A 121896-nucleotide genomic window follows, 5' to 3' on the forward strand; every position below is an offset into this window, starting at 1 on the left:
AAGGCAGGACCAGAAGGTGGCGGGGCAGACTTTTGGTGGTGGCTGAATGGTTTCAGCTGATCCTCCAGCTGATGGAACAGGGAGCTGGACAACCTCGCCTGAGCCTCCAGCTGGCACAGGAGGCTGCATGCTGGAACATGAAGTTCCTGGCTGGCCTTTTCAAATCCTCCATGGCGTTTACAAGTGTCTTTATCACAAACTTCAGGTCAACAAGGAAGACAAGATGAGGCTGCGGATCCCATCTTGGCCTTCTGGTGCTATTGGATCATAATAGAAAGCATATTCTCAAGGTTCTTTATTATTTGTCACATGCATAGTTATACAAGTATAAAACACAGTGAAATGTAGCCTGACACGCTCCTCGACATGTGCAAAAATTGGGGGGGTGTAGAGGAAGAACATTATATATAAAAACACCCAGCACGCCCCTGCGGGCGGTTTATCCTTCAAGCTCGGGTCCTCTACCAGAGGCCTGGGAGCTTGAGGGTCCTGCGCAGTATCTTAGCTGTTCCCAGGACTGCGCTCTTCTGGACAGAGATCTCCGATGTTGTTCCCGGAATCTGCTGGAGCCACTCGCCTAGCTTGGGAGTCACCGCACCTAGTGCTCCGATTACCACGGGGACCACCGTTACCTTCACCCTCCACATCCTCTCGAGCTCTTCTCTGAGCCCTTGGTATTTCTCCAGCTTCTCGTGTTCCTTCTTCCTGATATTGCTGTCATTCGGAACCGCTACATCGATCACTACGGCCATCTTCTTCTGTTTGTCTACCACCACTATGTCCGGTTGGTTAGCCACCACCATTTTGTCCGTCTGTATCTGGAAGTCCCACAGGATCTTAGCTCGGTCATTCTCCACCACCCTTGGGGGCATCTCCCATTTTGACCTCGGGACTTCCAGATTATACTCGGCACAGATGTTCCTGTACACTATGCCGGCCACTTGGTTATGGCGTTCCATGTATGCCTTGCCTGCTAGCATCTTGCACCCTGCTGTTATGTGCTGGATTGTCTCTGGGGCATCTTTACACAGCCTGCACCTGGGGTCTTGCCTGGTGTGATAGACCCCAGCCTCTATGGATCTTGTGCTCAGAGCTTGTTCTTGTTTTTTTTTTTTTCTCTTTTTTTTTAAATTTTATACCGCCTGATATTTTTATTAAAGTTTTTGCATCGACTTTTACAAAAGACAAATTGAACAATATGCCGTTTTCTTTTTAAAGAACATAAAGCAATATAAGACATACACTCCCACCTCATAATTATAGCAGTACCAGTGGGTGTACAAACAGAAAAAGGAAAAAATCCAATCTAATAATACTAGTAACAAACCCTAGGGTACAAGACAACAGTTCCTGAGTGTACAAGGGAGATGTGGAGAGTATCCAAAACCCCCATCTCCACACAGACACATAAAAACCAAAACACACAAAAAAAAAAAAAAAAAAAAAAAACCCACACATGATAAATGGTCAACTTAGTTATAGGGATAAATCAATTCTGTTAGAGAAAAGAAATATGTATAAAGTAGTTAAATAAATACCATCATAGAACGCAGGCACAATAGAATCCATACTTAAACTTAGGCCTCTTACTTGAACATAAGATAAGAAAAAATAAAATATGATAGAGTCTGAGCTGGCTAATTGGGAGCATTGCGAGACCGCAAAGTCTGAACATGATCAAAAAAGGGTTGCCAGGTCTTAAAAAATTTGGCCGTAGACCCGCGCAGGGTGAATTTAATCTTTTCGAGTTTGCTAAAATGCAGAACGTCTCTGATCCAGATTTCCCAGGATGGGGCAGAAGGGGACTTCCAACATAGCAATATTCTGCGTCTTGCCAATAAGGTGAGAAATGCGACCAGATCCGCTTGAGGCGTCGGCAAGGCAACTGAATCAGGAAGAACCCCAAACAAAGCAGTTAAGGGCACAGGTTGGAGGGTTAGCTGGATGATCTTAGATAAAATCAAGAAAATATTAATCCAGTATTGTTTGAGGGATGAACATGACCAAAACATATGCATTAAAGAGGCAGGTGTTTGATGACAACGGTCGCAGTCAGGGCTAAGATTGGGGTATATTTGAGCTAGTCTGGCCTTAGTCCAATGTACACGGTGCAGAATCTTACATTGAATCAGCCCATGTTTGGCACAGAATGAGGAGCTATGGACCCGGTAAAGAATTTTATCCCAAGAGTCATCCTGAATCACACACCCCAGATCCTGCTCCCATGCCAATTTAATAGCCGAGATTGAAGAGTTGCCAAAGGAACATATTCTCCCATACAAACAGGAGATCAGGCCCTGTAATGAGGGCGGAGGCAATAGAAGGTTATCAAAGTCATAATAAGAAGGTCTAGATGGGAACTGAGAGGATTTCTCCTTAACAAAACTCCGGATTTGTAAATAGCGAAAAAAGTGACTTTTTGGAAGGCCAAATTTCAATGAGAGCTGTTCAAAGGAGGCAAATGTATTCTGAATGTACAGATCAGAAAAAGACCTGATACCCAAAGAGGCCCACAAATAAAAAGCACCATCAGCTAACGAAGGCTGAAAAGAGGGATTTTTCAAGATGGGTGATTGAAGGGGAAAAAAGGTCAACTTAAAATAACGACGAAATTGATACCATATTTTCAAGGTAACTTTGACAATAGAGTTATTATAAGAGCCTGTACTCGAAGGCTGCTTTTGGGCATAAATCAGGGCTGGTAAAGAGGCTGAGACACAGGAAGAAGTCTCCAAACTGAGCCAGGCCGGGGCATTATTCGTGTCTTCCCCCTGTAGCCAATACCTGAGAATACGAATATTACATGCCCAATAATAGAACATAAAGTTTGGTAAAGCCATCCCCCCCATCTTTTTCGGTCTTTGAAGATATGTCTTGCGTATTCTGGGTGTTTTTTTGTTCCAGATAAACCCAGACAGAATCTTGTCTAATTTAACAAAAAAGGAAATTGGAATAAATACAGGGACACACTGAAAAAGAAAAGAAAATCTGGGGAGGATATTCATTTTAATTGTATTTATGCGCCCTGCTACAGACAGATGGAGTAGAGACCATCTGTCCAAATCCTGCCTAACTTTCTCCACAAGTGGGTCGAAATTAAGCTTGAAAAGAGCATGAAAATGACTTGTAATTTTAACCCCTAAATATGTGAAGTTGTCTGATACAACTCGAAAAGGTAGTGCTGTGCACTGATATTTCTGTGCAGCAGCATTCAGGGGAAACAGTTCACTCTTGACAAGATTCAGTTTATAGCCAGAAATAAGGCTAAACTGTTCAAGTATTGAAAGTACCAAAGGGAATGAGGATGCTGGCTCTGAGATATAAAGAAGCAAGTCATCTGCATATAAGGAGACTCTTTGTTCTATACCATTTCTAGAAACCCCGGTGATACCTTGGTTTGATCTTAGCGATTGCAAATAGCAACGGCGACATAGGACAGCCCTGCCTGGTCCCCCTAAACAGAGGAAAGAAGTCAGAGCATGTGCCATTTGTTTTGACAGCGGCAAGCGGGGAGGTATAAAGAAGTTTCAACCAGGAGATGAATATTTTACCAAAGCCGAATTTATCTAAGACATAAAAGAGGTATCCCCACTCTACCCTGTCAAAAGCCTTCTCAGCATCTAGACTGATCCCAAACTCCGGGCTGTTGGAGTCTGAGGGATTGTAAAGAACATTAAACAAACGTCTAAGGTTAGAGAAGGCGTATCTCCCTTTAATAAAGCCTGTTTGGTCCGGGTTGATTACAGATGGTAAGACTGCTTCTACACGCATCGCTAGAAGTTTAGCAAGGATTTTATAATCCACATTTAACAAAGAAATGGGACGGTATGAGCCACATTGTAGTGGATCCTTATCCTTTTTTAAGATCAGGGATATAGATGCCTGCAGTAGAGAGGGTGGGAGGGATCCAACTTCCAGTGAGTGCTTATACATATTTATCATGAGCGGAGCCAGTTTAGGCATAAATTTACGATAGAACTCAACCGGAAACCCGTCCTGTCCGGGGCACTTAGAACACTGCAGTTTGCTGATAGCTTGCATGATCTCTTCTACAGTTACTGGTCCCTCCAGCTGGAGGCTGTGTGTCTGATCGATTGATGGGAGCTTAAGATGATTGAAAAATGAGTCCAAAGCCTCCGTACTAAATGCACACTCAGACGCATAGAGAGATGAATAAAAGTCTCGAAATTGGTCATTAATTATTCTAGGATCCGTAGAGACACCACTTAATGTCTGAATCCGAGGAATGGAGTGTGCAGCTGCTGCACTACGGAGCTGATGAGAGAGCAGTTTACTGGCCTTATCCCCATATTCATACTGGGAGTACTGACATTTCAGCAACATCTCTTCAGCCCAAGCAGAGGACAGGTGATCAAACTCAGTCTGCAAAGACAGCCTATCATTATAGACCTCTGGTGCCGGGCAAACAGCATACAACTCGTCTAATTGCGATATGCGTATTATGAGCTCGGACAATTTTGCTTTCCTTTGGTTTGCCTCAAAACCAGCATAAGATATAATATGTCCCCTGATAAAAGCCTTAAACGTTTCCCACAAAATAGAGGGTGATATTCCGGGTGTAATATTTGTCTCTATGAATAAGTCTATCTTGGAATTCAGAAATGTGGTAAACTTATCGTCTGACAGCAAGCGTGTATTCAAACGCCATGGAGCTGGCGGAGAACATTGGCCCACTGCCAGAGCTTGTTCTTGTGCTGCCATGATTAGTGCCTCTGTGCTGTCTTTCAGTCCAGCTTTGTCCAGCCACTGGTAGGATTTCTGGATATCAGCCACCTCCTCTATCTGCCGGTGGTACATACCGTGCAGGGGCCTGTCCTTCCATGATGGTTCCTCGTCTCCCTCCTCTTTCTTGGGTTTCTGCTGCCTGAGGTATTCACTGAGCACTCGGTCAGTTGGGGCCATCTTCCCAATGTATTCTTGGATGTTCCTTGTCTCATCCTGGACTGTGGTGCTGACACTCACCAGTCCCCGGCCCCCTTCCTTCCGCTTAGCGTACAGCCTCAGGGTGCTGGACTTGGGGTGAAACCCTCCATGCATGGTAAGGAGCTTTCTTGTCTTTATGTCAGTGGCTTCTATCTCCTCCTTTGGCCAGCCTATTACCCCAGCAGGGTACCTGATCACGGGCAGGGCGTACGTGTTGATGGCCCGGATTTTGTTCTTACCATTCAGCTGACTCCTCAGGACTTGCCTGACCCTCTGCAGGTACTTGGTGGTTGCAGCTTTTCTAGCGGCCTCTTCATGGTTCCCATTCGCCTGCGGGATCCCCAAGTACTTGTAACTGTCCTCTATGTCTGCAATGTTGCCTACTGGTAGTTCAATCCCCTCAGTTCTGACTACCTTCCCTCTCTTTGATACCATTCGACTACACTTCTCCAGTCCGAACAACATTCCAATGTCATTGCTGTATAGCCTGGTAGTGTGGATCAGTGAATCGATGTCTCGTTCACTCTTGGCATACAGCTTGATGTCATCCATGTACAGGAGGTGGCTGACAACTGCTCCGTTCCGTAGTCGGTATCCGTAGCCAGTCTTGTTAATGATCTCACTGAGGGGGTTCAGGCCTATGCAGAACAGCAGTGGGGACAGAGCATCTCCTTGGTAGATCCCGCACTTGATGGTGACTTGTGCTATGGGCTTGGAGTTGGCCTCTAGTGTTGTACGCCACATCCCCATTGAGTTCCTGATGAAGGCTCTTAGGGTCCCATTGATCTTGTACAATTCTAGGCATTCCAGTATCCAGCTGTGGGGCATTGAGTCATAGGCCTTCTTGTAATCAATCCAGGCAGTGCACAGGTTGGTCAGTCTGGTCTTGCAGTCTCGGCTGATTGTTCTGTCTACCAGTAGCTGGTGTTTTGCGCCTCTGGTATTCTTGCCAATTCCTTTCTGTGTCCCGCTCATGTATTGACCCATGTGCCTGTTCATCTGTTCATATATATATATATATATATATATATATATATATATATATATATATATATATATATATACACACATATAGTATATACACTGGGTGAATGTGCAGTAGTAGCAGCAAGCAGGTGAATTCTGTACATTAATATGAATAGATATCTGACTATTTTACAGGATAGACAATATAAACATATAAACATATTTAAAATTAAATGAATTGAAATGTACATTGTGCCTTGGTTTAGTGTCTGGAAGAGTCCTATCTCAGTCAATTATAGATGATGTGAGAGGGCGGGTGTGTGTGTTTAGGGCACGGATGGCTTGGGGATAGAAGCTCCTCTTGAGTCTCTCTGTCCTTGCCCGGAAGATGCGGAACCTTCTACCAGATTGCAGAAGTTGGAACAGTTTGTTGCCAGGATGGGACGGGTCCTTCAGTATCTGCGCTGCTCTAGTCCGGCATCTCCTGGTGTAGGTGTCCTGAAGCGGGGGGAGAGCAATCCTGCAGCAGCGTTCTGCTGTACGGATCACTCTCTGGAGAGCTTTTTGGTCCTTCACACAGCTGTTCCCGAACCACGATGTCATGTTCTGTGTGAGGATGCTCTCCACAGCGCCTGTATAGAAAATCCTGAGGATCTTTGGAGAGACCCTGAACTTCCTCAGTTGTCGTAGGTGATACAGGCGCTGCCTAGCCTTTTTGGTCTGGACCTGAATGTGGGCAGCCCATGTCAGGTCTGAGGAGATTTGGACACCAAGATACTTGAAGGACTGCACCCTCTCCACTGGAGCTCCATTGATGATAATGGGCTTGTAGTCTCTGTGCTGACCCCTTCTGAAGTCCACCACCAGCTCCTTGGTCTTGCTGACGTTCAGCTGGAGGTGGTTGTCCTGGCACCACGATGCCAGATTCTTCACTTCATCCATGTAGGCTGCCTCATCGTTGTTGGAGATGGCACCCAACACCACTGTGTCGTCAGCAAACTTCACAATGGTGTTGGAGCCATGGGTGGCCACACAGTCTGAAGTGTAGAGGGAGTAGAGCAGTGGCGAGAGGACACATCCCTGAGGTGCTCCTGTGTTGATGGTGATGCTGTTGGAGAAGCACCTGCCCACCCTCACCACCTGAGTTCTGCCAGTGAGGAAGTCCAACACCCATGCACACAGACGGCTGTTAAGTCCCAGATCCCTCAGCTTTGTGAACAGTCTGCAGGGCACTATTGTGTTAAACGCTGAACTGTAATCAACAAACAGCATTCGCACATAGTTACCCTGTTTCTTGTCCACGTGGCTGAGAGTGGTGTGTAAGACGTGGGCGATGGCATCCTCTGTGGATCTGTTGGATCTGTAGGTGAACTGCAGCGGATCTGTGGTGTCTGGGATGGAGGAGGAGATGATGTTCTTCAGCGGCCTCTCAAACACCTTCATTACTACCGAGGTCAGTGCAACTGGCCGGTAATCGTTCAGGGATGAGGGTTTGCTGTTCTTGGGCACAGGGATGATGGTGGATCTTTTGAAGCATGTGGGGACCACAGACTTCGCCAGGGACTCGTTGAAGATGTAAGTGAACACACCTGCTAGCTGGTCAGCACAGCAGCGCAGCAGACGGCCGGTGATGCCGTCTGGCCCCGCCGCTTTCCTTGTGTTCACTCTCCTCAGTGCCGCTCGGACGTCATGCTCCGCGATGCTGGTCACCGGTCTCTCGCTGATGACGTCACTGTCCTCGGTAGTCAGGCGGTAGATAGCATTAGCCGCCTGGCTAACCTCGAAACGGGCGTAGAACCGATTCAGCTCGTTGGTGAATGCAGAGTCGGCGTTGATCGGCGCAGTGTCCCTGGCTTTGTAGTCCGTAATGGTGCGTAGTCCGTGCCACATACTCCGTGTGTCGCCCTGGTGGAAGCGGGACTCCACACGTTCCCGGTACCTGCGTTTGGCATCTCTCACCGCGCGCCGCACGCCGTATGAGGCCGCTTTGTAGGCGCTCATATCGCCAGTGGCGAGACCCGCGTTGTAGGAGGCGGTCCTGGCGTTTACTGCAGTGCGGATCGATCTGTTTCTGGTTTGGGAATGTGGTGACTCTCGCAGTGGGGATAATCTCCTCCGCTAGCATATTGACGAAGCATGCTGCTACTTCCGTAAACTCGTTGATGTCGACTTTGCATGCTCTGAACATGTCCCAGTCTACGTCGTTGAGTGCGTCCTGTAGCGTAGCTTCTGATTGGGCAGTCCACCGTTTTACTTCCTTCGTGGTCACGTCTTCCCTCCGTATGCTTTGTTTATACTGTTCGACTCTGCCGTTCTGTCCGCGCGGAGCACAAAGAATGAATCCGACGGAGTTACGGCCTGGTCCGGCACGGTGGGGGTCAGCCATGTCTCCGTGAAGCACAGAATGTTGCAGTCCCTCATGTCACGTTGGAAGGTGACCCTTGCTCTTAGGTCATCGAGCTTGTTCTCCATGGATTGTACATTGGCCAGTAGGATACTGGGCAGTGGTGCGCGATGCGCCTGCTGTCTCAGTCTGTTCCTAATACCAGCGCGTTTTCCCCGGCGCTTCTTTGTTCTGCGCCTCGGATGAGCGGCCCGTCCTTTGTTGTTCTCCGCGCTGCGTAGAATCTCTGGCGGCCAGGAAGGGTCAGGTTTAAAAGTGTCCAAGATTAGATGTGCAACCTTGGCACCGATGTTTACAAGTGATCCGCTGTCGTAAACTATAAGACTAGAGGATTTTGGGATGAAAACCAGAGCAAAAAATAAGTAAAAAACAAGAAAAGTGGATAGTCGGAGCGGAGCGGTCAGGAAGGCGTCTGGACGTGGCCGCGCCATCTTTCCTTTTATATTCTGTCTCACTCTAACAATATGGTATGGTAACTGCACCAAATAGGATAGAACTTGACCTGGATAGTGAGAACAGCACAGGGGATCCGTATATTTGTGTTTTATCTGTTTGGGGGCACACCTACCTGCCTTCCAAGTGGTACCCCAGATACTTATTAAACCCGATTCTTTGATCCCCATGATAGAACAGAGAAAACTGACTCAGAGTGTCAAAACATTTATATATTTATTCAATCATCTTCCGGAAGAGAGAGCGCCCTGCACAGCCCAAAGCAAGTTGCAGAATCTCTAACGTTAGAAGCTCAAGATGTGTCTCATATGGTGTTATTTTGGTACTTCACATGTCACACATAGTTTCAACAACTCCTTATATGGTACAAGTTCCTCTTTTCTGTCTGGCTTCCTGTATTTATTAATATGCTTGTATAGCTCTACACTAACTTCCTGTTTTTCAGTCTGGCTGAGCACTTAGTTTGTGAGTCAAAAGTGGCTGTCACAGTCCGCTGTGGCAGACCGTGTGGAGAGTGCGTGGAGGACTCAGGCGCAGACACAAGTGACACGAGAGTGAACTTAAACAAAAGCGAGCCTTTTATTGTGGCTGGTGACACAAGAGAAACAAACAAGAATAAGGGCAGCACAAAAGCAGTAACTAAACAGAAACCTAAACTGGGAACAAACTAAGGAAGGCTATGGCTTGGAATACGACAGACCGGGCATGGAGACACGGAGGGTGGGAACACAGACGACGCAACGCAGACTACATGAAACACAGAGACTAAATACACATGAGGGATGATCAGGGGAAGTGGCCACACATGGGATCACAGCTGACACACATGAACCTAACGACAGGACAGGAGGGTGCAACTGAATACACTGACATGAATACAGATTTACAAAGTAAAACAGGAAACATGGAAATTAGACATGACAAGAACTAAACATAACCACGCAGACATGACTCACGACCCAGGGAAACTTAGTACAGGGGAGATGACATAACTGACAGCATGAACTTGACAATACAAGACACACAGACATAAACACACGAAGGGCAAGGGAGGCTTGATACGAGGGTAACACATACAACTGGCTGGACTACCTAGTGAACCTAAACAAACAATAAACGATAATCATCAAAATAAGTTAAACACAAAACACTGGGTCGCACGACCCAGGACCATGACACCGGCCTTGCTTTACAAACCTTCATTATTAGAGTACATAAAACGATATAATCAGCAAATAAGCATTAAGAATATATATTAAATTCATGACATACTGTACCTCTCTCCGTCCAAATTGCACACTTCTTCGGGTTGACCGTGAGCCCCGTCTGCACTGTACAAAAAAAAAAAAAAAAAAAAAAACCCCTAAAAGAAACCGAAAAACCTAATATTCCGGCAGCTGGGGCGCTAAAATAATACCGTAAAATAACAGAAAATAACTTTCTCATAAAAATAAGGGTATTTTCAGTAATTAAAATACAGGTTGTTGCCCTAATTTTGCATGGAATTTTGCCTTTTCAAGTGCTTTTAAACATTAAATTAGGAACATTTTAACGTGATTAAACAATGACATTACCTATAAACAAGGTAAATGAATGCGGCAATATGAATAATAATGCTTAAATTTACAGAAATATACAGTTAAAAGTTGGTTTAAATAACATTATTTGATGTAAAAAAGGTGTATATTCAATTATATTTGATGTAATACTACAGTATACAACACAAAATAATTTCATTCCACTTTCAAAATGTGTCAAAAACTTTTCAAAAAACTATATATTGGGTTTGAAATTACAACTTACTGTAAGAGACTGTTGGTTTTATCTGTAACAAAGCATCCAAAGAACCCCTGATTATAATTACATCAAGATTATGTTAATTCTTGATCACATGTTGTGTATGAGCAGTTTTTACATGTTTATTTTACTTATAAGCAGTGTTGGGGAGTAACGGAATACATGTACCGCCGTTACGTATTTAAAATACAAAATATGAGTAACTGTATTCCGTTACAGTTACCGTTTAAAAAGGTGGTATTTAGAATACAGTTACTTTGTTGAAATAAATGGATTACACTGCGGTACTTTCCCATTTCATTTTGTTGCAGGTCAGGACTGTTTGGTTTTGTTTGACAGCTACGTTCTGTTGTTCCAGGTGGAAGCGTTATGGTTGCCATGGTTACAGGGCGACGCTCTCTCTCTCTGCGACTGTGTGTTTCCTGGGTGAGAGAGCGCTTTTCGTTGTTGTTGTTGTTGTGCTAAGCTAACAGGCAGAATGCTACAAGCATAGCTCTAAAGAATGTAGCATCATGGGCAGTGTAGTCCGTGTTGCAGGGAGAATGGACTGCCATACACGTTATGGGTCTGTGAGCGCGAGGAGGGAGAAAAAGGGGAGTGGAAAGGTACGAGTTGTCATCAAGGAAAAACGGGAGCTGGAAGCATGTAAATATAATAATAACCACTGCAGCCAAGAAGAGAGCCTGACGAGCCCAGTTGTAAGTAAGCTATTAAGACTCGACTGTACACTGTGTTCGTGTTTTCCTCCGAAAACAATAAGTTCCGTTGGAGCAGCCTTTCAACGCCTCTCTCTGTCTCTCGCAAGAAAAGTTGACCCAGACAACAAAGTAAAGCTATTTTTCGGCTACGAGCCGACAGGGACCCCGCCGTATTAGTCAGAGGTCCCTTTACTACAGTTCGGAGTCGCGGACCTTCAGTAACAGTAATAAATCACACAGCAATAGTACATTCACGTTGTTGTAAAAAGCATGATAATATATTAAGTAATCCAAAGTAGTCAGAATACGTTACTGTCATTGAGTAACGTAACGGAATACATTACAGAATACATTTTGGGGCATGTATTCTGTATTCTGTAATGAAATACATTTTAAAAGTAACCTTCCCAACACTGCTTATAAGACATGACACATGGTTTCAACCATAAACATGGGTTTTATTGACAAAAAGATAACCCTTCCTGGAACAACCCAAGAACAACTAACACTTATGCATGAACAAAGACACATAGAAAAAAAAATCTAATTCAAACGCACATTTGAGCACAAAAGAAGGGGACACTGCCACCTCGAATGTTCATCTGCCTCCCCACTGTCACAGTTCTGGGTCATTTTGACCCAGCTTTTTCTGTTTCTTATGTTTTGGTGTTTTTCTGGATTATGATTTATGTTCTGATTATTTAGTGATATTGTTTTGTTTATTGTTATTATTGCAGCTTTAGTTCAGTGTCAGGTCTGTCTCTCTCTGTCTAGTCCGTGTCTTAGTAAAGTGTGTCTTGTTTCCTGTTTTACTTTGAAGGTTCATGTTCATGTGTGATGTCAGTGTGTTCAGTTTTACTTCTCCCCTGTCTCGTTAGCCCTAATCCCTCCCAGCTGTGTCTCCCTCCTGTTTTCCATTCCCTGATTACTCCCCTGTGTATTTTAGCCCTGTGTTTGCCTTTGCTCAATGTTGCGTCGTACCATCACATTTTGCCTGTGTGTTCTAGTTTGTGTTTTTTCCCCCGATTTGATTTCTGTTTTCTGCAGTCAGTGTTCAGTTCATGTTTTGTTTATCACCAGCAATAAAGCTATGGTTTTCAGTTACAATTTGGTCTCCGCGAGTCCTGCTTTTAGATCCTCACCTCCGCCTACCCGTACACAGAGCCCTGACAGAACAACGTGACCAGTAATGGATCTCACGTTTTGCCTCAGAGGAGTATCTCGCGCAGCTGAGGGATTATTGCCGGCGCATACTTCACTCTGTGGATCACTTCAAGAGGCAACTGGAGGTAGTGGTTTTTGATAACTATTTGTCGTCCACTACCTCCACTGTTAGTTTTATGGACATAAAAATATTAAAATAAATAATAATTGATCTGAGAACGAGGCTCAGCTTTGAACTGTTTGGCATGGGCGGTCCGGGTAAGGACAATTTAGCTGCCCTCCTGGAATCCCTCGCCACTTGGTATTCTCAGCATCAGCGGCCTTTCCCGTCATTATTTATTGCCAAATTGCTCGATCCTCCCTTAAGGAGGTTCAGGAGAACCCGGCCAGCATCAAGCCATGTCAGCTGGGGGTTCTGAAGAACCCAGCCAGCATCACGCCTCTTCAGCTGGAGGGTCCGAAGAGCCTGTCCAGCATCAGGCCTCGTCAGCTGGGGGTCCTGGAGGACCCAGCCAGCACATCCTCATGTCTGCTGACAGCTCTGGGGAGTCCGTTCAGCCACCACCTGCTCCACCACCTGCAACGTCCACACCGTCGCCTGCAGCGTCACCACCTGCAACGTTCTGGTAAATGGAAAGCTCAGATGACACTACACCCTCAAATACATCATGGCCAATACAGGGTGGAGGCCTGGCTGGCAAACATGAAAAAATGCCAGTGAATTAAAGACAGTTAAATTTCCAACCTCAGACTATACTTGCATCACCATTTTGCAGTTCTTGAACAGTGTCATTGTACTCTTGTACTGTACGAATTGGAGCATGGTGTTCAAAATTTTCTAGCTCACTTCTGTGAATCCACCAACATTATGTCACCCCAAATTGTCACCAGCAATACAAAAGACAGTTGCCTTAGCAATGTTTCCATGAACATTCAGTCCATTTCTCTCCAGTTCTCTAAGATCTGCTATCAATTGAGAAAAAAACTTTCTCATGGCCAAAATGTATGAAATCAGCTTCTCGGCGCAAAAGCTGCAAGTTGTCAACAGTGGATCGATGAAAAGCATCAAATTTTGCTAAAGTGAAGCAGACACCAAGCATTTTGTGTTTTGTTTTTTTTTGTTTTGTTTTGTTTTGTTTTCTTTGCCGATCCAAGGGGATTAACCACCTCGAAAGCATCTTGATACAGTATCACTTTTAAAGTGAGACCTGACTCAGAATAAAAAGAAGATTGGATTTAAATACAGATCTATTGCACGCATCATTTAAAATATGAGGTGCACTTCCATTCCCTGATGTAGAACCCTGTTCCAGTATACCAGCATCTTTTAGCAGAGCTTTCAATGTATGTTTTATGGGTAAATATTGAGCATATTGCTCCTTTCTGTTTTCGTCAGACTCTCCCCCCCCCCAAAAAAAAAAAAAAATCGGCTGCGGATGTACATAAGGAAAATTCTCCTCAAAATCTTTTGTACTCTGTGGAAAGGGCTGAGCTGCAGCATGCATGGATATCTACCTCATCTAGGGTCTTCAACACATCTTTAATTTCTGCCTCAGATAGTTCGGTTTTTGTTTGTAACAATGTTTTGATTCTGTGTGTATTGCAGGCACATTCCATTAAGACTATTCCTTTCTTCTATGATGAGCAATTTCATGTAAAACATGCAGATTCTTCATGTACAAACTTTTCATTTGTGCAATGTCTAGTACATCCTCCTCAGGGACATCATCCCGTGACCCTTCGTCTGACTGGCTTTCAGCAACAGGGGACTGAACCTCACTAGGAACTGAAGGAAGACAGTCTGAACCAGAGACATGGACAGCTGTAGAGTGTTTGTGCTTTCTAGATAAGTGGGCTATGAAAGACGACACCACCAAAAAAGTTTTATCACAGTTTTTAAATGGGCAATGCACTTCCTTTCTTCTGGAAATGTGAGATTTTAGATGACAGAATAGGTCTTTCAGAACAATCAACTGTTTCTGACAATGAGGTTGTTCACATATAAAGCGTGCTTGCAAAGTCGGATACTGTAACACAGCAGATGACCGTTGATGATGGTGGTAAAAATGACATTTAAAAGCATTATAATTTCTGAACTGAAACTTGCAACCTTCTATACAACACACAAACTGATAATGTGGCTTATTTTTATGAAGTCCTTGATGCTGAACATACCCTTTTCTCATTAAAGCAATCTTTTGACATCCTTAAATGCAGCACAATACTCACCTTTACAGCTTACTGAATAAACTCGAAAACTCACGCCACTAATCTGCAGAGAAAGAAAAAAAAATCTTTGAATCATGAAACCTGCCAAAATCCAAATAAATGTATGCAGTGTCAAATTCAAATTCAAATTCAAATTTTATTTGTCACGTACACAGTCATACACAGTACGATATGTAGTGAAATGCTTGGACAACTGCTCGTGACCTAAAGAAAACAAAAAAGGAAAAGGCTATGAATAAGATAGGAAATAAATATGAAAAATTAAAAAGGGTAAATTTAACTAGGAAGGAATAAAATATATATTAAGGTTAAAAATGAAATAACTGTACAACACAAATTAGAATGAAGGGTAAATTTAACTGGGAAAGAATAAGATAAAATATATAAGTTAAAGTTGAAAATAAAATAACTGTACAACAAAATACACAATATAGAACTATATAAGAATGTATGAAGAAATATAAATAAATATATACACAATAACAGCAGCTGTACATGTATTAACTGGAAGTGAAGAATGTAGTGACCAGTGTTGTGCAATCCACATTATGTCTAGTGCAGTGCAAATATGCTTAAAGTGATTTAAGTGATGAAGTGAAAACAAAGTCCAGAATGTCCAGTGTGTGTGTAAGAACTATATGTGTGGGTCAGTACTGTGTGGTGGTGTGATTGAGAGACCATATCGCCTGCGGGAAGAAGCTCCTCCTCAGTCTCTCTGTGTTGGTCTTCAGGGAGCGGAATCGCTTTCCTGACCTCAACAGAGAGAACAGTCTGTTGTTGGGATGGCTGAGGTCCTTCACGATCTTCCTGGCCTTGGTCCAGCACCGCCTGCTGTAGATTGAGTGCAGGTCAGGGAGCTCGGAGCGGATGGTGCGCTCAGCTGATCGCACAACCCTCTGTAGAGCTCGTCTGTCCTGCATGGTGCTGTTCCCGAACCAGGTTAAGATGTTTCCCGTCAGGATGCTCTCTATGGTGCACGAGTAAAAGTTCCTGAGCACCTTGGAGGGCAGTTAGAAGTCTCTCAAGCGTCTGAGGTGGTAGAGACGCTGACAGGCCTTTTTCACCACGGTGTTGATGTGACAGGACCATGACAGGTCCTGCGTGATGTGAACTCCGAGGTATTTGAAGCTGTCCACTCTCTCCACTGGGCACTCGTTGATGACAGGGGTCCGGTAGTTCCTCTCCTGCTTAGTGCTGAAGTCCACTATCAGCTCCTTTGTCTTACTGACGTTTAGAAGGAGGTTGTTCCTCTGGCACCAGTTCTCCAGATTCCTAATCTCCTTCAGGTAGGCCGTTTCGTTGTTATCAGAGATCAGGCCCACCACGACGGTGTCGTCAGCAAACTTGATGATGGTGGTGGAGCTGGTAGTGGCCACACAGTCATATGTGTACAGAGAGTACAGCAGGGGGCTCAAAACACACCCCTGGGGGGCTCCAGTGCTGAGAGTGGTGGAGGCTGAGACATGTCCGCCCATCCTTACTGCCTGTGGTCTGCCAGTTAGGAAGTTGGAGATCCACTGACACATAGATAAGCTGAGTCCCAGATGCTCCAGCTTGGTGGTGAGTGTGGAGGGAATTATGATGTTAAATGCAGAGCTGTAGTCTATGAAGAGCATTTTAACATAATTCCCCCTTCTAGTGTCCAAGTGAGTGAGTGATGTGTGGAGGAGATGAGAGATGGCATCGTCTGTGGAACGATTTGGACGGTAAGCGAACTGTAGTGGGTCCAGTGTGTCTGGTAGTGAAGAAATGATGAAGTCTCTGACCAGGCGTTCAAAGCACTTCATCACTACTGAGGTGAGGGCTACAGGGCGATAGTCATTGAGAGAAGCAGGGTGGGGTTTCTTCGGGACAGGAACAATGATGGACTCTTTGAAGCATGTGGGGATCACCGACTGAGATAAAGAGATGTTGAATATCTCAGTGAACACAGGAGCTAGCTGGTATGCGCAGTCTCTTAGGATACGACCTGGGATGCCGTCTGGTCCTGCTGCTTTCCTGGTGTTCACTCTCTTGAAGGCTCTCCTTACTTCATGCTCGGAGATGACGAGCACGTTTCCGGTGCTGGCAGTATCTTCCTGTCTGCAGCCGTTAGCGCCGCTAGCACTAGCATCGTTGGAGTCCTTAGCTGCAGCCTCGAAGCGAGCATAGAAAGTGTTCAGCTCGTCTGCCAGAGTCACGGCCGCATTCGTCATACCGGTTGTTGGTGCTTTATAGTCCGTTATTGTCCTTAGTCCCCGCCACAGGCTCCTAGAGTCACTCTGTTGGAGTTGTGACTCTAGTTTCCTCCCGTAGCGCTGCTTCGCCTCTTTCACCGCCCTCCGCACGTTATATGACGCGGCTTTGTACGGGTCCATGTCCCCCGTCGTGAGTCCCGTGTTGTAGGCAGCGGTGCGGGATCTCAGAGCGTCGCGGATGGTTTTATCCACCCACGGCTTCTGGTTGGGAAACGTTGTGATAGTCTTTGTCTCCACGGTATCATCCGCTAGTTTCCCGATGAATCCCACAACCGCTTCCGTAAACACGTTGACATCATCATCGGAGCTGTTTCTGAACATGCCCCAGTCTGCGTCATCGAGTGCGTCCTGTAACGCGGCCACCGATTGATCCGTCCAGCGCGCAACCTTCCTCTGAACCGGAACTTCCTGTTTCAGCCTTTGTTTGTATTTTGGCATGAGGAAGATGGCGGCGTGATCAGATTTGCCAAACGGAGGGCGGGATTGTGCCTTGTAGCCGTCCTTGACCGTAGTGTAGCAGTGGTCCAGTGTCCTTTCACCTCTGGTGGGGCAGGTGATGTGTTGATAAAAGTTCGGCGCTGCGCGTTTGAGGTTGGCGCTATTAAAGTCCCCCGTCACAATAAGCGCAGCGTCCCGGTGTTGTGTCTGGTGCTGTGTGAGTGCCTCATGCAGCTCGCATAAGGCGGTGACCGTGTCCGCTTGTGGTGGAATATAAACGGCACTTATAATGACCGATGTAAATTCCCGAGGTAGATAAAAAGGACGACACATGATGGACAGTAGTTCCAGATTTGGTGTGCAGGAGCGTGTGAGAGGAACAACGTTCGCACTGTTGCACCAGTTGTTGTTCACCATTAAACACACGCCGCCTCCCCTTGACTTCCCCGAGTCCCGTGTCCTGTCCATGCGGTGAACCGAGAAGAACTCGGCCGGTTGGATGGCGTGGTCCGGCACCGCTGGGTTCAGCCATGTCTCGGTGAAGCAGAGGAGATTGCAGTCCCGAATGTCTCTCTGGAACTTTACCCTGGCCCTGAGGTCGTCAAGCTTGTTCTCCAGTGACTGGACGTTGGCGAGCAGGATGCTAGGCAGAGGTGTGCGGTGTGCACGAGCTCTCAGCCTGTTCCTGACGCCGGCTCGCTTCCCTCTAGGCCGCCGCCGCCGCTTCCCTTTGTTCTCCCTCAAGATCTCACTCGGCCAGCTCGGATCCGGAGTTAAAAACTTCGAATTGTGAGTACATTGTAAACCAATAGAAACAAGAGTGTCACTGTCATACCTAATGTACCCAATGGTGATGATTTTGTCGATTTAGAAACGCTGAAAACTAACTTAAAAAACAAAGACAAAGAAAAAGTGGTCGGAGCAGTCGTGACGGCAGCCGACCTCACCGGCGCCATCTTAATGTACATCTTAATGTCTGTTTATATATTGTCAAATAATTCACCTCAGCTGCTTCAGCCTACTTCCTCTCCACAAAATAAAATAGTTAGCTTATCCTTTACATGTCCATTACATTTTACAGGGCAAAGCTAGCACAGTGGGCTACTTCTATTTCCTATTTCTCTCACTTAATCACGCAGCACATCTTGGCGCACATGAGCTCTGATTGCGCCAAGATGTGCAGGTGTGTTGCTAGAGTGGAACAGTTCTTATGTTCCATACTTAAAATCACATTAAGACAAATGCATCAGTGGCAGCTGGTCATCGCGGCCGCCTAACGGTGCATTCACACCAAACGCGACAGACGCGACCAAAAGGCGCCAGACGCCCCTAGCTGGTCGCTTGCACATTCGCACCTCGCATTGGTCATACTTCAAAATATGCACGTTTCACGCACGTGAAGTGGAAATGTGGGAGAAAGTGGTGTCAGACGGTATGTTTGCAAGATGGCAGCTGTCGAGCTAGCGTTTGAAGAGAAAGTCTTCCTTCTCTATTTACTGTGGAGAGCAGAGCAGCGGTGTAAAGGACGTCCTCGCCGTACCTGGGTCCAACAGGTCCTCCAGAAGCGCGAGCAGTTTGGTGAGTTTCACCACTTGCTCCAGGAGCTGTGTCTGGATGATGGCCGCGTTCAGCGGTACCACTGTCTTTCCTTCGCCCAGTTTGAGGAGCTGCTGTCGTGCGTCGGTCCAAGCATTGCCCGCCTAGACACCAACTACAGGCGCTCAATCCCACCTGCAGAGCACCTGTCCGTCTGCCTGCGGTTAGTAAAAGTGTTTAATACAGTAGTCCTTTATTGATACCTGTGCTAATATATGCTAAACTATCCATTTATACACTGATAACATGGATGTGGTATGCTGTCAGTGAATGCCGTCTGTGTTTACTGATAGCAAACTGTGGTATGGAGACAACTGTTTCGAGTATCACTAGAAATATTATAAAGGTCTCATCAAGTCCTGATTTAATTCGATTTATGCTGTTATCAGTGTTTGCAATGATAGCGTGGCTGTGGTGTCATATCAATGTATGCTCTCGGTGTTTGCTGATATCAAACTGTGGTATGAGGGCCACTGTTGGTAATCTTTGTACTGATACTCAGAAGGTCTATCTTATAAAGTCCTTATTTTGTTTTATTTAGACCTGGTTTAATTCTGGCGGTTGCGAGGCCTGGGTCATGTAGCAGCCAACAGCTCCTCCAGAGAGGCTGTCCTGGTGAGGGAGAAGTTCATGGCCCACTTCTCGGTGGAGGGAGCAGTGTCTTGGCAAACAAAAGAATAGCCTATTTGAAGTCCCAGTGACTTCCCCACAACGGCTCTTTTAAGAGCCACCCACAAACCTCTAAAGAACGCTCCTGCCTTTTTAAAATTTTCTTAATAAATGAAGCTCTTAAATAATTGGTCTTCACTATGTTCCTATATAGTAGTATATTTTTTCAATAGTATGATATGAAATAAATTCTTCATGTGTCAAGTTGTGTGCCAATATTTGCTGTGTAGTAGAACTGAGACATTAGTCATTACAAAAATTTATTTGAAATTATATAAAAATTCTCAAACAGAAAAACATTACACTTAAATATATAAAATATAACTATTTACAGAGAGAAAGGAATATAAAGGACCCAGCTTAAAGTGGAAGAGAAGGAGCTTTGGCTGGACCTGCCCCTTTGAACTAGGTCAGAGCATCACGTCACCAGGCTCCTGATTGGTTGTCGCGGTGCGACTTGAAGCTGGAGTTCAGATTTTTCCAACTCGAGTGGTAGATGCAATACGTGCGAATGCACAAAATGCACCACACAAACTGCCGCACGTATTTTTATTTGCGCTTCAAACGCGTCAGTCACGTTTTCGCCATGCAAATCTGCTTCTGAATTTTAGCAGGACCCCCAGTCGTGCGTCATCGCGCTCCTCTATTGACTTTACATGTAAACCTGATGCTCTGGTCGCGTCTATCGCGTTCAGTGTGTACGCACCGTAACGGGTATTAGCGGTGTAGAAACTATCCACGTAGCAGCTGCTGTGTTTACACGGTCACAGAAAGCTGGCAGCTAACAAATTAGCGAACAACAACAATGCTAGCCAGCAAGCTAGCTGTACACTAACTGCACCTTATACTGACAGACAACGTGCTTTGCCTTCCCTAGCTAGGGATTCCATGCCTTACCGTCTCAGTAAACTCCGAGCCATAGTGGTCAAGCAATACCAAGTTAATTCTACTAAGCTGAGTTTGATACACTTGCCTTGCAGCACTGCTTGGATGATCTTTCATCAACCTCTCTCTTCCACCGCGCTTTCCACAGCCATACCCGCAACCTAGTGGTTGTTAGTTAAAATTCATTGGCCGATGTCATGTGTCAGTGTCATGTTGTTATGTGTCCCAACATCCAATGGCGTGTCACGTTGTTTTCATGACCGCGCCCTCACCCCAGGTGCGGAGAGTTTTAGCCAAATGTCTCCTGATAAAACTAGGCCTATTTCTGTTCAGGAATGCTGTGAATACTTTGAGATTTATATTTATTGCAGTTCCTACAGCTGCATTTATTTTTTTTAAATATATAATTAGCACAGCGTGGCCATACAATGCTTTATATGTTTTTTTTTTTAGTTTTTATTCCTATTAATTATATTTTCACTCTTTACTTCTGGATTATTGAAACAGACCTAGATGACATAACTGTCTAAGGAGCTTGGAAAGAAAAGGGTCTGGACTTCTTTAATTTGCTTGAAGACGTTTCACCTCTCATCCGAGAAGCTTCTTCAGTTCTAGGGTCAAATGGTGGAGAGTCCCAGACTTGACCCTAGAACTGAAGAAGCTCCTCGGATGAGAGGTGAAACGTCAAGCAACTTAAAGAATTCCAGACGCTTTTCTTTCCAAGCTCCTTAGACTATGACCTGGATGACTGAGAATCTTCACAGACATAGATGACATAACATTTTCAGCAAAATTATAATCCAAATACTCCTTTGATTATTAATTGTTCTAATTAATTTTAGATCATTTTATATATTCTTTCATAGTATTAAATTTGTATTTAACAGTTCAATCTCTCAAATAACAGACGAATATTTGTGAAATTATGATCAATTTTTTTATTACATTTTATTACATTCACAGTGATTTTATGTTATTTTACAGTTGACATGTAAAATCACAGTCTATTTATGTAAATTTAATGATATTCTAAAAAAGCAGGAAAAAACTGTAAAATACACAGTAAAATACTTTTATATTACATTTTGTTTTTTTTACAGTGTGCCTCGGGGACTCCAGGACTATGTCCACTGACAAGGTGGAGATGGGTAACCAACCAGACATAGAAGTGGTGGAAAAGCAGAGTAAGATGGTTGTTTGATAGATGTAGAGCAGCGGTCCCCAACTCCCGGGCCACGGACAGGTACCGGTCTGTGAGTCGTTTGGTACCGGGCCGTGAGTTGAGGCTCGAGTGTGAAATTTATGGTTTTTAGGGTTTTTATCGTTAACTCGGTTTTCCTGGGTCTTTTCCCGTGTTGTAGTTGTGTGTCTTATTTTGAAAGAAATATTTACATGTTACCATAGCAACCGGAGAGCATTAAGGGGGAGAGAGGAGGATAATACTCTCAATGTTGTTGCCGCATTTCAGGAGGTAATAAAGTTAAAATGATAGAAAAAACTGTGGTATTTTGAAAATATAATAATAAAGGCAAATTCACTGTGTAATTACTTATTTTGTTGTATTTATCCACGACACTTTAAAGGCTGGTCCGTGAAAATATTGTCTGACATTAAACCGGTCCGTGGCACAAAAAAAGATGGGGACCGCTGATGTAGAGTGATGTAAAGTGACAAGGAACATCAGTAAGAAGGAAAGTAAGAAGTTCAACAAATACCAAGGGCTGAGAGAGAAGCTCAGGAAGACTACTGTTGCCTCAAGTGAAGGCAACAGTAGTCCCTGTGCTAATCAGAGTACTCAGGGCAGTGACCCCCAAACTGGGTGAGTGGCTTCATAAGATCCCAGGAACAACATCCGAGATCTCTGTCCAGAAGAGCGCAGTCCTAGGAACAGCAAAGATACTGAAAAATGACTGCCAGCAGTGTAAGTGGTGATTTTTAAATATATATATATACATATATATATATATATATATACACAAATTGTTCTGTATAAGTTTTTTTTTTAAAAATACCTTGTTCTAATAGAATTCCTAGAGCTTCTTATTTTGATGAAATGGAGATTTTATGGAAATGGAAATTTCATACTGCTATCACCTCATTTCTGCTTCTAAATAAACTCTTCCTCAATTACATGTTCTGTTCCTGTTGTTGATTATACAGCATGGCGAACCTTGAAAAAGCAGTATGCATGAGACCTGAAGTCTCTATCCTGAGGAAGGGTTCTGGTTCTTCCCTATTAATACAGAAAAGTGACAATCATTCATATTTTACAATTAAATAATTATAGCATTTGTTGATTTAATTAGGAACTACAACAAAGTGGTTTGATTAAAAAAAGTTTCAAAAAAATGCATATAGGATTTATTCAGAATAATCAAAAAAAATCTTTTCAAATGGAAAAAATCAATACTGACTGATATTTGCATTTATAGGGTGTACTCAACACCTGCCTCAAATAAGCCACTTACTCATTGTTCTGCCTTTGTTTTCATTTGCGTATGATGGAAAAATTAGTTCTTGTCCATCAAATCAAACGCAGCTGTCACAACCAATGAAGGAGCCCATTTGTTTCTAGACATTTCCACCCTGTGCACTCATACTAATACCAGAACAGTGGGCAAGATAACCCAAAAAGTCAATAAAGGTTGGACACAGTTCAGTTTCACCCTCAGTTCTCCTTTTAGGCAGAAAAGCATGCTGGGAGAAAAAGCCTATTGAGCTGAGACCTCTAAAGCTTTTGTGTCTGTTTCCATGTTTGTCTAATATCAACTCTCTGTCTGTGTTGTTCCCCAGTTTAGTTATTTACTGTTTTATTTTGGTACATTTTTTCCCATGTGTTTAGATTTACCTAGTTCGTTCCTGCGATTAGTTCTTGCTGTTCCATATCACCGTCTCTCTTTAGGTGTCTAAGGAATTCTTGGAGCAGCTCATGTCTGGAGGCCATCTTCTTGGTGCATTGGCAGATGTGTTTCATCCTTGATTGTGGCTCTCACACTCATTAATCTTCTCCCTCCCACTTTCCATTGCTGATAAGGCTCCAAGATACTGTAATTCAGTTACATTAAATGAAATGTATTTAAATGTTATTTGTAATTTTATTTTATTATACGTTTTTAGCTCCACCCCTTCAGTCCAGTTCCCCCTACACTCTCTTTGCAACAATTCATCTACACTTATACAGTCTGACTAACATCTAAGTATCTTCCCTATAGATCCCGGTGAGGTAAATCAGTGAGTCAGTATCTCACTCACTTCTGACTTACAGCTTGACATGTTGATATATTTGATTTACTATGAAAGTCTCATTTTAATTTGTTTTTGAGTTTGAGTTTGTGCTTCCCAACCTCCTGCGCCACGGTTGCATAGCACATTTAAAACCAGCGGTACACCGCAGTGCTTTACAGTAATACAATGATTTATAGAAAGATTAACAGGGAATAAATACACCAACAGGTGGAGAGTACTAATTAGCTGCAGCACAGTGAAAATATGTAAAAGAAAATACAAACACAACTCGACTAGGAGATTATTCAACAATAAAATAAAATAAAATGATTAAAACTACATAAAAGAACATTTGCAGGATACAGACACTAACTAGGGAAGGCTAGATTGAATAAATGGGTTTTAAACCGTGATTTAAAAGATTGAACTGATTCAGACGCACAGATGCATGTGGTTGTTGATGCCAAACAGGCTTGTCTCTGTATTTCAGAAACTGCTGATCTACTAGTATTTTCCCACACATCCAGCTCTCACGAACAACCAACACTCTAACCCATATGCTCCTTGAAGCTTATGGGTTACAGCAGCAGAAGGCAATGCCAGGGGGTCACTCCTTTCAGCTAAGAATGTGAAATTGAGGCTAGATTTCTCACAAATTCATCAAAATTGGACGATACAAGATTGGATTGCTGTAACCCAACAATTTCCACAGTCATAGATCTGAGATCAGTAGAACACATTTTGGATGTGGTGGAAGGCAAAATTAGGATAAGCAGCTGATAAACCTGCAGCTATTGTGTGGTATTATAATGCCAATGTGGACCAAAGTCTCTGAGGAAGGTTTCCAGCACTTTGTTGAATTTATAAAAACAAGAATTAATTTGATGAAAAGTGCTCCGTATGATTTCGTTATTATTGTTTTAACACATTAATTAATTAATGCTGACATGAACCTGAAAAGAAAAAAGTGGCTAGGATAGAAAAATGGAGAAAGGTGCAGGTCATTAACATAGATATTTTCATTTTAAAACTGTTCCAGATGGCAGTGTTGAACTAAAGTTGTTTGTAAGCACTGCAAAGAGGTTTTTTTGTCTATTTCAAGTCTGAAGTTTCACTTAAATACATCACACACAATTGATGCCCAAATCACCTACCCTTCAGCAGACTACGCTGCATGCAGCATGTGGGAGAAGTTGTCATGATCTGCAGTGGCAGGTTGCGTGCAGTGAATGAGGTGTCGACCCAAAAGCAGACAATAAGATGTGGAACTGAAATTAACAAAAGGTAAGCCTTTATTGCGGTGGATACACAAACGTAAACCAAATGAGGGAAACAACTAGAGGAGAGACTAACATAACATCTGAACCAGGAAAACCTAAAATACACAAAACTTAGAAATACTTGAAGAGACAGAGGACTTAAATACACAGAAGGCAGGGAACACAGCTGACACAAATGAACAAGACGCCACCGGGGAAGCAAAACTAGATACACCGAACAAGAAACACGAGACTGTCACAATGAAACGGGAAACACTGAGACATAGACTAACGCATGGCATAACTTGACACAGGAGCTGAGAGGACATGAGAAAGAACACGTGAAGCACAACACAATAATGACACCACTTGGAAGACATGGCACTCAGGAGAACATGACACATAGGGAGGGAAACATGGGAATAGTAGAGAGAAACAAGACAAAAGGACTCACATAAACACAGACACACACAGAGGACACAAATGGAAACACAAAATACTGGGTCAAAATGACACAGAACCATGACAGAAGTTTAGAAAAACCATAGCAAGAAAGTTTAAAAGGCACCATAGCAAAATGGATGGTTACAAACTGCAAGCCACTTAGATGTCAAAGATGTCGGTCTGAGGAATGTTTTAAGGATTGCAAAACATTACGGCATATATGAGCCTCCCTCAAGACACACTATCACAAGAAGAATCTTGTGAAAAAGAGCACTAGAAAAAGTGACTGTGTGACACTTTTCCCCTGCGCTGGGAAAACCTGGCAGAGGCCCTGGTCCACAAGATCTTCAACTTACACGTCTGGCAGAGCTTCAACAGCATTCCAAGGAGACTGGGGGACACTGAACCTGAATGGACCATGTTCAGCACCTCCATTGCCGTTGCTGCACTGAGCTGCGGCCACAAGGTGGTTGGTGCCTGTCGTGGTTGTTATGTTTACATACACTGCTTAGATGGTGAAGGGTTGCTTTACAGGGGGGACTGAATACGAACATATACTCAGTTACCAGTAGGGGGCTCTGTGACTAATAGTGATAGAAGGATAGAAGAAGAAAAGAGTATTGTGATATGTTTTGGATGGCGAACTATTGCTGAATACACGTTCCATTATAAACCAAGCCCCGTCTCCGTTCTTCTGTTGAAACAGCACAGTGGTGATAACCCCCGAACCAAATGGTGGACACCAAGGTGAAGGGAGCCAACAGGCTGTAGAAGGACTGCTATCAGGCTTGGTTAGCCTGTGGGTCTTTGGAGGCAGCAAATAGGTATCGACAGGCCGAGCAGAATGCAGCTCAAGCAGGAGAGGAAGCAAAAACTTTCAGACTGCCTCAAACACATTGTGGCAAACCATCAGGTGACTCAGGAGGGGAAAGCAGTGCTCTTCCTGCACTGTGTATATTGCTTGTGGAGAGCTGCTTACGTCAGCTGAGAACATTGTCGGGCTGTGGAAGGAATACTTCGAGGACCTCCTTAATCCCACTAGCTTATCTTCTGTGGAGGAAGCAGAGTCTGGGGATGAGGGGGACAACTCATCTATCTCTGGGGATGAGGTCACCGAGGTAGTTAAACAACTCTTTGGCAGGGCCCTGGGATGGATGAGGTTTTCCCTGACTTCTTGAAGGCTCTGGATGTTGTAGGGCTGTCTTCAATTCAATTCAAATCAATTCAATTCAATTTTATTTATAACAGTCGAAACAAGGCACCTTATATTGTAACGTAGACCCTACAATAATACAGGTGTGTCTTGGTTGACATGTTGCGTCGAGATCAGGGGTGGTACCTCTGGATACAGAACCAGGAGTTCTGAAAACTAAATGAAGGTTAAACTGAACCGTTAAATTAATCAATTAACGGTTTCACAACTACTCTTTCAAGAATTTTTCAGGTAAATGGAAGGTTGGCAATCAGGCTATAATTAGTTAAGACAGCTGGGTCTAGTGAGGTTTAAGTAATTAATTACTGCCAGCTTAAAGGCTTGTGGTATGTTGCCCAGTAATAAAGATCGATTCATCATATTTAAAGACTGAAGGATTAGTTAATGGTAACTGTCATTAACTGTCAGTAACTGTTATTAACTGGGTGACTATTCTCTGATCTCATAAGCAAAAAGAAGATTTCTTCCTTCTCTTTTTAGCCTTCAGGACTCCATTAAGATTAGCAAAGATCTCTCATTATATTATTAAAATGTATTATTTATATACACACAGAGAAATCAAAGTGAACACATATAAAATAAGTTATAAGAAATTTTAAAATACATTTATTGAAGAAATGTGACTGAGTTAAACAAAGACAGACATGTAGAAATACTGATCTGATCTGTGGGCTTATGAATGCTGAAGAGCAGAAAACGTGTGAGAAACAGATCACAGCACCAGTCATCAAAAACCTCACCTTCAGACCTAAATGCTGTGTGAGAGTGCACTCTAACATGCAGTCAGAATACATGTAATTGCTAATCTATAATCTTTTTAATATACTTTTGCCTTTTCCCAATTGATCCTTTTCCAACCGGAACAGCAGCACCAGAGGCTACATTAATCCTGTTATTGAAAGACTGGAGTGTGGCTCTAGAAATCCAAATAGCTCTTTTACCGTTGTCACCTCACTCCCCACCCATCTGCTCCCTTGCAATTGTCTGTAATTGATATCTCCATCAATGAACCAAAAGGAACATAAAACAAGCCTCTTTTTTTTTTTTTTTAGCTGCAATAGGAACTTACTTCCCACTAAGTCTGCCATAATGTATAATAGCATAAATTATAATTGCCATTTACACTGTATTTATGTGTATATATATATATATATATATATATATATATATATATATATATAAAAACACCCAGCACGCCCCTGCGGGCGGTTTATCCTTCAAGCTCGGGTCCTCTACCAGAGGCCTGGGAGCTTGAGGGTCCTGCGCAGTATCTTAGCTGTTCCCAGGACTGCGCTCTTCTGGACAGAGATCTCCAATGTTGTTCCCGGGATCTGCTGGAGCCACTCGCCTAGCTTGGGAGTCACCGCACCTAGTGCTCCGATTACCACGGGGACCACCGTTACCTTCACCCTCCACATCCTCTCGAGCTCTTCTCTGAGCCCTTGGTATTTCTCCAGCTTCTCGTGTTCCTTCTTCCTGATATTGCTGTCATTCGGAACCGCTACATCGATCACTACGGCCGTCTTCTTCTGTTTGTCTACCACCACTATGTCCGGTTGGTTAGCCACCACCATTTTGTCCGTCTGTATCTGGAAGTCCCACAGGATCTTAGCTCGGTCATTCTCCACCACCCTTGGGGGCATCTCCCATTTTGACCTCGGGACTTCCAGGTTATACTCGGCACAGATGTTCCTGTACACTATGCCGGCCACTTGGTTATGGCGTTCCATGTATGCCTTGCCTGCTAGCATCTTGCACCCTGCTGTTATGTGCTGGATTGTCTCTGGGGCATCTTTACACAGCCTGCACCTGGGGTCTCGCCTGGTGTGATAGACCCCAGCCTCTATGGATCTTGTACTCAGAGCTTGTTCTTGTGCTGCCATGATTAGTGCCTCTGTGCTGTCTTTCAGTCCAGCTTTGTCCAGCCACTGGTAGGATTTCTGGATATCAGCCACCTCCTCTATCTGCCGGTGGTACATACCATGCAGGGGCCTGTCCTTCCATGATGGTTCCTCGTCTCCCTCCTCTTTCTTGGGTTTCTGCTGCCTGAGGTATTCACTGAGCACTCGGTCAGTTGGGGCCATCTTCCCAATGTATTCTTGGATGTTCCTTGTCTCATCCTGGACTGTGGTGCTGACACTCACCAGTCCCCGGCCCCCTTCTTTCCGCTTAGCGTACAGCCTCAGGGTGCTGGACTTGGGGTGAAACCCTCCATGCATGGTAAGGAGCTTTCTTGTCTTTATGTCAGTGGCTTCTATCTCCTCCTTTGGCCAGCCTATTACCCCAGCAGGGTACCTGATCACGGGCAGGGCATACGTGTTGATGGCCCGGATCTTGTTCTTACCATTCAGCTGACTCCTCAGGACTTGCCTGACCCTCTGCAGGTACTTGGTGGTTGCAACCTTTCTAGCGGCCTCTTCATGGTTCCCATTTGCCTGCGGGATCCCCAGGTACTTGTAACTGTCCTCTATGTCTGCAATGTTGCCTTCTGGTAGTTCAATCCCCTCAGTTCTGACTACCTTCCCTCTCTTTGATACCATCCGACTACACTTCTCCAGTCCGAACGACATTCCAATGTCATTGCTGTATAGCCTGGTAGTGTGGATCAGTGAATCGATGTCTCGTTCACTCTTGGCATACAGCTTGATGTCATCCATGTACAGGAGGTGGCTGACAACTGCTCCGTTCCGTAGTCGGTATCCGTAGCCAGTCTTGTTAATGATCTCACTGAGGGGGTTCAGGCCTATGCAGAACAGCAGTGGGGACAGAGCATCTCCTTGGTAGATCCCGCACTTGATGGTGACTTGTGCTATGGGCTTGGAGTCGGCCTCTAATGTTGTACGCCACATCCCCATTGAGTTCCTGATGAAGGCTCTTAGGGTCCCATTGATCTGGTACAATTCTAGGCATTCCAGTATCCAGCTGTGGGACATTGAGTCATAGGCCTTCTTGTAATCAATCCAGGCAGTGCACAGGTTGGTCAGTCTGGTCTTGCAGTCTCGGCTGATTGTTCTGTCTACCAGTAGCTGGTGTTTTGCGCCTCTGGTATTCTTGCCAATTCCTTTCTGTGTCCCGCTCATGTATTGACCCATGTGCCTGTTCATCTTAGCCGATATGATGCCTGACAGGAGCTTCCATGTAGTACTGAGGCAGGTTATTGGTCGGTAGTTGGAGGGGACCGGTTCGGACTCCTTCTGACAACCACAATTACCGACACTAACAAGCTGATCTACAATATATATATATATATATATATATATATATATATTAGGGGTGCAACGATACACAAAATTCACGATTCGGTTCGGTTCGATACTTTGGTGTCACGGTTCGATATTTTTTCGATACAAAAAAATGTTCATGCCTTTTTAATTTGTCATTTATTAAAATTATAAATATATATTTTAACTCAAAAGTACAGTTTTTAAATTTAACCCTAACCCTAACCCTTGTGCGTGTTTTTTATTTTGACAGCGAATGCGCACCTGCGGACCACTTATGTGCAGCCCTGGTTATTTAGCTCATCATATCGCAGCCACAGAAATTATTTTGTCCATGAAACCATAAAGCTGCACTTTCTTTTTGCCTTATAGTCTGATTTGTCATAACTTTTCTGTTTTGCGGTAAGCTTTTCTTTGGCTGTCACTTCTTCACCCTGACCTGTCTTATTTGGCTCAGCAGAACTGAAATATATATCCTGCTGCTTTTACACACGCACTCACATAAGCTCAGCGATTCTCTGCACGATCAACCTCTCACATGCTTAAGCTGCGGGAGATTTCACTTGTCATGTATGCGTAGTAAGCTAACGATTAATAAGACAATGTCAGAGGAATTGGTGCACAAATTATCATCACTCACAGATCAGTGCTGTCGCTCTCTATACACAGTTCACACGATTGCAAAGTGAAAGCAAAAAAACAAGCGCAAATTCAAACGCGATTTCAATATGTCACATATTGACAGTGGCTCACCGATGCCAATGACATAATTACCCAGCTACATTTCCGAAAGAATGCAAAAGCATTGACATATATTTTTCCTTCCTACAATAGCCGGACGGGCAGGGCAGAGATAGATTTTGGTAGCCCGACTGGAAAAATCGCTAGCCCCAGGATGTCGGGCTAGCGATTTTGCAAGCCCTGTATCTGATTGAGGAATCACTCATCTTTGGAAAAGAGAGTTTATTACAGAGAAATGTCTCTTTATATATATATATATATATATATATATATATATATATATATATATATATATATATATATATAAACACACATACATATATATATACAGGGGCGCACACAAGTGGTCCGCAGGTGCGCGTGCGCTGTCAAAGTAAAAGGTGCGCACCAGATAAGAAGTTGCAACGCGCGTTTGCGTACATGAGTTTAAGTTGTACCCAAACGCGCGTACACAACCACGTACATAAGTAGTTGCAGGAGGTGAGCTGGCATTTGTTTGAAGCCCGCTCAACTCCTGCAACCACTTTTCCGAGAATACGCGCTTCTTTTGCGGTTCGGACTCCTTCTGACATTTCTTTGGAGGTGGAGGAAAACCAAAGTAACTGCTTAAAGGAGCTTCTTTGACATCTTTAAGATTTCTAAACAAATGTCTGTCCTCCTCCAGAAAATTTTATGTACGCAAATGTGTGTTGCAACTTCTTATCTGGTGCGCGTCTTTTATTTTGACAGCGCATGCGCACCTGCAGACCACCTATGTGCACCCCTGTATAGACTAGTCCAGAGGAGCAATATATAACACTGGAGTGTGGAAAGATATGTTTAGAGGCAGCAGCCAACCAAGATGTGTGAACACCTGAGTCCAGCCAGCGAGAACCACCAAAGCACCTACACTGAGATGTTCCAAGAGAGGTGCAGTCCAAGATGCAATCTGACACATAAACATAGACAAACAGGCACACAAAGAAACAAACATGCATTCCCAACCTCATGTGCACATATGCAAATACTCAGCACTCGTCCAACATGGAGACACACAGAAATGAATACATCACACACACTCACACTCCCCAAACATACTCTATACTCCCAGGTCCAGGTACCATCACCCCCAGACGCAGAAGATGTTGCCCTTTGCCCTGGGGTGGAGACAAGCAGACTGCCCGCGGTCCTACAGCATCAGGGAAGCCCAACATCCCAGACCCTCCTACTGCCCCCCCGCCCCAGATGGCGAACAGAGAATGGGGGTGTGAAGACCCCATCCCTCACTCTGCCCACTCATATGTGCTGTTCTAAATTGCATTTAAAACATGGGAGGGTCATGGTACCAACGACTCTCTTCTAGATAGCAGCTGGTGTCAGCACGGCCCCTCCCGAGAACTCAAAGCCCTGCATGTGTAGGGGTGTGATGGAGCGTGAGGAGGGAGGCAATTGGGGATGGGGAGGAAAGGATTGGGGGAGGCAAAGTACCCCCTCCCTGAAGCCAGCTCACCTGCTACATTGTATATTTGCCCTAGTATTTGTTCTCGTCTCACAAAATTACAGGAAACTTAAATTTCTGCACAATATATTGTGACAAATAGATTTCAGTCTAGAAAATCTAGTTGTCTATTTAAGATTTACTTTAAGATTTTGTTTTCTCGTGAATAAAATAAAATTTACTATTGATCCAGTTATCAGAAACAATACATTTTTAGCTTGAGTTTATGGAAACCTCTGACATTAAATGATATTTAGAAATAAGGTTGAAGCTGAGAAGTTGAGTTTTTTCAGTCTTTCTTACTCTTCACTTGATTGAGTATCTGCTTGAGTGGATGTCTAGTGTCTAATCAGAGAGATGAACACCCACTTGCCCTTACTTTAGTTGGCTCATCAGAGACCTCATCAGGCATTCCAGAAGTTCCAGAATTCTGTGCATAATGGACAACTTGACGGGAAAAAATTTACTCATACTGAGGAGAAGAAATGTGCAGAATATAAAGCAGTAGATGTGACATTTTCTGACATAAGAAAATTATATTTATGCCAGATTTATCATATAAAAGCAACTACTGATATTAAACACAGTTTTTAAACAATGAGTGTCCACTGTTGTATATTTAGTGTTAGCCCTATATTTGCAGTGTGTTAAAGAGTGTGAAAATGCTATCTTCTAGTGAAAATAGAATTAATTTACAGTCACTGTACTAAAGTATAACCTAATTTAGCAAAGATTCTGTTGATGTTTAACATTAATATATGTTTATTTTTAAATGCTTTATTTTTTGTTGTTGTTGTTGTTTAAATTTGACTTAAGCTGCAGGTATGTCTAAAGGCAAATATTTTATAGAGAGTGTGAAGGAAGGCTGTGACATCATTTATCTTTTTATGGCTCTATCAGATCATGAACTTAGTTTTAACTCATAGTAAAATAGATTTGCTATGCAAGTAAAACAAAAATGAAATGTTACTTGTTATTGCCTGAAATGCATTTATCACTGTAGGACATTACCATACACTTTAGCTTGACCCCAGAGGTGGAGAAAGTGACCTGCATTTGACCCAGTCAGTAGTCTTATACCTCCCTTATTGTCACCTGCTTTAAACTTTTCTTTAAAAAAACTTTCTATTTAATAAACTTAAATCAAAATATGCACTTAAATATAAGAAGAGGTGTTGGAGGTTACAAAGACAAGGCCTGGAAGGGATATGGATAGAGGGGTGTGTACTTTAGCAGGTAATTAATTCTCATAAATTAAAGCGCTCTGTTTTATCAGACATTTTCCAGTGCCCTGGGGCAGTGCTCGTTTAGACACATTCAGTATTAATTAAATTGTTTTCCATAGTGTTCTTGAACTTTTTTACAAGGATAACAAACATCCCTTGAGAGGCCCTTATAGCTGTCTCAGTCCCTTGAGAAATGTGTGAAATTAAATATGAGAGTAAGCCTTTATCTCTGGTTCAGTCCATATTCACTGATATAGGTCTAATGGAGTTTGAGCATGGGAGGAGTAAGTGTTAAAATTTTGATAAAGTTAGTAAAATGACATTAATTCTCGTGATTCAAATCTAGAGCTGGGCGATATGAGATTTTTTCATATCACGATATGTTTTTTTCATTTCAGGCGATAACAATATATATCACGATATAAGCCAAATAACTATATTTGTAAGATTTAAATGTGCCGTTGCTCACAAGTAAAATGTGAAATAATCAGCAGTTTGTTTTGATTTAAATATTTATTTCCCATAATAAGTTCAACAGGGTAGATGTACTAAAGAAACATGAGACTTTTTCAGATAAATAAAGGCAAATTTTGCAAACTACACAAAAGGCAGCCGCTAAACCATTTAAGTTTCAAAATAGAACAAACAAAACAGACTACTACATTGTCAGTTCCACTTAGAAACAAAATATTAATTCTAAAAATAAATCTTAGTTTGTTTTACAGAAGAACAGAAAAAATTGACTAACTTTTGTCAATATCAAATAAACTGAGAACTAAAAGGAAATTCTCAATCTCTCCTTGTTGTATAGCTTAGCTTTTCAAACAGTTTTAACAGTTACTTTAGTCTGACAAAAGCCGAATGATGAATTAGCGCTTCCAGTCAGAGATTGAGCATGCACCGGTTTATTGCATTTCCAGACTGGCTTTCGGCACAATTTACAGTGCGCGCTACTCTTTTTGTCAGACTTGAAATAGCCGAAATACCTTCACACTACGGAACTTCTATGGCTCTTCCGTTCGACAATCTCTCCGGCATTGGAACCATCATCTGTTTTCTCTTCGGTAACCTTCGGTCACGCTCTCGGTTGATTTTTCTCTAGTCGGCACACTCATTTCCTCCGTTACCCAGGCGGCAAAGTGGCTGGCTGCTTCCCAAAACAAATACACATGTGCAGCTTGGCACTTGTGCTGTAAGTAATAAGTCATGTGACGTGACGCTGCGGCTGTGATTGCTTCGGCTCTGCACTACTTAATTTGGATTGGCTGTTTGTTTGTTTTTTAAGAGGACAAGAGCGGTGAGGTCTATCGCAATAGTTTAATTTTTCTATGGAGAAAAAGTTATTTCGCAATACATATCGTTATCGTTCTATCGCCCAGCTCTATTCATACCTATGTGTCCCTGTCCTCTGTCAGTGCGCCCCAGTGCAGCTGTGGCTACAATGTAGCTTGCCATTGCCAGTGTGTGAATGTGTGTGTGAATGGGTGAATGACTGAATGTAGTGTAAAGCGCTTTGGGGTCCGTAGGGACTAAGTAAAGCGCTATACAAATGCAGGCCATTTACCATTTACCATTTATATGGGAACCATATGTGACAGTAAGATTATATGAATCACAAAAAAATTTTTTTAACTTATCCCAATTCCCAGAACTTATATCTACATTAACCAGCATCAGATGCTGAGTATTAGAGAAAATTGTATTTAATCTTAGACAATGGTAGAAATAACACCCAAAAAATCTCGAGTAGAATTGAATCCCACACATTCAAAATTCAGGTGAAGAAAGAAGGTAAGGAAACTGAGGCGACATTTCACATTTCACGACTCACCAAAAATGGACAATGGAAGAAAAAGACTGTACTCCATTAGCCTCCACAGTAAGCAGATCTCAGTCCAATAAAACATCAACGGGATGTGCTTGAATGGGGAATTTGGATGAGCAGCTGAGAAATCTGCAGCAAAATCTGTGGAATATTTTCACTGCCTTCTTGTGGTTCTCACATATACACACACGGGCGGTCTTTATTCTTCCTTCCTTGTCTTCATGTCTCTTTGTTACCATCTGACTACACTTCTCCAATATGAACGATATTCCAATGTCCTTGCTGTATATCCTGGTGGTGAAGGTCAGTGAATCAATGTCTCATTCACTCTTGGCATACAGCTTGATGTCATCCATGTGGCCACCCAAAACTGAAAAATAATGTACATTTAAAAAAAAACTGACAGGAAAAGGTCTGGCAGACCCAAAGCCACAACTGAATCAGTGGACAGCTTGGAGGATAAACAGCTCAAAGGACAACAGCTTCAAGCACAGCAAGACAAAGACCCAAAGGTCCAAGCTATGCCAGAACTACCTCAGGAAAAAAGAACAAGACGGTAAACATGAAAATATGAGCGGCCAGCACAGTCTCCAGACTAAAACCCCATCGAGCTGATTTGGGATGAACTGGAAAGTGGAACTTAGGCAGGCAAAGCAACCTACAAGTGCCACATTTATGAGAACTTCTGCAAGAGATATGGGAATAACTTTCTGAAGACTTTTTGATTTCTATTGTAGAAGTAATGCCACGGATGTGTTCAGTTGTTATATCTGCCAAAGGTGGCTCCTTTGATGAGTCAAAAGTTTAGAATACGTTTTGGTCTATAAACTGATTCCATGATTTCTTTTTTTAAACTCCAATTACTTATTTCTACTATGCTTTCATTTCAGAGCGCAATGAAACATTAAACTTAAAATTTTCAATAAAAAACTGGAAAAACTGGGGTGTTCTAAAACATTTTACCAGTAGTGTATATGAACCATTTAAGGTGCATGCTCAGTGAGAATAGCCCCACCAAGGCTTGAGATGGAGAAATACTGGATCCAGTAATCAGTACAGTTGCAAACATCCAAAAGAAGAGTTGTAAGCATGAAGACTTGGATAGTGCCAGGCCCTGACATTATTCACACCTCAGGGCTTAAGAAACTAACTACACTTCATAAGCATCTGGCAGCACAAATTAGCTTCTACTAAGCTACTAATGGATGAGACACACCCAGCATGGCTTGCCGAATACGGGACAATCCTGATCTCCAAGGCTCTCCAGAAGAGATTTGTTCAACTACTGGACAAAAAGTCTGCCTCAGAACAACATAGAAACTCCTGTCAAGCAGCAAAGGAGGAAATAGAAGCTAAGATCCTGTGGGACTTCCAGATACAGATGGACAAACTGGTGATGGGTAACCAACTGGACATAGTAGAGATGGGCAAGCAGAGGGAAATGGTTGTAGTGATAGATGTCTTTGTTTTTAGTTTTTTGCAATTTTTGTTTTTGTACTATTGCTGTGTGATTTATCATTGACTGCTTTCAGAACTACACATGATTATTTGCAGCAAGCAGATTGCTAATGCTATCCATCAAGTCTGCAGCCTATGACCTAACCTCAGCTAATGCCAGCTAACAATGTTAGCTCGGTGGTGAGTAATAGCAATAAATCACACAACAATAGAACATTGAAGATACTGAAGTGACATATAACCCTGGTAGCTACCACAACTAAAACAAGGTAGTTGCAGTAGGCTAACGTTAGTTTTTAAAAAAGAAATTACTTCCAGATATTTCTTTAGGGTTGGAATCTTTTGAGACTGAGAGCAGCTTGGTTGCTGGCAAAGAGAGTTTGCATTGAACAGTTAGATTTCGCCCATCCCTTTAAATATGAAGTGGTGTTGGAATTTCCAAGTAAGAAATGCATTCTTGCCCGTGCCCTGCTGGCTCTGTTGTGCTGGCTTCGGGTCCATTGTGCAGCAAACTCCACCAGCATTAGCAGGACGCTTACATTAGAACCTCTTATTCCATGTTTGTTTGGGTTTCCAGCAATGCGTGGAATTACCAAAATTACAGAGTAGAGGGAGAGGGGATAGCCTAACATATGAAACAGAAAAAGACTGCCATGTAATTTATTTCAACAAAGTAACTGGATTCGACTACCATTCCTCGGAGTTTCTCCTGTTTGGCTACAGCAGGCAATGAGGTGTGTTCAGGGTGCCTCTGTTAATTTGAGTTTCAATGAAAGTGCCATAAATAGGCATATACCTTTGTTTGTTTGGGTTCACTGTGATAAGAGTGTTATTGTAAACATGTTGCTGATTGTAATTGTTTTGTTTGGGTAGTTCTCACGACGATGATGATGACAACGCTGAGTGATCTTGTCGCTGAATGTTGAATAAATCATCTGTAAACAAGAACTTGTCCACATGGTGGTTGACGGGAGCTACAGGTACATGTATTCTGTTACTCCCCAACACTGCTCATCCCTCCCCTGGAGAGAAGGGAATTTCCCAGTAGCACTTAGTCAAACACAGTGTCCAGGAAAAACTAGCAGTGCCTAACCAGTCCAGGAGCTCGTCGACCTGAGGTATGAGGTGAGCGTCAAACTGTGACACATCAGTTACTTTTCCATAGTCCACATAGAACCATACTGACCCATCTTTGTTTACCACAAGAACTATGGGGCTACACCAAACACTGTGTGATTCATCTATTACTACCATCTCTAGCATATCAGCCAATTCCTTCCTTGCCTGTGTTCAGGCAATATTTTGGGCTGTGACCTCACCCCAGGGCGGATCTCAAAATGGTGCTCTACAAAAGTGGCGCTATCGGGCAGGGGAGAGAACCCATCTGCAAAGCGCAGGATGGAGAGGCACAAGGACAACATTAATAGGCCCAGTCAGCCATTGGATTCAGACCAAGAATGTTTTTGCTGTGACGATTCACCACTACATCACTGTACTGCCCTTCTGCAGAGATTCTCAACTGAAATTATTTTTTTGATAAAATGTCTCTTTCTAACAATTTACAAAATGCCAAAAAGTAGTGATAAAAATACACTTTCAGTTTACTGTTGCCCTTTAAAAATGTCATGCAATACTTGTGTCATCTGATGTACTGATGTACAGTTTGTGTCTCTATCATGAAGGCTGAAAGCTGCAAGAATTTTAATGATATGATCTATTTATTTGTGTATTTATGTATGAATGTGTGTATATATTTACAACACAGGTCTGACCTGATGACCAATGGGGACTTCAACCCACAAAATGACCAATTCCCTAACTTTCCTACTTGGGACTCCAACCCAATTTCACTGTTTTCCTTTTCCTTGGGACTCCAACCCAGTACTGTAACTTACAAACTTCCATTATCATTACTTCAACTGTCAAACCTCATGAGATTTTCACCAAAATCAAAACAGACATTTACCAGCAATTTTTACTGATAAGATTTTTAATTTTATCATTTAATTCAGCACACTTCGGATAAAATCAACAGGCCTGTGCCTACCTCTTTTATAAAGGCGCCTGTCCACTCAGTTCGATTGCCAGGTCACGCCTGCCCGTCTGACCACCACGGACCACCAAATTTCTCCGTCTACACCTCCAACTCTCTCCTTCCTCAAACACCGGACGAGCCCCCAAATGTTAAGGGTTCAATATTGAGGACGAGAGTAAAAACAACCATGGTCCAGAAGAGCTTGGTCAAACAATTGATTTTAATGAACACGCGTGGGAGATGAACACTGTACGCAGACAGCATCGATCTCACTCGAACAATAGACAATAAGTTGTTTTTATACCATCAGGGAAATTTATAACGCCCCCTCATGCGTTAAGCAGATACAATATATGCATACGTCAAACCAAAACCACAATGACTTTTAACACAGTTTGAAAAAGCAACATCGCCTCGCCTCCATGCCAGGTGTCTTCCTGTCGCTCCCGGACGCTCGCTTATCATCTGGAACATCAGGCACACATTCTGCAACAAACTGTTCTTTTGCAGGCACAATTTTGCAGTTGCAAGCTTTTACAAAATATTATTTGAACCTTCACCTACCCCTGAGTCTAACTGCTGTGTAAGTGTGTGTATGTGTACGTGTGTGTATGTGTGTGTGTGTGTGTGGCTCGACCTCACACGAATTGTGTCTTATGAGAAGAGAGGCCAATTCTCATGTGTATAATAACCTAACTGAAACTATATCTGTAATATGTTGAATAAATGTTTTAATCAAGAACCACTACTAAAAGCTTAATCAAAAGATTTAAATGAATAAAGGACAATAATGAATAACTTGGTTATTCAAATAGCATCCTCCCAACAGCTCCTCAAAGTAACTTACACTAGTGCTTTAGTTTCACTTTCACAAACACGCTCAAAAGCCTGCAGTTTCGTGTCTACTTTGCACAGAGTGTACTCAGAGTTAGGCCCTTCTTTTATAACCCAACAGAATTAGCACATACACATTTAAGATTATAACAAGCATTCAAAAGCATTTAAGATTATTGATTTAACTCAACAGTTTAAAATGGTTATAACTGCACCTGTAATAAAGGCTAATTGGGTACCAATATGCTTAAACATCTGAATGCAATATCAATATTAATTATTAATGCAATGGTAATGATGATGATTATTAACAATAGCAGCAAAAATTTCTCTAATCCCCACATTACTTATTTGTGGCATACACAATTTCAGGGAGATCTATCAAACAGGTTCCAGAAACCTTTTCATTTCACAATCCAGCAAGGCCAGCAAGGAATGAAAAACAGAAATTGGAAATACGAGCTATTATTTTTCTAAAATGCATGTAATTATATTGGTTATTTCAGGTTTATTTTTACATTGTAGAATTTTAATTGATTCTCAGAAGAAGAGTTTATAAATCAATCTTACATTTAGAGTATCCCTGTTACAGAATTTCTCTGAAAAAAAAAACAGACACAGTGAAAACAAATATTTCATCACAGTAATCACTGTTTCCGGCTTAAGATAAAGGTTTTCTTGTCATGTAGAATTCCATTACTGTCTTCTTTACCAAAACCTTATGGGAAGCAACAATCAACAGTTTGGAGAGGAATTATCATGGCTGTTGTTAAAGAATGGAGATTCAAAGTGATTAATGAAAAGTAATATTTTATGGCAATTAAAATGATTAAAGCTGGAAGGTTTTTTGCTGTTAGTCTGAATTGCACCAGGAATGAGGTGGCAAAGAAGATGAGAAGCAAACTGCATTAGTAAGTTGAGGAGAACTGTATTAAAATGCAAATGTACATCTGTTAATAGTTCTTCAAAAACCAATAATCCCCTACAGTCAGTCATGTGTCAAAATGGTTAATGGAAAAATATCCCTGAGGCACGCAAGGTCCTTTTCCATTCCGCTTTTGATTAAAGCAGAAATTCTCTTCAGGGAAAAGCACAGTTTAGGTCAGGATGGGATTGGCAAAGATGGCTTAATGTGGGCAGGAACCCAAATTCATTGTTCTGAAGCCCCTATTTCACAGAAACGTGTTTCTTCTCAAGGGAAGAACTCTTGTCACGAACATGACACAATACCAGGATTTATATCAGATCTGCAGTTATTACCAGCATTTTTCATACAGCTGAAAAGGACCCAACCTGTTCTAAAAAAAAACACTGACATGAAATAACGTTATGTATTGATAAATACATAACGGTAAGGATTTTTTTAGTCCAAAGACCAGTAATTTTTTTTTTTTTTGTAATTGTGATTATAAAGCCAGAAAAGTGAAAGTTGTTGGTTTTAAAGATTAGGCAAATAAATAGGCATATTACATAAGTGATATTATATAGTAGCTGTGGAAAATATATTCTGTAAAAGTATATTAGCAAATGTCATATTAATCCAGCAGCTAATAAAACGTGCACAATCATAGGTTATTATTATAAGTGATCTGCTTGTAACAGCATACGTGCCTGCACAGAACAGGATGTGCTCAGGATGTGCTATATACATCATGGGCCCCATAGTGAGAACAACAGGAAACAGCTGGGGTGAGAGACAGTTGAGATAGCTTTCTAAGGGTTATAGAAGATTACCAAAAAAGGAATTATATCTAACTGTCACTAAGTGTGTGTAACTGATGCATGTTATGTTATCTGCCTACTCATGAAGGGGCGTGAACCCTGACATATAAAACTGTGTATCTAAGTGCTTACTCTTTGAGATAGACACGGAAGGTGGTATTATGTACATCTCCACATGCATGTGCTAAATAAATGATTGTTGATTGACTGGACCTGCTCTAAGTATTAGTTGTTTGTTCTCAGCCCAACATCAAAGAATACGGGACATAGCATAGTCAACCTACCTGCATAGTTAAAAAACAATATATTTTAGCATTCATATTATTATAATACATCAATCATATACTTTTTTTTTACTTTGTCTGGATTATAATCACAAAGCCTTAACACAATCAGAACTGCAACTGAACTCAATTTATTGTGTTTGATGGACCGCAATTGTATAAAATAGATCCATATATTAAGCTTCTGTCAAATGTATTGTATTTTGCAATAAATGATGATATTTTCTTTTTGCCTTGTGGGGTACAGTGAGTAAATGTTATTAATTGGTACACTACTATCTCAAAAAAGATTGGCACCTTATCTTGTATTTAGAGAAAAAGGTCCCCAGGGAATGCAAATGTGCGAGTGTCACTGTGAAGCCTCAAGTCTGGAATTTCAAATGTTACCATTTTTTTTCCTTTCTTTCTTTTTTTTCATTAGATATGGACACAATGGCAGAGCTGAGGAGTTGGTAACTAAGGCTGCAGCTCAATACCTTGGATAGCGGAGTATATCCAAGCTTGTGATCAACCAGAGTCCTAGAAAGAGTTATAATCACTCTTAGACTATCACAACTGTTCTTATTGTCTTGGAACAACTGTAAAGACATAATTTTCTTGGGGATTGATAAAGTATTTTGATTCTGATTCTAACAAGGGGAAGTTTTCTTTAGAAGCATTGTTTGAATTTATTCCTAAATTGACTACAACAAAATTATACTAACTGAACATTCTATCTTGTGAGGCAAGTAAAAAAGTAATTTTAAAAAATTGAATACGCTGTTAAGTAGACTGAAAATGGTGACCTCTTACTACAGAGTCCATTTCTTATCTTAAACTAACTGATCAAAAGTGAAGTGGTTGGTTTTCTAGTTTAAAATGCTGACACTGGAGAGAAGGGAAGGCTCTGACAATCCAGACAAATAAAACCAACCAAGACAAATAAATGTAACCAATAGACAGAATTTAGATGTTGACAAAATAAAGAGCAAAACAAGCAAGCACATGACGATACTGTTCTGTATGTTGCATGGCTGCCTTTTCATGTCATCATTAAACTGCAGTTACCAAATGTCAGTGTAATAAAAAAGATCAGACATACAAATTTGCTTTCTTTTGTTGCACTAACATATTTCTCATTTCAAGCGTCTGATAAGATACACAATGTATGTGTAAACAGTGCCAACAACACCATGTACAGTTCTATTCTTTGCCATAAGAGTGTGGTGAGTTCTTGGCTATGAAACTGTAAGAAGGTAATGATTATACTGTTTTCAACAATACAAATCCAGAGATTTATTAGCTCTGAGAATCTTTCTTCTTGTAATTCAGGTATACTAATGCTCTGTGTACATAGACTGTGGTTGTATATACTGTGATTCCTGCTTCGCAGTTGGTATGACATGTGCTTATGTGCTTTATTAATAGTCAGAATTAATGAAAATAAAATCAGGAAATGTAACTAATCCCCACAGGGAAAATTCCTTTTTACCATGGGTCAAAATAAATTATATATAACCTAAAATGTAATAAAAGAATTTAAAACAACTAACAAATATTTTATGGTATCAAATGCAAAGAAAAACGGAGTAGAAAATGGCTCTCAAAGGAAAGCTGGGGCTCAGGAATTAGCATGAATTGTGTGTTTATGGAAAGGTCAAATGTCAGTGAGCGAGATAGTGTCCTAAATTGCCCCAGGATATAGTTACAGAGTGCTTAACGGACATAGAATAAATGGTTATGTGAATGTGTGGGTGAATAAGGATTATGATAGAAAGAGCTTTGAATTTGTATATAAGTACCTGTACATTTACAATAAAGTAACAGTAGCATAGTACCACAGAAACTGAAAGACGTAACAACCTAACAACAAAAATGGAAGCACAGCTAGTAATTTTTCTTTTAAATAATTTTAAAAGAAAAACAAGGTGTTGCATGACAAAACTGAAGTAGTGGCAAACTTGTGAGATATAAGAGTGACTTATGACGATCACTTTAGGTGCATTTGTATGTAAGAGATCAGGCCATTAGGTGGGTTTTTAGTTTTATTTTTTTAAAGGCCTCCATATCATTATAATGCCTGTTAATTCTGAGAACAATTATAACAATTGTATTAAACAGCTTATACTGTTTTTTTTTTTTTCCTTAAGCAATTGTGCTTCATTAAAAAACTGATTAGTGTCTAGTGTCAGTTGGAATTAAGAAGTTCTGCTTTTTTATATATTTGCTTCTACACTGATGGTATTTCGTTTATACTCTCCCTTGCTTGTTAAAACTGAGGATTGAGGGTAAAGTTTTGGGAGGCAGCCTCTTAATGAGGACAGCTATAAAAGTACCCCACAGACCTCCAATGAAAACACAAACCTGGCATCCACTTTAATTACTGATAAATTGTGAGCCAGCAAAAGGCAATGGATTTCCCTTCCCTAGAGGCTCTAATCTGTTTAAAGCTGAGTACTGATCCTAACTGCCGAGTTGGAGGATTTGATAGCAGGTGCCACTGTGAAGTCCCACAACAGACGCTATCAGTCTTGCATCCCAATCTCCACATCTCCCGGGGACTGAATTACAAGCTTGCCTCTGTGTGTCCAAATTTCTGCCATGTCTGATCATTCAAATCTGCTTGATCACACATGGCACTAGATTAATTATAGTCAGGCACGCTGCTTATGTGTTCTTATGTTGTCCCTGTTAGTGTGAAGGAAATGTCGAGACAGACTGTTTACACATGCACTGTTTGTACACTGCACAAATGTGAAAATCCAAAGCTGTTTAATTTAGCACAGTGCACACTAAGTGCTTAATCAGTCATTTCTTTAGCCTCAGGAAAAACACAATATTGTATACTGCTCAAAAAAATATTAGTAAACCCATAAAGATAATTAATTGCTACTAAAGATTATTACCGTTAACTACTTCATTGCATTATAATACATAAAAACTGTCTTATTGCAGAGTGTCACGCTAAAGTGTAATAAGAATCTCTGCAGTTTCTTGTTACATTTTAACATGATAATCTCTGTAGTTTCCATTTTAATGTCAAATTCATAACAAATTATCTGCATTCGCTGATTGTGACACATTTGTCACACATTCTAGAAAACTGTCAGTATAACCTGTCATTCAGTATAATCTGGTTTCTGTTTTCAGATCTACATCCACCAACTAACTCTATTATAACAGATATGTATCATATGTATGTCGATAATTTACAGTCTGTCAGGGTCTCTGGGTCTTGGAACCAGGACAATGCATTTCTGTAAGGTTTTGTGATTCTTCATTTTTATATTAACATTTTGTAGGTTTCCTTTAAATTATATTCTATTCATTGTCAATTTATATTCAACTTAATCAAGGTTTTGGAATATTTAATTATCATTTGTGCCCTGTCTCTGTGGCTGTCCCCTTGGATACAGCAGCTGTCCCAGCAACGCAGCCCAGATAAACATAGGTTCTCTCCATCACTCTACACCAACCAAGCAAAATCCAATGCTGAGTGAGAAGGACTTGTTGCCTCCTGCTCTCTTCAAGTCTGGGGGAAAAAAAAGACTATGCTGTGCCACAAAATCTGTAGAGACTAAGAATGATAGTTTTATTCCTGAGATGGCTGATTATAACACATTCTCTTCTGTCTCCATGCCAGACTTTGTTTTCAGTTTCTGAACCGGCCACTACTTGTTTAATTTCCAAGCCTGATAATAGGCCCTTTTCTGGGAGGCAGTGGGGGGTAGAGCTTACAACCCAGCGCGGAGGTGTGGGAAGCCAGATCGGGCGCCCCACTTCCAGCTCTCCTCTCTGCTCTCTCCTATCTTGTCCCTTTTGTCTTACTCCTCTCTATCATAAGAGAGAAGGCTCCAGGCATCATAAGGCTACATAAATGTTAAAGATGTAAGTATTATTTCTCAGTTGCAGTGAATAGATAGAAGAAAATAAACTATAGAAACTAAACAGAAGAAAGAGAAATAATAATTTAACATAAACCAGTGACACACTCCGGGGCCTGATCAACCCTGGCAAGGCCTCCTTGGATGAGGGTGTATAGTGATAATGGCCAAAACACCCAATGAATCCATTGGGCGTTTAACCGGAGCCTGAGCCTGTGGGTCCCACATCTGATCTGAACCAGCACCTGAGCATCCAGTGACAGTGGGTCTTGCTCCACTTGAGCCAGAGGAAAAACTGGAATTGCCATCAAGATCAGCCATCAGCCATGCTACCAGAGGTATTCCATCACTTCCATCGACGTTCTTTCGTCAACGGCCTCTGACAAAGGGTTGCTGTTGCCATCACTGGCCACCTACCAAGTGATCACAAACCTGTGAACCTGCTCCCTCACCTTCACAGGCTTCCTTGAGATTTGCACCAATGGACTCCCGGTCGGCCTTCAGAGTTGCACCATCTGTGCCGCTGATCTCCAGAGTCCTGCATTTGGGACTCACGCAGCAGCCATGACATAGTCCTATTAGTTATTCTAGAGGTGTTTAATATATGTGTGACCAAACCTCAATAAGCACACACATATGTATTTATGAGATACCACCAATTCATTTAAAATTACATTTTTTGTGCCTCTCACTGTTGCTCATGTTTTAGGCAACAAATCTTGTGTTAGATGGGGTAGGACTCATCACACAGATATCCAAGATAATGGAGAAACATATAACATCTCCTTAATGTTGTGAAAGCTTGAATTTTGAGTGAAACCTGAGTCTTTTCCTGTACTTTGTTGCAGTTCAGTTTATTATAATAAATTTTCCTTTGCCATTGTAGCCCATTGTCCTACAAAGATGGGTATGATGGTTTGCCACAAACCTTGAACAAATCATTACTGATTTAATTAACTCACACATACCAGAATTAAATTGATAAAATTTCTGATTTCTTTAATCCATCTTCATCCCCAAACCTTCCCCCAACCCAGTAAAGAAAATTTAAGTCAATACTTTTATTATATTTAGTCAGTTCTAAATCTTCTGTACATGATTTCTGTTTTCATGACATTCACACCTAGGGCTGCAACATCATTTTCTGTGTTAGAGGAACCAAGAACAAGCATAAATGGACTTTCAAGAGGACTTAGCAGAGGTGGTCAAAAACACAGCTCATGGGGCATATACAGAAGCAGCATAATTTGGATAAACTATGTACAATACAAACCATTCATACAAATTAAGCTCTAATATATAGAATTCAATACATTACATTTGCTATATTAATTGACAATGAACAAGTCTTATCCCCAAGAACCCACTGATCAGTCAGTTAATCCGGAATTTTGTCAGTTCAAAATATAGGCCAGTCATCTAACTGACTCAGTAGCTGGTTAAGTTCGTTATCGCAAAAAGCTCTCTGATGATGACCGAGGACTGATCATCTTACACTATCTGAAAGTCTGTTGTTAACAGGTTTTCTCAACTGACTGTAGAAGAAGCCAGCCTGGTAACCTCACTTATTAAACTACCTCACATTTCTAACAGCATCACACTCACATTTGAATCTTTGTTGTCATCCTCAGCCTCTTTTTCTAATAACATTTGAAGGATAGTTTTCATTCTTTTTAAACAAGGAGCTAATTTTTTTTCCATTATTCAGAATAAAACGCAGAGTGAAACTGGTACAGCAGGGGCAAACAGTCCATATACTATCAAGAGTTAATACACTGTATATTGAAATATGCTAAAAGAAAACAAGGTTATTAACATTCAGTTGGACTACAAGTGTGATGTAAAAATAACAACAAGAAAGAGCAGAGTTCAATAATGAACAATTCATACTAGTACTAACCCAAGATGACCCAAAGGCCATTGCTTTCGACAAAATTCAGCTGGAATAAATCATAATTAAGGGATAAAATTCTAACTGGTAATCTAAGGTTACTTTTAAGCAGTTTACAATTAGCACATTTTGTAAGAATTGAAAGTTGCTCTTTGCTCTTTCAGAAGATTGAACAGGGTAATCATTTGGGGAATCATTTGGGCATAGTTGACACTCTGATATGGACATGTTAAGGGACAGAAGGGCTAACATACAAATGTCTCTGGCCTGGATAGAAGTCCTAGTCTGTTCTCCACTCGACCACTATGTAGTTTGTGAGTGTATGGAAATGTCAGCCAGAGGGAAAGTAGGGAGTGTCACTGTGGTAGTTGTAGTCTGGACACACTTTCTGCACCAGTTTGTAGTCGGTGCTGTAGAAGGAAATGAAGATGCAGATGACTTTGAATGGTTTGGAGCAAAGCCAGGAGACATGGCTCTGAGTTTGCTCTTGGTAGCATGTCTTGGATGGGTCAAAGTTGCAGAGTGTGTTCTTGGCACCCTTCTCAACCTTCTCATATTCTATGCGACAGTTGAAGGACTTTGAGTCCTTGGCATCAATGACGGACTGCTGTGCTGCCACATCAAACTCAACTATCTTTGTTGGAGGGACCAAGCTAACAGACACATTGCCCTGCCCTGTGGAGTTGTGGCGAAAGTAGACACTGAAGGTGCCATTTCCATGATCTACAATCTTACCAGTGATTAGCAGGTTAAGTTTAACTGTCTTAATGTTTGAATGGAAGTCCCCCCAGCCAAACATCTTCTTAAACTTTCCTGTCTTGACCATAGGCCGCCGTTTAGCCCGTGGTCGTGAGTCCTGCAGGTCCGTGGAATTTCTCAGCCAATCCCAAAGATCCTGCTCCAAATAGGGCTCTGGAGTGTCATAGTGAAGATCCAAAGCTGTGCTGTTCTCCTTGCCTTGTAGAGTCTGTGATAGCAGCCTACTGATGGACATTTCCTTATTACTTTGTGTCCATATATGCTTAAGTGTGGATTTCAGATTTCCTGATTTGACAATGTCTGACTTTGAAGGATGAGCACTTGTAACCTGGGGAAGAGAGTAAAAAACATCTATTAGCTGAGAGTTTACATCAATATGAGGATGCTACGTTAGGATCTAGATATCTATGAAATGAGCAAATTGCAAATGAGAAAACATTCCTTTCACCAGGTGCATATCTACACCAGTTAGTCACAACGTTAAAAGTTTGAAAATTGAAAACGTGAAGAAAATATTCAAATTTAATGTTTTGTATTAAAACCTTGGACCCTGGTATTAATGTGGATGTTACTTTGACACATACCATCCAGAGAGTCCATACGCATCATAACACAACACCCAGAGGATCTTCTACCACACAACACCCTGTCCCTGCACCTTGGTCCTGGCTTGTAATGCCTGATGTGTCAGCGAGCTGTTCTGGCAGTACTCAGGGGATATACAAAATATTTGGCAGGATGTTTTAATTTTATGGCTGATCGATCTTCATGGTACTGTATGGAATGACATGCAGTGTTTACATGGAAGGTTTTGATGCATGCTCCATCATGTGGGTAAGGAAATCCCCAAAAAATTGTTTCTGTTCCCCTGGATAAACTGTACATTTGCTTAATGACTGAAAATGGCACCACTGATTAACAGTGGACTGTGGGGTCAGTTTCATGATCATATGCAAATTGTCATGGCTATTGATCAATGACCAAGAATACCATTCACATAGAGTTGGCGAATGGCTGCAGTCACAGCATTGTAAGATCCTTACAGACCAGGGAAGCAGAAGAACATCATATGAAAAAGGCTATGAGTAAATGTGGTTATCCCAGCTGGACATTTGTCAAAACTGGTAAGACACCTAAGGGTGCTCCAAGCGATCCAGGAGAGAAGGTCAACGGCTGCCCAGCCAAAACCCTTTATTGATCGCTTATGTGTCTGGTGTATCAGAACAGCTGAGATGCAGTTTCTCTAAACACAGCGTCTCTATAGATTTGAAACCCCCCAAAAACCCAGTGTAAAGTTCACCACAAGGATTGTGTCCCACTGGCAAATACTTTCTATGCCTCCTGTTTTTTAAAATGTGCAAAATGATGTTTCTTGAGGCAACTTTTTACAACTTGGCACTGTTAAAAAACAAATAAACAAACAAAAAAATCCTAAATTGTCAAACCTAAAAGTAGGCTACACATTTCATTTTTTACACCCGTGACACAACAGCCTATAGATAAAGCGTGGATGCTACATGCATATGTATTCTCATCATCACACAAAACCATCTAGAAGGTTTTACACACACTGTTAAAATAAGAATGCATCTGCACCGTAAAGATGTCCTCGACTGCCAGAAGGATGGAGATTTAAATCTGTATTATATATTAATTTTAAAGTAAACATCTAGCAATCCTTTTTTTATATGATTTATCTTTTGTTTTTGACAAATGTGAGTAATTTTTCTTCCCTTTCAAGCCTTTCCATGACTGACATGTACTATATACAGAGATCACATCTAACATAGTACTAAATAAATTACACTGAGAAATTGAGGTACAAAGTCTGTCTTTAATCAGCCAAGTCACTCCGGGTAAATAATGTGGTGATCCTCTCTCTTCTCTAATGACTTGAGGTTGACATTTGTATATTTTATTAAAACTGTTTTGTAGATTGTGGTACTGATGTTACATTTGCCAAATTGTAACACCAAATTCATTAAAAACTGACAATGAAAACACTGTTCAACCCTTCTGCTTTAAAATGAGCTGTCATACTAGAACCCACTTGTGTATGTAAGTGTGCTTATGATTAAAGTGACACTTTTTTTCAAATGGAAGAAACTTTTATTCCATCCATCCATTTTCTTGACCACATATCCAATTAAAGCCACAGGAAGACTGGACAGGGTGACAGCTAGGGCTGGGTATCGTCACTGATTCCTATAACTGATTCGATTCCGATTCACAAGATCCCGATTTGATTGGATTCGATTTTGCATTAGAACCCTGCAGTAGATCAAAAACTGAAGAAAGGTTTTATTAGAGACATAGCTTTTGTAATTTGGTATAATTTGTAAAAGTTTAAATTACACTGCACACAACGGTAGACTGGTGCGTAATAAGCAAGCAAATAATGCAGAGAACAGATTTTATTTATGCTTGTTCAGTGAATTTTGGTCAGAGGGTGATGAAAACTGCAGCTTCAGAATCTGTGAGATGTTGGCTTTTGCAAACATGCTGTCGGCGAACAGGGAGATCTGCACTATAGCAAGTTTAGATTCATCCAGCTACCCCAACATAAATGTGAACCATGGAGAATGCTAGAGTACCCACAGTGAACCTATGGGGACAGAAATAATATGCAAGTTGCACACAGGAAGTCTGTATTTATTTAATTTTTTTAAACTTATATTCTTTGTTGAAAATCAAACATTTTAAAATGTAGAACACATTTCACAAGTTGATATAGTATTCATTCAATTCAACTCTCTTTAACGCAATAACAATTTAATTGAATTTTATTTAATTAATGCCAAATCAAAGCAACAGTCACTTCATGGTGCTTTATGCTGTAAGGTAAAGACCCCACAAAATAAGTAGTAAGTAATTAATAAATAATATTCAGGACCTTGCTATTGAAGAAAGTTATGGTTATGCCAATAATGTTTGTTTAAAATCCTACAATGTGGCTGAATTAAAGCAATTCTGCAACGATTTGGCCAAAATTCCTCGACAGCAATGCAAAAGCTTCATTATCAACGATCACAATCACAATCATCTTCTTCATCAAGCAGTTGATTGTAGTTTTAGCTTCAAAGTGTTGGATAACCAATGGTTAAGTTTAGGGAACAGTTACATTTGACATAGGGCCAGGTAGGTTTGGAAGGTTTTTTCCACTCAATTAGTGAAATCATGATTAAAAACCAGAGGTTTGTATTTACTTCAGATTTCAGGTTTGTTTGATGATCTGAAACATGTAAGTTTGACAAATATGCAAACATTAAAAATAAATAAGTGCCCAGAAAATATCCTGAAGAGTTTAGATACTTTTACAGAAAGGTATCTTAGTGTAAATGTGCATGTTGTTTAATTGTAACCCTAATGTTACCTTGAATTAACGGCAGTTAAAAAAAGCAATGATCATCATTGAATTCTTATAAGATACAAAAATAATAGTCATTAATTAATTTTTACCAACAAAAAATGAATAGTTAATGCAAACTTAAAAACATGAAGAGATCGTCCTCCTCTCTTTGTTTGTTTTTTTCTGCCTGCTTACAAGATGAAAATTGTTGCGTATCATACCAAATTGAAAATAATCAAGATAAAAGCAAAGCTTGGAATAAAAAGAGACCCAAAAAGTCCTAGCTTTGAAAAGACATTCATTGTTTCCAGATCTAACTTAGTAAATCCTGCTCTTGCTCTTGACGAAGGCGGTCACACTTTTCTCCTCTCCTCCTCCTCCTCTCCCTTAGCTTCCCTGCTTAGCTTCTTATGTCCTTGTCTAGTCTTGTGTTTTTTGTATTACTTTTCCCTGGAACACTCTCTCACAGTCTGTTCTCTAAAACCTAAAAGAGGAATTATGGATAGGATCAACTGGTCCCTAAATGCAATTGACACCCCTTTCTCAATGAGAAGTTTGGGCTCGGGTGAGCCTGAGTGCTGAAGATATCTACCTATTCGGAACCATGATAACAGGGTTCTGGCTGATCGGAGCTGGCTTGGCCCTGACTTATCGAAGAATTTAGAAAGCGGAACCGGCTGTTCAAACCCCCACAAGGCTGCCCACTGGGATTGAAACGATGTGAGAGGCGTGAGTTTCTCAAAATGGGCTCATTGAGTGCAGCACGGATAAGATCTTGGAAAGGCTACGGCTGCTGTGAATACTCAGAATAAGATCTCTGACTGCAGACTGGATTACATCTCGGAAGGGCTCGCTCAGAATAACATCTCTGGGTGCAAATTGGATGACATCTCGGGGAGGCACACTGTCGTGAGTTCTCAGAATCGGCTCCTCGAGCACAAGAAATGACAACATCACAGAACGCTAGTATGGCGAAGCTCACGGCTCTCCAACGGGAGATTGAGAGACCAGTGTTGGACTGTAGAACTGCTTTGAAATTCATATGAGCTGTTCGCACTAAAGTAAAAAGCACCATCACTTCATGCGGATACCCTTTCGGCGCCAGCTGCGGTCTCAAGGCTGGAGCTGAACAACAACACCCTGATAACGACTGTGTTTAGTCTGTTCCTTCCCATTCCATGCAAGGCCACCTGGGTTGGCTGGAAAACTGTTTACTTAGCCTAGCAGGGCGAAGGACACTGTCTCAGCTGAACTCTGGACACACACACACATACATATACACTGATATGCACACACTCATCCCCCCTCCCTTTCCAAACGCCTTCGACGCTTATTCCCTTCCGATGCTGACGGTGGATCAAGGAGACCAGTGCACGCAGCCCCGGATGTACTGTCTAATTCGGCTGTCTCTCACCCTTTACCCACCCCTGTTGCTTGTCATGTGTTTCTTTGGTGTATTAAGAGTTTTTTCATGTGCAGAGGTGTTTTTTTCTGTTCTCAAACTGATCTCCCTGTTGGAGCTCAGTCTGGGGGGAGTTATTTTTTCTCCTTATCTTTCCTCCAAATTTTTCATTGTTATACCTCTCTGACCTGTCTTCCCCATGTGATGTTTTGTGTAATGTATGTATGGTCGGAGGGTAAGATGGCGCCGCCATTGCGTACAATAGGTCAGCAGCCTTATGAAATTTCCCTTTGTGGGACTAATAAAGGTATATCAAATCAAATCTAAATACCATCTCACCAGGGGCGATTTTAGCCCAATGAATCAAAATTAATCAAAGAGTTCTCACTTTTTTGACAATATTTGCTGTTTGTGTAAACACTACTAAAAATATAAAAAACATACAGTACTTAATTGAGACATAACATTTTAACAACAAAAGCATAGATACCCCCCTCCCAAAATGGTTTGTTCCAGCTCGCCTCTCCCCTACTCTGGCTCTAGCGCCATTTCTGCCAGAGCGATGGTAAATGGTAAATGGCCTGTATTTGTATAGCGCTTTAGTCATATGGACCCCAAAGCGCTTTACACTACATGCAGTCATCCACCCATTCACACACTGGTGATGTCAAGCTACATTGTAGCCACAGCTGCCCTGTGTGCAGCCTTAATGGCAAAGTTCAGAAAAGAGTATCTAAGCTTAAGAAATTAAATATGTTGTAATTAAAACCCTTGAGCATTATAATAATTATAATAATAATAAGCTGGCCAAAGGAGAAGATGGAAGCCCCTGACATCAAGACAAGGAAACTCCTGACTATACATAGAGGGTTTCACCCCAAGTCCAGCACCCTGAGACTGTACGCTAAGCGGAAGGAAGGAGGCTGGGGACTGGTGAGTGTCAGAACCACAGACCAGGATGACACAATGAACACTCTCGAGTACATCAGGAAGAATGCCAGAACTGATTGTGTACTTAGTGAATGCCTCAGGTAGCAGAAGCCCAAGAAAGAGGGCAAGAGGAAGAACCATCACTAAAGGACAGGCCCGGTACTGTGTATATATCCAGTAGATAGAGGAAGCAGCTGACATCTAGAAATCCTACCAGTGGTTTGACTAGGTTGGTCTGAAAGACAGCACAGAGGCACTAATCATGGCAGCACAGGAACAAGCTCTGAGCACAAGATCCATAGAGGCTGGGGTCTATCACACCAGGCAAGAACCCAGGTACAGGATGTGTAAAGATTCCTAAGACGCTAGCAGGCAGGGCATACATGGAACGCCAGAACCAAGTGGCATAGTATACAGAAACATCTGTGTGAGTATGGAAATACCGAGGGCAAAATAGGGAAAGCTCCCTAGGGCGGTCGAGAATGACTGAGGCTAAGACCCTGTTGGACTTACAGATACAGAGGGGCGCAAGAGGGAATTTTTTTTAATATATGTAACATTTTGTATGTGAAGTGGATGTTGTGTGATTACAAGAATTGTCAAAAACAAACAAACAAACATATTTTATTAATATTCAGAGATGGGCAGTAACGTGTTACAATTACTGTATTGCTGTAATCTGATTACTTTTTTCAAGTAACGAGTAAACTAAGGGATTACGATTGCAAAAAAAAGTAATTCGATTACACTTACTTTCCCCTTAAGCACGCTGCATTACTGCGTTACTAAACTGTGATTTTGTTTGAGAGAGTGTCTCATGACAATGACGCAAGCGTGTGCGACGGCTGTGGAAGCACGTATGTAAATCAACAATAGAAAACATGGAGCGAGGGATGGAGTACGATCGTGCATCATTTAATACTTGGAAATACCGACATTACTTTGAATTTGACTTTTTCAAAAGCGACAAAAACATAAGCATACGTTGTACACTCTGCATAGGAAGAAAACTTCCACATCAAAAAATTCCGCTTCCAACTTGAGCAAGCACCTAGCACAAGAATGTTAAATTGACAGAAAACCCCCAGGATCCCCCCACTGAAATGACCGCTGTGGCTCAGATGGACCCACTCCTGCTAAACAGATTAAACTAGACATAAGAGCGACAGGACTTAGTGCCGCTGAACTGAAGAAGCTCGTCGCTGCCTATATCGTCGAGAACATGTTGCCTATTTCCACTGTAGACTCTGAATCATTCCGAAGCATTGTAGGAAAAATACCAACTAAAAGTGGTGTCAAGCTGCCCCAGAGAAAGTCATTTGTAGGATACCTTGAGAGAGAATATGACAAAATGAACTCTACAGGCCGATCTCAAATCTCCCGTTTTTAAGTAAGATCATTGAAAAAGCAGTTTCTCAACAGCTCAGTTACTTCTTAAAACAGAATAATTGCTACGATGCCTTCCAGTCAGGTTTTAGACAGAACCACAGCACTGAAACCGCTCTGACCAAAGTGTTTAATGACATATGTCTGAATACAGACAGTGGAAAAATGTCAGTCCTAGTTTTACTGGATCTCAGTGCAGCATTTGATACAGTTGACCACAACATATTACTCAAATGACTGGAGAACTGGACAGGTCTTTCAGGAACTGTACTAAACTGGTTCAAAACATATGTAGAAAACAGGAAATACTTTGTATCAATAGGTAACTTCACATCTGAGCAGACAAGTATCACATGTGGAGTTCCCCAAGGTTCCATCTTGGGACCCCTTCTGTTTAACATCTACATGCTCCCACTGGCACAGATTATAAACAGCAACAAAATAAACTATCACAGCTATGCAGATGGCACACAAATATATATCACAATGTCACCAGGAGACCGAGGCCCTGTACAGGCTCTTGGTAAATGCATTGAGGAAATCAATGACTGGTTGTGCCACAGTTTTCTCCAGCTAAACAAAAACAAAACTGAGGTAATAGTCTTTGGCGCCAAAGAAAAACGATTACAGGTCACCAGAGAACTTCAATCTATACATCTAAAAACCACAAACCAGGCGAGAAATTTGGGTGTAGTGATGGATGCAGACCTAAACTTAGAAAAACACATTAAGACAATAACAAAGTCAGCTTACTATCACCTCAAGAATATATCAAGGATAAAAGATCTGATGTCTCAACAGGACCTGGAAAAACTAGTCCATGCATTCATCTTTAGTAGGCTTGATTACTGTAACAGCATCTTTACAGGTCTACCTAAAAAAATCAGTCAGACAACCAAAGCTCATTCAGAACTCTGCTGCTCGAGTCCTCACTAAGACCAAAAAAGTGGACCACATCAGTCCAGCTCTGAGGTCCTTACACTGGCTGCCTGTCCGTCAGAGGATAGACTTTAAAGTTCTGATGCTGGCCTATGAAGCTCTGAATGGTTTAGGACCAAAATACATCAATGACCTCCTGACCCAGTATGAACCATCCAGATCCCTCAGGTCATCTGGATCCGGTCTTTTATCAGTTCCCAGAGTCAGAACCAGACACGGAGAAGCTGCATTCAGCTTTTATGCTCCTTATATCTGGAACAAACTCCCAGAAAGCCTCAGATCAGCTGAAACACTCAGTTTATTTAAATCCAGGTTGAAGACTCACCTGTTCTCAGCTGCATTTGAATAAAGCACCAAATCCACACTTTAAGCTTAAATTTCAAAACTTACATTTAACTACTGATTTTATCTACTGTTCTGATTTTATCTGTTTTGATTTTATATACTGTTGTTTGTTTGTTTGTTTGTTTGTTTGTTTGTTTGTTTGTTAATTAGTTAGTTAGTTTATTTGCTTGTTTTATTCAATTTTAAATCATGCTTTTTATTTGTTCTTGTTTCTAATGTCTCTGTAAAGCACTTTGAATCACCTTGTTGTTGAATTGTGCTATACAAATAAACTTGCCTTGCCTTGCCTTGCCTTGCCTTGCCTCTAACTTAAAGGCTACACTCGAAGAGGCAGAGTTTGTTTCCACTACTGCTGACATCTGGACGGTAAATAATAAAAGCTTTATGGGTGTAACAGTTCACTGGATTAATTCCACATTACAATGCAACAAGGCCGCCCTAGCATGCAAGAGAATTAAAGGCAGCCATATCTATGATGTAATCGGAGCAGAGATTGAAGAAATCCATTCATCATATGGACTACAAGACAAAGTTGTTGCCACTGTAATGGATAATGCATCTAATTTTCCTAAAGCATTCAGAGTATATCAGCCCTGTCATTTGGAGTCTGAATCTGAAAATGAAGAAGGTGATGACGAGGAACCGACCTTTACTGATGTCATAGAAGCTCTTTCAACCACATCTGGTGATGCACAGTTTAGCCTCCCTCAACACTACAGATGTGCATCGCACACAATTAACTTGATTTCAACAAGCGATGTTGACAAACATCTAAATTCCTGTGCAGACACCAAGGCTGCATATAGGAGTAGCATTGCAAAATGTTCTGCTCTTTGGACTAAAGGAAGTCGATCAACATTAGCCTCTGAACAGGTGGAGGAAGTCAGCCAGAGGAAACCTAATGGTACTGACATCCACAAGGTGGAATTACCTGTATGAGGCCATTTCTAGAATCATCACAATTCCCTTAAATGAACTTAATCCCCTCTGTGTAAAACTGGGAATCAAGTGCCTTAATGAAAGGGAGTACCAGTTCTTGAAAGAGTACTGTGCTGTGATGAAGCCCCTGACAGTGGCTCTGGACATCTTACAAAGGGATGAGTGCACCTATGGGGCTTTACTACCAACACTCACAAGCCTGATGTCAAAGACGCTTGCCCTGAAAGATGACCTCTCTAGATGACCTCTCTAGAAAGACCTCTGTAAAGGTAAGATTATTATTGGATAATTGCTTTGGGTGGATTTGTTAAACTTATTATACGCTTCACAGTGGGTGGATGTTATACGTAGTTTTAAGCAGCGTGTACAATTATTAAAATGATAGAATAAAAGACCAAGTATTCACCCCTTGTTAAATATCAGGGATATTGATCATCATTGATTATGAATATTAATCATAATATCAACAAAACCAAAATTAAATCTCATACAGTATTGATAATAGAAAATATAGATGGTTTAGGGCAGTAAAGCCCACAAAATAATGACAATAGGTAATTATATAGTAAAATAATTTTATTCTTAGATGCATCATATTGTATGTTACAGGCCCTCAAGACTTGATGCTGTTCTGGACAGCCAAGAAGGACTTCTCGCAGCGGCCACTTGTCCCAAGTTTAAACTTTGTTGGTTGAGAGATGAGTGTAGGAGAGTATGTGAAGGAGCTCCTGATAACAGAGTGTCGTAAAGCTGCTCCTGCAACTGACAACACTAATGTGTCCCAAATGCCAGCCAGCCAAATGCTTTTTCTCAGCAGAAAAAGAAGTAACCGACTATTTAAGGTCAGACTATGAGCTTGAGATTCTGAATCAGTTTCCAAATCTCAAAAAGATGTACATGAAATACAACAGGCCAACTCCATCCAGTGCACCAGTGGAACGGCTGTTCAGTTTAGGTGGATTGGTGCTTTCCCCAAAAGGAACAGACTGTCTGATAGAAGGTTTGAGAAGCTTCTGCTGATGCGATATAACCACTGTTTCAGTCCAAAAGAAAACAATAAAACATCGGTCTTTTTCAGGGTTGCCACAAAATGAGACTGGATTAACAGCCTATATGTAGCATGCAATAGCATTTTCTGTTTTGGTAATCTCATTATTACTCCTCTCTGCACTTTACCAACTGTTAAAAGATGTTATTGTTAATTTTATTTATTTTATTTCTTTATTTTTTTTGTTGTATTTATGTGAAAGGATGTGTGTGTATACACAAAAAATAATTTTATGTTATATACTGGAATATGCAGAAATACAGTTTAAGCCTTTATTTTCTTAAAATATGGTGTAATGTGCAGAAATATGTTTAAATGTTAAGCAAATTTATTAAAGTCAAAGATTGTTGAATTTAATTTTTTTTTTTGGACGCAATGTTTATTAAGTTAAGATTAAAAGTAATAAACTAATTTTTAAAAAGACACTTTTCAATTTGATTCACTTTTATATGTTGGATTATGCAAAAAAATAGAATTGGGCCAAAAGGTCTATTGGTTTGTGACGCATTCAGGTTGTGTATCATGTTTTTGAAAAGTGACTAAGTAACTAAGTAACTAATTACTTTTGAAAATAAGTTGCCCCAGTATAATGTGAATTACCCATAATTTCCTTTTTGACAAAGAATATAGTTAGGGTTGGATCAGGTGTCACTGAATTCCCCCTTAGTTACACTGTAATAGGTCAAGGTAGCTGGGGGCTTCCCATGATGATGATTTCTTCTTCATTCACCTTTTTTTTTCACACACTGTTTATACGCCACTCTGCATTTAATCACTAGTTATTATTAATCTCTAGTTCTCTTCCACTCTTCCTTTGTTTGTCATATCTTCCTCCCCCTTACTCCAACCAGTCACAGCAGATGACCACCCCTCCCTGAGTCTAGCTGTTTTTGTTAAAAGGGATTTTTTCTTTCCCGAGTTTGCTAAAGCATTTTCTCATAGGAGAAAATGTATTGATTTAACTTACAATCTAAAGCACCTTTGTCATGTGGAGTCTACAGTTTTCATGATTTTCTCCACAAGTCACCACTTCCTCCCCACTTGGCTCCACCTCCCCAAACACTCAGTCTTTATTCATTCGCCTGAGCCTGCTTCCTGGGTCTGTATTAGACAGCATTATGACAGCCTTAAGGCAACAGTTGTATTGATTTAGTGCTATACTGCGGGAAAAATAGGTATTGAACACATCACTAAAAGAACATGTCACCAATTTTCTAAGTAAATATATTTCTAAAGGTGCAATAAAATTCTCACTAGATGTAACAACCCATCCAACCCACACATGCCAAGAAGTCAAAGCACTGATGTCCATAAATTATAAGTAATAATAAGGCGTGACCAAGGAATAAAATATTGAACACATGAAGTGAAAAGGGGGTGCATTTAAAGCTGGCTGATCAACATTTAGACAAGCTTGTGAAATACTGGGACAATATAGTCTGTTCAGATGAGGCCAGAATTGAACTGTTTTGATGCCTTAATACACACCGTGTTTGGATTTTAAAAGTCACTGCACATCAACCCAAAAACACCATACCAACTGTGAAGTTTGGAGGTGGAAACATCATGGTATTAGGCAAGGCAAGGCAAGGCAAATTTATTTGTATAGCACAATTCAACAACAAGGTGATTCAAAGTGCTTTACAGAGACATTAGAAACAAAAACAAATAAAAAGCATGATTTAAAATTGATTAAAACAAGCAAACAAACAAACTAACTAAACACACACATATTAGGCGATTTTTCTGCAAATGGCACACTTCATATAAGGAAGAATGTATGGAAAAATGTATCGAGACATTCCTGTCTCAAAACCTGCCGCCATCTAACAGGATGATGAAGATGAAATTAGGATGGATGTTTCAGCAAGACTGTCACATGCCATGATACACAGCACTTTGTTTTTCTGTTGCTCTTGTCTTTCAGGTGTCAAGCCTGCACCTATTGGCCCATTCAAAGATAATTGGCATATGCCTATTGGCTAATCTGGGCACAGTAGCCCAGCGGTCCCCAACCTTTTTTTGCCATGGACCGGTTTATGTCCGACAATACTTTCACGACCGGCCTTTAAGTTGTCGCGGAAAAATACAACAAATAAAACCTGTAAAGGTACCAAAAAAAGTAATATTTATTCATAACACACAGGAAAAGACCCAGGGAAACTGAGTTAACAATAAAAACTATTAAAAATAATGATAAAAATCAATAAAACCCTTGAAAACTACACATTTCACGCCCGAACCTCAACTCTTGTTGGTACCAAACGACCAGTACCGGTCCGTGGCCCAGGGGTTGGGGACGGCTGCAGACCAATCGCTTGCCAGGGATCATTACAAAAGAGCAGCTTCCTGGCCAGCTTCTGATGTTCTCTAAACGTTTGTTTGTAGGCTTATGTGTATGTGAGTGTTTTGGTGGGAGGCTGGACAGGTAAGATTGGGGTACCCCATACACTTGCAACTGGGCATTTATTGTTAAAAACACTAGGTTATACGCTTGATGCCACTTTTGTATGTTTTGACTGACCTTTTTTTGTCAAGCAGCTAGACAGACCTTTTGTTTTGTGTATTGTTTTATTTAGACCTTAGGAAAGAAGTCAGCCTCTTTTTGTTTTCTTAATTTAATTTCTTAATTTTGATTTGTTTGAGTTTATGATTGTCAAGGCACAGTAAACCATCAATAAAAACTGCCTGACTGTAACCTAGCCGTTGTCCCTCTCCTTCATTAATTGTGGTTGTCTTGTGTTGCCGTCTCGAAGCTGTCATCACCAACAAACGCTTTTGTACAAACTATTAAATAATTTTCTGTAAGCGTGTTCAACACTTTTTTCTCCGTGTCAATTCTCATTATATTTTAGGGTCTTTATCTTACAATATAAAGCTCATTGAGGAAACTATTGCTTTGATTTGGTGCTATAACAACTACATTTAATTTAATTAAAATTTAGATTGCACATAACTTAATTTATGGACATCTATGATTTAATTTCTTTGCATGTGTGGATTGAATGGGTTGCTACAGACATCTGCTGAGAATTTCATGTCAATAGCATTTTTAGAAATACATTTACATTTAGAAAACTGGTCACATGTTCAATACTTATTTTACCCACTGTATAAAAAAAATTGAATTGAATTAAAAATTAAATGATCCTCAGGTAGTAGTAGGGGCTCATGGTGTGTAAAGATAATATGCACACAACATTACATCACCAGCAGCCCAAGGTCTAAGGTACTAATCAGAAGGTTGGTGGTTCAAGCCCTGTTTGCACCAGTATCTTGGCCAGGAATATTTTGCAAGTATTCTTGGGCAAGATATTGAACCCCAAGTTGTTTTTCCAATATTTTCATCAGTTTGAACACTAATTAGAAAACATGTAGAAAAAAGAAAAAATATAGAAAAAGTGCTTGTATGAATCTTTTGTACTGGTTAATAAGACATGTTGTATAATGCGCTTTAAGTCCCCCATTAGACTACGCCTAGGACATCAATGGGCTTACTGAGTGTATCACCGACTACATAACTTTCTGCACCAACCCCATTGTTCCAGCTCAGACTGTCCAATCGTTTCCCAAATACCAAGCTGTGGGTGACTAAGGGCATCAAAGCCCTCCTCAGTGACAAGAAGAGGGCTTTCAGAGGCTACGTCCACACTAGCCCAAATAAATTTGAAAACAGCGTTTTCGTCTCAAAATGCTCCGCGTCCACACTATCATTTTCAGTCTTTTTCACAGAGTTGTGCGTCCATATTGAAACGGCCGAAAACGCTTACCTTCCAGTACTGCGCATGCGTGAAACGCAAGACGATTCGACCTGCCTCGTTTCTGTCTGCCGTTTATTTACTTTCCGGCTCTTTGAAGTGTCAAGGAAAAGTTTTTTAAATGGACTAACAATGAGGTGGAGTTGTTGCTGCGAGTAACACAAAAGTACAAAGTTGTAAAAGCGAGTGAGAATTAAAGAATTTGAAGAAAAGCTATCTAAAGCATGTACAAACTGATATTAATCTTTAACCCTTTGAGGTCCACACCAAGAAAAAAACAATGGAAAGATTTTTTGTTTGCATTTCTTATTGATTTGGGTGAGTAAGATAAGATAAGATAAGATAAGATAACCTTTATTAGTCCCACACGTGGGAAATTTGTTTTGTCACAGCAGGAAGTGGACAGTGCAAAAGTTATGAGGCAAAAATTAGAATACAATAAGAATAAATACAGTACACAACTGTACAGAATAGAATAAAATACTATATACAGTAGAATAAAATAAAATAAATATACAATAAGATAAAAATAGAATACAAATACAAATACTATATACAACTGAGTAAAAATACAACGATGACAGAAAGGATTATTGCACTTAGTATTATTGCATATGTATGGATGTGTGTGCTTGATCAGTTAAAGTCTTTATTATGGAGTCTGACAGCAGTGGGGAGGAAAGACCTGCGAAATCTCTCCGTCCCACACCGTGGGTGCCGCAGTCTCCCACTGAAGGAGCTGCTCAGTGCTGTCACAGTCTGCTGCATGGGGTGGGAGATGTTGTCCAACAGGGATGACAGCTTAGCCGCCGTTCTCCTGTCACTCACCACCTCCACTGGGTCCAGAGGGCATCCTAGAACAGAGCTGGCCCTTCGGATCACCCTGTTCAGTCTCTTCCTGTCCCCAGCAGAGATGCTGCCGCCCCAGCAGACCACACCATAAAAGATAGCAGAAGCCACAACAGAGTCATAGAAGGTCTTCAGGAGTGGGCCCTCCACTCCAAACGACCTGAGTCTCCGCAGCAGGTACAGCCTGCTCTGCCCTTTCCTGTAGAGGGCGTCTGAGTTATGAGTCCAGTCCAGTCTATTGTTCAGATGAACACCAAGGTACCTGTAGCTGTCCACAGCCTCAATGTCCATACCTTGGATGTTCAGTGGTTGCAGTGGAGAATGCTTGTGCCTGCGGAAGTCTACCACCAGTTCCTTGGTTTTACTGGCGTTGATCTGGAGGTAGTTCAGCTGGCACCAGTCCACAAAGTCTTGGGTCAGACCTCTGTACTCCTTGTCGTCCCCATCAGTGATGAGGCCGACTATTGCAGAGTCATCAGAGAACTTCTGCAGGAAGCACTGGGTGGAATTGTGGGAGAAGTCTGCAGTGTAGATGGTGAAGAGGAACGGAGCCAGAACCGTTCCCTGTGGGGCCCCCGTACTGCAGACGACCCTGTCCGACACACAGCCCTGAGTCCTCACATACTGTGGTCGGTCGGTGAGGTAGTCCAGGATCCAGGTAGTGAGGTGATGGTCCACTCCAGAGTTCACCAGCTTGTCCTTTAGAACCGAGGGAAGAATGGTGTTGAAGGCACTGGAGAAATCAAAGAACATGATTCTCACAGTGCTTCCAGCGGTCTCCAGGTGAGCGAGGGAACGATGTAGGAGGTGAATGACGGCATCATCCGCTCCAATGCCAGGCTGGTAGGCAAACTGAAGTGGGTCCAGTGATGAGCTTATTAGGCGCCGAAGCTGAGCCAGGACCAACCGCTCCAGGGTCTTCATCAGGTGGGATGTCAGAGCCACCGGCCTGTAGCTGTTGAGGTCCTTGGGGCGTGAAGTCTTTGGCACTGGTACAACACAGGAGGTTTTCCAGAGCTGTGGGACTCTTCCCAACCTCAGGCTCAGGTTGAAGAGGTGCTCCATCACCCCACACAGTTGGTCCGCGCAGGACCTGACGACCCTCGAGCTGATGCCATCTGGACCCGCTGCCTTCTTGCCATTAATCCTCCTCAGTTCCCTCCTAACCTGGGTGGTTGAGAGAGACAGGCTGGAGCCTTGTGTTGAGTGTGTATTGGATGCTGCAGTTGGGGGTGGGGGGGAGTGAGCAGGGTGAATAGAGGAGGTGTGAAGTGTCTGAGGTGGAACAGCAGCAGTGGGGGTGGGTGAGTCTGCAGCCGATGTTGCAGACTGCCTCATGGCTGAATCAAATCTGTTGAAGAAATGATTCAATTCATTTGCCCATCTCACATCCCTCCCAGTAATAACCACAATCAATAATTTTTTTTCAATAGACCCTGTAGTTTTTAAAATATTGATCTCTACCAAATGGTTGAGATGTCACTTAATGGTAAAAGTATGAAATGTCATGCAAATACAAGTGCATTATATAATACAGTTGAAATTGTATTTATAATTATAATTTAATTAATAACAAAAACTATCCAGCGCATTGGATACAGTTTATTTCTAGTAGCATGCCAGTGAACATTGCTGTTTTCATTCCATCAAAGGACAGGATTATATCAAACTACAAAATACATAGTTTTTTAATCTGCAAATGTGAAAAATGTGCTACAGCACAAAATACTCACATTCAGGCCACTTCTGATTGAACGGTACTGTGCAAAATCATTTTTCTTTTTAAAAAATAAATAAATAAAAACAGTGCAAATGAAGCACATCTGCATGTGGTTTTGGTCATTGGGGTCTTATGGTGTAGCATTGATTCTGTGGTCTTGGAGAGCTGAATCATGGTTGTCCAACTCTAGATGCTGGCTTGTTAACTTTTTGAGAGCCATCGGTTTCTGGTCCAGTAGGGCACTGTCCCTCTTATAGACCAGGTATTAAAGTCATGTCACTGGAGATTGGCATTAGTTGAACATCCCTTCGGCAGATATTAGCTACTCACAAATGGCACCCTTACAAACTCCAGCTACTGCAGCATCTCAACGAGGATGACCCAGATCGGCGCACAGAATTTGCAGAATGTGCAAAACAAAAACATTAGCGTCCATCGTGCGTGGGAAAAAAACTTCTTTTTACAGCGAAAGAACCCCTAAACTTCCAAACGAGCACCGAGTAGCTACGACGTAATGGGAAATTCACAGAGAAACTTGCGGATTCTTCCATTGAAGATGGAGCAGGGTAAACCTCCGCCTACCTCAGTCCTGCTTTACAGGTGAAAATAGAGCAACAGGACCGCTAGTCTTTGACTTTATTTATTTTCTGCTGTGTTTTACTTGCATCTATTTGAAAGAGTGAGTGTAAACACAAAAAATATTTTATTTTATGTGCTGGAATGTGTAGAAAATAGGTTTAAATGTTAAACTAATTTATTCAAGTCAGAGAATGTTGCATATAATTAAATTTTTGCTTGATGCATAAAGTTAAAAGATTAAAACTGATAAAACAAGTTAAAAAAGATACTTTTCCATTGGATTACATTTTGTATGATGGATTATGCAGAAAAAGTAGAATTGGGCTGAAAGATCTATCGCTTTATCACCTATTCGGGTTGTAAATCGTGTTTTTAAAAAGTAACTAAGTAATTATTTACTTTTGAAAATAAGTAATCAGTAAAGTAACGGGATTACTTTTTTGGGGAAGTAATCAGTAATTCGTTACTGATTACTTTTTTCAAGTAACTTGAGCAACACTGGTAATAAGTAGGGGTGGGTTTTGATTATCCTAACCCTATTTAGAGAGAAAGAGAGAGAGAGCTCTACATGAAGTGTGATTTTATCTTGGTGGAAGCAAAACAGCAAAAGTAAAAGGAAATTCGTGACGATGTTTATGTGAAGCGAATGTGAAGCATAGTTTGGATCGTCTTTGGCTGCTGGTTCAGTCAAAATTGTTTGGAGAGAGATACAACCACAGCTTCAGAATCTAGTGCAAAAAGGACGTAAACACAAAGCGCCCGCCGACGCTTCAAAATCAGTGAGCTGTCGGCTTTCAGACACCGTGTCCGTGTCCGTGTATGTGCCGTCGGGTGAGAAAGGTGACATCTCACTGATTCGGATGCGCTGGGTCCACGTTTTGTGTTTATGTCTTTGTGCAGAATCAGTGTACCTGCTCTCATTTACTGTTTTAGCTGTTTGGTGGTTGTAGAAATTTTGTGAGGTTTAACCTGAGATTCTGGCGTTTCGGGCAAAATCGGCCAGAATCTCAAAATAAATTTATTTTTAAATGAATTTTAATGAATTGATATCATATTATCCAAGCCAGAATCGGTTTTAATTGATAAGTCGATAATCAAAACCCACCCCTACTGTCAAGTGACATACATCTGTTCAGTAAGTCCTCTAACACTATCATATATCAAAAAATTATATCTTCCTGTCTTAGTTTAATCAAAAACACTCAAAATATGTTGGATGGTTTTTTGTTTCCGTGTTCCTGGTTGGGAGAAGGATAAGAAGAGCCAACAGTTTCCATTCACAGTGCCTTCTGGTGGATTTTTTTGGCATTACAGATGTAAACCAATTGGTAGAAAAGACTCAACAAGGTAGGTCAATTTCAGTGAAAGCCTCAGTTAGATATAGGGTCTGAAAATGTGCTCTAGCAATTGGTTGACCAGAACGTTAAAGGGTTTTAATAGGGCTGTCAAAAAATTGACAACTGCTGTGTAATGCCCTCCACTATCTTAGTTTAATTGGTCACATGACTGCATCACATGACTAAAATTTGTCATCATTTTCGAAAGGGCTCCGGGTTCACTGTCCACACTGCGATGCGAAAATGGTGTTTTCAAATGATTCCGCTTTGGAGAGCATTTTCAAAACGCTGCATTTTCCTTGAAGGAAAACGCCATCTCAAGGTGGACGGAAGGCCAAAACGGAGAGAAAAAGATGCGTTTTCAAACGAAAACTGTTTCAATCCAGGAGGTCAACGTGGACATTGTGGAGGACTATAAATATCTTGGAGTATACATCATAGCTGGACTGGCCATCGGGCGTACCGGGCATTTGCCCGGTGGGCCGCTGGCGATTTTTTGTTTTTATGGGCCGATGGATTTTTTTTTTTTTTTTTTTTTAGGAAGGGTATATATAATGAAAGGTGTTGGATTGGCCAATTGGTCATGATCAACTCTGGGCTGGACCAATTACAGCCGAGGAGGCCGGATGCACCCTCCCCCTTGTTTAGCAATCACGTGATTTTCGCGCATTGCATGCCGGGAACTCGTGGCAAAACAATCCAAGTACCGCATCAAATGCAAGCATTTGCAGCACCGCAAAACGTTCATTCTCCGGTTCCAATACCTTCTTGTTTTTTCTTTGCCGCACAAAAAAGGAATGTACAAAACAAAAGGAGAACAATGCCGGTCCGTACAAAGACAGACTCGACGAAAAGACAAAGAAAAGATACGAGGAAAAAAATCAAAGGAGTGAAAGGGTCAGACCCTTACGAGTGGACAAAAGACGTTAGCGTGCTGCCCAACTTTCACCACGCTCATATTTATAATTATACGGTTCTTGGAGTGAGTGCATACACTCATGAAGTTTAGTAACTTCAGGTCACTGCAACAAGCCCAGGTACAGTTTACCGACGGATGGGTACAGGACCTTGAAATGCACCGCGTAGAACGAAAGACCATCGTACGAACAAAGGTAAGTTTACCAGTTTCACAAATCGTCATCATAAATACACATTCGTTAACCGTTTATTAATATAACCTTTGAGCTCAACGGTAATTAATTAGTAGTGGAAATAATTTCTGGTAGCATCACAGAAATGTAGCAGTGACAATAATATTGTATGCTGTAATCGTACTGGGCAATTAGTGATACAAAACAACTGTTTTATCCTGTGAATAAAAGTATATGTTTTTGTCAATGTACCATGGTAATAACAGAAGCGAAACACAATATTGTGTCAGGACAATTCACTATTTATGCACAATAAATAAAGGAGCATAGCGCGACAATTTCTGTTCAGCGCCAGACTTGCTTGTAACCTATATCACCAATTATGTTATGAAAAATGACGTATTAACTACAACAGCAGACCGACCTTTGTGGGAATGCTTGGAGCAGACTAACATGTGAGCTGGAGTGCTCTGAGACGTTATATTTGGTATATCCAGACCATCCGTCGGCTCTTACTTCGGAAACATGGCTTAAAACATTTCTCTTCAACGACGTAATCCGATAAAAAAAAAAAACGATCTCTTTACCCGTCGGCTTCCCGTGGCTGTCATGCGACCGGCTATTGCAGTTAATAATACAACAGCTTCTTGCCATTTTTTGTGTTTCTTTTTATCGCTGTGTAACTGATTTCAATTGAAAGCCTGCGTGCGCTAGTACCTCTTGCCACAAGTTCCCAGAATCCTTTGCGGTTTTACCCCTGAATGACGTCACATTTATCCTGGTGGGCCGGTCTCTAGTCAAAATGCCCGGGCCGATTTTTTGTCCCAGTCCAGCCTTGGTATACATAGACAACTGGACTGGGTTAAACACACCACTGCACTTTACAGGAAATGCCAGAGTTGTCTCTATTTTCTGAGGTGGCTGAGGTCCTTCAACATCTGTCGGACAATGCTCAGGATTACTGAAGTTTGGCCAGCTGGTATACAATGATGTGCTACACAGCTATGTTAGCATACTATACAAGCTGGAAAATGAACGCTAACTTTTTTCCACTCCGTAAAAGTTAACGTGAGGGTTCCCGAAGGTTAGGGACAAACGCAATCGCATGGCAGGATGCTGTAAACAGATAATCCATTCACAATACGAGATTAGTCATCATCATCATTGTTTATTTATATAGCACTTTAAAAACACACCTGGTAGACCAAAGTGCTGAACAATACAACTATAAATGATAATAATATAAGAACTGAACAAAACAATAAAATTAATAAAAATGTATAAAAATGTCAGTCACCCACAGAGTAAAAAGCCAGAGAATAAAAATAGGTTTTTAATCTGGACTTAAAACCGGTACTGATGTAGCTTGTCTAATATGAAGAGGAAGATTGCTCCAAAGCAACGGGGCCACAGGGGAGAACGCCCGGTCTCCCCTGAGTTTCAGCCATAACTTAGGGACTGAAAGCAGCAGTTGCTCAGCTGACCAGAGGGAACGAGTGGGAACATAAGGCTTCAACAAATCGGACAAATAAATGGGTGCCAAACCATTTAAATATTTAAAAAACAATAAAAGAACTTTAAAAATGGATCCTAAATTTGATTAGAAGCCAATGTAGGGAGGCCAAAACCGGAGTGATGTGGTCGAATTTCCTTCTACCAGTTAAAAATTGAGCCGCAGCATTTTGCACTAATTGTAAGCGTGACAAAGTGCCCAGCCCACTCCCTATTAAAATGGAATTATAATAATCCAGGCATGATGTAATAAAAGCATGAATTACAGTTTCTAAGTTACGTTTGGAGAGAAGTCATTAACATACTGCTGCATGGGCTGGGCTATAGTATACATCGTAAGGGTTTAAAAACTGAGCTTTAAAATGATTAGCGGTAATAAAAACCGAGAGAGGCCAACAGTGATCACTGACTGTTTTTAGGGGCTTGTTAAGATTAAATAGAACAAGATACAAAGCATTAAGACATGTTAATTTCAGATGGAGACACTAAATATATGTGGCGCAGTAAAACAATCTGACTTGTTCTCAGCTTGTCACACAGGGCCCATGAGAAGCCCATGAAGAGTTCTTCACTTTAAAGATGTGTTCAAGTATGTTGAACCCAAAGTGTTTGTGGACAGAGATGAGAACAGTGCTAAATACCTTGAAGAGTCTGCTGGATTCAAGTTTTTGGCAAGGTTTCTCATATCAGTAGATTCTAATCATGTTTCAAGACCATATGTTCTCAGTGACTGTTGTGATGGTAACGTGTTTGTGTCAAACACATCTTTTCAGGAAAATCTTCATTGTCTCAAGCTGGTTCTATACCAGGATGCATATGAAGTAGGGAACCTACTGGTTCTGCAAAAAAGTAACACGAGGTTTTGGTGGTATACTTCTCTCTACTCAACATTCCCCCATGCCCGGTCAAATGCTGATCATGTGCAGCTAGTCTTACTGTGTAGAGAGACAGATTCTGGCTAACTTGGCCATGAAAAGGTTTTTTTCAGAACACCTGACTGATTTGAAGGTACTAGAGGAGAATGGGATAACAATGGCAGATAAAACTGTTGTGAAAGGACCGCTCTACTGCATTGCTGGATACAACCTGGGCTCTCATTGTATTGGGGGTTCTACAAAAAATTTCAGTTTGTCTGTGTACTTATGCAGCTATTGTCTGTTAACTTGAACTGAATTTCAGGGTGCTGATCCAGCAGTCTGTGGACCTCAATGGACCCCAGAAACGTATAGATCTGCCACTGAACAACTGGAAAGAGAAGACCTGTCAGAAGTACAGGGGATAAAATTTAGGTTTGCATTTAATTCTTTACAAAGCTTTGATGTTTGCACACCTGGCATGCCCCCATGTTTCGGTCATGTCATCTTAAGGGTGTCTGCTCATACGATTTTGCTCTTTACCTCAAGTACTTCATCAACACAGTTCGAAAAGAGTACATCAAGTGTACTTAAATGCAAAAAAAAAAACAGATGCTTCATCCAAACCTTGTGAGGTCAGTCCAAAAACATTGAAATTTAGTGGACAAGCTGTTCAAAATTGCAACTTCTCGAGACCTTTACCTCTCATAATTGGAGACGGAATGCAGAAACCTTAAGATAATATGTGGAAGTTAACTTGGCAGCTCAAGAAGATCGTTGACCTAACTTGTGCTCAGGTTACTCATCTGGATGCTATATTGTATTTGGAAACCAGAGAGGAGCTGTTACCTAATATCAACTTAAGACCTATACATCATTACGTACGACATCATCCAGGACTGATCCTAAAATGTGGCCCTCTCCTCAGGCTGTGGACAATGTGCTTTGAGAGCAAACATAGTTACTTCAAAAAATGTACAAGGCATTTGAAAAATTTCAAAAATATGTGCTTGACTCTTTCAGAGAGACATCAGATGTTTCAGGCCTTTCTTTCTGCTGGGTCAGCAATTCCCCCAACATTGCAAATATAGGATGGCTCAATGTTTAATGCTTTCATATCATTTCATCTCAAGCGCTTCGACACCAAACTCTGTGCATTCCTCTCCTGTGGATGTCCTTCCCTCTCCGACCTCAATTTCTTCTTCACCAGCATCATCCATGACTTTTTCATCACCTTCAGGAATCTGTACACCATTAATGCTAAACTGGATAGAGAGATTTGAGATACCAAGGCTCCCCAAGGAGTTGGTACAGAACTTGGAAAGACAGAAAAGACCAAGTGCAAGACAAAGATGAGAAAAGGTAAGGATTGTGGTCTCTGAAATGATGAAGATTTGTCAGAATCCAACCAAACGCAACACTACAGAGATAGCAAAAAGGATGGTGGCCAAGTATCCCAAGTCTCTTCAAGACGTGATTGATGGTGATGTTATTGGACCTGGATATCATTCCCTGGTAAAGCAGCTTCAGGCAGGAGTTGAAAACATCAAGCGACCTGACACACCAAAAGTAAGAAAATGCAAAGCGGCATCAGATGATGGCAATGACACAGATGAAATGCCTTCTGAAGAAAAAGCAAGTGTTCAAGACACATATGACTGTATTAGCTGGTAGCCATGCATTTGCCACTCTCTGAGACCGTGGAGAGTCTGCTTGAAAAAAAGAAGAAATGAAGAAGCTGTTTAAAAAGAAGAAGTACAGTACAGATATTCTGGAAAAACTAGTCAAGTGCACCTATTACATGCAGCGTAAAGATATCAACAAAAGGGCAAGCATCCAGAAACTATGCCAGGAATGGCTCTTTCTCTTCAATGAAACCAGTATGACAGCACATTTTCTAGAAACGGACTGGTGTGAATCTGATGGAGAACTTCCTCACCATTGTAGACAAAAAGGGGGCAGGTCTGTTAAAGTTCCTCAAATATGTTGATGCACAAAAGCGCAAATAACTCCTGAATTCTCTTCTCAAGCTTCAGACTGAAAGAGTTAGTCCAGTGGTTGCTCGAAAGAAGTCATTGAGATGATGCTCAATGACTTTTGAGATGATGCTTCTTACTGGCTCATTTTGATGAGAAGGAAGAGCTTCTGTTCCACTGGTTTAAGATGACAAGCCTTGCAGAAGATGTTCAGACGGAGAAAGTGCCACCAACACCCTGCGTCGTTGTTTGTGGTAAATAGATATAGCAAAATTCAACAGTTTCTTTCTGCTCTAACTGCCTTGTTCTTGTATTTTTGGCTTGTTTAGTTTCATGTTCTGTTGCTTTCACACTGAGGAGTGGCTAACACAAACATAGAAGTTCAGCCAGCAAGTTAAGTGATCCACTGATATATGTAAAAAGTATCTCTGTATTATTGTTATTAAAGTTTTTAATTTTTAATTTTTAAATTCTCAGGTTCCTCCTGCTTCGCTGCTGAGACATTCATGTTGAGCATCGACATGAAGATTGTTAACGACCACATCACAACCTTCATGTCTGCCTAATGTTTGGCAGTTACTACTGCTTTAACATACACTACCCCGTGGAACTACAATCAACACTGTAGTTCCTTGAATGGTAAAATTTGTTTTATTATGGATTTACAGTGGGGCAAAAAAGTATTTAGTCAGCCACCGATTGTGCAAGTTCCCCCACTTAAAATGATGACAGAGGTCAGTAATTTGCACCAGAGGTACACTTCAACTGTGAGAGACAGAATGTGAAAAAAAATCCATGAATTCACATGGTAGGATTTGTAAAGAATTTATTTGTAAATTAGGGTGGAAAATAAGTATTTGGTCACCTCAAACAAGGAAAATCTCTGGCTCTCACAGACCTGTAACGTCTTCTGTAAGAAGCTTCTCTGTCCCCCACTCGTTACCTGTATGAATGGCACCTGTTTGAACTCATCATCTGTATAAAAGACACCTGTCCACAGCCTCAAACAGTCAGACTCCAAACGCCGCCATGGCCAAGACCAAAGAGCTTTCGAAGGACACCAGGAAAAGTATTGTAGACCTGCACCAGACTGGGAAGAGTGAATCTACAATAGGCAAGCAGCTTGGTGTGAAAAAATCAACTGTGGGAGCAATCATCAGAAAATGGAAGACATACAAGACCACTGATAATCTCCCTCGATCTGGGGCTCCACGCAAGATCTCATCCCGTGGGGTCAAAATGATCATGAGAACGGTGAGCAAAGATCCCAGAACCACACGGGGGGACCTGGTGAATGACCTGCAGAGAGCTGGGACCAAAGTAACAAAGGTCACCATCAGTAACACACTACAACGGCAGGGAATCAAATCCCGCAGTGCCAGACGTGTTCCGCTGCTGAAGCCAGTGCATGTCCAGGCCCGTCTGAAGTTTGCCAGAGAGCACATGGATGATACAGCAGAGGATTGGGAGAATGTCATGTGGTCAGATGAAACCAAAGTAGAACTTTTTGGTATAAACTCAACTCGTCGTGTTTGGAGGAAGAAGAATACTGAGTTGCATCCCAAGAACACCATACCTACTGTGAAGCATGGGGGTGGAAACATCATGCTATGGGGCTGTTTTTCTGCCAAGGGGACAGGACGACTGATCCGTGTTAAGGACAGAATGAATGGGGCCATGTATCGTGAGATTTTGAGCCAAAACCTCCTTCCATCAGTGAGAACTTTGAAGATGAAACGAGGCTGGGTCTTCCAACATGACAATGATCCAAAACACACCGCCCGGGCAACAAAGGAGTGGCTCCGTAAGAAGCATTTGAAAGTCCTGGAGTGGCCTAGCCAGTCTCCAGACCTCAACCCCATAGAAAATCTGTGGCGGGAGTTGAAAGTCCGTGTTGCTCGGCGACAGCCCCAAAACATCACTGCTCTCGAGAAGATCTGCATGGAGGAATGGGCCAAAATACCAGCTACTGTGTGTGCAAACCTGGTAAAGACCTATAGTAAACGTTTGACCTCTGTTATTGCCAACAAAGGTTATGTTACAAAGTATTGAGTTGTATTTTTGTTATTGACCAAATACTTATTTTCCACCCTGATTTACGAATAAATTCTTTACAAATCCTACCATGTGGATTCATGGATTTTTTTTTTCACATTCTGTCTCTCACAGTTGAAGTGTACCTCTGGTGCAAATTACTGACCTCTGTCATCATTTTAGGTGGGGGAACTTGCACAATCGGTGGCTGACTAAATACTTTTTTGCCCCACTGTATTTTTGTGTTTATCAAACTTAGCCATTTAATATCCTGCCTCAGGTTGTTAATTTCCTCAATCTCTCTCTCGCCCTTTTTTTCCATAAAGGTGTTTGTTTTCCATAAATCCTGAGAACGCACAAAGGTTGAGTCCAAGAAGAAAACTGTGTTCTCGGTCAATCCCAGTCTTCATTCTCATCTCAGACATTGTTGACCATGAGTGGATCTAGTTCTGCCCTTCTTGTTTGAGACAAAGTGATAAAGGTATACTCTGTTACATACTCAACAGATGTTCTGTTGATGAAACAATTGTTACATTTCTGATTTTGAGTGGGAAGTTTTTAACAATGTGAAGTTTTACTAGGCGCAGTTTGTAAAAGTACTAAGAAAGAACTAAAAGTACTACTTTTGCATCACTGTTTTATATCTGGAAAATGTGGTAAACCTGCTTGTTCCAGGAGTGACTTGGATTTGAATTTTCCTACAGTTTTAAAAATATTTGTATTCCAATGGTATAAAAAAGGTATGGTGCATGTACATTGCTAACATTTTGTGGTTAACCAAAAATTGCAGATGAAGTTCTCAAAACAAGTGTGAAGTTTTTTTGTTTTATTACCTGGTGCAGTTTTAAGATGTACATTTTCAGCGTTACTGCTGAGTTCTGTGTGTAAAATATGTTGATGTAAACTTGTTCGTGGAATTTCTTAAATTCAGATTTTCTTTCAATTATAGAAAAAAATGTTTCATTCTCTATGTCTGCATTTGGATAGTTTGAAAAGACAACATTCTATGTGTACTGACATTTATGTAGTGAGAACAGCACCAGTAACACTTAAATTTATGGTACAGGTGTCTGATTTGTCTGCTCCAGGTAGTGTAAAATATAATGTATGCTGAACTTACAACATTGGTTTTACACAGTTTGAACAGAACTTGTAAAAATTCAGTGATTCTTTACTCTTTGTCACGGTTCTGGGTCATGTTGACCCAGCTTTCTGTTTTTCATGCTTTAGTGTTTTTCTAGATTATGATTTATGATTTGATTAATCAGTGATACTGTTTTGATTATGATTATTATTTAGTAGGCTTTGGTCAGTGTCAAGTCTTTCTCTCTGTCTAAGTAATGTGTGTTTTGTTTCCTGTTTTACTTTGAAGTTCTTGTTCCTATCTGATGTCAGTGTTTCAGCTTTGTGCTCTCCCTGTCTCGTCAGTGCAATCAGCGTCAGCCGTGTTTCCCAGCTGTTTCCTCTTCGCTCCGTTCACCTCTTGTATTTAGTGTCTGTGGCTGTGTCCCAACTCAGGGTCTGCACGCTTGAAGTACGCATTTTAAGTGCGATTATGTCACCGCCACGCGACGATGGCTGTCCCAATTCGAAGTGTACTTCAAATGCGTACTCCAAATGCGCCGTCGATTTCCCCAAATATCAAGCGTGGTTCGGTGCACGCTTCGTGGTCCCATATATCCCACAATTCATAGCGCAGCGGTGGGTGTGGAGAATTTTGCTTAGTTGATACTCAACTAATCAAAGTGATGTCATGACAAAAATGAATGACCAACAAAACATTTTTTCTCCTTCATTTCTGTCACACAAAGCTGTATGAAACATTTCTTGCGGTTAGTATCATGGTTGCTAGGCAACCTGAACAGCGCGACGAAGGGTATACCGTCCCATTTCACAAGCCTCTCACTTCTGCACTTCTTGTACTTATAGTACACACCGTACGTAGTATGCGTAGTGCGCGTACTTCAAGCGTGCAGACCCTGAATTGGGACACAGCCACTGTCTTCCCCTACTTGCTGTCGCGCCGTTAACGTCTGTTCACCCTCTGTGTGTTCCGTTTGCCTGCCAGCCTACCTGCCTAGTTATTCTGTTCTTCCAGTTTAGTTAGTGTTTTTCTGTTCTGCTTCTTACCAGCAATAAAGCTGTGTGTTTTGAGTTACTTCTGCCTCAGTGAGTCCTGCATTTTGGGTCCTCTCTTCCTGCCTGCCTACACACAGACATGACACTCTTGCTGTCATCAATGTTACTATTTGCGATTTATTGAGTAAAAAAGTAAACATTTGATGTTTACAACATCAAATATGTGAAATAAAATACTGTCTTGGAAATTTAAGGTGGACATTTTTGTGTTACATTCAGGAATTTGAATAAATTCATAGTTTGTCTATTAAGCTTGCAGAGTGGAACGATTAAAAGCACTCTAGTCTAAAAAAGGTTATCATCCAATAACAGCTGGCTAAATATTTTACTTACTTACACAATATTTGTATGCATGAAATGAAGTAGTTGATAATTCATACTATGAATATTTCATGAGGTAAACCCTTTCATAAAGCTCATGAGAGTTTGTCATGTCATGTTAATTTATAAAGTAAAATTGGTGTTTGTAAATAGCAAAATAATTTATTCAATTATTTCACTATAATATTTACAGGGAAGCTTTCTATTATTTTTTTAACCATTAAAAAAGTTAATTGCAATACATTTTTAAACACAAGTAAATTATGGTAATTTTTACAGAATAAAATTGAATTTTATTATTTTGACAGTTAATTTTATAGGGAAAAATGTTTTTTGTGGCACAAACTTTATTTTATAGGTTATTTTCATGTTCATATAAGGGAAAAACATATTTTTTAAGTTAAAACATTTTTGTTTACAGTAAAACATTGACCCAAGCACTATTTTTAACCATAACATCAACAATAACCATACGTTCTTACTGTAAAAGAAGAAAATGTTCTACCTTTTAATTTGTTTGGTTAGTTTTTTTAACAGTGTGTGTCGTCTGCGCTTTCAGCTTTATTGCTCAACACAAATGATCTGGGAATACTGGGAACTCTAAATTAACTACGCAGAGTGGAAACACGACAAAGGCACAAAATATATAGAAACCAGGGGAAGAGGAACACAAAGGGAGGACTAAAAGTGGGAACTAAGAACAAGACTAAGTAGTCCAAAAATCAGACACAACATTAACACAAAGCAAACCAGGAATCTCATATTGAAATAACTCAATTCCAAGTCCAAAAACTAATGAAGCTACGAAAAACAGACCCAGGACCGTGACACATGTGCAACATGAAGGTATTTAACAAATGGGAAATATCATGTCCAAATGTTATTTGCTAACCTTCTATTTTTCTTGATTTATGTTAAGCCTTTCCCTTCATTCACTTGTCTTACAAATTATAACATGAGCATCGATTGATGAAGTTCAGCAATAACAATGCTACTCTTCCTTACTGAAAGTTTGCAGGCAGAAATGGGATTCTGCCTAGAGAAATGCAGACGCTAATATGTCCTGTGGTACCATAAATCAAAGCCAGCTTTATTTTGTCAGCACACAGATGGCTCAAATACACAGCTCACCTCAATTAAGACTTGAGAATGGAAGCTGAAAGGGAAAAGTGTTTGGAGAAGAAAAGGGGCACCTGTTCGCCTGTCATATCTGGAGCTCTTCTGATCAGTGGCTCTGAGCTTCCCCCAGAGCTGTTTCAATGCTGAATTAATGATGGCAAACAAAGCCAAAGCCTCCTCACAGCCCCTGTGTGAGTTCATTCTCTTTCCACTTTGGTCCCTCTCAACTAATCTTCAGTGTCACACTTAATGAGATTTTCAGTTTGTAAAGTAAGTGGAGCAATAACTCCCCCAGCCCAGACTGGCATCACCATTCCCACCATCTCCTTGAATGCTTTTAAGCAACTACTTCTGCATTTTCTCTCTATTCCTCCTCTTACTAAAGGATGCATTATGAAGGATTATTATTTATGAAAAATTACATTGAATTATTCATTGTCCAAATACTTGGACACAGATTGTGTGGAATGGATAGCATTTTTTTTAACTTCATTTTTTATAATGAGTAGTTTCTTCAGCTTCTCTTTGTGCTGGAGAATACAGTGAAAATTAGATTAATATACATATAAACATGAGCAGAATATAACAAAAATGCAGTTAAAGTTGTTTCCATTAACAAAGCGTGTTTTATTTCATGTAATTACTGTTTTGTTTAGTCTGATGTTAATAATTGTAAGGAAATTTTCAAAAGACCAAGTTAAAAAAAAAAAAAGGAGTCTATGGCTGATGGGTGTTCTTGGTTTCCAAACAGAAATGTTTCCAGTTTAATTATGACTGGAAGATTGTTTATTTTTACAAACTAAAAACATAACAATGAAATTCTTACAAAATAAGCATGAACATTCCAAAAAATGAAAAAAAAATTCCAGAACAACCTATGCAGAAAACCATGAGACTTCCTTGTCAGTGCTCGTCCTCTTCCTAAACCACACAGGTTTTTATGCTGCCATCGCACTTACATGCTTAAAGTGGTAGGCAGCTCTTTCAGATTCTATCACTACCTTCTGTAAACATAGCTTAATGTTCAAATTTATTCATCCTGAAAAGATCAGTTATGTAGCTCATCTGTGAATTATAAACCAAACATAAGCTCAATCGTCAATCTGGCACCTATAATAATAATAATAATACATATAATAAATTTATTCTTCTGTTATTGTAAACTTTAGGCACTTCACCACAGAACGTTAGTACTTGTATACGGTCCCAGCTTTGATTCTGAAACAAATGTATATTTTTTCCTTGTAGGGTGGTTGATCAAGTCTTGTTTCTGTTCTGCCAAATGACTTGACAAAATCCACGTAGGCTTACCAGAAAGAGACCAAAGAAATACAGTATCTTGCATGCCAGGAAAATAATCAGGGACAGTGCAAACTTTCTTTTTCAGATTACTGTATGAATGTGTATATAAATACAAGGCCATCTTCTTGACTGTGTTTGTAGTTTGAGACATGTGCACCTCAATAAGTGGTTTTATACTGATAAAGTATAATAACTTTTTGTTTCTCATTACTAATATATATTATAATTCAATTAAGCTGTGAAGTTTGAGTACCTACTGATTGATATTAATATTAACATGATAAAACACTAGGTTTGTACAGTAATGCTACAATACTGCTTTATACCTTACCATATATTACCACATCACATCACTACATTTCTTTTTCTATATTTGTCCTTAAAATCATCTTAAAAAAAAATAGATCTATTGCTGCTGCAAGCCCAATTCCTTACTTAGTAAATTTTTCCAGTTACTCCAAACTACATTGTGGTTGAATGACATTCATCAGCAATGCTGGGATTTGATTTTACTTTCGCAACTGGAAAACAATTAGGACACACTCACTTACTGTGCCTCAACATGTAATTATATTAACAAATATACAACAGAACATTCCTAATAATCAGTAATGAAAAAAGTAAAAACAATTTGATGGTTTTTAATGAGCCATAAAAACAAAACAAAATTAAAATAACAAACATCTTCCGATTAAACCAAGTGTACTCTGAATTTGGAATCACACTGAACATGTTGAGTTTACCTGGTAGACTTTTGGTTTGTCGTGAAACACAATGAAATAATTGCCCACCCACCAGTAAATGTAAAAAAGAGTCAAGTGTTTCCTTATACTGATAAGATGATCCAAAGAGTCCATACAGGTTGCACAGGTAGTCTACCACGGTTGTATGTCCGCAATTGTGTGATAGAGATACCAGGAGATGCCCTATTACATTAGGAAAGCAGGACCGGACAGGGCCGTAGAAAAGCATCAACTGAGCCTCAGGACCAATATTTCTTTGGGCAAGAAGTAACATAACAAACACCACCAGTCCCTCAGTGGGATTTGCGCTCACAGCCCAGCACCATGCAAATCAACTGACATTCCACAGAGAATACTGGAACTGGCTGGTCTGCCACTGGCATCCTCTTCTCTTCACAGATGAGAGCAGGTTTGCATAATTTTTCAGAGAAGATCACCAGCAGCCAAATGCTCAAAGTATTCTTCTTCTCTTTATCATCTTTTGCTAGGATTTATCTCGAAGAGGAATCTGTTAAATCAAATACAAAAATCCTCAAAACAAAACAGTTAGTAATCAGTGACTGATCCTAGTCTTTACAGTAATGTACAGATTTTTAATGTATCACCAATAAAAACAGCAAAACAGCGGGAGTTTACAAAGAGCATGTTTGTGGTGAGTGCATGTTATTCCTGCACCAGAGCAGTGTGTGGCACCAAAGAGGTTAGGTTAAGCTTCTTGCATTTAGAAATGCATTTATGATCTGTCATGAGGTGTGGAATGAGAGAAATGAAAATGCAGTATTTAGAACCAAGCAGGTTAAGCTAAAAACTAACCTTTAATTAGTATGTATGCAATCCACAGGGGGGGAAATAAAAAGTTTTTGGAGAACAGCAAGCACACGAGAGGAAGTTAAAGAATGACCTGAAAAAGAACAAAAGAAAAGCTATGAAAACATACAAGGGAGTTAGGGGAAATGTATATATTATATATAACAAGTCAGAGCAAAACTAAATGCAACACACAGGAGACAGATGACTATATGGAGAACAGAAAATGAATCATTTGAGACAGGAAGTCACAGAGATGGAGATGTTTACACAATACTTAACACTGAAGGGCCACATAGAAGGAACACGACGAGAAGAACTTTTCATATGTATCTATAAAGTGCCCATGAAAAGTCTCACATTGTGACACAGAAGATGAAAGCTGATAGTGACAACAAGACATTTGAAAGCATTGTTCTTTTGAAGTTAACTGCTATACAACACACATACTTTATGATACATAGATAACCTGTTAGGGTTTTCACAGAAAAACCACATTTATGATAAGTGTAATTTCTGAACATCCTTAAAATGCTTATGCTGCAAACCCACCTTTTTACAACGCCCCTGTACACCAACAACCCATATAACGAATCCCCTGAAAGAAAGAAAAGCAAACCTTTGGGAATGCAGTGGACACTTGAATAGATAAATCAGACTAAATCCAAAAAAGTACTGAATGCTAACAAGTGTGGAAAAGCTAAAAATGCTAGCATCACCTCAGTAATTAGCTTTGCTAGCAATCCCATTTTCTTCTCAAAATCACTAGCACTAAGAGTTGGTTTATAGTTTAATAATAGTTAGCTGACACCTCTGTTAACTTTATAACTATTCATAGAGATTTGGTGCTAAGCTGGAGCAAAGGCAGTGTCGTATATTAGGATGCTAATGCTAATGAACTTGAGTTTAGTATACTTGCCTTGGAGATACAGTGTTTTCCATTCTTCCCCTTCTGATTGTGAAAGGTCCTTTGTCCTTCAACAAAATTAGCATTGTTTTTGCAACAACAACTTCCTGTGTCCAGGGTGTCGCTTATCCAGACGTTAACTTGTACGGTCCATTTACCATCTTATCTCTGGTCCAAACTATAAATGGTACACTTGCCTCCCTGGAATTTTCCCTTGTTGCTGATTTTGAGTGACGAAACATTTCTCCCACAAAATGCTACGTCCAGATGAACAGAATCAACTTTTGGAGACTTGTTGCTGATTATTTACAACAACAACAAAAAGTCTTAACCTTTGCTTCCAAAAGACTGACAATTCCACACTGTTCACTTGTAACATTGTCCCATAATGGCCTCTCCATGAGCTGTTTTGCAAGTTAACTGTTGTTGACATTGCACATCAGTGTGCCCACTCTGTAACCCTTAGACTTAATTTATTACAAGAACTACGTGATCACAAAAGTTTTTAGTTTAACTACCCAGACAATACCCTTTGTCGTTGTGCATCAGCATTACAGAGGAACCTAGTCTACTGCTTTGCCTGCATTACACAGGTCTCTACATGACCCAGAGGTAGATTCAGTAGTGTTTATGTGGTTTCCTCATTGGTGAGACATCAGATCATTTACCTCACCATCTCATTGAATGCTTTTAAGAAACATCACAGATGCTTTTTCTCTCTGTTTGCAACCCCATCCTGGAGGCACCAATAAGGTAGCTTGGAGATCATTTGAGGTGTGTTAGTTTTCAGTTGTTAATTGTCTCTTGACAACAGAGCATGAACTTTGCCTGAAGCCAGTAATTTGAGAATACAAGATACAGAAGATGGAAAGTCAGCTACATAAGCTAACATGGTAACATCTTGATGTCCTGACGGCACCCTGTTAGCAAGCTTTCCTCAGCTGTTACATGAATTTTCCATGCCAGCATTCCTCAACCATAAATGACAACTTATGATCAAAAATATAGTTTTCCAGTCCTTCATCTGTGGAATTTCACCTTCTCTTCCTCTCAGGTAATTACAGTAACATATCGACTTAGGAGGTCATCAGTGCCTCATTGGTAAGAGCATGAAACAAAAGTGTAGTAATGTTTGGACTTTAGATGGGACGTGGCCTAGTGGTTGTCTGCTGACTGATCCATTCTGTAAATATCACATTTGCAGAGAGGTTATAAGAGTATTGGTGTGGTTTTCTGTGTCTTTTTGGTGCTCTTTAGGTCTGTCATCGCAGACATAGGCCCAGACAAACCGGAGGCTTCATGTTGCTTAAAGGTGAGTGTGGCAGGTAAAGGTATAAAAAAAATTGAAGGTACTAATTTGTAACTGCCTCCAGAAAATTAATTTCTGATATCGATATCAACAGAATGCAAATAAACAAATTCTTTAAATTTATGCATGTTGTGGACAAAAGATATTTTATTCTGTATTCTTATGGTGACAGTTTATAATCAGAACTATCATTGATCAATCATTCATCATTGTCGAATCAGTTGACAGAATAATCTTTGAATTATATCTAGGTTAATCTGAGCAAATATTAATGTACACAGATTATCATCACTTTAATCAGTCTATTGTTGTTCTGTATCATTCTTTCTATCTGCTTAAGCTGTTGCAAATGGTATTCACATCATTGTATCCACACCTCTCGAAGCTGTGGGTCCAGTAGGGCCTGCTACATTCACTTGCACACATATTCAGGCCTATAACAACATGCACATAGAATTATGTAAAACACGCACGTTCACACACACACTTATTAAGGACAGGGAGGTCGTTTCAGGACAGTCTCTCTGTTGGACACGCAGTCTCACAAAACTGCACAACATATCACACACTTGTTTGTCTCTAAAGTAGCATCTGATGTCTATATAAGGAGAACTTTGTCTCTAAAGTGGCATCTGATGTCTATATAAGGAGAACTTTTTGAGTGTGGGGAACTGTTATCATTTCCAGTAAGATCTAACTGTGACGTCATCAGGGTAATATAAGGATGGGGAGCGGTCTGCTCGAAGAAGATTGTTGTTGAAAAGTTTCTTCCCACACTCTGTGCAAGTGTGTAAATAAAGATCACTATTTTTTGCCACCTACCTGGATTCAGTCTGCTTTCTTCTCTTACCCAAATCGAACGAGTTTCAACAATGTCTAAAGTTATTTTATGCTGTTTTTTTTAGATTGCTTTGAATCTGTTCCTTTGTATGGAATAAACATGGTAATTTGCAATTTGGAAGCTATTAGCACATCTCCTAGTCTGCCTTGATACCTGTATGTTTCTGAGCCAAGCAGAAACATACAGGTATCATGTATGTTTCTGTCACTCTGTACTTTTTGTTCTAAGTTTTGTGAAAAGTTATATTCAAAGTTACTTAACATCATGGCTAGGGATAGGAATTGATAATAAATTGTAATAGTGATTTCAATTTCATTCTCAATATCACTTATTGATTTGTTTCCTTGTCGATTCTCTTATCGACTGTCATTTGGTTCCACCATTGCTAAGCAGCATATCAAAGACATTATATCCATGCAGATTAAGTTCATGCAGTGGGTCAAATTTTTTTGCATGTTGGAGGTATTTTCCTTCTTTTCTGTACTCAAACTAATTATTACACACATTACACAGAAAACTTTTCTTAAAAGTAATACATTACTTAATTGCTCCAATGAGAAAGTAATTCATTATACTACCTTCATGTTCCAATAGCTGAAAAACACTCTCATAATTACATTTAAAAAATTAAATTTTATTTATTCAAATTTTTCATGTTAGTGAATTAAATCTCTGCTAAACATGCACTGTAAACCCGAATGTTCAAAGTAATTAAACAGATTAAGTAGTGTATACTCAAAGTTTTTAAAAAGTTCTGTTAACTTAAATATGTCAAGTTCGTATAACATGTTCTTCTTTTTGAGTAAATGAAACTAATAATATTTGATTGAATTGAACTATTTCTATATTAAGTAAGCATCACTTAAAATCATAACTTAAGCACAACGTAACACAGTTAAGTTAGGACATATAAGAATGGTAAAGTCCTGTTATTTTTGTTGTTTCAAGTAGGATTTAATAATAAACTTAATTTATGTAGCACATGCTAAAATACAATAAAATCTCAAAGTGTTTCACCAAATAAGTAAAATCAAATTGTCTTAAATGCATTAGTGGAAGACAAAATGTATTTATTTTAATATTCATTGTTTTATCAATGTGTCCTACATATATATTTTTAATTTTTTCCGTAAGTGTTGAGCAGCTGCAGGAATCAATTTTTATTCCGAGTTAATCTCTGATTCACCCTCCGAAGCGGAAGGCGGCGCTAATGAGCATTAATACGAAACACAGAAGAAGTGAAGGTATATGGGCGGGAACAGCACCAAAGAGGCAACACGGACGACTGGAGAAAGTTGGACCTAACGGCAGCAACTAGCATCACTGGACTTACAGTAAGTTTTCAATGTTGATATTAGTTTATTGTTAAAATACGAATATTTAGTTGTATTTTGGGTGCGTGTCGAAAAGAATAGCAGAAATGTCGGTCCGTGTTTTTTATGTGCTTTGCTGCTCTCCCCGAAGGAAACTTTGCGCTTGCAGAGCTAGCATTAAGTTGTTGTAATGAGGGTCGCAGGCTGTTTAAAAAGTTAGATACTACTTGTTCTAGAGGTGGCGCCTGGTCGCCTAGTATAAAACAAAGTATTTTAATCTCTCTAAATTTTTAAACCCCCTCTCATGACTCAGAATAGTTGGGTCCAAACAAGCCCGTTGTCCCTGCAGTTACACAACGGAGATGCCTGTCTGCAGTGAGAGTGCTTTCAAGCAGTTTTCTTGTTAGAAACGCTATATTTTAAACTATATGTTCAGGGTTAGGGTTGTGAAGGAGCTCTTGGACCTCTGGCCTGCTCTAAAAATGGAGTCTGAGGTAATATGGATCAGCTCTCTTTAAAATGAAAATTGTAATTCTTACTCATGTGGCAGCTTTTTGCTGCTTTATAAAGATGTGCGAGATTCTTCAAATTGAACTGTATTGTTCTTCTGCTGTAGTTGTATGCAGAGTTTCAGCGGATTACAAATCAGAACCTGCCCAATACATTCTACGCTGAACTTGACCGCCATCTTCCTCGACTGATGACCTTATTCAGCCAGGGCATCAAAAACTGGGAAGACAGCAGATGCCCTGGTTGAAATTCTAAGAATTCACAATGAACAGGTAATAATAGATTGTTACACATTTCATAGGTTGAACCAGTGGAACATTGGACAGGTTCAATGATTTAAATGAGCTTTTTGAATTTTGCTATTACTCCACTTTGTGTTTGCTATTTGTCTGACTGTATTAAAGATGTGAACAGGTTATTTGTGGACATATGTTCTGATTTGACTGTTGTTTTTGTTGTTGTTCAGTAAACTCACCAGTATATACAATTCTGTTTTTATCTGGAAATAGGAAATCCATGATATCCACACCAAGCGCACTACCGTTCTCCACGCCCTTCCTGTCTATCTGCGTGAGGATGTCTCTGGATTTTTCAGAACCTGCACTGTGAGTGTCCTTAAGTATCTAACAGATACTACTGTGTATATAAACAGTGCATCAAAGTACAAACATGTATTTTGATGCACTGTTTGGACTTATCTTTGTTTAGTCTACCCATAAGGTTTCCATGTATGGTCTTTTCTGTCTCCTCACTACGAATGAACTGAATTGGTGTTTTGTTGAAAGTGATAAGATGTTTAGTAAAACATTTTCCTGTGTATTTCCTTTAGCTTAGTTTCAGTCTATCTCACACCACTTGATTCTCTGGTGAATTAGCTGATTTATGTGTGCAGAACATGGATCTTCTGTTTTTCACCTCTTACAGTGAGACTCAGGTCTCCCTTGTAAAAGAGGTATTGGATCTCAGTGGGAGTTGGTAAAATGAGAAATTATATGTCGTCTGTTGTATTTCTTGGGTTAGATTGTGATTAGTATCTCTTTTTCATTAATTCAGGACGAATCTGATGAGTTGGAGCTTGATGGTGTTGAAGTGGCCCTCTTCACTGTCATCAGTGACCATGACACAACAAGTCCAGTTCACTACCAACCTGTGAAAATCTCTGTCGTCATTGTAAGTGATGCCGTGTTCAGTCTCCCCAGATTTGGTGAAGCCTTCCTGGTAATGTTTGGACTGATCTATGCACTTCACCTCAGCTACCCCAAAGGCCTGACCAACACTTTAGAATTTACTCAAAAGATTTTATTTGGTCTAGAAAGTGGTAAACTGTCACCCAGGTTACAGACCCTCAAGAATGACTTGGTTATGTAGGAACTCATCTGAAAGAAGGATGCAGGGTGAAGCATTATAAAAGGCTAGTTCAAAGTTCTCTCCTTTCATCTAAATAATGCCTCAAAACATTATTGCATTACTCTACAGGTGTTCAGCCAATAGGTCCAAACTATACAATGTGCCTTTGTTCTCATTAACATAATGCAAAGCAACACTAATGTTTTGTATGTTTTAATGTTTTTCGTAATACTATTTCCAAAACATTGTGGGCTGCGCAAGATGACCTAAATTTCACTGTTTGATACTAGTTAATGTAAAACAAATAGCATTGTAATTCACTCAAATTGCTGCCTTGTTGTCTTATTCAGATATTAGCCAGAGAGCCAAAAGCACATTTTGATATTATTAATTATTATTTGGCATTATTTTTCATTACTCTGACAGTTTTCCTGACTAAACAATTTTTGGTCTACTTATTTTAATTTATAAATGTTTTTGTTAATTATTTTTAATTAATTTAAATTTTTTTTTTTTTAATGTATTTAATTTCAACATAGTGCTAAAAGGGAGCAGGCAAGATACTGTTCAATGGCAGATGTTTATGACTTTTGCATATTAAGTTACCGATACTCAGTGTAATTGAGGCAATCAATTGCCTCAAAAATTTTAAGTTTTGGGTCACATGTTTTTAAGTATCAAGTAGTCAACATATTTGACTAACGTGTACTTAAAATAATGACAACACAAACTAATAAACATTTGAGTTTTGTTAACATAAAAATGTTGTGGTTGTGTACTTATTTTTTATAAGTTCTGTGAACTTATTTCTTTGAATTTGTAAACTTGAAACTTTAAGTCATATTAACTGCAAATATTTGAGTTGACCGTTCTCAAAAGATACAAGTACCATGTAATCCAAACTTTTATGTTCTGGAAAAATTTGACTTTTGAGTTGATCAACTCAAAAAAATTGAGGCAATCGATTGCCTCAATTTTTTTGAGTTCTGGTAACTTATTCGGGTTTACAGTGTGGGATATTTGATCAAGTGACTTGCACAACATACCATGAAACTGCACTGAGGACAGAACTGAAGTGAAATAAAGAAGGCAGGAGATCAAAAACACTGCACTGCTAAAACCTCACCTTGCTCTTTCTCTCGTTTATCTGACAGCAGTGCTTTTCAGTCTGGGGCTGGGCCCCCTTGTGTGCTGAAAAGGTACTAGTGGGCCGTAGTAATAACAGAAATTCAATCTGAAAAAGTGTGTACAGTTACGTCTTTGTAAAGTGAAGATTTAAGATTAGGTTGGATCTTATGCTTTTTAAGTGGGTTCAGCAATTTTGATTTTGTGAATGGCTGCATTGCAGTGTAAGAGATTATTGTTAGTAGGATTTGGTGCTACATATATAATATTTAAAAGGTAACTGTTTTTACATAGGGGTAAATAATCCTAAAACAATCAGACAACACATTATGACTAAGCACCTGCTGACAGTGGGAAGGAAAAACTCCCTTTTAACAGGAAGAAACCTCTAGCAGAACCAGGCTCAGGGAGGGGCGGGGCCATCTGCAGTTGAGGGGGAGGGAGACAGAACATGAAACACTGTTGAAGAAAGCCAGAAATCAATAATAACTAATGATTAAATGCAGAGTGATATATAAATACAGTGCATCTGCATTAGTTTGATGTGCGACTGAAGGACATACCCTCATTAAAAGTAATTCCAAGATTCCTCACAGTGTTACTGGAATTTTTAGGGTTGAGTACAATAACCACATTTTTATCTAAATTTAAAAGTAGGAAAAAAGAGGTTAGGGTTAAGGATAGATAGATAGATAGATAGATAGATAGATAGATAGATAGATAGATAGATATGATTCAAACTACTGCAGTGCAGTACCTTTAAACCTATGCCATGCTCTAATCTCTGTAATAAAATATTATGGTCAATTTTATCAAAGCTGCAGTGAGGTCTAAAGATGAGACTACTATCACAGGCCACAACAAGATCATTTGTAACACTGGATAACACTGTTTCTATATTGTGATGAGTTCTGAAACGTAACGGAAAATAAACCATTCCTTTGTATAGGAATGGTGAGATACTTATGAATGGTTACATTCATTTTAGTTGTGAAGACATTCATGAAGTCATTTCTAGTTAAGGTTAAAAGAAACCTTGGCTCAACAGAGTTCTGACTCTTTGTCCTTCTGGCTAAAGGGCTGAAGAAAAACTTGGGGTTGTTCTTATATTATTTTTTTTTTCAGTCAGTGAAAAAATTGTGAAATGAGCTTTACACAAGGTGCTTTTTTTTTTATAGAGCAACAAACTCTTCCAGAGTAATTGAGCATCTTTTAATAGCAAGATGCCATTTCCTCTCCAACTTATGGGTCATGTGCTTTTAGGTACATGTTTGGGAGTTATACCAGGGAGTCAAATACTTCTGATTTGAGGTTTTTTCCAATAGAAGCCACAGTATCCAGAGTAGTACACAATGAGGATGCTGTTTAGAGGTGCAACGCTATTATAAAAGATAATCTACCTCTGTGGGAGTAGAGCTTGAGGTAGTTGTTCTGTACTTAAGTCGTAGTGTAGATACTAGTGTTGAAAAGTACTCCAGTAAAGTTGAAGTACTGATTCAACTTTTTAACTCAAGTAAAAGTGAAAAAGTACAGACTCTGACATGTACTCAAAGTAAGAAAGCTCTTTGGTGGACGTTTCTACCAGCTATTTTTATGCAAACCTAACTGAACCTTGCTGTATTAATGTAATAATAAATAGTACTAGTAGATGAGAAAACAAACTTTATTTTGGTCTAAATTGTAATTCTAATAAATATTGTTATCAGATAAGCAGAACATGAGCAGAGAAAAAGGAGGAAAATGTAGCTCTGTTTTCTGTTGCTTATGTCGTAGAGGGTGACTTTGACTCTAACCACAAAATGAGAAGAGAAGAGTTTAAGTGGGATTCAACACGTGGGGGATACCCAAAATCGACTGAAATGGCTCTGCGTGGGGAAAGTAATCATAATGCACAATAATTTCCTGTACTGCAACCACAACTTATGGACATCTTTAGTCTATCCGGTGTTGTACCAAAAAAACAGAAGAGAAAGAAAATGGTAGGATTTCATTTCATGTGTTTCTGTTTATTCTCAAATCGGTTTGATGTTTGATGGCCCGCAGTGACATGAAATAATAACGCCCCTCAAATGTGTCAAAACAAAAGTAACGAGCCTGTTTTGAAAAGCTAAGGATTAGAAAGTAGAGACCCTCAAGTAGAGATTTCTTTATACATGTAGTGATTAAAAGCAAAATGTTGTCAGAAAAAAACTACTGAAGTAAACTACAGATACCTGAAAATTCTACTTAAGTACAGTAATAACATATTTGTACTTCATTAACTGGAATGGATTTGATTATTAAAGTTGATTAATAAACCATGGCCTGTGTTTCAAGGATTCTGAGATTTAATATGACTTGAAGGTGTTAATTAATTTAAACTAATTGTTGATCAATTACTAAATCATTTACCTAAGGATGAGATGTATTTTTTTAAGGAAAGAAAGCAACTTCTTTAGTCTACGTAAGTCAAGTGTTTTTGAAGACATTTCTTTTCTTAGACGAAATGTCAAACATCTTCAAAAAAAACAAAAAAACTTACAGAGGTCCAGTTGCTTAAGCTCCTTAGACTACCAAGATGTGGATGACTGAGGACCTAGACACAGTTAAATGTGAATTATTAAAGAATAGGTTATATAAAATAGTTAAATGAGGGGACCAAAAAGAAAAAACCTACAGAGTACAATATCATTTTGGCAAAGTTACACAAAAAAATCAGTATTAATTTTAGTGACCTCATGCTCTGGCCTCTGGAAGACAATTACGTATAGTCGTTGTTGTCTCTAACTTCATGTGTTTGCAGAATTGTCAATTGTTCCTCGGCAGGTTATGTTAATGAGTGGGGGAAAACTATTTGAAGTGTGAATTGGGTAGTGTACTGGGGGCTTCTGTTTATGACTATGCTTCTTCCTCACTATCAACCAGCCAACCTGGTTTCTCGATTTCTGGGGACAATCTAAATCTTAATCTCAAAATTTTTGTGGTAATTTCACAAATTTAAAGAGTGCCAACCAAAAATTCAGAAAAAAACACATTACATAAAAGTTATATATTGATTTGCATGTCACTGAGTGAAATACTTTAAGTATTTAATCCCTCATAACCCATCCAGAATACTAGCTGATGAGCTGAACACGTTTTATGCTCGCTTCGACGCCGCAGCAATTAAAACAACAAACGGCTGCGCGCGCTCGGAGTGCACCAGTGAAGAAAATGCATTCGTCATCACAGAGCATGCCGTGAGGAACACCTTCAGGAGGGTGAACACCAGGAAGGCAGCAGGACCAGATGCAATCCCTGGCTGGGTCCTTAGAGCCTGCGCTGATCAACTAGCACCGGTGTTCACGGAGATCTTCAACCTCTCCCTGGCCCAAACTGTGGTTCCCACGTGCTTCAAACAGTCCATTATTGTCCCTGTTCCAAAGAAACAACAGCCCGCTTGCCACAATGACTACCGTCCAGTAGCACTGACTTCAATTGTGATGAAGTGTTTTGAAAGACTGATGAGAGATCACATCACTTCTTCACTTCCTGCCACCATAGACTCACTTCAGTTTGCTTACCGGACTAATCGTTCCACAGACGATGCCATATCTCACCTGCTCCACACATCCCTGAGTCACCTGGACACTGGCAGAGGGAATTATGTTAGGATGCTGTTCGTGGACTACAGTTCAGCATTCAACACAATAATTCCCTCTAAGCTTTTCACCAAGTTGACGGATCTAGGACTCAGCTCATCACTGTGTCAGTGGATCCTCAACTTCCTCACAGACAGACCCCAATCAGTGAGGGTGGGAAAACAAGTCTCCCCCTCCATCTCACTCAGCACTGGAGTGCCTCAGGGCTGTGTTTTAAGCCCCCTGCTGTACTCACTGTACACTTATGACTGTGTAGCCACATCCGACACCACCTCCATTGTCAAGTTTGCTGACGACACTGCTGTTGTGGGCCTGATCTCCGATAACATCGAGACGGCCTACCTGGAGGAGATTAGGAACCTGGAGACCTGGTGCCAGGAGAATAACCTCCTCCTAAACATCAGCAAGACTAAGGAGCTGATCGTGGACTTCACTACAAAGCAGGCGAGGAATTACAAACCCCTCATCATCAGTGGCACGCCAGTGGAGAGAGTGGACAGTTTCCGATACCTGGGTGTCCACATCACTCAGGACCTGTCATAGTCCTGTCACATCAACACCCTGGTTAAGAAAGCCCATCAGCGTCTCTTCTTCCTCAGAAGACTTAGAGACTTCCATCTGCCACTGAAGGTGCTCAAGAACTTCTACTCCTGCACCATCGAGAGCGTTCTGAAGGGAAAAATCTGCACCTGGTTTGGGAACAGCACCAAGCAGGACAGACGAGATCTGCAAAGGGTGGTGCGCTCGGCAGAACGCATCATTCAATCAGAGCTCCCTGACCTGCTGTCCATCTACACCAAGCGGTGCAAGTCCAAAGCTAGGAAGATTATGATGGATCTCTCCCATCACAACAATGGACTCTTCTCACTGTTGAGGTCTGGGAAGCGCTTCCGCTCCCTTAAGGCCAAAACAGAGAGAATGAGGAGGAGCTTCTTCGCCCAGGCTATTTGGGGCCTGAACCAGGTGTAGGACTGGACTCTCCCAAACACGTCACTATAAGACTGGACTCTCACACACGTCACCACACGCACCACCACACATTTCCTATAATCCTAAAATTCCTATAATTTATAATCCTTATCTTTATAATCTCTTCTGCTATTTGCACATTCTTTACTGTAAATTCCTAAGTTAATTTGTAAATTTTTGTAGTAAACTGTAAATTGTAAATATTGTAAAACTTTTCTTCTGTCATTTAATGGTCGGGCATTGTACAGCTACAAGCATTTCACCCCCATGTCATACTGTGTATGGTTGTGTGTGTGTGACAAATAAAATTTGAATTTGAATTTGAATTTTAGCTTCCAAACATTGGCTGATTGGGAGATTACAGTCAATCAATCAGCCAATTACAGATACTTCTAATTACAGTTGATCATATCTATAAGCCTGTCCATAGAATCAGTTTCTTTCATTCCAACTTCTCTACCACCATAGGCAAAAACAAGGACCTCAAAAGGACATCAGGGATGAGATTACAGAAGCATGCTGAGAAGGGCCTTGGGTTGACTGTTACTGTGATTTGGCGCCATATAAATAAGATTAAATTGAATTGAAGATGACCGCTGGTGATGTGATTTGGAAGTGGAAGAAATATGAAATGACCATTGGCCACCCTTGGTCTGGAGCTCAATGCTGGATCTTGCCTCATGAAAAACGTAGCGCATCAGCCCTTAAGTACACAGGAGGAGCTCGTTAATAATCTGAAGACAGGTGGGTCCACAGCCACCAAGAACACCACTGGTAACACACTATGCTGTAATAGACTGAAACCTTGCAGTGCCTATAAAGTTCCTCTGTTCATGAAGGCACATGCACAGGCTCATTTTACCAGTGAACATTGAAATTATTCAGAGAAACCTTGGGAGAAAATCCTGTGGTCAGATGAAACCAAAATTGAGCTCTTTGCAACAGGGTGACTGAGTATGCTAAGGGTACAGGACAGTGAGGGCCCAATACAGGCCACATACTGTAAAATGCTGACCGAGAATCTCCTTCCCTCACTCTGAACTGAAGTTGGGTTGTAGATGGGTCTTATAGCATGGCAGTTACTACTAAACAACAACCAGAACATCCTCTTTAGCCACATAAGCAATAAATAAAGAAGTAGCAAATTAAGGTCATGGAGTGTTCTTGTCAGCCTCCAGACCACAAGCACATAGAAATCTGTGGATGGAGCTGAAGATTTGAGTTGTCAAATCGCAGCCAAGAAAGGATTTAAAGAATTTCTGAGTAGAGGAGTGGGCCAAAATCCACTCCTGAGATATGTGCAAACCCAGTGACCAATTGCAATAAACTTCTTATCACCACAAACAAGGGTTTCACCACCAAATACAATGTCATGTTTTGCTTAGTGATTAAATACTTATTTCATTCAGTGACATGCAAATATATTTATAATTTTTATATGATGTTTTTTTTTCTGGATTTATTTTGGACATATTCAGTCTCTCTCCATTAAAATTAAACTACCAGAAAAATTAGACTGCTCATTTCTTTCACAGCAAACCTATAAATTAATAGTGTTGAAGACTAGCTTACAATATTTTTGAGAAAAGAGTAAGAATATAATCAAGATACTTATCCATCCCTCTGTGACCTCGACACCAGGCTTCCTGTCATGTTCCGTTTTACAAATTAAAAAAACTCATAAATATTGTGTTTTACATGCGATTGCCTCGAGGCCTTATGACATCCTTCACATTATGCACTTGAACATATAAAAGTGATGAGCACCTCTTTAGTAGAATCTTGAGTGTTTTAATCAACTTAGTAGTCAAAATAGCTGAAACAACTACATTTAAAATGTATATTTTTACATTTCTTTGTGTCTGATGGTGTTAACAAAAACCTTGCACTTCTCCAGCAAAAGCATAAATTATTAAAGAATGATACACCTGAGAGATTGTGCCAAAACATGACAAGACAGCCAAAACTTTGTGTAACAATTATATGTAAATATGTTTTTGAAAAATCACAAAATATTTTTTCGAAAAATTAAAACCTGTTTTGTCCCTAATCTCACGAATTAATCATATATATATATATATATATATATATATATATATATATTACATCTGTGGCGTACCTGGTCAGAACCCCCCCCCCCCCGCAGTCTTTGACCAACTGAATGGCCCGCCGAATGAAATGAAGACCCACTTTACGACCTACTAAACCACCCACTGAACTGAATTTGGTGATGAAAAATGTTTCTTACGTTAATTTATGAGCTGTTAAAACAGACCGGTCAATTGTGACTGGAACACTAAAGGAAGGGGTGGGGGTGCACACAGCAGGAGGGCTAGACTAATGTAATTCCCTTTACTTTGGTCTCCACTCTGCCCTTCTTCATAGATTGCAGCTTGTCCAGAATGCTGCGGCACGCCTTTTGACTGGAACCAGAAGGTTTGCCTCCATCAACCCAGTCCTTGCTGACCTGCACTGGCTCCCTATCAAATACCGCATTGAATTTTGTTGCTTACCTTTAAAATCATAATAATACTACGCCTTGCTATCTCATTGAACTCCTTAGTCCGTGTATCCCGAGGAGAGCCCTAAGATCACCAGGACAATCACTCTTAGTGCAGCCTAGATCTCAGCTAAAGACCAGAGGTGATCGTGCTTTTGTCCTGGCAGCCCCTAACCTCTGGAACAATCTTCCTGCTGCTATTCGCGCCTCTGATTCCATTCATTCATTTAAATCACGATTAAAAACTTACCTATTTGACCGAGCATTTTCAGTTAGTTAGTGCATATTTCCTACATTTTATCTCTGTGTTATTTACCTTCTATTGATGTAACACTGTATAAATCCCACCCACCTTATACGTATGAATACTCAGTGATTTTATCTTCTTATTACGCTCAGATGTTTTATTTCGTATTTTACCTCTATTGTTTGCCTTAATAGTGTTTCTTAATGTTAGTTTATTTGTACTCTGTTATGGTCTTATATCTGTTATGTTTTAACCTGTTGTCTTGATATAAACCACTTTGGTGTACTTTTGGTTTTAAATGTGCTATATAAATAAAGCTGTATTGTATTCTATAAGACAAAGTTCTGCATCACCCACAGCATAACTGAACTGCAAATTTAAAATGTCTTTTATTTATCAAAAGAAAAATCAAGTAGATTCCATCAGCACTACAGCACTGAAAAAATGCCCCGGTATATTGTCCATGTCAAACCTCAAACTTCTGTTCGTACTTCCTGCTTTCACAATCTGCAAATGAGATCTTCACCAACAGGATCCAGTCTAATGTTTTATTTGACCCTTTCTTATGAACATCAATTTGTTTGTTTTTCTTTCAAGTACAGAGTTTTAGAGAGCTGGATTTAGTGGCTGGAGCTGACCTGGAGTCTGTCTTAAGATTGGGTGGAAGCAGCGGTCAGGCAAAGAAAAGCCACACAAACACAGCCATATCTTATTACTATGCAGAGTTGTATCCTTCAGTGAAATTAATCCCATAATCCAATAAACCACCATTTATACTTCCATGACCCCAGAGGACCCCTTCTCAAACCTATGACTGGGTGTAATCAATATGATATAGGAGCTGAAGGCATGAATAACTTAGCTGAGTCCAACACACACTGTATGAGGGTCATTCTGATGTTTTCATTTATTTGAAAATGCTTTTCAGTTTGTTACTATCCATATGAACATATGCAGATATACATATGCATAACCAATTAAGATACTTTCATTAAATCAGGAATTCCTAATTAACATCTATTAATGAATGTTAATAGTCAGTGAAGATACAGGGTGGATATACTCAGAGAATAAAACAGGGATCTTGAGTGACAGTTACACCAGTGTATTACCTTCATAGCCATTACAAAAAACAAAGAAACAAATCAAACAAAACAAATCTAAAGAAACAAGCATAATATTGCACTACAACAGTTACTCATACCCTTGTCATTAAGTGTTACCACTCACAGGTACCGGCATTTCTGAATTGTTGAAAATTAAATTGAACCACCAATTGTACCAAAGACAGCTACAGCCTCGGAGCTCAATGACTAGCACCCAGTACTACTTACTCCAATCATCATGAAGTGCTTTGAGTGGCTAGTCCTGAGTTACATAAAGCACAAGAACACCTCCACCTGGGAATGTATCCTGGACTTCCTCACTGAAAGACCTGAAAGACCCACGAAACAAGTCGGCGAGACTGTGTAATAGTTTTTTCCCTCAAGCAGTCCGGCTCCTGAACACTATTCGGCCCTCCTCCACACTGGACTCTCTTCTCCACACACTTCTTTGGACTACACTGTACATAACCCTCTCCTCTCACTTCCAATACTAGCACTATTCCGTATTACAGTATTCCACTCTGTGTACTGTTGTATTTATTCTGTGTACTATTGTATCTATGTATTCTTTTCTATTTCTTATTGTATTTTTATTCAAATACAATACTATTGCACTTATTCATAGTTCATTTTATTTCAGTATATATGTATATCAGTGATTCTTGAGATAAGGGACAAAACATGTCCGCCAGATAAAACCCAATTTGGGGGTTAAAAATATGCATACAAGTACTAACCCAACTGACTAAAAGACAAACCAAGGCAATGTTTATACAACAAAAGTATGATTTTGCATTTTATATAGATATAGATTTATTTTAAATGTCCTTAAAAGTCCATTGTCCAGAAGTAGGTGTGATAATATTAAAATACAGAAAAATATATTATATAATATACCAAAATATGCAATTGAAAATTTATTTGTACATATTTTTTAAGTGATTAAAATTGTGATTAAAGTTAAAGTGATTAAAGTTTTTGTCAACACCATCAGATTTTTTTTAAAAGTACAAAAAATTCAGGAATTATTGTGGGTAGCTTACACTCTGAGGACCCCTTTACAACTTCCTGTTGCTTAGTCCTCTGCATTTGACCCATTCACTCAGTGATGCAGTGGGCAGCTACCAATCCAGCACCTGGGGAGGTATAGAGACACTACCTTGCTCAAGGGTACATCAGGATAGCTGCTGTTCGGTGGATTTGAACCCCCAACCTTCTGATCATGGGGTGAACACTCTATCTACTGAGCTATCTCTGCCCTGAGATCTGGTCTTTTAAGTGAAATCCTGCTTTTGGGCCCAAACTACTCTGTGTTTATTAAAGCTGTTGTGTTTTTAACATGTTTTAATGCTTTGTATCTTGCTCTATTTAATCTTAACAAGCCCCTAAAAACAGTCAGTGATCACTGTTGGCCTAACAATCAGAAACCCTCGTGTTAACTTTTATCAAGTAGAAAAAAGTTAGCGTTCATCCTCCAGCTTCACTGTGTTTATGTTATGCTAACACATCTGTGTCGCTAGCGGTCACATAACACATCATTATATACCAGCTAGCCCAACTTCAGCAACCCTACAAACGTTTTTGAAAAATCACAAAATATTTTTTCGAAAAATTAAAACCTGTTTTGTCCCTAATCTCACGAATTAATCATATATATATATATATATATATATATATATATATATATATATATATATATATATATATATATATATATATATATATATTTAAACAACAAACACCCAGCTCGCCCCTGCGAGCAGTTTGTCCTTCAAGCACGGGTCCTTTACCAGAGGCCTGGGAGCTTGAGGGTCCTGTGCAGTATCTTAGCTGTTCCCAGGACTGCACTCTTCTGGACAGAGATCTCCGATGTTGTTCCTGGGATCTGCTGGAGCCACTTGCCTAGCTTGGGAGTCACCGCACCTAGTGCTCCAATTACCACCGTTACCTTCACCCTCTACATCCTCTCGAGCTCTTCGCTGAGCCCTTGGTATTTCTCCAGCTTCTCGTGTTCCTTCTTTCTGATGTTGCTGTCATTCGCAACCGCTACGTCTATCACTACAGCTGTCTTCATCTGTTTGTCTACCACCACTATGTCTGGTTGGTTAGCCACCACCATTTGTATCTGGAAGTCCCACAGGATCTAAGCTCGGTCATTCTCCACCACCCTTGAGGGCGTCTCCCATTTTGACCTCGGAACTTCCAGGTTATACTCGGCACAGATGTTTCTGTATACTATGCCGGCCACTTGGTTATGGCGTTTCATGTATGCCCTGCCTGCTAGCATCTTGCACCCTGCTGTTATGTGCTGGATTGTCTCTGGGGCATCTTTACACAGCCTGTACCTGGGGTCTTGCCTGGTGTGATAGACCCCAGCCTCTATGGATCTTGTACTCAGAGCTTGTTCTTGTGCTGCCATGATTAGTGCCTCTGTGCTGCCTTTCAGTCCAGCTTTGTCCAGCCACTGGTAGGATTTCTGGATATCAGCCACCTCCTCTATCTGCCGGTGGTACATACCGTGCAGGGGCCTGTCCTTCCATGATGGTTCCTCGTCTCCCTCCTCTTTCTTGGGTTTCTGCTGCCTGAGGTATTCACTGAGCATTCGGTCAGTTGGGGCCATCTTCCCAATGTATTCTTGGATGTTCGTTGTCTCATCCTGGACTGTGGTGCTGACACTCACCAGTCTCCGGCCTCCTTCCTTCCGCTTAGCGTACAGCCTCAGGGTGCTGGACTTGGGGTGAAACCCTCCATGCATGGTAAGGAGCTTTCTTGTCTTTATGTCAGTGGCTTCTATCTCCTCCTTTGGCCAGCTTATTATCCCAGCAGGGTACCTGATCACGGGCAGGGCGTAGGTGTTGATAGCCCGGATCTTGTTCTTACCATTCAGCTGACTCCTCAGGACTTGCCTGACCCTCTGCAGGTACTTGGTGGTTGCAGCCTTTCTAGCGGCCTCTTCATGGTTCCCATTTGCCTGCAGGATCCCTAGGTACTTGTAACTGTCCTCTATGTCTGCAATGTTGCCTTCTGGTAGTTCAATCCCCTCAGTTCTGACTACCTTCCCTCTCTTTGTTACCATCCGACTACACTTCTCCAGTCCGAATGACATCCCGATGTCATTGCTGTATATCCTGGTAGTTTGAATCAGTGAATCGATGTCTCGTTCACTCTTGGCATACAACTTGATGTCATCCATGTACAGGAGGTGGCTGACAACTGCTCTGTTCCGTAGTCGGTATCCGTAGCCAGTCTTGTTAATGATCTCACTGAGGGGGTTCAGGCCTATGCAGAACAGCAGTGGGGACAGAGCATCTCCTTGGTAGATCCCGCACTTGATGGTGACTTGTGCTATGGGCTTGAAGTTGGCCTCTAGTGTTGTACGCCACATCCCCATTTAGTTCCTGATGAAGGCTCATAAGGTCCTGTTGTTCTTGTACAATTCTAGGCATTCCAGTATCCAGCTGTGGGGCATTGAGTCATAGGCCTCCTTGTAATCAATCCCGGCAGAGCACAGGTTGGTCAGCCTGGTCTTGCAGTCTCGGCTGACTGTTCTGTCTACCAGTAGCTGGTGTTTTGTGCCTCAGATCCGCTAGCCACTGAGCATTGCAGTTATGGGTTGCATCCTTCTCCCATATGCTCTTCCAGTATTGCTCTCCAGCCTTGGTGGTGCCGTTCTTGTATTGTTCCCTTGCCACTGAGAGTACACCTTGGCTGGTTCTGTGGAGAACAGCTGGTTTATTCTTCTGTCTTCTATTTCTCCTCAAGCGGTTGGCCAAGGCTGTGAGTCTTTGCTTGGCAGTTTCCACGGCCTCATGTATGGACAGCTTGCTGTATTTGTTATGCACCTTCTTTGTCGCACCTTTCTGCAACTCCGATAGTTGGCTAACCTCCCTCCTTGCTACTTTGATCTTGCCCTCTAGCCTTCTTCTTCATGGAGGTTCAACTTATAGCCAAGCATCTCACTGAGTAGTAGTATAGATTGTTAGTTTCGGTAATGGTGGCGATAGGTATCGTAGTGCTGCATTCACATGCCGTGATTATATCTTTCAGGTCAGTTCCTCTCACACTCAATGATCCTTCTTCAATCGCACTTGGAGCTTGGTACCCAATCTCGGGTGGCTGACCTGGAGTCCTGGCTCCCCCTTGCCGTAGCATTTATGTTGTACCTCACCAATCTCTAGCTGTGAGAGCAGTGCCTTCTTCAAAAATGGCCCACTTTAAACCCTGACTATAGCATATGGTTTTGCCTCTTTCATCTCTTTTTATGCAACATCCCCTGGTAATTAACAAATAGTCATGTTTTACTGTTTAGGCTCTAATCATTCTGATGTTTGAAGGCCCGTAGTGACGAATAATAACACTGCTCAAATCCATTAAACCAAAAGTGACAAGGGCATTTTGAAAATATAAAAACTAGAAAGTACATATATTTGTTTAAACGCATAGGAAGAAAAACTAAAAAGTTGTCAGAAAAATGGCTATTTAAGTAAAGTACAGATAACTGAAAATTCGACTTAAGTACAGTAACAAACTATTTGTAGTTCGTTACTTCCTACCTCTGCTTAAAACACACTACTGTGCTGAGAGTTCATTTTCAACTAAGTGTATCCAAATAAGTGCTGGTCTTCTTCTCAGAGCTGCAGCATCATCAGAGGATAAAATGAGTGACTAAGACACTGCCATACAACAATTATTTGAATTCTTGTGGACTTTAGCTGTAAATGAACAACAGCTAGCTACGATTAGCTCTTATCACCCTAACTGAAGCCCCTGTGTGAGCGGCAAGGAGAAAGGGAGGCAGGGTTATGTCAATGCTGTTTCCACTGCTCATTTTTTTCAACAGCACAAGCCAGGTTGGTTTAGGTGATGGCTCCTCTTTTCTGGCTGCTAATGGGAAAATCAAAGGCGAGTGTTGCATTTGAACCCAGAGGGTGTAGGCTGTTAAGTGAGGGATGCTTCCACATCTGCTTTTCTCTCTCCACCTCATCAAAGCCAAGCAGCAGAGAAAACTGAACTGTTATCCATTACCTGACAGCTAATTGGTTCTATAATTCCATGTCATTTTAGAGCACTTCAGTGGCTTTAAAATGGCAGAATGGTCACGTAATGTCATTGTATCAAAGCACTCTATTGAGGTAAGGCATGTACCATACCTGAGAAAAGTCACCCATCCATTTCAGATTGGTAGATGTGTCTGGAAGAATGTAATAGTTGCAACAGCATAAACAGGCTAACCCTGTGACAGGATGTCTCACAGAAAGTGAAACAAAATAGCACAACAATGAGACAAATGCAGTGGTTTAACAGAAGGCTTTTACAATAAATGTGTTAAATACCCTTATTAGTCAACAAAAACAACAAAAGGGCTTCCGATATTTCCTTTATTTGTAATACAACCTTTCAAACAAGTATCTGATGCTTTTTACAAGATATGCATATGACATGTATATATTACATATACCTGCACAAGAATTTTATAAATAAATATTCAATTCAGTTTTATTTACATAGCGCCAAATCACAAGAACATTTGCCTCAAGTCACCTTATATTGTAAGGTAAAAACCCTACAATAATGCAAGGAAAACAGAGAAAATCCCAACAATTATATGGCGACAGTGGAAAGAAAAAAAATCCCTTTTAAGAAAAAGAAACCTCCAACAGAACCAGGATCAGGGAGGGGCAGCCATCTGTCGCGAATGGTTGGGGGTGAGTGGTTGAAGACAGAACAGAGGATTTAGAGATGAAAACTGCAAGCTGAAGAAGAGGGGCCTGAAATCTGAGCGTTCTGCCTCCAATTCTACTTTTAAAAACTCTAGGAAAAACAACTAAGCCCACAGTCTGAGAGCAAAGAGCTCTAATGGGGTAATATGGTACTATAAGGCCATTACGATAAGATGGGGCCTGGATTTGAAGTAGGATTTTAATTTTGACTCTGAACTCTGGATTTAAATTGCCAATGAATATTGGCAATATGATATAAGAGAAATATGCTCCAGCATTGTGGATCAACTGAAGACTTTTGATGGAGTCTTTAGGACATCCTGACAATAGCGAAAGTAGATCTAGTCCAGCCTAGAAGTAATAAATGCACGAACTGAACTAGCTTTTTAATGTTGCTCTGAGACAGGATGTTTTTAATTGTTTTGGAGATATTGTACAGATGGAAGATGGAAGCAGTCCTACATATCCTACATTTTTGTAGGATATCTTACAAAAATGTAAGATGTTCAATAGTAAGATGTTCTAGCTTTACATTGGGCTTTTTTTTATAGAGCAGGAAATGGCTTTTCAGGCTAAATATTGATCTTTTAAATTAGTGACATGCCATTCCACTCCTGCTTTCGAGTTATCTGCCTTAGGGTGTGGGTTTGAGAGTTAGGAATTATGTTCTTAGGAGAACTTGTTCTTTCCATTCTACTGACTTTTCAGGACTTGCCTGACCCTCTGCAGGTATTCTGACTACCTTCCCTCTCTTATATACCATCCGACTACACTTCTCCAGTCCGAATGACATTCCGATGTGCTAATGGTGAAGAGGTGGGCTACAATCGCTCTATTTGTCCGTGGCATCTCTTGTCAATGATCTCAATGAGGGGTTTCAGGCCTATGCAGAATAGCAGTGGGGACAGGACATCTCCTTGGTAAATCTCACACTTGATGATGATGATGATTTGTGCTATTGGCCTCTAGTCTTGTTTGCATAACACCGTTCACTGGGGTTACTTGCGTATTAGCTTTCCCACAGTGCCTTTTTCTCATTCCTTGCCCACTTTTGCCTTCTTGTTTCATCAGTGTGTCCCAGTTCCTCAACACCTGATGCGGACCTTGTTAATCCTGGCGACGTCCGAGCTAACCAAGCCTACCTCGGAGATGAGCGAGAGAGGGATAACTGAAACCATAACGGATATATATCAGCCAAGTACAGAAATTCTCCTTCAGGGTATAGAATTTTTAAAATGTCTGCTCGTGTCTTAATAATGATAGAACATCATTCATTATTGGACATTGTTGGACTGTAAGGAAATCGGTCTCCTCTCATGATTACAGAAGCATCAAAATATTATTTCCAATCCTATCCTCTCCTTTTGCTCTACTGCCACCTAAACCTGAAAGAAAAGATGAGGAAGAAAAAAGACATTGGACTCAACCTATAAAACCAGCGAGAGCACCTAAAAGAAGTCTGCTAACTCCAACACATTCAGATAATGTCACAACCCTTTTTTTCTGTAGTGGGGGAAAGTTACAACTTTATTGCATGCGCCAATAACTTAAAACTTTAAGCCAGATAGTTTTTTGTTGTTGTTGGTTTTTTAAATTTTAGCTGGGTTAAGGTTAATAAATTAGGTTTTACTGGGTAATGTGAAACTGCAGGAGACACTCAGTAGAGCCCAGCTTTATTTAGTGTTTGGGTCATCGCTCAGAAAGCAATTTTACTACAGTTTACTGTCCAGGAGAACTTCACTGCATTCCATTACTCTGTTGCTCTGGATAGTTTTTTTTCCCATAATAAATGAAATCATAATTTAACAATGACACTAGAATCAGGATGATAAATATTTCTTCACAGCATTGTAGGTATAGAGGGACATTCTAACATATGCAGTGTCTTCTACATGGTGGTGGCCAGTGCTTTCTTTTTTACAGCAATCTGCTGTGGAGAAGATGTCCCAGCAGCATACTGGGATAGAGCAGACAAACACTTTAAGAAAGCCAGCTCTGTGGTCAGGTCTGAACTTGAGACAGCCCAGCAGGCTGCAGAGAAAAGAATGCTCTCAAAGCTGAAGGTTATCAACTGCACCACCTTCAACTGGCTGCACCTAAGGCTACGTCCACACGTACACGGGTATTTTTGAAAACGGAGATTTTCCGTTTTCGTTTTTAAAAATAATCCCGTCCACACGTAAACGCAGAAATGAAGAAAAACGCTGCTATGAACATGCCAAAGCAACAGGTGGCGATATATTCCTAACCGTGTAGAAATGTTGGCCAATCAGAAGTCTAGAAGCCCCGGTGGGAAATAGTAAACAATGATGGGGCATAGAAGCAGAACCGAGTCGTATGTGTGGAGGGACAGTAACTGTGTGTATATGTAAGCATTTAAACACTGCAGAGAGTAACAGTAACAGCATTGTAGAACTTCATTTCACCGAAACAATAACGTGGCGCACAGTATGACGTCAAAAAAGGCGCACACCTTTGACGCTGCGTTTTCTCCATTTTTCTCGTCCACACATAAATGCAAAAACGGAGTTTTCGAAAATATCCACCCTGGCAGGCGTTTTCAGAAATCTCCATTTTCAGTGACCGAAAATGCAGTTTACGTGTGGACGAAAGGTTCAAACGCATAGAAAAATCTGCATTTTCAAAAATACCCGTGTACGTGTGGACGTAGCCTAAGTGCAAGTCTGAGCACCTCAGGAGGTCCTTTATACCAGCTGCTAAAAGACTGTGTAAAACATAATAAATATATGATTTCACTCACTTTTGTGCATATTTGTACATTAGTTATTGGTTGTATTATTTATTAAAAATACTTTTTCATGCTTTGACATTGTGTTACACAGCTATTTTCTGTACGCAAAACAAGAAAATAAAGGCTTTGGAGTGGTTTGTAAATCTATTAAAAATGTACTTCATTGATCTATCGATTAGGGGTGGAGCTGAACCCGAATACAGTATTCAGATAGGCACGAATATCGGGTTTTTTTACGAATACTTATTTCAAACAAATACTTACAAGAAAAACTTTATATCAAAAAGCTGAGTTTCTTTATTAGACCGCAGTGCATGCCCAGATGAGTGAGTGACGTGTAAAAGGTGAATGACACAGGCTGCTCCACACAGCAACAGAGAAGACTCGGCTGAGCGGTAAAAGACTGAACTACATCACTATTTTTGTTAAATAGATTTTTTTGTACCTTAACTGGGTTCCAGAGGCAGTTTATAACTTTAGCGAGGATCAGGAGATTAATCAATTACGCTGCATTAATGACGTCTGCAGTCGGGTGCTCTCATGTTCGCTCTGTTTACGTAGCTCTGTTAGCTTGGTAATTGGACAATAGGATGTTGACAGAGTAACGTTAAAGTTCAGTTTAAAAGGATAAAACAATGCTTCTGTAGTTGTGTCAAATTGTATGCACTTGTGGGAGTTATATGGTACATTTAAGTTACTCTGTCTTTTGCAGACAGCAAGATATAGGCTACAGGCTAGCTGAAACTTCCCACATGGATTTGGCCAAACAGAAAAGAGTGTTGCTGCTGCTGAGCCACCTCTTGGTCCTGCACCAGCCCAAACAACTTGATCAAGTTCTGTGTGGAAGCATTTTACACTCAGTGCTGCACATGAAACCAAACTGGTATGTAATGTGTGCAAAAGTCAGATCAGCAGAGGCAGTTATATCAAACATCTGTCAACATCTGTTATGCATAATCACATGCACTTAAAGCATCGTAATCCTGGTACCCACCAGCACCACTACTAAAGAATACTCACACTGTAATGTTAATTAGAAGTGTAACGCAAAAAAACTGGATTTTTACACCTATTTTGAATTTTACTCAAATACAAATACTTTTCCCCCCTCAACAAATACAAAAACTGGCTGCTTTGCACATCTATCTATCTGTGTTTGTATGTCCAGGATATCTATCTGATATTGGTCCAATACTGACCCTGTCAGCTCCACACCTGCATGTGTAACAGGAGAAGCTACTGTGACTTCATTTATTTTTTCATTATGTATCACAGGACTCTTTTTATTTGTTAAATCTTTAATAAATATTAAAAAGTATAAGGAAAGCTGTTTAAGTCAAGTTCAAGGTTTCTTTACACATAAACACTTCCCCACAGTGAGGAAACCGATAATTAATTGATTATTATTAACACTGATATTAGATCTATACTTTGTATTGGAAGATACTCATAGCCAAAGTTTTAGGTCAGAATCCCAAAAGTTGGATCGGACTATCCCTAATAGATTTATGAGTATTAGTAGTATTTTGTTAATATGTACCAATGTTTGTAGAAAACCTTATATAAGGATTAAATTAACAGACTTGCAACACTGATACACAGACAGAGGAATTCAAAGAGCAAAATGATCAGTTTAAGAGCAAATACTGAATCAGGTCAAAATGTTTGGTTTTAAACTAATGTTTAAACACAGTTATATGGCTTACTTTCCTGCTTTCCTTGGCTCATAAGCATGGCTGTTCTAACAGCTGTGACATTCTAATTTGATGCAGCTTCAACAAAGGTTTCTCACTACCACTGGGAAAACTGAATGTATTCCTAAGGGTCCAACCCAAATCTCCCGGTTCATACATATTCCCAACGCATCACAACTACTGCACCAGTCTGCTTGCTGTCCACTCTCACAGACAAGAACATACATGTCTTTAGCAGATCATCATGGTGGGGCTGCTCTCTGCGTCCTGAGCTGTTCATGTTTTAAGTAATGACTTGTGAAGCCTGACAGATCGGCCGTGCTGTCTCGGCGCTTCGGACACACCGCTTAGAGAGGTGAGCAAATCCATCAAAGCGACAGGATGAATTAGTGCAGAGACACCTCACTACCTGTTCAGAGGAACTCCCATCAGCAGTAATTGATTTTATAAATGCTGTAGCATACACAGAATGAGAGATAAAGGTAGCGGCACAATGCTGTGTGCCAGAAACTGCCCTTTTTTGCTCTGTAAAGTTTCCCAAACCTTACAGAGAAACATTACAATACAAGGAACATGTGCTAAAGAGGACTTGCTTATCTTTAGTTCAACACTTTAAGACGTTTTTTTCTACTTTGTATTATGTTTGTTGCTATTGCTAACTGAAATATTTTGATTATGGATTTCGAAAATGCATCAATCAAATGAATATTCTCAAGTTGCTGCTAAAACAACTAAGTAACCCTGGAAAAAAGTAGCTCTCAATGTGAAAAAATGATAATGGATATTTGTATCGACGGGGGCATGTGTTGGAATGCCCCTTTTTTGATGGAAATGAAAATTATTAAGCTGCAAAGGGCTGAATTCAAAGACACCCCAAAAATCAAAGTGAAAAACTGTCATGGCAGGCTAATCCATTTGGCTGAAATTTTATAGCAGAAATTTAAAATGGCACTCAGTATTTTGTATGCCCCCCATGCGCTTGTTTGCATACCTAACAACCTCAGGGCATGCTCCAAATGAGATGATGAATAGTGCCCCTCCTTCCAGAGCTGGATCATCATATCACTTATGACCAGTCTGATGTCCAACCTTCCTTTAATTCATTATATTTTTATTTTATTGTGAGCAGTGTGGTTTGAAAGAGCTTTTTTTTAGCTTTACAGTAAAGTAACATATAAGACATACGACAACAGTAGCTGGTATCTCACAACAAAACACAATTAGGCAAAATGCCAATGTCCGTCTCGGCCACTGTGTTCAATGTGGTGGGGTCACATGGTAGCTTCCACAAACCACCCATTCCTACATATTTTTAATGGATGAATTCTAAGAGAATTGAAAAGGAAATGAAATGAAAATTTATGAGAATGAACTAATTTGTTGGAAGATGTAATTGCAGTGTAATCAAACTATTTTGCTGAGTGTAACATTATTTTTGATGTATTTATTATTTTTAGTGTACTATACTTTAACTTTGAATCTCCTTTAAGCACAAAATACACAAATTACACATACACACATACTCATACTAACACACGTGCTAACACAGCAGCCCGTGACTTTTCCAGGAACCATGCCCATGTAGCCCCTCTGTGGCCAGCATAGGCACGTGACACAGCATGTGATTAGGTCCAGCACACAAGCCGACTTTGAAGAAACTCAATAAAAGCCGATGAGGAAGCCGTCTTGAATAGTGACCAAGATGGACATCAACATTTCATCTTGCATTCTGCATTTCATGTCCCTCTCTTCCACCATTCCACGTCGTCCTTATCTTCCTCACCGTGGCCTTCTCATGTCTGGGCAGCTGACAGCATGTCCGAGTCCAGCAATGTTTGATCCACTTTCTTGAAAGTTTCTAGTTTCTAGTTACATTCTAGTCATCTGGATGTAACGTTTTCAGTGAGTGAAACATTTTGTCGCGTTTTTGTGCTATATGGCAAACAATGAGGGGAAATACATCTGATTGCAGGAAAGGAATATTTGAAGTCAGGGGTCATCTTGATAAGAAGTTATTCATGTGGCTCTGAGAGTGTGGCGAATAGAAAGTCAGAAGAGGAGATAACAAGACAAGGAGTCTGAGAGTCGATAAATAAGGAATAGAGATAAGCAAGGAACAGAAGGTCCCCTGCTCTACTTCCTTTAAAGGATGAATATCATTGTGCTGACTGACAGCTGTCAGCCACAGAAAAACACTCCTCATACCTGTTTTTTCTCCCCTCTGCTGTGACTGGAAGCCATTCAGAGGCAATCAAATCTAAAAATCAATATGGCCACAATCTTCAGGGCTGCAGTAAGTAATGAAGCACTGTCATTTGCTGCAATGGGGACCTGATAAGGACAATCATTGGCCTATTCCATCACAACAGCCCTTTGCCCCACATAGCAAAAGGGACACAAATGTCTTTGCCTGTAATGTATTGATTAATGAAGCAGTATAAACAACTTTTAAGTGTGCAGTGACATTGATTTTATCATTCCATTGCACTGAATAATTTTTTTATACCGTGCAACAGTGCCACCCTGGGGTGTGTGTGTGTGTGTGTGTGTGTGTGTGTGTGTGTGTGTGTGTGTGTGTGTGTGTGTAGTTTCATATTAATGGAGAGAGACAGGATATCCACCACTTGCACAGATCTCAGGAGGGGATTTCGGTGCACTCCTCATTACAGAAATTCCATAAAGGGATTAGGATTTTGGGCTGCCACTTGGCAACTCAAAGCTTTGGCTCCCTCCACAGATTTCCCTTAGTATTTTGCACACTAGCTAGGCAACTGCATGACCTTGACATGCATCTTTTTTGTCACTCCTTTGTTACCTTAGTGGTATGTTTTGAGTCATCGTTGTACTTGAAAACCCATTTTCAGTGTTCTGATTGACGGATTCTTATCCTAGTTTTCATAGTACACAGCCTGGTTCATTGGCCCGTCAATGTGACGAAGTTGTCATGTACCCTCAGCAGAAAAACAAACCCAAAGCATAATGTTTCCTCCTCTGTGCTTAATGTGGGGATGGTGTTCTTTGGGTTATATTCAGCATTCTTCCTCCAAACCAGGTGGGTCGAGCTGATACAATAAAGTTTGATTTTGGTTTCATCTGACCACAGTGCTTTCTCCCAAGCCTTCTCTGAATCATTTCAATATTCACTGGCAAAATGAGCCTGCACATATGCCTTTTTGAACACAGGACACTTGTAGGCACCGCAAGATTTCAATCCATTTTGGTGTTGTTTTACAAATTGTATTCTTGGTGACGGTGGACATCTTGCATCTTGAGATCCTGCATGGATGATAGATAGATAGATGAGATGGTACACACACACACGCACGCACGCACACACACACACACACACACACACACACACACACACACACACACACACACACATATATATATATATATATATATATATATATATATATATATATATATATCTTTTATGGCACAAACATGCAATTGCAAGCCCACATGCGTAGTACACTCATAAAGAAATGCAGCACATGAAGAAATGTAAATGTTTTAAAACTTAATCTTGGACGAACAGGAGAGAGCTTTTCTCTGGTTACAGAAGCAGATAAATGATTGCTGACACAGAATGTTATCGACACATTTACATTTGTTTTGAAATTCACAAGTTTTAAAACTAGCTGCACAAGCTGGTGAATGACCTCGTTTTAGTTTCAAAGACACATTGAGGGCTACTTCCCAAAGTCTGACTTGCATACGCTCATCTGTTCAGTGTACTCGTCAGTCATGCTGGTTACCAGAAACACTAAATTACAGTTAATTGAATGATTAAACTGAGTTTGCACTGCAAAAACTTGTCAATGATATGGGTGTTTAAATTCTTCATTACCAAACTGAACTAATGTAACTTATAGGTGAAATAGTGTGTCAATAAAATTCAGCCTAGAGGGCACAGTGATTTCACCCAGACGCACATCCTGGAATCCATGATGTCAGTAAAAGCACAGTTAAAAATGTCAAGTTTGAGAGCATGATTAACATAATTACCTCGTGGGCCGTAAACATTACCTTCAGATGGCACCTCCCAGCTACAATAGTGTAGAGAGACAGCTGTGTCATATTTCACTGCCATATTGGATTTGTGTTCAAGTTGCACAACCCAGCCATATATGAGCCTCTCTGCACACTTCATTGAGACAGTGCTACACTTCTTGTGCCTTTTAAAAAAAAAAAGTTTATTTATTGCTTCCCTTGAAGCCGGCCACAGTTGAATTGATATGTCAGTTTTGTTTTTCTTCTCTTTTGTTTCCATTTAAAAGTTTCTTGAATTTTTTTTGAATACAGAATGTTTATTTGTTGTCAGTTTATTTGTGTGGTTGTTACACAAGGATTTAATGTAGTTGAACCTATACAGAAGAAATGATATAGTGTATGTTCGGCATTTTGTTGAAGACTTAGAGAGAGAGAATTTGTTTTTAATTTACTAAATTTTTAATGTAAATTATTTATTTGGAACTGACCAGATAAGTTCAGTTTTTCATTTTCTGTGTGTTCTTCTATAACACTTCTGTTTTTCAAATGTTAAAAATAAAGATTTACATTTATCATACATACCTATGAAATGTAAACTATAGATAAAAGATAACATAGAATATAGCAATGATAATTTGACAGCACATTTTCTATGGTTAACTTTTGACAGAAAATAATAAATCAAATTGAAATCAAAGTTAAACTTTCTCAGGTTTTCTCAGGAATAAAAAGAAGCCTTTAAGCATCATAGTAATCAGAGTTATATTGTTAAATATATTGTTACAAAACAAAAAAAATAAACCAATAAATAAAACATTTTCTCTTGTGCCTTACACAAAGACTGACAATTTATTGTTCCATCTAAAGAAATAAATAAATCTATGTCATCTGTTGACAATTGTGTAGTGTGCTTTTCCTCAGATGCATATTATTTCAACCTGTTTGCTGAGAGTGACAGTGACAGCACAAACAGTCCATTCTGATAGACATGTGGTATTGAGGACAAATTGGAATAATGTACTCATGAAGCAGCCTCTTCCCTTTATCCTTTTCCTCTTCTTCTCCATAACTCACATTTCTCTTGTTTCATCTGTACACTACAGAAACTGAACCAAGGGTTTCAAAAGCAGTTCTGTTGTGATTGGAGATTAAATGCCAGGGTTTTGCTTTGATTCAATATAAATACTGGAGAAGAATAATAGATATAGATATAATATCCCATGAAAAGCAGTCTCGTTTAGAATCATTAACTGAACCTTAAGAACTTTTGATTTTTCTCCTCTTAATAATTGTGATGATTAAGTGTGATTGATTAAAATATCCTTGAACAGGACTTGAAACACTACACATATAAAGGTTAATTTACACCATTTACACGACAGCTCTCAGAAACTGACACAGATGTAACTCTGTCTGTGAAGCTACATTTGAGTGCTTCAAGTTTAAAAACATGTTTAGTGCCATCTTCTGTCAGTACGGAACATTACAACACCTCGTTGGTTGGTTGGTTGGTTGGTTGGTTGCGGTCAATAGGCATATATTAATTTATGTTAGCTAACTAATAACAGAACCAATAATCAACGATATGCTGTCCACTTTCACTCTGTCTCTTTAGCAGTAAGTGGTTTCCGAACCACCAGTGGAAGGCTGGCTCCAAAGTTGTAAAGTTTCCAAAGTTTACAGATGATTCGGTTCATGAATTCACGATTGCAGTAGACATGCTCAGGAGTGAGGCTTGCTCTGATCTTCCAGATGATGTTCCCAGCCGCTGATAACCACACTAAAGATGCTCTCTGTCATGACTTCAGCCATTTGAGAGGTGCATGAGCCTCTTTGCAGGAAAAACTCCGGAAGCGGAGATAAGAGTTACTGAAATAATCATCTAATCAAAACAAGAAATTGGCAGATTAGTCAGCTACCAAAATGATCTTTGGTTGCAGCCCTACTATTGGGTATAGATAAAAGTATTCTTAAGGACAGTGATAGTTGTTGCTAATTAATTTATAATTCTTGGAAAGGTTCTTATCCACACCAGCAAATTCTCACTCCAAAATACTAAATTTAACACCTCCTAAATGGTAAATGGCCTGTATTTGTGTAGCACTTTACTTAGTCCCTATGGACCCCAAAGCGCTTTACACTACATTCAGTCATCCACACATTCACACACTGGTGATGGCAGCTACATTGTAGCCACAGCTGCCCTGTGTGCAGCCTTAATGGCAAAGTTCAGAAAAGAGTATCTAAGCTTAAGAAATGAAATATGTTGTAATTAAAACCCTTGAGTATTATATCATGTTTTACATATTGTGTATTATATGTTCAATTTTTTTCTCTTCTTCTCTTTTTTCTTGCTTGCTGACTGTTCATTAATCTGTCTGTGCTATGTGATTCCCACTACATTTCCCTTTCTACCCACCAGGTAGCACACCATTATGTATAAACTAGCTCAACTTCAATAACCCTAAAAAGAAACCTGCTGTTGTTTCTGTCATTATTTACATCCAAAGTGATTTGAGAGATCTATGTATTCTTTATTTGCTGTTTATTTATCCTTCAGTCAGAGCATGGTATATCATCTTTTGACGGAAACTGGCTAGCTCATTAATTTATATGATACTCACACATTCACATTATATCACATTATATCTGCCTGCATCTATATCTATTTCTCTTTGTTGCTGGCAGAATTGGAAGCTTGATATGGTTAAAGGACTTACCTCTAAATATAAACAATTAGCACACCATGGTGTTTTGATTTCCATAACTGATTACCGATGATATCAAAGTTAAGTACGAGTTGTCATTATGAGACCAGTTAATCCGATAGTTCAGTGGATGAGTACCCTGTGGACAGTGGAGCTTTGTACTGGATAAATGGGAGACTTAAAAATGGGAAAACAACTTTTTTAATTTGAAGACTTCCATTTGATTGGACTATTTTGTGAAGAAGAGTGAGTTAGGATTATTAAGGGTTAATTGATTCAAATGGTTTACTCACAATGTGGTTGTGTCAAAGGTTGCTTAACACATTTGTTTGTTTGTTTTTCTAATAAGTTTAGGAGTGTCTTAGAGGTTTAATAAGTTGTAATATAGAAAACAGCTTAAAAATAAAAATCTCTACTGACTTTGAGATGAACACAATTCTTTAACAGCTCCTTAGATTTTACACTGTTAAGTAAAATCCTCCCTGATTTTGCTGTAATGATTTCACACAAATAGTGCAATAATGTCAAGCAATATATGGGGCTAATCCCAAGTTTTGAGAGCACACATAGGTATTCATCACTCACTCACTTTTTTCACAAGTCATCTATACATGTGTCTGCAGTGAAGTGACAGCACCCACATACTCGAGCACTGTATCCCAACAGGATGGAAAGATCTAAAGTAGAAGATAACGGACATGGCTCGTAATTCCCATCAGTGGATGCTGTGACTGCTGGACTGTGCAGCAGACAAGAGCTCAGATGGCAGATCCATCACTGCCGAGGCAGTGGAGGGAAGCATCCCCCCCCAGCACAAACACACACACGCAGCCATTTTAACTATTTCCACCACTTCTCCTCTTCCTTCTGCTTTTATCCTTTTATTTTCTATATATTAAAGATATATATATATATATATATATATATATATATATATATATATATATATATATATCTTTAATAAAGTATATATGGACAAAATTGTGGTGTGTGTGTGTGTGCGTGTGTGGGTGTGTGGGTGTGTGGGTGTGTGTACCATATCCACCTGTGATCAGGTCACATGTTGTGATCATGATGTCTCAATAGTGTCTTAATACATTTTAAACTTAAAACTCTTTATAAGACTTTAAACTATAAAACTATAATAACTATAATATATATATATATATATATATATATATATATATATATATATATATATATATATATATATATATATATAAAACTATAAACTATAAAACTAATCTATAAAACTTTAAACTCTTAATACATTTTAAACTTGGAATACTTTGAAATGTGTTTATTATAATAAAATAAATCATTATAAATCATTTGTATAGATAAAGTTAATCTATTATAATAATATAATAAATAATAATAATAGTAAAAATGACACACCAAATTGCATATTCTCCTGCTTTCATCCGAGATTTCTGTCTAGAAGAACACTGTCCTTGGAAGAGCAAGGACCCTCAAGCTGCCAGGCCTCTGGCAGAAGACCTGTGCTCAAGGATGTATGTGTATATATATACATATATATAACACAAGTAACGAATAATGTTGACTTCAGTTTGCTACTGAAATTGAAACTGAAACATTTATTTTAAATAATTGATAGTTCTGTACATGCAGATCTTTCACTGGTCATCATGGCTGCTGTTTGTTTTCGCATTGATTTTATTAAACCATTAACAGCTTGTTTTGTTGTTTTTCTACTGTGAATGACCTGGCAGCAGAAGAGATGCATCTAACAAACAGGTATGATGCTGTATTCACCATTTATAGCTCTGTGACATGAGCTCCTGGATGCTGGGCCCAAAAAACCATCAACAAATCTGAATCAACCCAAGTGAAACAGTTTTCAGTTTGAGTGCTGTAGGTTTGTGCTATCTCTTTAGCTGCAATGAACCAAACACATGGCAGACTCCAGAGTTACATGAATACCTGGAAATGTAAAGCAGGTGGAATGAGGTTATCTAGTCCCTTCTTTCCTTTAGAAACACTTTGCTTCATGGGCTGCTTCAAAGTGCTGCTATCAAGGTGTCACACACTTCGCCATAAAAGGATTGCTCTATGTGGAGAGGGGAGCAAGTGCTGGGTGGGGGGTGGGTTGAGGCTTCCCTCAGGATCAAACCCAGGTCGTAAGCAGGGCTGGATTTTTCAGAACAACACCCTTCAACGATCAGCTCCAGCTTTAACCTTTGAACTGCGAACACGATTGAAAATCTGGAGCAATGCAAGGAGCAGAGAATAGAGGCTGTAGTCATTAATCACACACTCTTACCATTTCAAACATAATGCACTAGCAACACACACACACACACACATTGACAATACTACCATTTTCTATGGCTGCAAAGTCTGCGGGGCTGTTGTGGGAATATTTAAGGTTGATTCCTCTCTCCTTTAACATCAACAGAGATGCAAATCTAAGGCACATATCCCTCATTTGCCCTCATCTGGATGTGAATAATCATCCCTGGATGGTGCATGCAGAGAAAAGAAATAAGCAACGGACTTAAGTGCCGATTCCACGCACCACAGTAGGTGCGATTACCACTGACTTTATGGTAAAACACCAAGGTCAAGTGCTGTTTTGACTGTTTGTGGGAGAAAACTGTCTGAGCTCAGACAATCCGGAACTCACAGGCAGGATCACAGAGGTTACAGTTCATGCAGTGTGAAAACTGAGTCTCCTTGATGCATCAATTTAAAGTTCTACACAATCAGTCTGCCTGCCCAGACGCACAGCAGTGTCCTGATTGAAGGTCAAAGGTGAACTCCACACATGAGGTTCCAAGATTATTTTCTAGTTGTTTTAGCATGGGCCTTACATATACATACATATATATATATATATATATATATATACGTATATATATATATATATATAACAACAGTGATTTATCACAAGATCTTGTGATTTGTATGATATTCATTTAAAGATGTAAAACTGGCTCCAATATATAAAATAGACTAAATTCTCCAATAACCATTTCATTACCACTGCTGAATGTCATTTTAATGGTTGATAGACATAAAAATGAAAATACTGTCCTGTTTGACTAATAAACCGATGCAGCCTAATATCTCAAACGTAGAATAAAATAAACTTGTAAGGCAAAAGTATTAGATTGGTCATTCATAAATTTCATGAAGTAATTCATAAAGAATTTGATATATTTAGGCTTGAAAATAATTATGAAAAAGTGAGTCATTTATTTGCGAGCTTTCTTTATGTATTATTTATTTATATTTTCATTTTTAAACAACAGAGAAAAAGTCTGGATTTGAATCACAGTTTGATTCTATCCTTCGATTAGCTTTTTCCCAGAAGAATATTTTTATTGTTTGCTTTTCTCATAGATTACTTTGAAATTTTAATGGGTAGATATATCTAGTTTTACTAATTCTTTTAAACCTTCTCTAATGAATACAGTTTTACCATAATAATTATCTTTCTTGATGCCAATTGAAATTCTAAATAACAACGTGGGGAGTGGGGAAAAGGTTTTAAAATTCCTCAAATCAGTTATTTATTAAGCAAAAAGAAATAGTGCTGATTTTTATTTTAATCATCTCTGACTTGTGTTATTGTTGGAAGGACAGATACTATGAACAAGAATGAAACCGACTGTGATAAACTGATCAAATTTTCCTGTCTGCTAAAGATCAAAATATCAAAGGCTTATCAAAACGTGTGTGCTTTGAGACTGGTGCCATGAAAAACACGAGGTTTTATTTCTGTCATTTAAAATAAAAGGTTAGGGGCAGCATGGTGATAGGATGAATACTCACAGAAAGAAAGTCCTGGGTTCAAATCCAAGCAGGGACCTCTTTTGTATGAAGTTTGCGTGCTCACCCTGTGCTCGCGTGGGTTCTCTCCAATAAGACCTGCATGTTGGCTTGTTGAGGATTCTAAACTGACCATAGATGTATATTAATGCTACATGAATGTGGCTTGTACTAAAGCCCTTCAAGTGGTCAGTAAGAATACAAAAGGACTATATAACGGACTAAATAATAAAGGACTAAATTCCCACAAAACCTACAGAAGCACTCTTCAACCTCTCCGAAAACAAATGGAACGTTTTTCCGAACAATCCAAACCTCCTCGTGAATCTTCACATTGCAAACCCCTGATGTAGATGAAATAATTCACAGCAGCTGGTGACTAGTCACTAAAGACTCAGTGGAGTCACTAAATGAAAACCAGTGAGTGTAACAGAGCTGGGTAGCTGGGCTGAGCTGAGACCACTAAGGCAGCGGCAGGAACAGCAGCAGTGGGGGAATTGCATTGTTGTTATCTGAGACTGAACTCTGAGCCCTTTTGTACTTGGCTCTTTCCAGCAGCCAAGCTCTCATAGCTCTAAAGTGACGCCTCCATGCTGCTTTAAAAGCTAAGTAGCACAAAGGTTGAAGAAGGAACTGAGAGAAATGTTCACTTAGTCGACATCTGGACTGAAAAAGGAAAGCTTCACACATTCAGCAGCTCTTACTTGATGACCACACAATGCACTTGTCCACTTGTGTGTATGTGTGTATTTATCTTCAGTTGCACAGCATGTGGGCATTTACAAGAATCCATTTGCTATATAATTCAATTAATGCTGGCCCGCTCTTGATTTAAGCTTCAAACAGCTCAACGAAAGTATATTGGGGTTTTTTTTTGTTGTTGTTGTTTTGTTTTGTTTTGGGTTTTTTTGGGGGGGGGGGGGGGATTATAGAGGAATGTAGATGTGAAGTTTGTGCTGAGAAGGGGGTCAGGAGAACGGTGGAGGTAGTGATAAAAGGCTGGTCACACTGTGTAAGGTGTGCTGTAGTCATCACAGTGGGACTTTCTTTCCTGCCTCCCATACAGACAGTTTGACATTGTAGGATCCAATGCACTGGTTTATAATAACACTTTAATAGGACTACGACGACTGGTGCCAATGGGACCACTGCATCCTTTAGTCCCAAGGGTGAGAGGGAAGGGAGCAGGGGATTGGGGGGCAGTAGCAGTGGTGACAGTGGGAGTTACAGACCCGAAAGACCTCACTGTCTGACAGTATCCTGTCTCGAGGCCAGTTTGGTATTTAAGCTGTTGTCAGTGACTCAAATCCTTAAATCTCTCATGTTGTCAGAATTTCTATCTATTAACTATAAAAATAAGTACAAGACAAACTGATGAGATCATCCAACCACAAAAAAGAGTCACTACAGCATCAAATAATAATACAACATGAGACAAAATTAAAATAAATAGAATGTTCCAGCAAGATAATAAGATCATTACCACAAGAGGAAAGGTTGTGTAATTAATATAATATAATATAATATAATATAATATAATATAATATAATATAATAACGGGCATAGGTGAGGTCCCTGAATTGCATAAGTGGACAATAAGGATGGGTGTGTAGACATATTTAAACAGTAATGAAGAAACTATGACACTTTAATGAAATGAATGCACTGTAATTAAATATAGTTTTAGATTACCGTTTCATAAGGTGTCAAAGAAAGACAGAATGAAGCTTCAAAATATTATCCATAACAACTGTTTAAATAAATCAATGTGAACACTACACTTACATAAATAATTGTAATAATAAGATGGAAATAAGACGCGTGAAAATTAAATAGTGGTCATTTTAAGTAAAAGTTCTGCTGTGTCTTACATGTGCAGCGGTTTACCTAGACTGTGTTGTTATCAGGGTCAAGGCACAGCTCTCAGACAAGAGGCTTAAGCAGAGACAAGAGCCTTTAACACAAAATAAAACCATCAAAGTTCAGCTCTAATCCTCGTTGCGGTGGATAAGGCTGATAGTTAACGGGCTCTATTATAAGCTCTGCTTATCCTAGCCGAGTTGTCGGTGTGTGTGTGTGTGTGTGTGTGTGTGTGTGTGTGTGTGTGTGTGTGTGTGTGTGTGTGTTCATTCCATACTCAATTCAACATGCCAAACAGGATTTATTGTACTGTGAATTGACATTACCATTCCACAATATTTAAAAATGGATATTGTGGAATGTGTGACAATTCTACAATAAATTCACAATCTTTTTTAATTACTATAACTGATACCATGCCTCAAAATTTGAAACAGAAACAGGACAAGGAAATATTAAGGGGGGATTTCAGAGAGTACTCCCCAAAGATTGGAGTCCACTTGCAAATTAATGTCAAGAAGAGAATGGTGTCAAAAAGTGGTCACACAACACAGGCTTCTAAGTTTAGTTCACAGTGAACATTTCAATTTGAATTTTAAAATAATCTTGTGTTTAGGCCTGTTATATTTCCTGTGAAGTCTCCGTGTTTCTGTGTATGCTTCAGAGTGTGCGCTCAATGATTTCAGCACCTTGGCCAGCTCCCCTCCGAAACATGTTTCCCCTATATTTTATTTTATTTTATTTTAAATAAATGAGTCGTGTATTTTGGGGAAGGGGGGGAAGGGGGGGTGTGGATACGACCCATAATACCGCCGCAAAACTGATACACAGATATTATCCGGGACAAAGAAAGGGAAAGTTACTTAAATACGGCTGTGTGTTTAGTTAGTTGGTCATTGTTTATTTAAAACAAACAAACCAAAAAGAATTATGATTTCTTAATGACTACAGCTGTTTTCAGAGAACCTGAAATTACCCCGTGAATGCTCTGCTTCAATGAAACGGAATATTGTCTGCAATATATATATGTAACTCGACTGTTATGGCATTTGCTCGGCTAAATTAAAGAGTTATAGAAGACGAAGAAAAAAATGAAATAGAATCAAATTTATGTTTCCACTTTTTGTTTTCTCAAATTATACGAAATATCAGGCCCGAGAATAAAGCTTATATCTCGCTCTTTTCCAAGTAGACAATCATCAACAGTTTGTTAAATCACGTTTGTGCGGCCAGATGAGCCTAAATCAGTATTGGTTTTGTTTGTTTGTTTGTTTGTTTGTTTATTGTTTGTTGTTTGTTGTTTTGTTTTGTTTTCTTGCTATCTCAAAATAAAAACCCCACTTATGACTAGACTTGTATTATATTAACCCGAAGCTGAATTGCGTCTTTTCAAGCTAACACGTTGTTAGTTTTTTGCGAAATACGTTTCAGTTGTTTAATCTGCTCACAGGATTTATTTATTTATTTATTTATTTATTTATTAAGTAGCTAAAGAAATCATTCTAAAGTATGCAGAAAAGCTCATTTGTCACATTTCTCAAAACCGATCCCAAACTCCAACTTCCGTCTCTCGTTGCTTTCCAGCCTAAGAGGCTCCACAGTTTGCGTAAGACGACCCGACTGATCGGGAGTTTTGGTTTGTTAGGGCGCCCTCATGAGACATTTCTACTGCTGTGTCTGTCTGCAATCGAACATGTAGGTGTTACAATTTGTACCTGTTCAAAATGAAAAGTATAATTTTAAAACATACCATGTAATATATTTGAGGGAATTTCCTTCGCGCATATTACGCACAGCGAATTTGAGCGTAAGGCACACCCGTCACAAGTCCTACTGTTCCATAGTTATAATAAAGTGTGTATCTAAACTTTGAATTCCACTTCTATACTTTAAGCAGTGCAATATAAGGTGGAATCCCCCGAACAGTCGCCAGTCTCACCGCCAATGTAAATGCATTTGGAGTACGCACGCTTGAAAGGGTAACAGACCTCACACAGTGTGGAAACAACAACAAACACGGCTTTTCTTCTTCCTGGCAGAATAAAACCGAAGTGCAGAAAAGTTGAACTAGAAGAAAAATCTAACTCACCAGGTAAAGCGCAGGCGTCAGAAGGAACACGGCGCACCAACACGTCACCTGCATCCTCCCGGAGCTCAAACTTCCACTAATTTCCCTCGGATGGTAGTTTCGGCTTTGACGACCATAAATCCACCTTGTATCCACTTCACAGCACAATCAAGCCCATCAGCTGCCCAGGCAACAAGGAAACAACGAACCCCATGGCAAGAGAACAAAGCAGAGAGTTGCAGATTGGGAACAGGATCGATCGGCCGGTGAGGCTGCTGCCGCGGCTTGACGTTAGAGGGACCAGGTAGCGACAACCAGCGCTTACTTAAGAGTTAATCCAGGTAGAGGGAGCAGGAGGGTCATAGTTGTGAGCACGTTCAGGTCTTGACTGTCTAATGGACAGCACGCTCAGCGGTTGGAGCGTTCCGATCTGAAAGGAATGGCGAGGCTTTCTGCTTTATAACGCGCTGCTACAACACAACCAGGGAGACTCTCGCTCTAGGGGGGAGGGACGAGATGAGGGGGAGCAAAAAAGGCAGGGGGGAAAATAACGGGAGTAAATTCCAAGATGTAGTGAGGAAACATTAAGTTTCCCTCTCTCGTGTTTTGTAACAGAGGCTTGTGGAGAAAATGCTGGTTACCTTGGTTGTGGTTTGTGCGTCTGATATAGATGAATGAGCTGACATTCTGAACTATGATGCCAATAACTTTAGGCAGCCCCCCTTCAACAAGGGAGCCTCAAACCTAAACAAACAGAGCACTGTAGCTGTTGTTTATAATTTCCCCTTTTCCTGTATATTTGCTGTTAGCAGTCTTCTTTAAAAAGATTTTCAACCACTGTTCAACACCCATCCTGTTTATTTAAATGCAATTTAAATTCAAGCATGGCAACAACACAAAAATCAACATGAAAAAGGGACCAAAACTACTTTGACTGAACAAATTAAAAGTTAAAAGGCTTCAGATTTTCACTGTATAAAATCTAGTTTAACACATTTTATAGCTAAAGTTTACATTTACATTACAGCTTCTTCTGTAATATTACTAATACAAATGAATACACTTGTATTTTT

The 121896-nt window shown here is 40.1% G+C and overlaps 1 protein-coding gene and 1 pseudogene across 1 annotated transcript; one reads left to right on the forward strand and one right to left on the reverse strand.

The window, feature by feature from the left end:
* Positions 1-47529: 47529 nt before the first annotated feature.
* On the reverse strand, positions 47530-120898 carry LOC146614047 (neurexophilin-1). The gene is made up of 2 exons (XM_085378056.1): positions 120845-120898; positions 47530-48285 (listed from the first exon to the last, which is right to left on the reverse strand). The coding sequence occupies exons 1-2, from the start codon at positions 120896-120898 to the stop codon at positions 47530-47532; spliced, it is 810 nt and encodes a 269-aa protein (XP_085234182.1).
* LOC146614048 (uncharacterized) lies at positions 71593-74452 on the forward strand (annotated as a pseudogene).
* Positions 120899-121896: the final 998 nt, after the last annotated feature.

The sequence above is a fragment of the Diplotaxodon limnothrissa genome, linkage group LG18 (genome assembly GCF_057381915.1).
Source record: "Diplotaxodon limnothrissa isolate DT_005_m linkage group LG18, D_limnothrissa_male_GT1.1, whole genome shotgun sequence".
NCBI classification, from domain to species: Eukaryota; Metazoa; Chordata; class Actinopteri; order Cichliformes; family Cichlidae; genus Diplotaxodon; species Diplotaxodon limnothrissa.

Coding starts and splice junctions, on each gene's coding strand:
- LOC146614047 (XM_085378056.1), bottom strand. CDS start 120,898: ATGCAGGTGACGTGTTGGTGCGCCGTGTTCCTTCTGACGCCTGCGCTT. Junction 48,286..120,844: donor TGACGCCTGCGCTTTACCTG/GTGAGTTAGATT, acceptor TCTCTTCCCCAG/GTTACAAGTGCTCATCCTTC.